The sequence below is a fragment of the Muntiacus reevesi genome, chromosome 8 (assembly GCF_963930625.1).
Source record: "Muntiacus reevesi chromosome 8, mMunRee1.1, whole genome shotgun sequence".
In the NCBI taxonomy this organism is placed as follows: Eukaryota; Metazoa; Chordata; class Mammalia; order Artiodactyla; family Cervidae; genus Muntiacus; species Muntiacus reevesi.
This window is the reverse complement of record NC_089256.1, coordinates 15,431,039-15,552,934: the sequence shown is the minus strand read 5'-3', so window position 1 is coordinate 15,552,934 and position 121,896 is coordinate 15,431,039. Positions and strand designations below refer to the sequence as shown.

The window sequence follows — 121,896 nt, the reverse complement described above, 5'->3', positions numbered from 1 at the left end:
GACGGTGGGTCATTGTGAGGATTAAAAAAATTAACAAATTTAAAGGATTTAGAACAATGCCTTGCTCTAGCAGGCACTCATTGTGAGCAGTTATCCTCTTTACTGGGGAAATAGTGGAAACAGCGACAGATTTTATTTTGGGGGGCTCCAAAATCACTGCAGATGGTGACTGCAGCCATGAAATTAAAAGATGCTTACTCCTTGGAAGAAAAGCTATGACCAACCTAGATAGCATGTTAAAAAACAGAGACATTACTTTGCCAACAAAGGTCCATCTAGTCAAGGCTATGGTTTTTCCAGTAGTCATGTATGGATATGAGAGTTGGACTATAAAGAAAGCTGAGCGCCAAAGAATCGATGCTTTTGAACTGTGGTGTTGGAGAAGACTCTTGAGAGTCCCTTGGACTGCAGGGAGACCCAACCAGTCCATCCTAAAGGAAATCAGTCCTGAATATTCACTGGAAGGACTGATGCTGAAGCTGAAACTCCAATACTTTGGCCACCTGATGCAAAGAATTGACTCACTGGAGAAGACCCTGATGCTGAGCAAGGCTGAAGGAGGGAGAAGAGGACGACAGAGGATGAGATGGTTGGATGGCATCACTGACTCAATGATGTTTACTCAAGAGTTTGAGTAAACTCCAGGAGTTGGTGATAGACAGGGAAGCCTGGTGTGCTGCAGTCCATGGGGTTGCAAAGAGTCGGACACGACTAAGCGACAGAACTGAACTGAACTGAACTGAAACAAGCACTCATTGTGTGAAGTTATCCTCTTTACCTCCTCACCCTCCCCTCCTTGTTCCCCCTGAGCTCACTTTTCATTCAAGCCCTCATCATCTGTTACAGAAATGCTGCTGACCACTTCCAGGACATGATTTACTTCTGTGTCAGTGACTCTCTCTTCTCAGGCTTCTTTGTGGCATCCCCTTTCCTCCTCATTCTTCATGCTCTCCATGATTTAATTTTTCCCCTTCTATTTTAAAAAAAATTTTTAAATTAAATGGAGGCTAATTACTTTACAATATTGTGGTGGTTTTTGCCATACATTCACATGAATCAGCCATGGGTGTACATGTGTGCCCCACTCTGACCCTCTCTACCACCTCCCTCCCCATCCCATCTCTCAAGGTCATCCCAGTGCAGCAGCCCTGAGCACCCTGTCTCATGTATTGAACCTGGACTGGCGATCTATTTCACATATGATAATATAGATGTTTCAATGCTCTTCTCTCAAATCATCTCACCCTTGCCTTCTCCTACCGAGTCCAAAAGTCTATTCTTTACATCTGTGTCTCTTTTGCTGTCTCGCATATAGGGTCATCATTACCATCTTTCTAAATTCCATATATATGTGTTAATATACTATATTGGTGTTTTTCTTTCTGACTTACTTCGCTCTGTATAATAGGCTCCAGTTTCATCCACCGCATTAGAACTGATTCAAATGCACTCTTTTTAATAGCTGAGTAATATTCCATTGTGTATATGTACCACAGCTTTCATATCCATTCGTCTGCCAATGGACATCTAGGTTGCTTCCATGTCCTGGCTATTGTAAACAGTGCTGTGATGAACACTGGGGTACACGTGTCTCTTTCAATTCTGGTTTCCTCAGTGTGTACGCCCAGCAGTGGGATTGCTGGGTCATATGGCAGTTCTATTTCCATTTTTTTAGGAATCTCCACACTGTTCTCTATAGTGGCTGTACTGGTTTGCATAACCACTTATTTACGTATGACTCCCAAATAAAAATCTAGCACCTACTGCTGACACTTCACATTTGTTTACTGTATCGCCTGCATGATAGATGATTTTAGACTTCCCAGAGGCACTGGAAACTCCATGTACACAAAATACAGGCAGTTTTCATCCTGGCTATGTCCCTGGCTCCAAAGAACTTCAACTGAGTTCCCTCACTCATGCTGAACACTTTGATCTTCCCAGCAATACATACCACGTGTTTCAGATGCAGTCTTGCTAGTTCTTCTCCTTAACTCAGTTTGTACAATTAATCACCAAATCCTATATATTTTCCTTCTAAGTGCCTCTCATAACTGTACCCTCCTTTCCACACTTTCCACACTTCCCTGGTTCAGACCCTGTGCATTGTTTGCCAAAACACTGCAACAGCTTCTACCTGGTCTCCCTGCCTGTCTTTTCTCTCTTAAACCATAGTATTCCCTTGATCTGCCAATAAACTATTTCACTCTCAACTGAAACTTCTTATTGCATTGTAAAATCTAGGTTTCTCAGTATATCTCCCAGTCCCTTCATGTTTAGCTGTTGCCAACGTTTCCTGCTCATCTCCTGCCAATTCTGCTGAAATGACAACTGCTTAATGACAGACTGCAAACTGGCAGCTTCCAGACCAGCCACTTCTAACTCTATGACGTGCTTTAATTAGACTACAAGTTTTCGTTACTCGCTGAAATTTAAAAACTGGAACATTTCCCTTAAAAACCTTTTTTTCTGGCTTCTCTTAAAAACTGAAGAACTGGCCACCTTGGTCCCACATATCTGTCTGGCAAAGTAGTGTCTGCCGCTTAGGGGAGAGTGACAATTTTCAACAGCCCCACCCCCGCTCTTTGATTTTCCTGGCTGCTTCCCTTAATGTCTCTAATCTCAGGGGCAGCTCTACATTAAGGGAAGTAGCCAGGATTTACAATGCAGTGGTGGTGGTGGTTTAGTTGCTAAGCCGTGTCTAACTCTTGAGACCGCATGGACTGTCGACCTCCAGGCTCCTCTGTCCATGGGATTTCCAGGCAAGAATATTGGAGTGGGTTGCCATTTCACTTTCCAGGGGATCTTCCTGACTCAAGGACTGAACCCGCGTGTAGGTACACTGAATTGCTCTTTCTTTTCTGCACAGAGCACCCTTTCTCCTATTACGCCTGCAGAGGCTAACTTGTCCTTCAAGGCTCACTTCCTGTCATTTTCCTCCAGTAGCTTTACTCTGAACCCATGTGGCTTAAGCGCCCCTTTATGCATCCCCATTCCTCACCTTACACCCTCTGTCACACCTTGTGCCACATTATATTCCGATGAACGTTTGTGTAATGCGCTCCTCACAAGATTCACTTACCCTCACGAAGGGAGCGACTGGAAATCCTCAGGGGAGGTTTCTTGAGCCATTCATTTTATTCACCCATCATTCTGTCAACAACCATGAAGAGAGCGGGACATTTGACTTATATCCTAAAGGACGAGTGTGTCGCTCATCCTTCTGGCTGGCTGCTTACTCAGTCTTTCGCTGGGAGTTCAGAGTCAAAGAGAACTACAACTCCCATCAGGTCCTTCGGCATACCGGCCTGCGAAGGAGGAAATTCAGCTTAGGAACTACCACTTCCGTGATGCTCCGCTTCGCAGACCTGCGCAGAGCCCAGGGCCACGTTGCTTTCGCGGTGCCGGGTAGCGTGATCTCAGCCATGGCTTCCACGGACTCCCGGCGGATGGGGAATGGGGGTGGTGTTGGGGGCGCCTTCCAGCCATACCTGGACTCTTTGCGGCAGGAGTTGCAGCAGAGGGACCCGACGCTGCTGTCAGTCGTGGTGGCGCTCCTTGCGGTGCTGCTGACGCTAGGTAAAGAGGCGGCCGGTGGATCTGGCGGGTGCGGGGCGGGCGGGGATCCGAGCTCGGACTGGGCTTCTGTAGACCGTGGAGCAGAGGTGGCACCTGAGGGGCGTCTAGAATGGGAGACTAAAACCTTATATACACCAGCCCTCCTGCCTGAAGCAGCAGAAACAGCACAGCGTTAGAGGGGATTTCCCGCAACCCCCGGAGTGACGCCCTGGTCCTTGGGCACAGGTGGCTAGCCCCTGTACTGCCTGAGCGCCCCATTTCCCCCTTCCATTGCTCTTGCTACCAATACTCAAGTGGTTTTCGCTCCAAGTTTGAGCATCCTGTGTTTGCGAGCTGGGCGCTGGGGATATAGAGTTAATAAGGCAAGGTTGCACTGGAGTATACTGGCAGGGTAGGGGATGCGGATGGAGAGAAGTTGACAGTTGATGGTGGCTGGCTTTCAGCGGAGTCCTCAAGAACAACGATTATAATGGTGGTAATAACACTGAAAGTCAGCTCCAGATGAATGAGGCATTCTATGGTAGACTTCATTTCCTCCAGCCCAGCCATATTTGCGTACTGTTGATAATCAAGGCGTCATTTTGGTTGTTTTTCTCTATTTCACAGTGTTCTGGAAGTTCATCCGGAGCAGAAGGAGCAGTCAGAGAGCTGTTCTTCTTGTGGGCCTTTGTGATTCCGGGAAAACATTGCTTTTTGTCAGAGTAAATGCTTTGATTTATACCTCTCTTAACACTTGATAGGAAATTTTAGGGCACCGTATTATTCCTGTTAGTTTTACTTTGGGAAAAAAGCTGTTGCTGACAAATTGGGGAATTAATTTTTGACTCACTTGGGAGGACGAAAAGACTCTTAAGCTGGAATTTCTTGGCCATTTTTGTTCTCTTGCATTTACCAGAGATAGATGGAAGACATTAATCTGTATACAGTGTATAATTCTTCTGAGAATTGGTCAAAGAAACTTTTATTGGCTATTTAGGCTTCTTTTCACTAATATTTATTTCTGGTCTGTGTAGTATTTTTAAATGTTTTGTTTTTGCTACAAAGAGTAGTGGAGGTTTTCTCTTTATTATAATTTTTTTTGAATGCTATTTTCCTTTCCACTAAAGAAATATAATCTCTAATCATTTTTGATGATGTAAATGTTGAGAAGGTTGGTAAATTTGGTCACTAACCATTTGAAAGTACTATTTGAAAATAGTAGTTTAAAAATAATAGTTTTCCCCCTCCTCTCATTAAGGAGAGGGGAATGAAGTTTGCAGTTAATTAGATTTTTCTACAAGAAAAGGGGGAAAAAAATCAATATGGTCCTTTTTAGCTATTGTAAGCAACATTTGTTTGTTTGACTTTACACCTAGGAGAGTTAGAGCAGAGTTACACTCTTTAGATTTGCTATTTATATGTTTGCTCAGATCTCCCCCCATATTGTGTTTTGTTTTGTCTTACAGTTGTTAACAGGCCTTTACAGAGACACTCAGACTTCCATCACTGACAGCTCTGCTGCCTACAAAGTCAATAACAACAGGGTAAGAGGTTCCTAAAATGTGGGAAGTCTTGACAGTTTTACTTTACTTTGGTGTCAGGAAAAGACATTTCTAGGGTGAATTAGTCTGAGAGCATAGGTACCATTCTTAGCTTATTTTTATGGATAAATATTGTGCATGTGACAAATTCTTCTCTTGATCATCCAAGCAGTGAACTTAATCATGCTTTCCGCTTCTTTGTTGTACCGTATGCATATTGATATTACATCACATTTTACTAGCTTTTATTTCTTTGTCTTCTTTCCAGCTTTACCTTGAGTTCTTAAGAGTGAGCATTAAGCCTTTTTCTTTAGTACATGTATATGGGACAGAATTCAAAAGGTTAAAAGGATATTTGGTGAAAAGTAATTTTGCTTTTCCTATCCCTCCTTAAAAGTCTTGTTGGAGGTAGTAACTTAACCATTTTCCTGTGTAGCCTTCCAGATGGCCAGTGCTATCCAAACAGATCTGTTCTCTTTACTTTTTTCCTTCATAACACTCTGTTCCACCCCTCCCTTTTTTAAAATTTAATAATATAATTGATACAGCTTGGGTTTGTTCTCATTTTTTTCTTTCTCGTTTTCATACATAGTACTACCTGGTTGATTTATGAGCTGAATATTGTGAGTACTCCGTTATGTGACTGTACCATACAATTTTTTTTCTTTCTTAAAGTCTTTAGTTTTGAGACATGACAGAAAGATCTTCTAGTTACACCTGGAAAAGTAAATCATAATCATAGTTGAAGGTGAAAGCAAACTGATCAGAAAACTTACTTTTTTTACTTTCAGTTCATGTTGAGTTTTTATTTAATAAGAGCCCTATTAATAGACATTTAGTATTTTTGTTATTACACTCTTGCTTTTACAAATGGTGTTGCAGTGGAAATCTTAAAGAGTGTATATGAGTATATTTAAAAAATACCAAGAAGAAATTATGAGAAGGACTTTTTATGTACCTGTATGTCTCCAGAATGTAGATAGTGACTGCCAAGCTGATTTTACTGCTTAATAAGGGTTTAGTGAGTGAGCAGAGATAAAGAGACAGCCTTTTAAATGTCTTAGAGATATTTTTTTCTTTTTTCAGTAATGACAGTGTTTCTGACTCAGACCTTTTTAAATTCTCAAGGATTCAGATATTGAAATTTAAGATCTGAGAGATCTTTAATTCTTGGGACACACGTACTGGATATTTTAAGTCGAGTATTCCAGGGTATAAGCTTTAGACCTGTGCTTTCCAACACAGTAGCCATTGGCTGTTTGTGACTAATGAACATCTGAAATGTGACTAGTCCAAATTGAGGGCTGCTGTTAAGTATAAAATATACACCCAATCTTGAAGACTTGAGATAAAAGAAAGGATATAAAATATCAGTTTTTGGGGTTTTTTTTAATTATATGTTTAAAAAGATAATTTAAATATATTAGATTATATAATATATATTATTAAAATTTTACCTGTTTCTTTTTACTTTTTTTAATGTGACTGTCAGAAAACTTAACATTACATATGAGACTTGCATGTTTCTATTGAATATGTAAAACATCCTCTTTTTAACTTCTTTTCCCACCCCTTCTATGTTTTAGAGCAGCAGTCTGCAGCCTTTTTGGTACCAGGGACCAGTTCCGTGGAAGACAGTTTTTCCACGCACTGGTTCTGTATCCCTGTACCCAGGGTTCCCAGTTTTAGATCTTGTCTCTCAAAATAGTAAATGTATCTTTTTTTTTTTTAACGTTTTGAAATTCGTACTTTTGATTTTTTTAAATAGTCAGAATTGTTTGATGCTCTGTTACACAGATACAAATGAAATTACTGTTGAAGTGAACTTGACATTAACATAAACAGTGTGTTTGACTCTTTTCTGACGACATTTTTTTGGACATGTCTATATTTATTATTATACAAAAAAAAATTTACAGTTACCCAGTGAGAATTCTTAACTGATATTTTTGTTAATTGCTACCTCTGATTTCCTCAGTCTCCAATATTGGGAGATTGTTAAGAAAAATTTTATTGGCGTATACCTGATATCAGGGCTTCCCTGTTAGCTCTTTGGTAAAGAATCCACCTGCAGTGCAGGAGACCCTGGTTTGATTCCTGGGTCGGGAAGATAGCTGGAGAAGGAATCAGCTACCCACTCCGGTATTCTTGGGTTTCCCTTGTGGCTCATCTGGTAAAGAATCCACCTGGCAATGCGGGAGACCTGGGTTCAATTCCTGGGTTAGGAAGATCCCCTGGAAAAAGGGAAGGGCTACCCACTCCAGTATTCTGGCCTAGAGAATTCCATGGACTATATAGTCCCATGGGGTTGCAAAGAGTCGGACACGACTGAGCAACTTTCACTTTCACTTTTATACTTGATTTACAATGTTGTGTTGTTTCAGGTGTAGTGAAGTGAATCAGTTGTACATATACATATATGCACTCTTTTTGTTTTTATTTTTAGATTCTTTTCCCATGTAGGTCTTTACAGGGTATTGAGTAGGGTTCCTTGTGCTATACAGCAGGTTCTGACTAGTTACCGATTTCATATATAGCTCTGTGTGTATGTCAATCCCAGCCTCCCAGTTTTTTCCTATCCCCCCTTTATGCCCTGGTAACCATAAGTTGCTTTCTACATCCATGATTCTACTTCTGTATTTTAAATAAGTTCATTTCTACCCTCTTTTTAGGTTTCACATATAAGCAATATCATATTTGTCTTTCTGTATCTTACTTACTTCACTTAGTATGACAGTCTCTAGGTCCATCCATGTTGCTGCAAATGACATTATTTTGTTTTTTTTTTATGACTGAGTTAGTAATATATCTTATGGATTGTTTATATTGAAAGTATGTGATGTGATGCTGATTATGCAGTGTCATAGTGGGACCAACCTGAGGTCCCTAGACTCTTACTGGTATTAAAAAAAAAACAACAACAAAAAGTCTTATATACTTTGTATATTACCTATAAAAGATCACACAGACTAAATTACAAGTCACAATATATTTAGTAGTAATTATGTCAAATCTGTGCATAATGCTGACTCCTTCCTCCTAGATAGTGGTTGAGGCTCGCTATGGAGAAAGTAGGAATGTCTGAGAAATGATCCGTTGGTTTGATACATGTAGTGGGGCTATGCTCAAGTCTTAGCATTGAGCATGGCCACATCTGCCTTGAACTTGAGCCCAAGAATGAAAACTTAGAATGAGTAGCATGTAAGTGGGCAATAATCAGTCTGCTCACTGGGGTACAACCCCGCCTTGTTCAGTAATTGTCACCGGAATCAACAATTGACACAAAATATTAACAGAACAAAAAAATGGTGTGTCTGGTGGACATGTATTTTAAAAACAGATTGCAGTAGAAATATAAAAAGGTGTTTTGTTTTTATAAAGGTTGGATATCCCTATAGCATGCTATCTGATAAAGTATAGGTTCTTGTATCACATTATTTAGCTTGTGAGTATTTGTTACTGTTTTTCACATGTTTTTGCTTTTATTCATGCTGGTATATTTCCCCAGCTCCAGATGGACTTTCCTGACTTCCCCAAAGAGGGTCAAGTCTGTCACATACCCTCAGAACATTTATCAGAGTTGTAATTTTAGATTTTCCACAGCCTTCTGTGGTTTATAGAGGGTGCTCTGTCAACATTTGATTCATTAATCAATTACATTGACATTTTTGATTAATTAGGTACCATTCACATACCTGAGATATGTTGTGAAAAATTTATGTTGTGAGTGTGAATCAGTACCAAAACATTAATATTGCTGCTGCTATCCTTAGGGCACTAACCTGACCTTGATTGACCTCCCTGGACACGAGAGCTTGAGACTTCAGTTCTTAGAGCGATTTAAGGCTTCAGCCAGGTATGTTGGAAGTGGGATGGGCTTGTCTGAAATCTGTGTATCAAGGCCAACCATGTAGTTTGCCCTTGTGGTATGCTGGAGGCAGCCTGGTGTCCTGGAGTGGAAAGAGCATGCACTCTGGCGTCAGCATTTTCTGGGCTGCAAGCCTGCCTTCACTTGGATTATATTAATGTTTGAAAGTATTTCTTAGGAGGTTCAGAAAGTATTTACCCCTTTTGTCATGTCAGTAAATTTTTCATTTACTCTGAGGACAAACTTAATAATGTGTAGAACTATTAAAATCTGAAAAAGAATTTTAAAGCTAGATGGAATCCTGGAAGATATTAAAATCCAATATTATATATTTCTATCCTTAAATTACCTAAAATCGATGGTTGATAAGTATGGAAGAATATTTTCATATTTCTTTTAGGATTGTCCTAGTGTTACTGTCTCTTATTTCCTAAATTTCTTGTGTTTCAGTTTAAGATGCTTTGTTCTTATTTAGTCTCCAATACTGATAGGAACTTGAAGAAAATCAGAATACTACGTTTCATTGATTTTAAGACTCATTTAAAAATCTGTGACTTACAGAATGCCACTTACAGTTGATGGTATCATAGTTCAGTTGGCAGTATTTTCTTTCTTAGTCAAACCTGAAATAATGTCTTTTAATTGATGGAAGCCTTGCTTTGATGGAATAAGTGAAGATTTTCTTATTTTTGAAAATGTCTTATATTTTGTTGTTGCTTCCTTGCCCACAAGGTGGTGATGATGAGCAGTCTGTCATAGTTGAGATTGTTACTTGATTTTAAAAAAAACAACAAAAAAAACTATTTTTTAGAGAATTTCAGGTTCACAGGAAAATTGAGCAGAAGGTACAGAGATTTCCCATATAACCCCACCCCTACACCTAGCATTCTTCACCTATTGTCAGCATCCTTCACCTAGTGAAATTGCAAATGTTCGCCCATTTGTTACAAATGATGTACTTACATTGACATATCAAAATCACACAGAGTCTGTATTTTACATTACAAATTACATTAGGATTCACTGTTAGTGTTATATTTTCTAGGAGTTTGAACAAATGTACAGTGATATGTAGTCTCCATTATAGTATCATAGAGAGTAGTTTCAGTGCCCTAAAAATCCTGTTCTCTGCCATTTCAGAGAGGATTCTCTCATTTCAGAACAGGATTCTCTGCCTCTCTCCCCAACCCCTGACAACCACTTATCTTTTTACTGTTTCCATAGTTTTGCTTTCTTTAGAATTTCAAATAGTTGGAAACATACAGTATATAGCCTTTTCATGTTGGCTTCTTTCACTTAGTTATGTGTTCAAGTTTCTTCCATGTCTTTTCATTGTTTGATAGCTTATTTCTTTGTAGTGCTGAATAATATGTGTTGTCTGGGTTTACCGCAGTTTTTTCATTCATCTGTTGAAGGGCACTGTGGTTGTTTCCAAGCTTTGACAGTTCTGAAAAAAGCTGGTTTTTGTGTGAACATACATTTCTGGGTAAATATCAAGGAGCACAGTTGCAGAATCACATAGTAAGAATATGTTTAGTTTTGACACTGTCTTCCGAAGTGGCCATGCCATTTTGCATTCCCACCAGTGATGAATGAGTGTTCCAGTTGATGTGCATCCTCACCAGGGTTTAGTGTTGTCAGTGTTCCGGATCTTGACTTTTCTAAATGGGTAGATAGTGGTACCTGATTGCTGTTTTAATTTGCATTTCCCTAATGACATGATATGGAGCATCTTTTCGTATACTGATTCGCTGTTTATAAACAAATTTGCTGTTTTAAATCTTGTTTGGTGAGGTGTCTGTAAAGATCTTTGACCCACTTTTTAAATTGGGTTGTTTTCTTGCTGTTGAGTTTCAGAAATTCTGATCATCTAGTGCTTTCTACACTGGTGTTTCAACACTGGCTTTCTCCAGTGTGGAGTTTTATAGTTTTGGTTTACATTTAAGTATGTGATCCATTTTAAGTTAATTTTTGTGAAAAGTATAAGTTCTGTATCTAAATTCATTGTGTGTGTGTGTGTAGATGTCTATTCCAGCACTGTTTGTTGAAAGCACTATCTTTGCTTCATTTATTGCCTTTGCTCCTCTCAAAATCACTTGACTGTATAGATGAGGGTCCCTTTCTGGACTCTGTTCTGTTCTGTTGATCTGTTCTCTCATCAATACCATGCTGTCTTCATGACTATGGTTTCATAGTAAGTTGGTAATGTCAGTTCTCCAACTTTGTTCTTCTTTGGGATTCTGTTGGCTATTCTGGATCTTTTGCCTCTCCATATAAACTTTAGAATCAGTTTGTCAGCATCCACAAACTTAGTTGCTAAGATTTTGATTGGGGTTGCATTGAGTCTATAAATCAAGCTGGGGAGAACTGACATCTTGACACTTTTTAGCCTTCCTATCCGTTTTCTTAGTTCTACTTCAGGTTTGTGGGTCAGAGTTTTATAGTTCTCCTCATGTAGATCTTGTATGTATTTGTATCTCTTTTGTATTGTAGGATGCTAATGTAAGTGGTATTGTGTTTTTAATATTAAATTTCATTTGTTCATTCCTGATATTTGGGTAAGCAATTCACTTGTGTATCAACCTGGTATTCTGCAATTCTGCTATAATTGTGTGTCTTAGTTCCTAAGCTTTTTGGTTGATCATTTTCAGATCTTCTGCATAGACAGTCATTTCATGTGCGAACACAGACATTTTATTTCTTCCTTTCTCATATACCTTTTATTACCTTTTCTTGTCCTAATGAATTAGCTTGAAATTTTAGTATGATGTTGCAAAACCAGTGGTGAGATGGGACATCTTTGCTGTGTTCCTAGTGTTAGCAGGAAGTCTTCAAATTTTTCCACCATTAAATATAATAGCTCTATGATTTTTGTAGATATTCTTTATCATGTTGGGGAACTTCCCCTCTAAGTTTACTAGAAGTTTTTATATCATGAATGTTAAATTGTGTCAGATGGTTTTTTGGATCTGTTGATATGATCATGTGATTTTTCTCTTTTAGTTTATTGATGTGATTATGTTAATTGATTTTTGAATGTTGAATCAGCCTTGCATACCACTTGCTTGTTGTGATACTGTGATTTATTATGGAAGTATGTATTTGATCTTTGTCCCTATTTCTGGCACAGAGCTCCTAAAATCCTTGGAATTTCCTAAGTGATGAGAATGATAAAGTTGTCTTTTGGTATGTTATTGAGGTGAGTTTTGGATGGGGGCTGGATGCCAAGAAAAGCAACCATGTGAGTTAGAACTTTTCATTCCCATCCAGGGAAGGAAGAGGAGAGAGACTGGAGGTTGAATTGTGATCAGTTGTTCAATAGTCATGCCTGTATTTATTATGCGCTCTATAAAACCACCAAAGGATGAGATTTGTAGGGCTTCCGTGTTGGGTAATCAGAATGCTTCCACAGGCCACCCTGCAAGGCCCAAACTCCCTGGGGATAGAAGCTCCTTTGTTCAGGAACTGCCATATGTATCTCTTCATCTGGCTGTTAATTGATATCCTTTAATAATTTTGCAATAAACTGGTAATTTAGTGAGTAAATGAACTTCCTGAGTTCTGTGAGCTGCTGCTGCTGCTGCTAAGGTGCTTCAGTCGTATCTGACTCTCTGCGGCCCCATAGACGGCAGCCCACCAGGCTCCTCTGTCCCTGGAATTCTCCAGTCAAGAATACTGGAGTGGGTTGTCATTTCCTTCTCCAATGCATGCATGCATGCTAAGTAGCTTCAGTTGTGTCCGACTCTGGGTGACCCCATGGACAGCAGCCCACCAGGCTCCTCTGTCCACGGGATTCTCTAGGCAAGAATATTGGAGTGGGTTGCCATTTCCTTCTCCATCTGTGAGCTGCTCTCACAAATTGATTGAATCTAAGAAGGGGGGTCATGGGAACTTCTGATTTATAGCCAGTCAGTCAGAAGTACAGGTAACAACATTGACTTTTGACTGGTATCTTAGGTCCTTTCTACCAAACTAACCAAACCAAAGAAAGGAATTGTGAGACCTTCCAATCTGTAGCCCATTACTCAGAAGCACAGGTAACAACCTGGACTTGTGATTGGCATCTGAAGTGTAGTCAGTCTTGTGGCACTGAGCCCTTAGCCTTTGGAACCTGATGCTATCTCCAGGTATAAGAATTGAATTGAGTTGTAGGACGCCCAGCTGGTGTCAAGAGAATTGCTTGGTGGTAGGGGAAATCTCCATCCACCACATTGATATTGAGTCCAAAACCCATTTATCATGGCGTATAATTCTTCTTATAAATTGTTGGATTTGATTTGCCAGTATTTTCTTGAGGATTTTTACATATATGTTCATGAAAGATGGGCTTCCCTCATAGCTCAGTTGGTAAAGAATCCGCCTGCAGTGCAGGAGACCCTAGTTCGATTCCTGGGTCAGGAAGATCTGCTGGAGAAAGGATAGGCTACTCCCTCCTGTATTCTTGGACTTCCCTTGTGGCTCAGCTGGTAAAGAATCCACCTGTGACCTAATGAAAATTAAAAGCTTTTGCACAACAAAGGAAACTATAAGTAAGGTGAAAAGACAGCCTTCAGATTGGGAGAAAATAATAGCAAATGAGGAAACAGACAAAGGATTAATCTCAAAAATATACAAGCAACTCCTGAAGCTCAATTCCAGAAAAATAAATGACCCAATCAAAAAATGGGCCAAAGAACTAAACAGACATTTCTCCAAAGAAGACATACAGATGGCTAACAAACATGAAAAGATGCTCAGCATCACTCATTATCAGAGAAATGCAAATCAAAACCACAATGAGGTATCATTACACGCCAGTCAGGATGGCTGCTATCCAAAAGTCTACAAGCAATAAATGCTGGAGAGGGTGTGGAGAAAAGGGAACCCTCTTACACTGTTGGTGGGAATGCAAACTAGTACAGCCACTATGGAAAACAGTGTGGAGATTTCTTAAAAAACTGGAAATAGAACTACCATACGACCCAGCAATGCCACTTCTGGGCATACACACCGAGGAAGCCAGATCTGAAAGAGACACGTGCACCCCAATGTTCATCGCAGCACTGTTTATAATAGCCAGGACATGGAAGCAACCTAGATGCCCATCAGCAGATGAATGGATAGGAAGCTGTGGTACATATACACCATGGAATATTACTCAGCCGTTAAAAAGAATTCATTTGAATCAGTTCTAATGAGATGGATGAAACTGGAGCCCATTATACAGAGTGAAGTAAGCCAGAAAGATAAAGAACATTACAGTATACTAACGCATATATGCGGAATTTAGAAAGATGGTAACGATGGCCCTATATGCAGGGCAGAAAGAGACGCAGAAGTACAGAACAGACTTTTGAACTCTGTGGGAGAAGGTGAGGGTGGGATGTTTCGAAAGAACAGCATGTATATTATCTGTGTTGAAACAGACCACCAGCCCAGGTGGGATGCATGAGTCAAGTGCTCGGGCCTGGTGGGCTGGGAAGACCCAGAGGAATCGGGTGGAGAGGGAGGTGGGATGGGGGACCGGGATGGGGAATACGTGTAACTCTATGGCTGATTCATGTCAGTGTATGACAAAACCCACTGAAAAATAAAAAATAAAAAAAAAAAGGAAAAAAATTAAAAAAAAATAAAATAAAATTACTACAAACGGTAAAAAAAAAAAAAAGAATCCACCTGCAATGTGGGAGACATGGGTTCGATCCCTGGGTTGGGAAGGTCCCCTGCAGAAGGGAAAGGCTACCCACTCCAGTGTTCTTGCCTGGAGAATCATGGACTGTATAGTCCATAGGGTCGCAAAGAGTTGTACACAACTGAGCAACTCTCACTTTCACTTTCATGAAAGATATTTGTGTGTAGTTTTCTTGTAATGTCTTGATTTGTGTTTTAAAGTAATTCTGGCCTCATAGAATAAACAAGAAAATATTCCTTGTTTCTATTTTCTGAAAGAAATTGTAAAGAATTTGCAAGTTTTCTTCCTTAATTTTTTTAATTGAATATATTTGACATAATAACATTGTATAAATGTCCTTAAATATTTGGTAGAATTCACTAGTGATCCCGCTTGTGCCTAGTGCTTTCTGTTTTGGAAGGTTTTTAATTTTTGATTCAGTTTCTTTAATAGATACAGGGCTATTCAAGATTGTCTGTTTCTTATATGAGTTTTGGCAGATTGTATCTTTCAAGGAATTGGACCATTTCACCTAGCTTATCAAATTTGTGGGCATAGAGATATTTATAGTATTCTTTGATTATCCTTTTAACGTCCATTTTGTGTCCTCTCTTTTTCTTAGTTAGACTGGCTAGAAGTTTATAAGTATTGTTGATCTTTTCAACGACCAGCTTTTGGTTTTGTTGACGTTCTCCATTTATGTCCTATTTTCAATTTCATTGATTTCTGCTCTTTTATTCTTTTTTCTATTTAATTTAAATTGCTCTACTTTTTCTAGCTTCCTAAGATGGAAGCTTAGATTATTGATTTTAGGTCTTTCTTCTCTTCTAATAAACGCATTCAGGGTATAGAATTGTAGGTTTGGGGATTTTTCTCCTAACACTTTAAATATTTCCCTTCACTCTCTTCTTGCTTGCATGGTATCTGAGAAACTGGATATAATTCTTATATTGCTCATCTATACATAAGGTCTTTTCCCTTCTGGCTTATTTTGATATTTTTTTCCTTTATCTTTCATTTTCTGTAGTTTAAAAATGATATGACTAGTTATAGTCCTTTGACATTAATCCTGCTTGGTGTTTTCGGAGCTTCCTGTGGTTTCTGTCGATCTGTGGTTTGGTGTCTGACATTAATTTGGGGAAGTTTTCAGCCAATATTGTTTTATATATTTCTTTTTTCTCTTTCCTCTCCTTCTGAAATTCCCAGTACATATATGTTACACTTTTTGTAGTTCTCCCTCAGTTCTCAGATATTCTATTCTGTTTTTTTAAGTCTTTGTTTTCTTTGCTTTTCGGTTTTGGAGGCTTCTGTTGAGATATCTGAAGCTAGAGGTTCTTTCCTTCAGTTGTATGCAGTCTACTAATAGTTTCATCAGAGGTGTTCTTCATCTGTTCGTTTACTTTTGATCTGTATCATTTCTGTTTTTATATATAGTTTTATTTTTTTATGGCTGTGCTGGGTCTTTATTGCTGCACAGGTTTTCCTCTAGGTGCGGCAAGCAGGGCTCCTCTCTGGTTGTGATGCACGGGCCTCCCATTGTGGTGGTTCCTCTTGTTGCAGAGCACAGGCTCTAGGCACATGGGCTTCAGTAGTTACATCCCGTGGGCTCAGTAGTTGTGGCGTGCGGGCCCAATAGTTGGGGCTCCCCGATTCTGCACTGGCTCGGTAGTTGTGCTGGGCCAACCCAGTTTCTCTGCTGCATGTGGGCTCTTCCCAGACGAGGGTTTGAACCTGTGTCTCCTGCATGGCAGGTGGATTCTTCACCACTGAGCCACTGGGGAAGCTGTGTAGCATTTCTTTTTAGTTATTTTTTTGAACTTCATCTCTCTCCTTACGTTTCCCATCTGTTTTTGCATTTTGTCTTCTTTATCTTCTAGAACACTTCGCACCACAAACACAATTATTTTAAATTCTTGGTCTGACAGTTCCAACGTCTCTTCCGTTGGAAGGCAAGCTGACATTAATTTAGGGAAGTTTTCAGCCAATATTGTTTTATATATTTCTTTTTTCTCTTTCCTCTCCTTCTGAAATTCCCAGTACATATATGTTACATTTTTTGTAGTTCTCCCTCAGTTCTCAGATATTCTATTCTGTTTTTAGAATAGAGGCAAGCTCTGTCGCTCGCCCCTTCTCTTCAGATTCTGTCTTACTTTTTAGCGTGTCATGTAGTTTTTCTGGATAGACACTCGGTAAACTGGGTAAGAGCTGCCTTAGTAACGTGGTGAAGTGTGAGAGGAAAGAAAGCATCCTGTGACTCGATCTCAGTCTTAATGGGCCTGTATCTGGACTGTGAGCTTTACACTTGATTCTCAGTTGATTCCCACTGCCCCCTTAAATGGGATAGGATTGGTAGTGTAGGCTGGAGATAAGTATTTTTCTTCTTCCACTTGGAATGCTAGAGCTGTGTGGAGTTGGATATTTCCCTTTCTGCAGGTCAGTTACACTCTTTTAAAATCCCAGCAAATTAGGCTCTGGTTAAATAGTTTCTCCTGAGAGTAGACTTCATTTGTAGTTGTTTAGTCTTTAAGTCTTGTTCAACTCTGTGACTCCATGGACTGCAGCCCACCAAGCTCCTCGGTCCATGGGATTTCCCAGGCGGGAATACTGGAGTGCGTTGCCATTTCCTTCTCCAAGACCTCATCAAGGTCTGGCATATCTCGAAATGATTTCTTTTCCCTTCCCCCTGCCGGAAGCATGAGGGGATTTTTCTCTACTGTATACCACAAGAACCTAGTCAAGCTTCTGGAGGTAAAATTTACAGAAGTGTAGGTCTCCCTGGGGTTTTATATCTCAGACTTGTTCATGCTGACCTTCTCGCAATTCATCAGTTACCGATCAGGTTTTCACACCAGGTCCCACAGAGATTTGTGCTCATGAGTTTATACTCCAGTAAGTTGTACTTTTCTGTGTATATATGTTGTTTTCTCCAGTTTGAGGGACAGTGCTTTCCCCTGTAACCTCACTTCTCTGATGAACTTAAGTGCTGTGGATTTTTCAGTCTGGTTAGCTTTTTACTTCTTAGAATGCAGTGGTGACTTCCAGCTTCTTTCATGCCAGACTGGAAACTGGAAGTTGTGTGATATATGTATTTTTTAATCCTCAAACAATTGATACAAATCTAGAACTGGTAAATTTTGCTGTAATTGGGTTTTAATTTCTAATTAATTTTTTTTTCTCACTTTCAGCTACAAATGTTTTACTTTTCACAGTGTAATTATAATTGCTCTTTGATCCAAGTATTTTGGGTTACTAAAACATTCAAAGTATGAAGATACAAATGAGCTCAAATCATAATCACAATAAATACAAATTCAAAAGATACTGCAGTGAACCCTTGAACAAAATGGGTTTGAATTATGTGCATCTGCTTATAGGAGGAATTTTTTCACTTAATATGTACCACCCAGTCTGTGGTTGCTTTGAATCAACCAGTGTCAAACCTCAGATATGAAGGGCCAGCTGAAGTTATACACAGATTTATGATTAGAAGGTTGGGCTCCTAAACCCCATGCTGTTCAAGGATCAAGGTATAGTACATTGATCTGTGATTTCTTATTTTTTAATTGTACTGAGTTTTTAATCATACCTGATGATCAGGTTTCCCTAATCATCTCACTTTTCACCCTCAACTGATTTGAAACTATGTTATTTCTTCTTTTTTCATTGTTATCCTCTACATTTCTTTTTTTTAACATTGACTGCTTAACAAAAGTTAAAAATCAATAATACTAACTTTCTTTAACTGAATCTTAAAATACCTTACTTTGATCTTCCTTATATCTTTCATTTTAATTTTCTTTCCTCTTTTTTAACCCCCAACAGTGATTTTTTTCTCCTCCATTCAGTGACAGCCTAGAATTACTAGGATGTTTATGGATTTTTTTCCAGTCCATTGCTTCTTGCCTCTTACTCTTCCCTTTTGATTCAATTTTCTTTCTTCTAGATATGTTTGCAGAATGGTGAACAAGGGATAAAATTTCTCATTTTTTGTTCATTTGAAACTTTTTTCATTGGCCTTCATTTTTGAATAATTTTCTTAGCTCTGTTTTCACACTGAAGGCATTACTCCTGACTTCAAGTATCCATTGTTGTAGATTAGAAAGCAGTGCTCAATCTACTTGTCATTTCATGATATAGAATCTTATTTTTATCCTGTGTTAAGGGGTAGATTAGCCTTCTGTTCAGGGATGATTTAGCTTTATTGTGGTTGGAATTCAAGTGTACTATTTCAGTTGAAATATTTACATTTTCAGTTCTGGCAAATTCTCAACAATATCTTTTCAGGTAGTTCTGTTTCTACTCAGTTTCTTCTCCTAGAACTCTCATTAGCGTCATTAAGCCATATCTTTTCTGCTCTTTTTGTCTCTTCTCTATCATACCTTCCAGGTCTTTTCACCTTGCATATAGTAAGATATTTTTACCTTTATTTTGTAGTTTACTCTATCCTTTTTAGCTGTAGTATTCTCTGCTTATTTGTTCCATTAGTTCAGTTCAATACAATTGCTCATTCGTGTCTGACTCTTTGTGACTCCATGGACTGCAGCAAGCCAGGCTTACCTGTCCATCACCAACTCCTGGAGCTTGCTCAAACTCATGTCCATTAAGTCGGTGATGCCCATCCAACCGTCTCATCCTCTGTCATCCCCTTCTCCTGCCTTTGATCGTCCCCAGCATCAGGGTCTTTTCCAAGGAGTCAGTTCTTTGCATCAGGTGGCCAGAGTATTGGAGTTTCAGCTTCAGCATCAGTCCTTCCAGTGAATATTCAGGACTGATTTCCTTTAGGATTGACTGATCTAATATCCTTGCAGTCCAAGGGCCTCTCAAGAGCCTTCTCCAACACCACAGTTCAAAAGCATCAATTCTTCGGCACTCAGCTTTCTTTATACTCCAACTCTCACATCCATACATGGCTACTGGGAAAACCATGGCTTTGACTAAATGGACCTTTGTTGGCAAAGTAATGTCTCTGCTTTTTAATATGCTGTCTAGGTTGGTCATAACTTTTCTTCCAAGGAGCAAGTGTTTTTTAATTTCATGGCTGCAGTCACCATCTGTAGTGATTTTGGAGCCTCCAAAAATAAAGTCTGTTATGGTTTCCATTGTTTCCCCATTTATTTGTCATGAAGTGATGGGACTGGATGCCATGATCTTTGTTTTTTGAATGTTGAGTTTTAAGCCAGCTTTTTCGCTCTCCTCTTTCATTTTTATCAAGAGACTCTTTAGTTCTTTGCTTTCTGCTATAAGGGTTGTATCATCTGCGTATCTGAGGTTATTCATATTTTTCTTGGCAATCTTGATTTTAGCTTGTGTTTCATCCAGCCTGGCATTTCACATGATGTATTCTGCATATAATGTAAATAGACAGGGTGACAATATACAGCCTTGACATACTCCTTTTCCAATTTGGAACCAGTATGTTGTTCCATGTCCGGTTCTAGCTGTTGCTTCTTGACCTGCATACCGATTTCTCAAGAGGCAGGTCAGGTGGTTTGGTATTCCCATCTCTTTAAGAATTTTCCACAATTTGTTGTGGTCAACACAGTCAAAGGCTTTTCTATTAAGCCATTAAGCAACTTAATCTTTTCCATTAAGTTGTTATTTTGTTCTTTGCTTCTAAAAACCTATCTTTTAAAATTAGTCTAGTATTTTTTTTAGTACTATCTTTTTTCTTTTCTTATGGTATCTAGTATTCTGTTAAATTGTTTAAAATCTTGTATTTACTACTTATTATTGTCTTTGTAGTTTAGATCTGGAACCCCTATTCAAGGGGATGAGATTTTGTTGTTGATATTGTGGTTACTGGGTTAGTTAGTTTTTTTTTTTTTTGCTTTAGGTTATAAAAGCCTCTCTCCAGAAAGGATTCATATTTCCTTCTGTTAGGGGCCATGGGGGTTCATTGAGTTTGGCGCAGTCTTCTTGCCTCAGGATCTTACACCATGAGAAAATGTAAATTCATACTGTATTTCTGTCTGTGGCACAAGAGGCCTAGTGATTCAATTCTTGGATTATTTTCCCACACCACCCTGTATTAGACTGCTTTTAAGTTCTAGGCTTTGCATAGAGCATTCGTGTATTGGTCATTGCACATCTCCTAGGCATTCAAATACTTGTCCCTAAGGTCTGTTGTCTGCTCCTTTCCTGGGTTGCTTTGCTTTAGCTTTGATGCCTCTTTATTTCTGGCAAATGAAGGTTCTCACTGTTGCTGCCTTAGGTTAGACCCTACCTGATCACTCTGCTTCTACTTTGATTATCCTGTTAGTTTTATCTTTCATTCAGGCACCAATTTTCTTTGTAAGAGGCAGTAAAGAATCCACCTGCCAATGCGGGAGACACAGGTTCAATCCCTAGGTTGGGAAGGTACCATGGAGAAGGAAATGGCAACCCACTCCAGTATTCTTGTCTGTTAAATCCATGGACAGAAGAGCATGGGGGGCTACAATCCATGGGGTCACAAAAGAGTTGGACATGACTTAGCAAATAAACAACATTCTTTGTAAGACAGAAAAGCATAAACTCTGTAGATCGTGTGTCACGTCCCTCTTCTCTCTGACCTAACTTTCCTTCATTTCCCTACCTATCTGTGTATTAGGTTACATTGAGTTCTCTAGGGCATTTGTGCCCTGCACAAACTACTCTCTAGACAGTCTGTGCCACAATGATATTTTGTCTGGCTAAAATTCACTCAACTAATTACACACTCCTTTAAGTCGTCTTGATCTAGTTTTATGTAAATGATTTCCTTTTTGTTTCCTAGCAGATACAATGTCTGTCCTAGTGTCTTATCACATGATTTTGTATATGACAATTTCCTGGACTTGAGAGGAAGCATAATTTCCTATTGTCTTTTTAGATACAGTCATTGATTCATTTTTGTTATTCAGTTGCTGAATGATGTCCAACTTTGTGACTCCATGGACTACAGCATGCCAGGCTCCTCTGTGGTTAACTGTCTCCTGGAGATTGCTCACATTCATGTCCATTGAGTCATTGATGCTCCCTAACCACCTCATCCTCTGCCACCCCTTCTCCTTTAGCTTTCAACCTTTCCAAGCAACCTTTTTCCAATAAGTCATCTCTTTGCATCAGGTAGCCAGAGTTTTGGAGCTTTAGCATCCATCCTTCCAAAGAATATTCAGGTTTGATTTCCTTTAGGATTGACTGGTTTTATCTTGTAGTCCAAGGGCCTCTCAAGAGTCTTCTCCAAGCACCACAATTTGAAAGCATCAGTTTTTCAGCACTCAGCATTCTTTATGGTCCAACTCTGTACATGACTACTAGAAAAACCATAGCTCCGACTGCATGGACCTTTGTCAGTAAAATGATGTTTCTACTTTTTAATACACATTCTACGTTTGTCATAGCTTTTCTTCCAAGTAGCAAGTATCTTTTAAAAAATTTCATGGCCGCAGTTACCATCTGCAGTGATTTTGGAACCCAAGAAAATAGAATCTGTCACTGCTTCCACTTTTTCCCCCTCTGTTTGCCATGAAGTAATGGGACCAGATGCCATGATCATTTTTTGAATGTTGAATTTTAAGCCAGCTTTTTCATGCTCCTCTTTCACCCTTATCATGAAGCTCTTTAGTTCCTCTTCACTTTCTGCCATTAGAGTAGTCATCTGTGTATCTGAAGTTGTTGATATTTCTCCTGGCAATCTTGATTCCAGCTTGTGATTCATCCAGTCAGTCATTTCTGCTTATAATTTAAACAAGCAGGGTGACACTATACAGCTTTGATGTACTGCTTTCCAATTTTGAACCAATCCATTGTTCTATGTTCTGTTCTAACCATTGCTTCTTGACCTGTATACAGGTTTTGCATGAGGCAGGTAAGGTGGTCTGGTATTCCTGTCTCTTTCAGAATTTTCCACAGTTTGTTGTGATCCACAGAGTCAAAGTCTTCAACGTAGTCAGTGAAGCAGAAGTAAATGTTTTTCTGGAATTCCCTTGCTTTTTCTATGATCCAAAGAATGTTGACAATTTGATTTCTGGTTCTTTTGCCTTTTCTAAACCTAGCTTATACGTCTGGAAATTCTCAGTTCACGTACTGCTGAAGCCTAGCTTGAAGGATTTTGAGCAAAACCTTACTAGCATGTGAAATGAATGCAGTTGTATAGTTGGAACATTCTTTGGCGTTGCCCTTCTTTGGGATTGAAATGAAAGCTGACCTTTTCTAGTTCTGTGGCCACTGTTGAGTTTTCCAAATTTGCTGACATATTAAATGTAGCACTTTAACAGGATCATCTTCTAGGATTTTAAATATCGATACATGGTAGCACTCACTAGTCCTTTGTTAAATACTTATGTTTTATGATTACTTGTGCACACACCTATATGTGAACTTACTTTGTGTTATTCATTAGGATTGAATTGAACAAAGTTAGGGATATAATTTTTCAACATACCGCTTCACTATTGCACGCTTACATGCCAGTTTTTCTTTTTTTCCCCTCCAGGGCTATTGTGTTTGTTGTGGATAGTGCAGCCTTCCAGCGAGAGGTAAAAGACGTGGCTGAGTTTCTGTATCAAGTCCTCCTCGACAGTATAGGTCTGAAGAACACACCATCATTCTTAATCGCTTGTAATAAGCAAGGTACTATCTTGTTTTCTGGCAATAATAGTTGAGATTTTTCTGGGATTCCTACTAAGAATTAATAGTTATCTACAGTTGTTATTACTGAGGATGAGAGACAATTGCTAATGAACTATAAATTAAGGATTTTAAACCTTAAAGTTTATTTATTCTCCAACAACTTCTTTAGTCTCCCGTACCAGACTATTCTAAAGAGTGACAAAGGAATGATTACTACCATTCATTTATAAAGTGTTTTCTTTTTTTAATTATAAATAGTTTTAATTTACCAAGTTAAGTTCATCAGATCAACAGTATGTCTTATCAGATACATAATCGAGGAAGGACAGGGTAGAGTCTCTCCATTTAAACAAGTTTACCATCTAGCACATTTCATCAAGCAGAGTTTGCAGAAGTGTTTTTCTTTAGCTTCATAAGAATGAAAAACTATTTAGTCTCAGCCAATAAAACTAGGCTTTAGTTTTATTACTTTTAAAACCAGATTAGGAAGTGGTGTCAGCATCATGAGGTGTGAGACACCTTCTTTGCCTCCCCTTCATTCTACAACTTGTAAAACATTCATAACTCAACAAAGGTTCTTCTGCCTAGCACACTAGGACAGGAGAGATCCAGAAGTCTACTTCTGAAGATAGATGGACTGGAATACATAAAGGGGGTAGAACTCAGGGAACAGTGAAGCAAGTGCCTGCAGTCTTGGCCCTTGGCCCCCGTGGCTGAGCCGGAAGCCCTAGAGACCCCTGTAGCCCAGGGAGGACAGCACACATGACTCCAGCCTCCTAGCTGCAGTGGCTCCTTTGACCACAGGGGACCTAGCAGCAGCGGTGATGGTGGGTCCTGTGACCATAATCCCCTGGGTCACAGCAGTGGTGAGTTGTAAACCTGACAACCCTAGATGTGGAGGAGGTGCCCATGACCCTGCCTCCTCCACCCTTCGCCAACCCCTCCCTCTAGCAGCAGAGGCCATCCAGGCCACCCTGGAGCACAAGCAGTGACAATGATAGTACAATCAGGCAGAGGTAGTGGAGGGTGGAAAGTGTCAGTTCTCAAATATAGCTAGAGGCGGCTCAAGTATGAGAAGTGAAAAGCTTGCATTATAGCAAGAAAAATAAAAGAAAGGCCTCTAATTTCCAACTTAGAGGTAAAAAAAACAAAAACCTTTTACCTTCATAAGAAAGGTATTTGCTACTTTAAATGCACTGGCAGAGGAATAACTTGTCGAGTACCATGTGAAACCACATACACAGTGTCACAAAAAGAAAATAAAAGTTCTTCAGAAACCAAACTTAAGTCATGGAAGATTGCACTTTAACTGATAGAGAATTCAAAATAGGTATTATGAAAAAACTCAGCAAGCTACAAGAAAACTCAGGAAGGCAGTTCAGTGAGCTTAGAAATAAAATTAATGAAAAGAAGAAATACTTTGACAAAGATATTAAAAGTCTAAAAAAAAAACCACACAGAAGTTCTGGAACTGACTGTGTCAATAAATGAGATGAAGAATGCATTAGAAAGCACTGGAAACTAGAGTAGACCTAATGGAAGTGTGAATTAGTGAGCTTGAAGATAAATCTAGAATCTTATGTTAATTCTCCTACTTCATTATCCTTCATAAGAATAATGGTTATCCCAGAGGAAGAAGAGAGGGAAAATAGAGCAGTGAGTTTATTTAAAGAAATGCTAGAATTTCACAAACCTGGGGAAGGAACTGTATATACAAGTCCATAAAGTTAATAGAACACTTAATATCTCAATGGTAAAAGACCTTTTTGAGGGAACATTAGGTTAAAATTGTCAAAATTCAATGATAAAGAATTTTAAAGGCACCCAGGGGAAAAAACAGTAACCTACAAAGGAACCCCTATTAGGCCATCAGATTTTTCAGCAGAAACTCTATAAGCAGGAGAAGATGGAATGACCTATGCAAAATATTAAAAGATAAAAACTGCTGAAAATTCTTGTAGCAAAGTTGCCCTTCTGATATAAAGGAGAAATAAAGCTTTTCTGAGACAAAAGTTGAAGGAGTTCATTACCACTAGGCCTGTCTTACAAGAAATATTGAAAGGAGCTTTTCTACCTGAAATGAAGTGGCAAAAGTACACAAAACTTAGAGTAAGGTGATAGGTAGGTAGATTCAGAAAATTGCAGCTTTACATCAGAATAGGTTGCATAAAGGTTAAAGGAGAAAAAGCAGTAAAAATACCTGTAGCTACTGGAATTTGGTAATGAACTCACAGTATAAAAAGAGGTAATTTGAGATGAAAAAATATAAAAGGGGAAGAGAAAAAGAACAGAACTCATATAATGGCAAATCAATATAAGATGCTATCAACAGAAAAAGGACTAAGTTATCTATGAGATGTTTTATACAAATCTTAAACCCACGAAATGTAAGTCTCGAGACATGAAATGTAATAGAGGAGGAAGCTAAGAAAAACATGATAGTAAACCATCAACTAAGATGTCAGGCAGGAACAATGGAGAGATATATATAGAACAACCAGAAAACTAAAGATAAAATGGCTAAGTCCTCATTTATTGGTGAAAAAGTGAAAGTGTTAGGTCACTCAGTCATGTCCCAACTTGTTGTGACCCCATGGACTGTAGCCTGCCAGGCTCCTCTGTCTACGGGACTCTCCAGGCAAGAGTACTGAAGTGGATTGCCATTTCCTCCTCCAGGGGATCTTCCTGACCCAGAGATTGAACATGGGTCTCCTCCATTGCAGGTGAACTCTTTACCTACAGAGCCACCTGGGGAGCCCCATTTATCAGTAATCACACTAGATATAAGTGGATTGAATTTACCAATCAAAAGACACAGGGTGGCTGGATGTATTGAGAAACAAGATCCAACTACATCCTGCCTCCCAGACTCATCTCTGCTCTGAAGAGAAACATAGGCTCAAAGTGAATGGATGGGAAATGATACTCCAAGAAATGGTAGGCAAAACAAAGCAGGTGTAGCCATCTCAGATTGGATCAAATTGACTTCAAGTCAAATAAGAGAACAGGATGAACTTATATAATGATGAAGGGGACAGTCTATCGAACCCAGGTCTCCTGCATTGGAGGCAGATGCCTTATCGTCTGAGCCACCAGGGAAGCCGGACAGTCTATCAAGATGTAATTTTTATTAATATTTAAGCATGTAAGCAGAAGCACCAGAGTATAAAAAGAATTATTAACAGATATAAATGAAGAAGTCAACAGCAATAACAATAGGGAGCTTTATATCCCACTTATATCAATAAATTAGTCATCTAAACAAAAAATTAGCAAAGTACCATTGGCCTTAAGTGAAACGTTAGAGCAGAACACGAAACATTCCTTCCCAAAGCAACAGAATACACATTGTTCTCAAGTGCATATGGAACATTCTCACAAATAAACAATATGTTGGGATACAAAACAAGCTTCAATAAATATAAGAGTGAAATTATATCAAGCATCTTTTTGAACCACAAAGATATGAAACTAGAAATAAACTATAAAAAGAAAGCTGATAAAATCACAAATATGTAAAGACTTAACAACATTCTGCCAAACATCTATTTAGGTTGGTGCAAAAGTAATTGCGGTTATGCATTGTTGAACTTTGCTGTTTGATATTGGAATACGTTCTTTGTATGTGGTTATCTTATACACCATTTTAATGTGCATTTCTCGCTTTATTATTATTTTTTTTTAACTAAGGACATTACTTGCTGTTTAATTTAAACTAGGGAAGTGAGTGTTAGACAATAAGCAAATTCAAGCAATTTTTTTATTTGAGTCAAAATGGGTTATTTATAACCCATCTATGCTTTAGCAGCATAGGTAACTTGCAACATCAACAACACATTTGGCCCATGAACTGCTAGCAAACGTGCAGTGCTGTGATGGTTCAAGAAGTTTTGCAAAGGAGATGAGAGCCTTGAAGATGAGAAATGCAGTAGTCAGCCATTGGAAATTGACAGCAACCAGTAGAGAAGATCATTGAAGGTGATCCTCTTACAACTACACGAGAAGTTGGAGAAGAACTCATTGTCGAACATTCTACAGTTATTTGGTATCTGACGCAAATTGGAAAGGTGAAAAAGCTTGATAAGTGGATGCCCCATGAGCCGACTGAAAATCAAAAAAATCATCGTTTCGAAGTGTCATCTTTTATTCTATGCAACAACAACAAACCATTTCTCAATCAGATTGTGATGTGTGATGAAAAGTGGATTTTACATGACAACCAATGATGACCAAATCAGTGGTTGGACTGAGAAGAAGCTCCAAAACACTTCCCAGAGCAAACTTGTACCAAAAAAAATTGTGGATCACTGTTTGGTGATCCACTACAGCTTTCTGAAGCCTGGTGAAACCATTGAATCTGAGGAGTATGCTCAGCAAATTGATGTGAAGCACTGGAAACTGCATTGCCTGCAGCCAGTATTGGTCAACAGAATGGGCCCAGTTCTTCACAACACCTAACCACATGTTGCACAACACTTCAAAAGTTGAACGAATTGGGCTACAAAGTTTTGCCTTATCTGCCATGTTCACCTGACCTCTTGCCAACTGACTACCACTTTTTTGAGCATCTTGAGAACTTTTTGCAGGGAAAATGCTTCCACAACCAGCAGGAGGTGGAAAATGCTTCCACAACCATCAGGAGGCGGAAAATGCTTTCCAAGAGTTTGTTGAATCTCAAAGCACAGATTTTTACGCTACAGGAATAAACAAACATTTCTTGTTGCCAAAAATGTGTTGACTGTAATGGTTCCTATTATGATTAATAAAGATGTGCTTGAACCTAGTTATAGTGATTTAAAGTTCACCATCTGAAACCGCAGTTACTTTTTCACCAACCTAATACTAGGTTAATGAGGAAATCAAAGGAGGAAAAAATATACCTGAAGATAAATGAAAATATGGAATACCAAAATCAGTGGGATACATCAAAAGCAGAACAAGTTTATAGCAATACTTGCCTACCTCAAGAAATGAAAAAGAGAAATGAAAAAGCCCAACAGTCCTTATACCTAAAGGAACTATAAAAAGAACTTCAAATTAAGTCCAGAGTCAGTAGAAGGAAGGAAATACTAAAAGTCAGACAGTAGAAAAGATCAATGAAACTAAGAGCTGGTTCTTTGAAAAGATAAACAAAATCAACAAACCTTTAGCTAAACTCACTAAGAAAAAAAGAGAAGGCTCAGATAAATAAAATTAGAAATGGAAAAGAAATTGCAAGAAGTCCCACAGAAATGCAGAGAGAATACTGTGAGTAGCTATGTGTGAACAAATTAGACAACATAGAATAAATGAATACATTCTTAACAATCAACCTTCCAAGATGGAATCTTAAAGAAGTAGAAAATCTGAATAGATGGATCACTAGTAAGGAGGTTAAAACAGTATTCAAAAACCTTCCAAAAAACCAGAGTCCAGGACCAGACAGTTTCACTGGTAAATGCTACCAAATGTTCAAAGATGACCTAATATCTGTTCTTCTTGAAAGTGAAAGTGAAGTCACTCAGTCATGTCCGACTCTTTGGGACCCCATGGGCTGTAGACTGCCAGGCTTCTCCATCCATGGGATTTTCCAGGCAAGAATACTGGAGAGGTCTGCCATTTCCTTCTCCAGGGGATCTTTCTGACCCAGGAATCGAACCCAGGTCTCCCATACTGCAGGCAGACTCTTTACCATCTGAGCCAAACTCTTCCAAAAAGTTGAAGAGGAGGGAACACTTCCCAACTCATTTTTTGAGGTCAACAGTACCATGATATCAAAGCCAGACAAAGATAATACAAAAAAAAGAAAATTACAGGTGAGTATCTCTGATGTACGTAGATGCAGAAACCCTCAACAAAGTATTAGCAAATGAAATAACACATTAAATGGATCATACAATATAATCAAGTAGAATTTATTCCAGGGTTGTAGGGATGATTCAACATCTGCAAACCAACATGCTACAACATTTTAAAAATAATGGTCAACTCAATAAATGCAGAAAAAGCATTCAACAAAATTCAACATCCATGTGTGATAAAAATTCAATGAAAATGGTATAGAAAGAATGTATATTAACATAATAAAGGCTATGCTTGTCAGACCCACAGCTGACATACTCAACTGTGAAAAACTGAAAGCTGTGCCTCTTAAGATCAGGAACAAGACAAGTGTGCCCATTCTTACCAGTCTCATACCTGAAGACTCCACCAAAAGCCTGTTAGAAATAATAAATGAGTATGGTAAAATTGCAAAATGCAAAATCAAAATATAAAATCTGTTGTGTTTCTGTACACTAACAAAAAACAAGCAGAAAAAGAAATTAAGAAAACACTATCCTTTAAAATTGCAGCCAAAAGAATAAAAAAATACCCAAGAATAAATTTAATCAAGGATGGGAATTTCCTGTCAGTGATTAGGCCTCTGTGCTTTCACTGCTTGAGGCTGCAGGTTCAATCCCTGGCTGGGGAGCTAGGATTCCTCAGTATGCTATAAAACTTTGTTTAAAGAAATGGAAAGATGAAGGATGTTTCATGCTCATGGATTGTAAGAATTAACATGGCTAAAAATGTCCATTTTTTCTATAGCAATCTATAAATTCATTGTAAAAATCCCTATCAAAGTCCTTGATGACATTTTTCATATAAATAGAACAAAAGTTCCTTGTATTTATATAGAACCATAAAAAACTATGAATAGGCAAACCAATTCTGAGAAAAAAGAACAAAGCTGGGGGAAGTATCACATACCCTGATTTCATATTATACTGCAAAGCTATAATAAACAAAATAGCATGGTATTTGACAGAAAAAGAGGTTAATGGAACAGAATTGAGAGCCCAGAAATAAACCCATACATATATGGACAATTAATTTACAACATAGGAGCAAAGAACATACAATGAGAAAGGACAGTCTCTTCAATAAATACTGGTGGAAAAGCTGTACAGCCACAAGAAAAAGAATGAAACTAAGCCATTTCCTTACACCATACACAAAAATTAATTCAAAATGGATTAAAGACTTGAATAGAAGATCTGAAACCATAAAACTCTTAGAGGAAAACAGGAAATTCAGAATTTGACATTGGGTTTAGCAGTTTGTTTTTGGATGTATCTCCTCAGGCAAGGCAAGCAAAAGCAAAAATAAACAAGTGGTACTATATCAAACTAAAAAGCTCTTCACAGCAAAGGAAACCATTAACAAAATGAAAGAGACAACATACTGAATGGGAGAAGATAGTCAGATATATCTGATAAGGGAGAGCCCATATAACTCAACAACAACAAAAATGAACAGCCTGATTTAAAAATGGGCAGAGATCAGAATAGATGTTTTTCCAAAAAAGATAAACAGATGGTCAGCAGGCACATGTGAAGATGTTCATCACTAGTGAAGATGAGTATAATTATTAGGGAAATGCAAATCAAAGCAACAGTTAGACATTACCTCCCACCCATTAGAGTCATTGTCAAAAAGAAATGTGTTAGTGAGGATATGGAGAAAAGGGAACCCTTGTTGTTGTGCACTGTTGATGGGATTGTAAATTGGTGTAGCCACTGTCAAAAACAGTGTGGCTATTCCTCAAAAAGTTAAGAATAGAACTACCATGTGATCCAGTTAGTCTGCTTCTGGGTATTTATGCAAAGATAACAAAAACACTTGAAAATATAGATGGAAACTAAACTTTTGGTAGTAAGCACAGAAATAGTGTATCAAAAATTGAATCATAATGTTTCATGTGAAACATATAATGTTGTAAACCAGTGTGACCTCAATTATAAGATAAACTTCTTTCCTTAAAAAAACTTAAAATGAGAGAGACTATCTGATTTCTATTGGCCTTTTTCATTCTCATTCTATGAAGAGCCCAATGCATTTCTTAAAGGGGAGCTAGTAATAACCCTACCAGTGACTAATCAGGAATAGTGTTAAGGTCATTAACTGACTTCTTTGTTTCTTTTATTCAATATAAAAAGAGGAAGTAATATTTATTTGGCTTTTGCTGGTGCCAAACCAGTACCTTTTATTACCAGAGTGCACTTGATGCTGTAACATACCATTTTAGTATCAGCTGGAAATGTTAGTTTAGTTTCGTATTACAGGTTGAGTATTTCTGTTGGAATGAAAACTTTTATTAAAATCACAAAGCAGGTAGCTTTTCTTTTTGTCAACATTGGCTGGACTTACATGTGTTGATTTAAAATGTCTGTAAGATGTAGAAAACTTTTATGAAAGACTAGTCAATTTTAGGGTCACCAGCTTAATATATTTATAAGCATTATTATAATATAAATATTTGTGCTTACTTTGATAACGGGAGGGAAGGATCAGTTGGGGTTTGGGATTGATATGTACTCACTACTATGGACTTACCTGGTGGCTCAGACAGTAAAGAATTAACCTGCAATGTGGAGACCTGGGTTCAATCACTGGGTTGGGTTCGATCCCTGGGTAAGGTCATGGCAACCCACTCCAGTATTCTTGCCTGGAGAATCCTCATGGACAGAGGAGCCCATTGGGCTACAGTCCATGGTGTCACAAAGAGTCAGACATGACTGAGCAGCTAAACACAAGCACACTACTGTATTTAAAATAAATAACCAACAAGGATCTGTTGTCAGGCACAGGGAACTGCTTAGTATTCTGTAATAATCTCAATGGGAAAATAATTTGAGAAAGAATAGGTATATGTATATGTGTAAATGAAGCACTTTGTTGCACACCTGAAACGTAACACATCACAAATCAACTATGAAAGTGAACGTCACTCAGTTGTGTCCCAACTCTTTGCGACCCAGGGACTATAGCCCTCCAGGCTCCTGTCTGTGGGGTTTCCCAGGCAAGAATACTGGAGTAGGTTGCCATTTCCTTCTCCAGGGGATCTCACTGACCCAGGGATCGAACCTGGGTCTCCTGCATTGCAGGCGAATTCTTTATCACCTGAGCCACCAGGAGAGCCCATAAATCAACTATAATCCAATATAAAATAAATTTTTTTTTTAAATGGTGGGGCAAAGAAACCTAAATTTAAATGGGAATTTTCCATATGTGCAGGAAGTCTTGGGGAAAGACCCTGCTTTAAACAATGTCTTTTGTTTCTTTACAGACATTACAATGGCAAAATCAGCAAAGTTAATTCAGCAGCAGCTTGAAAAAGAAATGTAAGTAAAAATAAGTTCTACTGGTTAATTGTGTATCTTGTCACTTAGGAAATATGTATTATATTGCTTAAGGTCTTTGGTTTTATGTGATTACCATGATTATCCTGAAGATTAGTGTGAAATATACTTGTTTAAAAATTGACAACAGAATTAATGCAATTATAAAAAGTATTAATGGGATGTTTATAGATATTTAACATTTTCATGGGAAGAAAATCTCAGGTTTCTTAAACTGTAAGCTCAATTTGTTTTCCCACTAGTTCTAGCTATAGCATATAGTAGATATGAAAGGTTAACCTGTGATACCATTTTGTAACATGTTTGTTTTGTTTTCAAGATGTGTGAGTATTGTTTGGCTTGTGTTTGACAGGTGTTGATTCCACACATAAGTATAATCATATGATATTTGTCTTATTCTGTTTATGTTATTTCATTTAGCATAATGTCCTCTAGGTTCATCCAAGTTGTCACAAATGGCAGAGATTTCTTTTGTAGGGCTCAGTAATACTCTTGTACATATGTTCCACATTTTCTTTGTTAGTCCTTCAATGGACATTTAGGTTGCTCCATATATTGGCTGTTGTTAATAATGCTGCAGTGAACATGGGAGTGCATGTATGTTCATCTCTCTGAGATCCTGATTTCAGTTCCTTTAGATAAACATTCAGAAGTGGAATTGCTGTAAGAGGGTTACCTTTTCTGCATATCTTTGCCAATGTTTATCTTTTTTTTTCCCCTTAATGTTAGTAATTCTGTCTCATTATGGTTGTGACTTGCATTTCCCTGATTGTTAGTGATGTTTAGCATTTTTTCATGTACTTGTTAACTGTTTGTATGTCCTCAATGCCTGTTTTTGCCCATTAAAAAGTTTTTTTATTTATTTAGTCACTTTTGGCTGTGCTGGGTCTTCATGTTGGGTGTGGGCTTTCTGTAGTTGGGACGAGTTGGGGCTACCCGTTGATGTGCTATGCAGGTTCTCTTTGCAGTGGCTCCTCTCGTTGTGGAGCATGGGCTTTAGGACTCAAGCATGTGGGCTCAGTACATGTGGTGAATGGGCCTAGTGTTCTGCGGCATGGGGAATCCTCCTGGACCAGGGGTCGAACTGATGTCCCCTGATTGTAAGGCAGACTCCCAGCCACTGGACCACCAGGAAAGACCTTTTGCCCACTTTTAAAATTGAATTATTTTTTTGTTTTTTTACTGGGTTGTGTGAAGTCCTTATATATTTTGGATATTAACCCTTATCAGATACATGTTTGCAGATATTTCCCCCATTCCACAGGTTATCTTTCCATTTTGTAAATAGTTACTTTTGCTCTGCGGGAGCTTTTTAGTTTGATGTAATCACACTTGTTTATTTTGCTTTTGTTTGCTTTTAGTCTCATATCTTAAAATAACTGCCACAGTGTCAGTGTTTTCTTCTTGGATTTTTATGGTTTCAGGTCTTATATTTAAGCCTTTAATCCATTTTGAGTTGACTTAGTATATAGTATAACATGAGGGTCCAGTTTCATTGTTTTGCATGTGGATATCCAGTTTTCCCAGAGCTCTTTATTGAAGAGACTGTCCTTTTCCCATTATATACTCTTGTCATCTTTGTTGAAGATTAGCTGACTGTATATGTGTGGGTATGTCCTGGGCTGTCTATTCCATTGTTCTGTATGTCTTTGTAAAGTACCATATTGTTTTGATTACTATAGGTTTGCAATATAATTTGAAATCTGGAAGTGTGATGCCTCCAGATTTATTGTTTTTACTTGATTACTTTGAGCATTATACTTCTTTTGTGGTCCCGTATGAATTCTAGCATTGTTTCTTCTATTTCTGTGGAAAATTCCATTGAAACATTGATTGAGATTCCATTGAAACTATCAGTTCAGTCACTTAGGCATGTCCAACTCTTTGCGACCCCGTGTACTGCAACACGCCAGGCTTCCCTGTCCATCACCAACTCCTGGAGCTTATTGAATCTACAGATGGACATTTTAGCAATGTAAATGAACACGGGCTATCTTTCCATTCATTTGTGTCTTCAGTTTCTTTTGTCACTGCTTTACAGTTTTCAGTGTACAGCTCTCTGAACTGCTTTGTATTATGCCTAAGTATTTTATTGTTTTTGATGCTTAAATGGACTTGTTTTCTTAATTTCTTTTTATGATAGTTCATTGGTAGTGCATTGAAACAGAACTGGTTTTTGGATGTTGATTTTTGTATCCTGCAGTTTTACTGAGTTTATTAGTTCTGTTTTTTGGTGGAGTCTTTAGGGTTTTCTATATTTAAGATCACGTCAGCTGAAGTCAGAGATAATTTTGCTTCTTCCTTTCTGATTTTGATGCCTTTTATTTCATTTTTGCCTATTTGCTCTGTCTAGGACTTCCAGTACTGTGTTGATTAGAAATGGCAAGAGTAGGCATCCTTATTTTGTTCCTAGTCTTAGAGGAAAAGCTGTTAGCTTCTCACCACTGAGTATGATGTTATCTGTGGACTTGTCATATATGGCATTTTTATTTTGAGGTATATACTTTGTATAACTGTTGAGTTTTTATCATGAAAGGATGTTGAATTTTGTCACATGCTTTTTCTGCATCTATTGAGATAATCATAAGATTTTTTTCCTTCAACCTATTCATGTGGTGTAGCTATCTCATTTATTTACAAATGTTGAGCCATCTTTGCATCTTGGGCAAATCCCACTTGATTATGATGTATGATCTTTTAATATACTGTTGAATCTGGTTTGCTAATATTTTGTTGAGGATTTTTGCACCTATGTTCACAGGGATAGTCTCCTGTAATTTTCATTACTGGTAGTTAATATCTTTGTCTGACTTTGATATCAGGGTAATGCTGTTCTTGTAAAATGAGTTTGCAAGTGTTAACACTTCTTTAATTGTTAAGGAAGTTTGAGAAGAATTGGTATTGATTTTTCTTTGAATGTTGGTAGAATTCACCAGTGAAGCCGTGTGGTCCTGGGCTTTTCTTTGTTGGGAGGTTTTCTATTGCTGATTCAATCTTCTTCCTCTTTTGGTCTCTTCAGATTTTCTATTTATTCATGATTTAATCTTGGTAGGTTGTGTGTTTCTAGGAATTTATCCATTTCTTTGATTGATTATTCAATTTGTTCATAGTCATCACTTATAATCCTTTATATTTCTGTGGTATCAGTGTCTCATTTCTGATTTTATTTATTTTAGTCATCTTTTTCTTCATTATTCTAGCTGAAGTTTTGTCAATTTTGGTTATCTTTCAAAAAACTGACTTAATTTCATTGATATTTTCAGTTTTTCTAGTCTGTTTCACTTCTATCTGCTCTGATGTTTATATTTTATTTTCTTCTTCTAATTTTTGGCTTAATTTGTTCTTTTTCTAGTTTCTTGAGATACGAAGTTAGATTGTTTACCTGTACCTGAAAGCTTTTTCCTTAGTGTAGATGTTTATTGCTATAAAATTCCCTCTTAGAATGCCTTTTGCTTCATCCTGTGACTTTTCATATATTGGGTTTCCATTTTTGTGTTAAAATTTTTAAAATTTTGCCTTTTGATTCTTTTTTGATTTACTAGTTGTTCAGAAGTGTGTTGTTTAATCTCTACCTATTTGTGAATTTCCCAGTTTCCCTTCAGTTATTGATTTCTATTTTCTTACATCATTGTGATCAGAAAAGATACTTGGTATGATTTCAGTCTTCTTAAATTTTTCTTAAGACTTATTTTGTGGCCTAACATATGCACTATCCTGGAGAATATTCCATGTATACTTTAAGGTATTCTTCAGTTGTTAGAAGTAATGTTCTGTATATGTCTGTTGGTATAGTTGGTCTATAGTATTGTCCAAATATGCTGTTTACTTATTGACTTTCTGTCTGGATGATTGTTGAAAGTATTGAAGTGCCCTTCTATTATTGTATTGCTGTCTATTTTTCTCTTCAGTTCTGCTGATATTTATATAGTTAGGTTCTCTGATATTAAATGCATATATGTGTGTGTGTGTGTATATACATAAACATTTTATTCTTTTGATGATTTTATTTATTTATTTATTATGTAATAACCTTTGTCTCTCATGACAATTTTTGACTTAGTCAATTTTGTTGATATATATGTATTCAGTCCTACTCTCTTGTTTATCATTTGTATAGAATATATTTTTCTGTCCCTTTGAACATTAAATTGAGAGTTCATCTCTTGGAGGTAGCATATTGTTCAGTCTCAGTTTTTTATCCATTTATCCACTCTGTATTTTGAATGGGGAATTTAAACCATTTACCTTTAAAGTAATTATTGACAGATAAGAACTATTTATATTTTTTTATTGTTTTCTTACTGTTTCATAGTTCCTTTATCTCTTTCTTCCTTTCTTCCTTTGTAATATGATTGCTTTTGTGTTATTATGCTGTGAGTTTTTCTCTTATTTTGTGTGTTTATGACAGATATTTTCTTTGTGATTGTAATGAGCTTATATAAAACATAACACTGACTGTTTTAAGCTAATAACAACTTGGACTGTATACAGAAATTCTAAACATTAACTTGTCTTTGCCCCACATTTTATGTTGCTAATGTCACAATTTACATCTTTTTATATTGTGTATCCATTAATAAGTTCTTGTAGTCATAGCTACTTCACCTTGAAGATTCACTCTCTTTAGCATTTGTTATGAGTTAGGACTAGTGGTGATGAACTCCTGCAGCTTTTGTATGCTTAGGAAAGCTTTTATCCGTCTTTCATAGCTGAAGGACAGCTTTTCTGGGTATAATATTATTGGATGGCTGTTTTTTTTCCCCTCAGCATTTTGAAAATATCATCCCAATCTCCACTGACCTGCAAGGTTTTTGCTACGAGATCCACTTTTAGTCTATGGAGTTTCCCTTGTTTGTGACAGTTGACTTTTCTCTTAATGCTTTGAGCAATTTCTGTCTTTTACTTTTGTCAATTTGATTATAATGTGTTTCATTAAAGTTCTCTTTATGTTTAATCCATTTGTGTTTTAGCGGCTTAGTGGATCTGGATGTTCATTTCCCTCCCCATATTTGGGAATTTGCTGTCATTTTTTTTTTTTTAAATAAGCTTTCTGATTCTTTGTCTTTATTTGCTGTTTCCGAGAGCCCCATAATGCATACATTGGTTCCTTTTATGATGTCCCATAAGATTTTCTGTCTTTTCTTATGATTTCTTTTTGGTTTTCTTACAGAGTAATTTCAAATTACCTCTGTTCAAACTCTCTGATTTTTTTGTTCTGCTTGGTTGAGTCTGCTGTTTAAGCTTTCTGAGTTTTTTACATCCAGTCATTGTGTTCTTCAGCTCCAGAATTTTTGTTTTTCATGATTTCTATATCTTTGTTGGTTTTCTCATTTTTTCATTTAGTCTTTCCCTCATCTTGTTGAGTTGTCTATGTTCTTTTATAGCTTACAGGACTCTCAGATGATTATTTTGAATTATGTGTCAGGCAGTTTGTAGATCTCCATTTCTTTAGGGCCATTTATTGGTGCTTTATCATATTCCTTTAGTGGTGTCATGTTTCCCTGATTACTTATGAGTCTTATGTCCTTACTTTGGTGTCTGCACATTTGAAAAAATAATCACCCCTTCTAGTCTTTATTGACTAGCTTTATCAGAGAAAGTGCTTCTCTAGTCTGTCCACCCAGAGATCTGGATGGGCTTGCTACTGGATTTCTTGGGCAGGTTGGCTTTGCTCATGGGCTTGTGGGTGGGTGGGCCTGCCGCCTGGGTCCATGGAAGCTAGCCTGGAAACTGAGCCTGTCTTGGCTGGACAGGTGCCTGTGTCTACTGGGACTGGCCTGGTGCTGGGTTCCATGACACAGTGGGTGCTCATTTTACTCTCCCTCTCCTGTGTAAATCATATGTCTCCATGCTTCACTGTGCAGGCTTGCAGGCGCAGTAACGTGGTGATTTGAAACTGTCCCTTCTGCCCTCTTCAGTGCATCTTCTCTTACTTCTCTGCTACACCCATGTGCTGTAATCTCTGACCTGGATTCCTTAGCTCTCATGAAAGTATTCTTCTGTGGGGATGGTTATGTAAATTGATGTTTCTGTGAGAGGACTTGTGCTGAAAACTCCCATTCTGTCATCTTGCTGGTGTTATTCAATGGTTTCTATCCCTTTTGAAATTGCATGTTCATCATCTATTCTCCTATCTTGATGTTCACTCTCTTGAGACTGCCAAAGCTAAGAAAATTGGAGCTAGATGATTTGTTTTTGTAAAATTTCTGTTGCAATTGTTGAGCATTATCTTTGGGGGAAAGTAATAATATTATTTGTATATCCATTTTTTTGAAAATTGTATAGCATTTTTTTTAAACTTTTTTATTTTGTATTGGGATATAGCCAACTAACAATGTTGTGATAGTTTCAGTTGAATACTACAGGAACTCAGCCATACATATACATATATCCATTCTCCCTCAAACTCTCTTCCCATCCAGATTGCCACATAATATTGAGCAGAGTTCCATGTGCTATACAATGGGTCCTTGTTGGTTATCCATTTTAAATACAGCGATGTGTACGTCCATCCCAAACTCTGTAACTATCCCTTACCTTACCCTCCACCCTTTACCCAGCGACCATAAGATTATTCTCTGTGAGTCTCTTTCTGTTTTATACGTAAGTTCATATGTATCCATTTTTTTAAAACAACATGGTTTGAGTCTTCCGATGTTTAAAATATGTTTTCCTTGATTCATTTGCTTTTCATTCTAAAGAGCCATATAAAAACAATACAGAAAGAAATGCTGTATTATAAGGGCAGTGAAATAAAATGTTAAAAAGTTACAAAGATTAATATCAGTTAAATTAGGAGTCTAAGTTTAGTTTAATCCTGTGTTTGTGAGAATTAGGCCTTATCAGCTTTGAAACATTTCACAGTCTTCTGAATGAAAAGAGCTGAATATAATGTTTGTTTTTTTTTTTCCTTTTGAGTTTTTTGTAAAATATTTTACATATAAAAGAGCATATGTGACACATGTATTGAGTTTGAAGACAGTGAGATGAAGACCCATGGCCCTAACACCTCGCCTAGAAGGCCCTTTGTGACACAGAGCGGGAGTTGACGGCAGCGGCCGTGGTGAAAGGAAGGAAAAGGCAGGCCGGGTGAGCAGCCGACAGCAACGGACTAACAGCAATCTACCGCTTAACACATCTAACCAACCGCCCGCCAAGTTAACCCGAGCCCCTCCACCGTCAAGTCAGGCTCGGCCGGCCCCCGGCCGCCTGCCGCAGCTGTGGCGGCAGCCCCGGGAGGAGCACTGGCGTCCGTTTCCCTCGATTCTCGGGATTTGAAGATGGCTGCACAGCCGGCGCCGAAGTTGTGCTGAAAAGCACCACCAGGATGTCTCTAAATGAGCGCTGATGCCAGGGAATATTCGGGCTTCGATGCAGCAACAGCAGCAGCTAGCCAGCGCCAGAAACAGAAGACTGGCCCAGCAGGTTCAGAATAGACCCTCTGTCCAGGCAGCATTAAAACTTAAGCAGAGCTTGAAGCAGCGCCTGGGTAAGAGTGACATCCAGGCATGGTTAGGCCGACCCATAGGGGCCTTGGCCAAGGGAGCAATCGGAGGAAGAGGCCTGCCCCTTGTCCAGAGAGGCTTGCCCAGAGGAGGACTTCGTGGGGGACGTGCCACAAGAACCCTGCTTAGGGGCGGGATGTCACTCCAAGGTCAAAACCTGCTCCGAGGTGGACAAGCCGTAGCTCCCCGAATGGGCTTAAGAAGAGGTGATGTTCACGGTCGTGGAGGTCCTGGGAGAGGGGTCCTACGGCGTGGAGCTATGGGTCGTGGCAGAATCGGTGGTAGAGGTCGGGGTATGATAGGTCGGGGGAGAGGGGGCTTCGGCGGCAGAGGCCGAGGCCGTGGACGAGGGAGAAGTGCCCTTGCTCGCCCGGTACTGACCAAGGAGCAGCTGGACAACCAGTTGGATGCATACATGTCGAAAACAAAAGGACACCTGGATGCTGAGTTGGATGCTTACATGGCTCAGACAGATCCAGAAACCAATGATTGAAGCCTGCCCACCCTTCTGTAAGACTCTTGTTCAAGTCGCACATCTGTAAATGACCTTAAGATAACAGATGAGAAGAAAGCTGACGGATACTGAAGGGACCTATCATAATAGGCTATGGACCGACTTGCCACAAGTTTGTGCCTTTAGTGTGTTCCTTTTACTTTTTGATACTATGTTGTATGAGATCCCTTTTTTCCCCTCTGAGTGAGGTTTTGTCTTGTTTTGTTATTTGGTAGGGAGGGGTTTCCTTCACCCAGACTTTTCTTTGAGCATGAATGTGTTGGCCTTGTGGCTAGTACACCTTCTTCTCCCATCTGCCTCCACTTATATGTCATATGCTTTGAGTCTTAACATTTCCTCTGCTCATTTTGGTGCCCCATGAAAAAGTCCCAGAAAGCCCACCAGTATTCACCTTAATGTCTAAGTCTCTGAGATAGAATTCTGTTTTATGTCATTTTTAATAGCCTCTTTAAAATGTTCAGAAAATCTGGAGCTCATAAATGCATTCTACCACAAAAAAGAAAAAAAAAGAAGTCGTTTTGTGTGCCTCCTCAAAGGCTTTTCCTCGTATTAATTGTTTTTAAAATACTTCTCCCATATGTGTGTCTTTCTGAACAAGGTACTTAGTTTTTCATATGGATTCTGCACTAGTTTTCATGAAATCTTACAGTACTAAGTCATCCTTTATTTTGTCAGCACACGTTCCTCTGCTTCTGGGGAGAATAATAGACCCAGTGAGCCTTGCTTTTGCACTTCTTATAAAGGCCTGCAGGTGGCAGTTAAGTGACTTAAATTGAGAAGGTGTTAGAATTGGAAAGAGATTGGACTGCATATGAGAACCTGCAATTTGTAGATTTCTAAGCTCTGTATCCAGATAGACTCAAGATAAATATAAATATCTACCTACCCACACTTCATTTCAGAAACTTAAGGTTTTGAAACCAGCAGGTAATGTAGGAATATATCTTAAAATGGCATCATGCAGGAAATCCCAGTAGAAGGGGGCACTGTGCTGAAAGAAGGTTGGTGTGACCTTGGTTCATTACTGACCCCCTGTCATCTGGCCATGGGGCTTCCCTGGTGGCTGGCTCACTTGGTGAAGAATCTGCCTGCCATGCAGGAGACTACCTGCAATGCCGAAGACCCGGTTTCAATCCCTGGGTCAGGAAGATCCCCAGAAGAAGGAAATAGCAATACACTCTAGCAGACTTGCCTGGGAATCCCATGGACAGAGGAGCCTGTTGGGTTATAGTCCATGGGGTCACAGAGAGTCAGACATGACTTAGCAGCTAAACCACCACCATCTGGCCATGTTAGGTTGGACCTCTATCCTGTCTTGTCTGAGAGAGTGACCTCTAACTTGTAAAGCAAAGGATTATTTAACAATCCTAATAGCATAATTGACAGTTTTATGACTCAGTATTTAAGTGAGTGTTGAATTATTTAGGAATTAATGTGATTTTCTAAAGGGCTTTAATTGTTATATAAGAATTAAGGTCTTTTTGCTTCCTGATTCATTTTCCTTTTGTCTCACAGCAATACTTTACGGGTTACCCGTTCTGCTGCCCCAAGCACACTGGACAGTTCCAGCACTGCCCCTACTCAGCTGGGGAAGAAAGGCAAGGAATTTGAATTCTCACAGTTGCCGCTCAAAGTAGAGTTCCTGGAGTGCAGTGCCAAGGGTGGAAGAGGGGATGCTGACTCTGCTGACATCCAGGACTTGGAGAAGTGGCTGGCTAAAATCGCCTGAGGACTAGATCCAAACACAAGATGTGAATGTGTGTATGTGTGAATGACAGTTTTGGAAAAGGATGTGGTAGTCTGGAGGGAATATTTCAAATATAGTTAGGAACTTTTGCTTATTCTGGAAACAAATTATTGTTGAAACCAGTGTCGAATTTTTATTTTTTAAGCTCAGTTCTCCCATATTGCTTTCAAGCTAGTTATTTTATTTTATTTGTGTCTTCCCTTTTTAAAGTGTATGTAAGATCCCTTTAGTATATGCTTGATGTAAGGTCGAGGTCTAACAAGTGGACCTCATATAGAGAGGATACTACATGAGAATATGATGTCATCTAAAATGTTTTCTTCTCCTTTGCTTCTGTGCTTTGACCCCCTTATCCTGGAAACAAACCTGTCTTGTGTGGATCTGGGTGATTTCCATTTACCCTTCATGGGCAGTACATGAATCTTCAGATTTGTTGGTACAATTACAACATGGTCTCCGGACATGTAAAGGCAGGTTGAAAAGAGCAAGGCTGTGCTGACCGTGGTCTGTTCTTCATCAGCTCAGTGACTTGTCCACACTCTAGCCTTGTAACACTTAGGTTTCAGAAATGTTATGAATTCTTGGAGTCATTCCTAGACGATGGGACTGTAAGTGCTAAATCCCCAAATGCTACTAAAATGTACACTAGAAATGAGCATCCTAGTGTTTTCCCTTAACTGGGGAACACATGGAGATTTAGAAGATGTTATGTTTTTCTGATGCATGAGTGCTTCTGGGCTATATCTTTGTGTGCTATTTGATGAGCTCCTATTTTTGTACTCATAGCATGAATGCTGTGGAACAAATACAAAATGAAAAAAGTTCTCTGTAGATTTTTAAAGTGCACATTCACTGATGGTTTTTTTTAAAGCAATTTGAAAGTGATGTTCTTTGCTATCTTTTTAAAGGTATGGCTTTATAAATGGCTTTTTATAAATGATTAATATATAGGCTTCCCTGGTGGCTCAGTGGTGAAGAATCCACCTGCCAGTGCAGGAGACACAGATTCGATCCCTGATCTGGGAAGATACCACATGCTGCAGAGCAACTATTGAGCCTGTGCTCTAGAGCCCAGGAGCCACAACTGCTGAAGCCTACACGCCCTAGAGCCTGTGCTCCACAACAAGAGAAACCACCACAGTGAGAAGCCACGCGCAATGCAGCTAGAGGGTAGCCTGCTTGCCACAACTAGAGAGAAGCCTGTGCTGCAACAAAAACCCATCATAGCCCCCTGCCCCCCAAAATAAAAACTGTCTAGCTCAAAGCATTTGCATAGAATGGTAGAGTGAATTCAGATAGGAGCACATGTTAGAATTCAGGCCTATCTCCACAGTTCCGGGGCCTAATGATGGTAACGTACATAGAAACTTCAGTCCCTACTTCAAACACTCAGAGACAAGCCAACTAAAGATTAAAAAGGAGACAGGGGTGGCTGTGGATAGGTGAAACGCTAATCCCAGCACAGCGAGGGAAGAGTCATAAAAGAGGAGGTTCAGGATGCTCCAGGAGTATGCAGTGGGGCTCCTAACCTTGCCTTGAGGGTTGGGGAGAGGCATGGAGAATGGCATGGAGCCAGTGACGTCCCGGTGAGTGTGGTCCCCACATTCACGTGCTGTGGCCCATGCCTCTGCCCGCCATCTCCCACTCCTGTGTGCCACTCTGGCTCTGCCTCGGAGCCCCTTTCCCTTCCCCGCGCCCACACCCTGCATCACACAGCTTGCTGCTGGAGTATGAAATAAACCCAAGCTGACACAGAGATGCCATTAGAGTCCGACCCTGGCAGGGTTCTCATTGGGAGGTGTCACTGCTGATATGTCTTACTGTCTTTTGGACTCTTTCTTGCCCTTTCCTTATTAGCCAAGTAGTTTTAGGAAGTAGGTAAGAAGAATGAACCAGAAACTCACAAGGTATGTGATAAATGTGACATGTTCACATAATCAAAGGCAGTGCTCACGTAAATAAACATCAATGGCTTGATGCTTCCATTAAGGGGCATGCGTGTGCTGTCAGCTGTTTTTGTTTTTTTCCAGAGGTGATAAAGTGTTTCACTTCATTAGAGGAAGAAATACATAAAACAAGTGACTGAAGAAGGGGCGCAAGGTTGAATTTTATTCAAGACCTAAAGATGATCTTTTGAAAAAGGAAAGTTCTATCTCAAACAGTGATTCTCAGATGTTAGCATGCATCAGAATTAAGTGATGCTTGTTAAATAGCTCATCTGAGGACCCCGATTGTGAGCATTCAGTTTAGCAGTAGGTCTCGTGTGGTCTCAGGAATCTGCATGTGTAACATGACCGAGCACCTGGGACTCCTGGGAGCAGTCTCACAGGTGGCCTGGCCTCCTGGAGTATCACATAGGCCTTTAATGTGTTTTGTTATGTTCTTTGGGCCACAAACCATGTTTAGTGTTTGTTTTGTTTTTGTTTTTTTTAATTTATTTTACTGTGCCAGGTCTTAGTTGGCACGCTGGATCTTTAGTTGTGGCATGCGAACTCTCAGTTGCAGCATGTGGGATCTAATTCCATGATCAGGGATCAAACCCGAGCCCCTTGCATTGGGAGCACGGACCGAGTCTTAGCCACTGGACTGCAAGGGAAGTCTCAGGCTCTGTTTAGTTTTACTCAGGGTGAAGTAAGCAGGTAGGTAACATAGTCCCTTCTGAGCACTGTCATTCTACCTCCTAACTGCCACAGTCATCCCATTGTTGTAGGTCTGGTCCATGGTGACTCATCCTTGGGAACTTGGGTTATCAATGGGAGGTCAAATTATCTTCCTGTGGCCCTGAAGCCATTCAGCCAAAGTAGGCCCATTTCTTCTTGGGCTGGGAGCCAAGTATGGCCAGAGCAGAAAGAGGGATGTCAGGTCACAGGGCCAGCAGACTCAGCCTGACTGTGTCGTAGATGGGAACATGGCAGTGTCTGAGCCACTGCATTGGGAGGCACTGAGACTGCTCCCTGGGCCGTTGCCTCCTGGCGTGAAAGAACCTGTGCTCTGCGAGTGGGGAGGTGCAGATTGCAATGCAGTGCCATTGTGGAGGAGCTGTGGCGAACAAGCCCCATGCACCGACTGCCCTGGTAAACACCACCCACTGCCAGAATGGAGTCTCCACTGGGTACAGAGCATACCTGCAGACTGAGGCTGCCTGTCCATTCCAGCTCTTTCAACACTTTTCCAAACATATGGGGGCCTTGGTAGCCCCTCTCCTGCCAGGTGCCTGACTGTTTGCTGGAGGTTAGTTTCTGATCAGCAATAACTGCTGCTGCTGGGGAGTACCTGGGGTCTGCCCTTAGACTTCCCCATGCTCTCTGTCTCAGTGCCCCTGAGATTCCGGTGGCCCTACTGTGTGTAAAAGGCACTTGGCTGTGTTCTGTTGGTTTGAGAGCACTTCAGCCAGAATATTGTGCTTTTTTTTTTCTTAAGGTTTGAATTTAGAATGAAATCAAGGCTTCAATTGGTTTATGCCCATTCTTACCTAAAGGTGTATTAGCAGCAGTTACAATGCTTACCTCTTCCATTTCAGCCCTTTGAGTACTTAAAGAAAGGTGGTTACCTCACCTGACTTTTGCACAGGAAAGTAGTTCCACTTCCTTTTTCAACTATGAAGTCCTAACCTGTCGACCACTCACATGAGCCATGTATGGCATTTGGAAGATGCCAAGCACTGTGCCCAAATCTGGGAATTCTAAGTGTGTCACACTTCGTGCTTTTGTGGGCATATAGTCACAGTCTGAGGTGAAGAAATAGCCCCTGCTTTCCCCTCTCATTAGCATGGGCTCCATCTTGGGTGCACCAACCTCTGTCTGTAACCCCCCCCGCCCCCCCTCCCACCATGCTGCATGCCCCAAGGTCAGCTGCCTCAGTACCATCCTCACTTTCCCCCTTCCTTGTCTGACTCCAGCACCCATGCAGCCCCAGCATGACCTCAGTGCTTCCTGGGATCCCAGTGTTCCCCACCCCCACCCCACCCCTCTGGCCGTGTCCTGTGTGAGGCACTTGGTGTTCTTTTGACTTCAGCTCTTTTTGTTTCAACTGACATATGCTTTAAAAAAAGGGGGGGGGGGGAGTTATCATAGGATTATCCAAGCTCCTTTCTGCACCCTTGGTCACTGGGTGACCAAAACACAGCTACAGTGATAGAGAAGACCACCTCAAGCAACATGCCTTGATGGCTTGCAGGGCACTGCAGGTAGGACATTCACAACTCCCGTTTTCACACTCATGTCTGGGAAGCCCCAGCATGCTTCCTTCATCTGCTGGATGTTGTGCGTGTAAGCATGATGCTCAGGGAGATGACCCACTCCCTTTCCTGTCTGTAGTCACATTGCCCTGAATACCGGTCTTGGGGAAAAGCTGTCTGGAACAGCTTTCCTCTGGCTTTGGTCTGGTTCATACAGGCATGTACGCTTGGGATCTCAGGCCTCAGCCCCTTGACTTGCCTGGTACCGCCTCCACCTCACAGTTTACACCTGGCACCCAGGAAAGTTAGGCTCAGTGGGCAGGGAATCTTAACTGCCTACCCCTCCTAATCAGAGATGACTTCCTTGAGGTGGCAGATTGGAGGGTGTTCCAGAAACTTTTAGAACCTTTAAAGGAGAAAGACAGTGAAGCAGAACTTGACAAAGAAGACCTGGTGAACTTGGCTTTCCCTACAGCCCCAGGATTCTCAGCATTCCCAGACCAGGGCAGCTGTGGGCCTGATCTTGGCCTTTGTGTTCTCTTTGGGTTGGTCCCCTGGCCTTCAGGGCCCCTTTTAGTCTGGAGGTGACTGAGACCTGAAGGGCCGTCTCAGGGATGTTCTCTAATTGGTGTGAGGTGACGAGGGCATACGAGGTAGCTTCATGTCATCTGAAAGGTGATTATGGTTCATCTTAAATTCTTGCCTTTAAATACTTCTAGAAATCATGGGACTAGAGATCCAGCCCCTATACCCACCCTTCTAACCCTCAGCCACTGTGGAGAGCAGGGATGACGAGATAACACATAGCCCTGAGTCTCAGTTCTGCCTGGAGTTTCCCTTTCCATCAGCCTTCAGGCAGAATGGAGATTATGGAAGCTCAGCGTGTCCTGCCCTTTCCCCTTCTGAGTTGAGAGCCCAGTGAGGAGCAGGAGGGAAAAGCAAAGGGAGGTGATGAACACACCACCCAGACATGAGGAAGGAGGGTCTTCTTCATGGAGCATGCATTTGAAGAAATCTGTTTTTTCCACACCCCCTCCACCAATATACGACCACACCGCTTAGAAACAAGAAACAAGAGGCCTTGTGTTGAGAATTAGGACAGTTTATTGTTTGATCAACATGCTGAGTCTTCCACATTTTACACAGTTTTATGTAAAGTCAATGTGGCCATTTAAGCCTGCTGAGCCAGTGAGATGGGAATGCCATCCTTTGTGCTCCTCGTGGCCAATCACTTCCCTGGGGCCGGGTGAGGAGGAAGGTGACACACACCGTGTGATACACGCTGGCCGTCCACCTATGGAGGCTTCGCACTAGAAGGAAGCTTCCCATCCCACTGCAGGGATAAACCACACCCTACCATGAGCATCAGCAGGGGCGGGGTAGGGGGTTGTCTGGTGTCCAGGGAGTTTACACATTGAGAGCTCAAGGTTTTGGACCACTGAAATAGTTTATTTCAAACAAAAAAATCCAAAGGGTGCCCTGCTGTGACAATCAGAGTGGACTTGGGGGCTGGCCCTTCTTTGCAATGGAGGAGCCTGAAAGGTACTCAGATACGCTGGACCGACTTTTAGGTCCACACCAGAGTAGAGATGGTCTGAGGAGCACACGTGCCCTGTAGCTCTGCGTGCCAGTGCAGTCACATCTGTTACACACACGTCAGCGACATATGAAGGGTGAAAACATGATTCTAACTGCTTGCAGGTTACCGGGTAATCACAAGCAAGTCACCCTTCTCGGACTTGGTTTCCCTGCATTTCCTGCAGGAAGGGTTGTGAGCCTGCCGCCTCACTCTGCTGTAGCCAGGGGACGATGTCTCACATTCTCGGGGGAGAGGTAGTTTTAGGAAACTAGTGCGCACTGGTTGGTGCCCAGACCCTTCAGCTCGGCTGCCCCTCGTGTGGCTCAGACCTGCCTCACGGCCCTCAGCTACCTGTTCTCACATCCCGACACCCTCACCTGCCTTCTGCCACGTGGAGAGATGAGGCTTCTCTGCCTGCAGGACACCGAAGCCAGCGGTGCCACTATTGTCACACCTGGTACTTGAGGGCAGGGGTTCCCAGCATTGCCACCACCAGGAAAACGACAACATCCCACTCAAGATGTGTCCACACTCTCGGCTACCACCATACCAATCCTCGTTTCTGCTGCCTGAAACCCTCGAACTGATCTGGCCATTGCTCCTCAGACCTGAGCCATCCCAGAGCAACTGAGGATGCTGACAGGAAGAGTGCGGTGACGGTGATGGCAGGGAGGCCTCTGACCGAGTCAGCATGCTTGCTAACCTTGGACCACACGGCGGCAGCTCTAGCACTCGAGATGCCGAGACCACCCCTTCACTCTGGCACGTCTGCATTCATAAACACGCTTTCTGCTTTCTCCACCATATGCTCGATTTTTCAGATGTCCACAAAACAGGAGCTTTACTGACAGCATTTTTTTTTCGAGATTCCTCAAAGTAAAAGAGAGGGCTACAGAAGATGAGCCTGCTCTATTTCCAGGTCAAGTGTGCTCTGTGGAGAGAGACTGAACCACTGGCTAAACTGAAATCATTTCCTAAAAGGGTCCTTCCTCTCTGCCTCGTGCTAGCCCACCTGGATCCAGCAACGATGGGATACTCTCACCAGGAATGCTGAGGAATTTCATGACATTCTCTTCAAGGGAACCTGATCATTTCATTATTGAACCTTAACTCAGACAAGATCCTACCTATAAGCAAGAGGACAGTGATGGCACCTGCCCCCAGTGGGAGCCAACGAGCCAAGGCCCTTCTGTGCTGGAGGTCTGGCTGCCCTGACAGACCCAGAAAGAGGGGTGGAGATGAGGCCCGAGGAGGGCACCCATAGAACAATGTGGCGCCACGAGGATAGGAGGATAAGGGGAGGCAATTGCCCTCCCCACCTCCCCCTCTCCTACAGGGCTGGGAGAGCTGGGCTCAGGAGAGAGGATGTCATGTATGTGTTGGGAAAGGAGGGCTCATGGAGGCCACATCAAGCCACACTGTATCTACTTCATCTCTTACTATTATTCTAGGCTGTGATGGAAAAAAACATGGTACCCTGGATATGTGTACACATGAGAAGGGGACTGAGTTTCTATCTTTTTAACAAAAATTTTTAAAGAAAAAGTACTCTTTAGTACCAAGAAAATAAAAATCCACCATTCATTCACTGAGACCCAATGAGATCCCTGCAAATTGGGCTGTCCTAGGGGCCACAAGCAATGGCCCTCACTGCCAGCCAGGCTTGGTGCTGTCTCCTGGACTCCTCTGAACTCTCACGAGGTAAGTAAGCACTCTTCCAACAAGCACCACTTGGGGGGTGTGCCATGGTGGGGGTACTGGCCCGTATAGGCGTGCACACTTGTGCAAATAAGTACAGACAGAAACAGTGTGCATATTCCCAGGGTCTGTTTTTGCCTTTAGTTAACACATCTATGCATTGTTTTATTGATGGCAAGACAATTCTCAAGTTTTTGGACAATATTAAGCATTTCTTATTTCAACACATTGCAGTACTTTTGGATTTCCAAAACTGATATCACAATGCAAGTTCCAACTTGAGAGCAGGAAAAACAAGAATATACATCGAGCACACGTATCTTTGTGAGAATGTGTGTGGAAGGTGTATACACAAGTCTATCTCTATATATAATTATGTACACACATATAAAAACTCAACATGTGACACTGGAATTACGTTCGTACGTTGGTCTTTACCTTCTGGAAGAGGAGCTCAGTGGGAATTCTGCTTCCTCTTTTCTTCACCTGAAGATAAACTTCTCTCTAAAGATCAGCTCTGACACACAGTCTCCTTAGCTGAGTGTGTGACAGGCCCACTGGACACAGTATCAGTGAGTCCTGCCGGGTCCCTGCTACGCTTGGTGGCTGCCACTTTGGATTAGTTTCTGAGAAGTTCCAAATTCAACATAATAACTTGTTGGGATCCTGCTTTATGGTGGAATTTACTCCCTACCATACGCCAGATAGTCATTTAGCTCGTCTATGACAAGCCTAACAGCGGCCTGGAGGAAGAGCCAGGCAGGGTTCACTGATTTTGGCCAGAGTGGCTGCCCTCCGCCTGGCTTTGTGCAGACTCAGAGTTGGTGAGTCTGATCTATTTGGAATGCTGGTCAAGTGGGCAGCATCACTTAGTGAAAGAGAGTTCTTTCCAAAGATTTTACAGGTAGGTCCTCAGGACTAAGTCCTTCTCAGAAATGAGTCAAAAATGGCCAGGATGGCTCTCTGGAAAGCCTTCTGGGGACCCCACCTCAGCCTTACCCTCAAGTGACCAGAGTGCTGCTACAATATCTGCAAAGGTCTGTGCACAAAAAGGTCAACTGCCCTGCACCAGGGAGACAGAAACACGTCAAGAAGTCAGCTTTTCCAGAACAGCACTCAACAGTAGTAGCAACCAAGGATCGGCAAACATGCATCTTCCTGGTGGCAGTTCTGCAGACCCTCCCTTCCCCCACCACAGACGGGCCAATACTGTGTGGAACAGGCTCCAGCTTCCCTGGCATCCAAGGAGGAGGGCTTCAGGGGCACACAGCGAGGTTCCTTCTGCCCTTCCCTTAGCTTCAAACCAGACACGTTTGCTGATGGTTGGACGGCTTGGTTAAAACATTTTCATGACTACATATGGTGCCCCCAGTCGATAAACCACACCTTGCCCCAGCTCACAGTTGCCAACAGCACCCCGTCCTTCCTTCCTGCCCATGACCTCTTGCTCTGCCAGTCACTGGGTGGACCACAGAACACAGACAGTCGCCTGTGGCAAGTGTCCTCCACCCGCTTCGAGGCTTTTCAGGGAGGGGATTCAGCCGAAGTGATTCCAGTGGGCCTGGCCTGGGCTCCCTGCATTTCACAGGCCTTACTTCAGCCCGGGGCTGTGGCTCATGTCTTACTCTGGCCACAGAAGGATGGAGTCAGAGCTGCCTCTTCAGAATCTGTTTCCTTCCATCAGTGTTTGATTTAACCACGGAGGGCCTGTTTGGTGAGGCCTGGTTGGTCTGGGCCAGACAGCCTGGGGATTGGAGCCTAAATAAATTGCCCAGTTAATTGTTTAAATTTATTGGTCTGGGGGTGGGAGGAGGGCAGAGGTGATGAACCATTAAAAGAGGACAGGAAGGAGGAGGTGTGTGGAAAAGGTTCTCTGTAAGTTTACAAATATACAAAAACAAAAAAAGCACATCTTTCAAATAAAAATGACTACATTTTTATCTGGCAAAAAGTTGTATACACATGATTTAAATTTTTTTTTTAATTTTAAGTTTTTGGCAATCTTAATAAAGTACAATATATTACAACCAAACCAAAAAATAGTTGTTTAAGTAACAGCTGTTAAGAGTGACGTGATCCCTGATGCCCAGCCTCCCTCCCCACCCACCCGACTCCTAGAGACAGAGAGAAAAGAAAACTCCTCCCATCTGGATAAGCTCATCTCCCACCCCCCTTAGGAAGCTAACCAATAGGAAGCAACACAACAAGCGAGTAGTGTCAAAGGAAGCCGGGGTCAGGCTGCATTAGCAGGAGCAGCCGCCCTCGCTGGCCGGGGGCTCCTGGGGCTTGTCCAGCTTGATGTCAATCACTGCAGGAGCCGGGCTAAGGAAGATGACTCGCAGAGAAGCTCCCACCTGACTCCCGCCCCGGTACCCAATGAGCGGCCCTGCACAGCCCCTCTGTCCCTCCGCAAACACCCAGGGGCTCGCACTTTGCTTAGCCTGGGTGGGTAGGATGCAGGGTCGCCAGGTCCCACCCTTCCTCCTCTTCCCGGAACATCCCTCACGACCTTACTCTGTCTACCAGAAGCAAAGCTTGTCCTGGGGCTGTGGGACCACCACATAAACACAGGCTTGACAGACCCTTTCTCAAAAGCCTTCCTGGTGGGGAGCCTCGGCCTTGTTCCCTGTCAACTGCACCCTGAAGTGCACAGGAGGTGGAGAGCCTGCCGGCTGGGTGGACAGCCCACCTCGCCAATCACAGGGCTACCCGGGCCTTGCCCAGGGGGGCACAGCAACCTTGACCCCCTCACTTCAAGCTCCAGTCAGAGGGGGTCCTAGACTCTGAGCTTGACTGCTGTGAGAAGCCACAACCCATCTACAGTCTTTTCCATGGATGCCCTGGGGAGTGTGGGTTGGAGAAGCACCAATAGGAACCGCCAGAGTTGGGATGGAAGCAGTCCTGCTATGGGATCAGTTGCCCACGTCCCAAGGAGGTTTTGTGGCCCCTATGTAAGGGCGATGGGAGAGGTGCTTCAGGAGTCAAGTAGGATAAAAAACATGCTTCCCTAAAGACAACTTACCCTTTCCCTCCTTACCGCTTTTTTTGCCACTGGCTATGGCATATATTCTGAGTATGACCTTGTCCATGACTTTTCCTTGTTTTTTTTCTTTTTGTGGCCCCTAAACCTCAATATTCTTTATTTTTATCTTGTTTTGTGTGTATGTAGTATTACATATACATAAACATACATTTTTTTATAACATGGCAAAGTATAAATAAACTAGTAACAAGACAAGAGACAACTGACTTCCTTTCCACTGGGCAAATCAGACCACCTCTCTGAGCCTCGGTTTCAGCCTCTGAGTGTGGCCCAAGGTCTGGAGTGGACTGGGTGAGTGGTGTGCAGACCCTGTCCCCGGGGCAGTGGGAAGGCCCCAGGCTGTGCAGGGCTGGGCTGAGGAGGCAGTTGTCTCATGTACAGGAGGCTGAACCATGCTGAGATCATGTCTGAGTGTAGAGAAGTGGAGATTCTACTTGTCCACATGAAACACAAATCTGTGTTCTCTAGAAAGCAGGGCAGTTACTATTTCTCACTCCTTGCCCCACACTGTCACTCCACACACATCCCTCTGGCACCCCGACCCTGTTTTGGAAGATTGTTTGGTTCAAGATGGACAGGTCTTGAAGACCTTGGAGTTCACCCTCATTCCTGTACATACGAGGCTCCACAGCACAGCTGCCCATCAGAAAGGCTGGCCTGGGGACCAGGCAAGGGTTTGTCCACTGTTCTAACATATCATGTGATAAATCCATGAACGAATGACTTCTGCAGCATCTTTCACTCACTTGTCAAAGGAAAAGGATACTCCCTTCTTTGCTTTTCTCCTGGACATTCTCCATTCCAGGCAGAGCCGAGGCCACACGTCGGAAGAGCTAGGGAGAGGGGGAGATGCAGCATGAGCCCCATCCTTCCCCCCCTGCTCCTGGCATGTCCACCTTCTGCCTCTCCTCACCCTGACCTCAGGCTCTACTTCTGTCCTGTCCCGCTGACTGCATCCCGAACAGCAGAGACTGCACCCTTGACAGAAGGGACTGCACCTAACTTCTCCCTCCCACCCCCTAGCACCCTTCATGGCATTGGGCCCCAGTAGGCCTCTCACCCAGGCAGGCTGGCCTCGGGGTCTCAGGGGCTGAGTGTGGGTCATGGTGATGGCAAGGGATCCACCCCAGTGCAGAAAATGATCTAGGCCCTGGGAGACAAGCTTCTGTCCCACTGCCCACCTGGGGGCCAGTGGGGAAGTGGCTTTCAGCCTGCCCTTTTGACAATGACCCTCTCTTCAGGGAGCCTTGCGAGTCCACAGCATCGAGGCAGCTGGCTTCTAGGAGCCAGGGCCACAGTCAGAGTTGAGGAGACTTTTCAGAGGGAATAAGGACATGGGAGTGTGAGTGTGATATTGAGGGTCTGCTTGGGCGTGGGCAAGTGTGACTGCGTATACTGTGTGTAGAGGAGTGTGTGCAGTGTGGATATGGATGTGCGGCATCTGTGTGTGTAAGTATGTGGGGGGATGCGTGTGTGTGACGTGTATGTGCACATGTGGTGTTTCTGTGCCTGCGTGTTTGTAAGTGTGCATGGAGAGCTGTGTGGTGTGTGTCTGTGCACACGTGCACGTGCTCACTGGGGCAGGGGTGGACAGGGTGTCTGCGTGTTTGTAAGTGTGCATGGAGAGCTGTGTGGTGTGTGTCTGCGCACACGTGCATGTGCTCACTGGGGCAGGGGTGGACAGGGTGTCAGGGGGGCGCTGGCAGGACCTAGGGGGATGGAACCTAGGTGGATGACCGTAAGTACAAGACAGAAATACAAGGCACCAGAAGATTCTGAATGCTCTCCCCATCTCTTGACAAACACCAACTGCAGGAACTAGGTGAGCTCTGGGCTTAAAACGTCACTGTCTGAGCTCTCTGAAGACAGGGTGAGGCTCTTTCATGGTCTCATGGCAGAGCCCATTCACGTGGGAGCACCCAGGCTGGGTGACGGGACCAAAGGTGGTGAGGGTGAGGGCCCCAGTGGGGAAGATGCTGGTGGGTAGGGTGCAGGACGGGCAGGAGGGGGTGCCGAGGTCCAGTCACTCCCCAAGCCTTCCTCCATGGCCATGCCCCAGGCAGCCCCACTCCGCCTGTCTGGCTGTCAAAACAGTCACAGCCTCTGCCAATGACCAAGTTGCCAGTCAAACAGCAGCTCTAAGGGTCACGTGGGGGCCTCTGAGAGCAGACATGCTCATGTTCAGAGTCCAGGAGCCTGCACTGCACGGAGACTCCTCTGAACCACTCAGGATTGAAGTGACTATACGCAACTCTTGCTCAGACCATTGCCTGGCTTCCAGAATGTTCTGGAAAGGGGGCAACAGCATCTCTGTCCACTGGGGGCAGAGGCCACCTGCCCTCTGGACCACTGACCTCTGCTTCCCCACCCTCCAGGCCTTTCCATCAGGACCACACAGAGCCACAACCTGGGGTCTCCTGTATGCCCCCAGGGACGGGCAGCTCCGTCCTCCAGAGGACACCTCATGCCAAAGGAGGCTGGCAAGGGCTTGTGAGTGAACAGAGCAACGCTGAGGCCCTCCAACTGGGGTGGGGGCATCCCCTGGATCTGGGAGCTCATTCTGTCCCTTCCAGCTCCTCTGCCACTTCCCACTGGCACAGCACTACCCAGGCGGGGTAAACCCTCAAACCCTCACTGCGTGTGGCCAGCCCCTGCATGGCAGCTTGTCTAGTGCTCTTGGACACTGCTGGGGGTGGCAGGGCAGAAGTGACCCCAGCAAGGCCCCAGCGCCCCTCCAGCCCCACCTGTGCCCATGCAGTCCCCCGCCCGGGAAGCCCCCTCCTTGTCAGCTATCTAAGTCCTCTTTTCCTTGAAGACAGGGGACGCCACCTTTTTTGAACCAAAAACTCCTTTGGCAGGCTAGTGAAGGCTATGGCCTCCTTTCAAGCATATGAAATGAATGGTCCTCTGTCCATAGAATTCTCCAGGCAAGAATACTGGAGTGGATAGCCATTCCCTTCTCCAGGGGATCTTCCCAACCCAGGGATCGAACCTGGGTCTCCTGCATTGCAGGCAGATTCTTTACCATCTGAGCCACCAGGAAAGTCCAAGTATTATGTAAAGGAAACCATTTAGTACTGAAATAAATTTCTGAACTCTTTAAAGATACAGGCTCGTGATACAGCAACACCTGTGCTTCCTCAGGAACGTGTTAAAGAGCCAGAGCCAGCAGGGGACCCCCTGAGATACTGAGGGGGGAAACGTTCAAGAGACTCAAGACACCAATAAAGCCAGGGGAGCTACTAACACATGGAGTCCTGTTGCTATGCTCATGGCTGCAGAAAATGCTGAAGATCTATCGGGATGGTGCAGAGACAGGTGCAGTTGTTTCCACCCAAGTCCACTGACCTGCTGAATGCCATCTGTGAGAAGTCTCTTGCTCTGAGGCTCAGCCCTAACCCCACCTCCTCTACGGCTCCTCTGAGGAGTCTGATTCTGCAGGCCCCCCTCCTGTGAGCTCTAACCGCACGGAGGGCAGGCTCTTTTCCCCAAGTCCACCTGGCCCAACACAGCCCCAGGTGCTTGCCAAGCACAATGCAGGAACCCCAAAATGCTGAGTGGATGGCCTCTCCTGCATGCCCATCCAAAGTGATGGAACAGGTAGGAAAGTGCTGCTTCTCGGCTGCCTAGAAGCTGGGGGCTGGACATCCATGGCAGCTCAGGGGCTGTGGGGCTGGCTGCTGGGTGCAGCTGATCCCATAGCCCCCGATACCCTGAGGCTGAGCAGTAGAGCTCTGGAGGGACTCACTCCCCATCGGGTGGGCTGGCTGGCCACGCTGCCCCCCCTGGTCACTAGCCCCTGGCGCCAGAAGCCCAGTGTGGGCCCCTGGCCAAGGCGGCACCTCCCACCTGCTTCACGTTGTAGCCAGTCTTCGCACTGGTCTCGATGAACATGACGCTCAGTTCTTTGGCACGCTGTTCGCCCTCCTCTATGGTTATCTGCCTGGAGGGGAGATGAGGGGGACCAGTTTTCAGGAGAGAAGGAGCCCCCAGTCGGGGTGGAGGGAGCGGCCTCAGATGATGAGGGCACTTCAGTTGGCCTGAGACCAGGGCTGAACCCCAGGGCTCCCTCAGGGCGCAGGAGGTGCAGAGCACAGCAGGAAGCCAGCATCCCCACTCCACTCCTTGGCAGTACTGTCCAGTCCGGGAGCTGGCCCTGTGGCTGGTGGGCTGCTGGCCCCTACCCACTTTTCCCAGGATCACTACCGCCAGAGCCAACATCTGTCACACTCCGCCAGCCACAGACCACCTCTCTGGGTGGTACCACCAGCCCCATTTGCCAAATGAGTGCATTGAGGTCAAAAGGGATGGCCCCAAGGTCACCTACTGCAAAAAAGCTGGACTTTGAGCTCTGTTTTCTTCACTTCAAGGACAAGATTTTCATAAAGCAGCTTCTCATTCAGAATACTCCCTAAACGGTCAGAGTGCATTTCAGGAGGCCCTCAGTTCATGACTGGTTGCTTTATCTGCCCCATAAGATAAGGAAAGGGTGCTGAGTTGAGCCCCGTTCCTAGAGGGCAGCCTCTTTAGGGACAGTGTCACACTCAGACATAGAGCTGGACCAGGAAACTCTGTGTGTTCACGCCTGGGGACCAGGGCCTTCACACTCACACCAGCGTTAGCACAGGTGTTTCCCAGGGGCAGGGCCAGCGGGAGCCCGAGGGCTGCTGTGTCCATGACTGCGCTGAGGCCAGGCCCAGATCACGCACTGCTGGACTGGCTGGGCACATGGGTGCTTCCAAAGCCTTCAGGGCCCTTCCCAGATGCAGGGGGACAGGTCATATAGGGCGCTCACCACCTACAAGTCCCAGGACACCCCATCCAGAAGTAGTTGCAGAGGAGGGCGGGGGTGGCCCACAGCCCCCTGCACCTACCTCTTGTCAGCCAGGTCCGTCTTGTTGCCCACCAGCATGATGATCACATCGCTGCCCCTCTCCGTCCTGACATCATCAATCCACTTAGAGGTCTGCTGGAAGGAGTTGAGATCTGGAGGTAGAAAGTAGGGATAAAGCTTGGCATGAGAGGTGGCCCCGCGGGAGAGGGGAAGGGTTCAGAGGGGGAGAACGTGCACCCTCAGACACCTGGGCAGGGCAGGTGGGAGCACAGACCAGCAAGTCTGGACCTTCCTGAGAATGCCTGGGTGTATTTGTGGAACTGTACTGCGGGCCCCCAAAACCCCTCACATTGCTGAGCCACCCATTGGGGAGAGGTCATGGCACCTGGAAGGCCACTGGGTCATGATTTGCTCCATGGACTAGTGGTTTTCCGGCCCATCTGAGAGTCAGATCTGACTTTGCAGGCTCAGAGCAGAGTGAGGTATGAGTGCAGTGGACTTGGCCGAGCTTGCAAACAGTGTGACACTGCGTGTGGGAGAGACCATGGCAACCCTGAGTCCAAGAGGGCCCTGCACAGTGGCCTCCCACGGACAGGAGCTCAGAGGGGTTTTCGGACAGCACCCTCAGGCCCTGCAAGTAAGGGGAGTGGGAAGTGGGCCCAGGAGCAGACAAAAGCCAGGAGAGGCCAGTTTTTGCAGGGCAGTCCCCTCCTCGGTCAGAAGCTGAGACAGGCTCCCAGAGGAACAGTCACAGGGTGATGCCCACCACTCAGCAGCCTGCAGGCCCAAGGGAAGGCGAAGCTCTCTGTCCTGGGAACCTGGGCTTCCCACAGCTGATCTTCTGCTCAGCATCAGGGGCCCAGGCCTCCTCAGGGCCCCGCTTCCATGCTCTCAGGTGTGCAAGGAGCCTGCGGTCAGGGAGACGGTGGGGGGAGGAGGTGGGGAGGGCTAGAGGCAGCAGGCTGGGGCATCCTCCCACCATAAGCTTGACTGCAGCCCAAGGGCTTGCCAGGTGTGTGCCATGACACCTGCCTGGGCAGTGGGGCTCTGCACGGGTCCTAGCCCCTCACCCCCAGCCCCACAAGTCTCCCTCAGGGCTGTGTCTCTCTCTCCAGAGCAGCCGATTTGGCCAGAATAGCCACAGGGCGTGAGATGAACAGCCCACCCATGGCCCCCAGGGGCCCACTGGGCCTCCCCTCCCAGAGAGCCTTGTAAGGAGTTGGGGTGCTGCTAACAGAACCACGGCTGCCAGGTCAAGGCTGGCCCACGGACCGGCATCTTTTCACACCTGCACATGTACACACACACCATACAATGAAATTGCTCTGTAGGGGTCTTTCTGGCAGCCAGGGCCCAGGACAGTGCTGAGGGGCAGGAGAAGGGCCAGCCTTCTGAGCATCTGCTCTGCTCCACACACAGACCCCTGCTCTGAACAGGGCCACCCTGGTCCAGTACGCCGCGCCTGGTGCAGGAGGATGGGGGAGGCTCAGAAGCAACTCCCCGTCTACTCTGAGCACCTGCCTTCCTGCAATCAGAGGACAAGCACACACGCATGTACACACACACACACACACTCATGCTGCACCCTGGCTGGGCACGCACTGGGCCCTGGAGCCCCGTGAGCTGTTCCCCGCCCAGTACCCAGGCCCCATACTCACTTGTGATGTCATACACCACCACGGCCACAGTGGAGTCCCGGATATAGCTGGGGATCAGGCTGCGGAACCTCTCCTGGCCGGCTGTGTCCCAGAGCTGCAGTCGCACCTGTCGCAGGGTGGGCAGGAGGTTCAGGGCACAGTGGGGTCCTCAGGGTGGGAGCGGGGGGCTGGGGGGAAGTCCTGCGGTGCTGGCACTGCCTGCTCTGGGCAGCCATGGGTTCTTAGTGGTGCCCAGGACAGGCCCCAGGTGATAGGTCCCAGGGAGCCCTCCCCGTCCTCCCAGGTCCCCAGTCAGGCACTCACCGTACGATCCTCCAAGTACATGGTTTTTGACAAGAAGTCAATCCCAATGGTTGCCTGTTAGAGAAGAGGATGGAACAGTGAAAACTGAAAGGTCTCAGGCAGGGGGGCAAAAGCCGAGTCATCCAGGCAGGGACACAGCCAGCAAAAGGGCTCGTTGCCCAGGCCAAGCCTTGAGTGGGTTCTATTTTGCTGTCCCACACCCCAACTCAACAGTGAATCCTCTCGTCCCTCTCAGAGGAAATGAGATAAATAAGGATGAGGACAGGTTGTTTTTTTAAGAGAGTGACACACTCTTTGGAGAGGAAGAGAAAAGTGCTTCGGAAAAAGGATAAGAGAAAAAGGGAGGAAGCTTGCTTGGGAACAAGGCCACTGGATCTCCTGCTGCACTCAGGCGGGGGCCTGGAGGAGCAGGAGCTGTGTGGTCTCCCTGCCCCAGCCTGCTTGCCTCCCAGCCTCCCCTGCAAAAGCCTCTCTCCTCAGACCTGGACTTCAGGTGCCTGGCTGGGGCTCACTGCCGCCCAGGCAAGTGGGGGTGGAATGGGAGCAGGGCAGCTTGCTGGTGTGGGGGCAGAGAGCAAGCTGGCTTTCCACAGGAGCATCACAACCACCCACAGCAGCATCTTGCTGAGAAACCCCACTGGCTCTTTTCTACCCAAACCAACACACTGGAAGTCAACTGTCTATGTCACGCCTATGCTTCCACTCTCCTGGCATCAGGGGAGGTAGCCGGACCAGCTAGACCTGAAACAGGCCACCCAACCTTTATGGGCCTCGCCAGCACCCAGTATTTGTGACAGGAGCTAAGATGCTCTCAACGGGGAATGGTCCCTGCCACGTAATTAATAACAATGAAGACTCAGACACAGCCTGAATGTTGGGGCACCGGTGAAGTGCAGCGTGGTTCGTCCAAATGATGAAAGCTTGGCATTCATTAAAAATCACGTTCTTAAAAAATATTTAAGGATTTCAGGAAATGGTCATTAAAAGGAAGCAGATTACAAAACATCAGCTTGATTAACTGAAGTAGAGATACAAGCATTTTTCTTGCTTCCTTAGATGCACCACACACTAAGGCCTGAATAGTGCCGGTGCCCATCTGCTGACACTATGGGTGATTTTTCTTTGTTTCCTTCATTATACTTGTCTCCATTTTCTACAATGATCATATAATAGTTCTAAAAGCAGAATTTAAAGTATCTTTTAAAGAAATATAAGGTTAAAAAAAAAATAGGCTTAGTTGAATGGAAAATAGACTTCTGACTACAAAAACCACAACTAAAGAAACCCAAGGAACTAGAAAAGCCTAGGTCTGCAGGCCCCCAGCTGACTGCAAGCAGGTGTGTCTATATCCACGACTCCCTCCCATTTCATAAAGGAGTTAAGGTGGCTGCGTCGTCCTGGGAGTTTGCCTTAGTGCAAAGACAGGGAGTGTCAGGGAATCAGACAATCCTACAACATTCATGCTAAACAAACACCTCAGACACAACTCAGTTCTCTACTCTGGAGACCAGGAAAGTTAAAGCCCATGCCTACTGTGACTCTGCCAACCAATGGCAGACACAGGAGGATCAGCGTAAAATCTTGGCATCACTTGGGCACTTTCAACCCCAGTTTTGTACACCTTTCCAGCATGGTGTAGCCGCTGGGGAATGGGGAATTGACAGGCAGCTTGTGGAATGAGCTTTGTTCCTTACCAGCTACATTACGTCTGTTTTATTAGTATATGTTAGAGCAATGACCCTTGTCTGCTGATACCCACAGGAGAAATGTACAGAGCAGGTGGACATCCCTCAACTCCAGTGCTCAATGGGTTCCCCAGTGACTGTCAAGCTCCTTCCACAGTGACCCTTGAGCTAAAAACCAGGTTCATGACCTCAAGATTGGTGACGGGGACTGGTGGCTGTCCCCAATATGAAGTCTCCCTTTATACAGCATTAGAGCTCCAAACATAAAAATGAACTCATAGCTGCCCCAAGTAAAGACTGTATTTCTCAGCTTTCTTTGTAGCTGGGTAGCTAAGTTCTGGCCAATGGGATGTGAAGGTGACATGTGTACCTTCTGAGATGGGTCCCTCATGGGGAGGTGGGATGTACCCACAGCTGCCCCTCGCCCTTTCCCACTGCTTGGAATAAAGACAGGTGATAATCAGTCATACTGGCCCATGTAGATGAGAGTGATAGAGTGGTGATGACTGGTGAACAAGACAGAGGAAGCCCGAGTTCCTGCCCTGTAGAGCTTGTCTCTGCAGTCTGAGACTCTTAGACTATTGTGTGACAGAGAACTGAACTATCTTCCCTAAACCACAGTTATTTGGGGTTTCTTTTTAACATACCTTAGCTCTGACCTAACTAATAGAGCAAAGAACCAGAGAAATATACCCCTAAAGGGGAGGCAGCATGGATGGTGATGTTCCTGATGATAATGTAACAACAATCCCATTTCACCTCATATGTGCTTCCATGGAGGACAGAGAAGTCACCAGATGACATGACAAGGATTGTGCCATGTGGATCAGGCCCTAGTAAGCTCAACTCAGTGGCCTCCATAATCATAAAAGCCATCTACTGAACACTCACCAACTTTATTACCCCTAATAACAGTCTGACCAAGTCAGCAGTAATGATGAGTCAGGCTAAAAGGACCAACTTCCTATCTCTCCAGCTCTCTCCTACCTTTATTCTCAATTTCATGCTTCTTTTTATATCAGAGAAATATCTGGTTCCTTAACTGCCCACTCTCTTAGACTGGCCACACTTTCCACCCAACCAGGCTGCCAAGCCACTGCAACAAGACCTTCCCACAACCTGGTGCCAAAGCACGTGTCCTTGGTCACAGCTGAGCCATCAGCTCAGCTCAAAAACATCTCCCTAAATTCTGCTTCCAATAATGATTAAATAGCTTGTATTAAATTAACCCACCCAAGACAACTACTATAAATCCTGGACAAGTACAAGAAATAATTTGCAATCGCTGAAAAGTGACCCAAACAGGCAGACAAATAGAGGGGTTATAACCTCTAAAGGAAGGAAAGAAAACAAAGTGAGATCCTATGCTTAACCAGTTTTTCCCCTGAGGTAGCTTTCTAGTCCCACCAAGTCAGAAGGACTTGGTAACACCTCAGGCTTTCCATTAGAACCCCAGAAGGGTCAGCTTTGGGAGAAAGGACATCATCTCAGAAATAAGGGTTATATCAGAGGACTAAGGGAAAAACAAAAAGAGACCTATCTTATAAAAAACTTTAAGCATGGTAAGTAAACCCTTCAAAAAAATTAGTTGCACATAATTTAATGCCATTAAAATAAAATTCAGTACTTTTCAGAGGAAGGTAACAGAATTCAAGAATCTAAAACTTATTATTAACAATGCCCACTACACTATAAGAAAGGATTAGACATGAAGAAGCAGATTTAAGCCAATAAGTGAGGGTTAAAAAAAAACTCAATAGAAACATATCCATATGACCCAGACACTGGATTAACAGACAAGGACTTTAAAATAATTATTATAAATGCACTAAAAATGTAGAGGAAAAAGATGAATATAATGGGTGAATTTCAAGAGAGAGAGGGAGACTAAAATAAAACCCAGAAATCTTTTTTTAAAAATATTTATTTATTTGGCTGCACCAGATCTGAGCTGTGGCCTGCGGGATCTTCTAGTTGTGGCATATGGTAATCCAGTTCCCTGACCAGGAACTGAATCCAGGCCCCTGCATTGGGAATATGGAGTCTTAACCACTGGACAACCAGGGAAGTCCCCAAATCCATAAATCTTTACACACAAAAAAACACAATATCTGAAATAAAAATCCTCTGGGTTTGAATAAGAGTAGCGAGAACACTTCAGAGGAGAGGGCAGTAAACTTGAAGACAGGTCAAAAGAAATTGTTCACACTGAAGCACAGACTAAAGAGATAAATTAAAAAATGAATAGAACTTCAAGAACTTCAAGTGCAATATAAAAGACCTGAGATAGATATATATGTATATATATATACATATATATATATATACACTAACACACACATACACATATACACATATGCACTTGGGGTTTCAGAAAGAGTAAAGACAAAAACAAAACAAAAAATGCATACATAGCCAGATACTTTTTCAATTTGATTAGAAACATCAGCGCACAGCTTCAAGAAGTTCAGTGAACCTAAAGCAGGATACAGACAAAGAAAATCACACCCATCCAAGTCATAGTCAAATTGCTGAAAACTAGAGATAAAGAGAAAACCTTGACAGCAGCTAGGAAACAGAAAGATGCAATACACACAAGGAAACAATGACAGGAATGATGGTTGATTTCCCTTCAGAAACAACTGAGGGCAGAAGACAATGGAACAACATCTTTAAAATTCTAAAAGAAACCACCACCACCATCCCCATCATGTCAGCCCATAATTCTGCAGCTAGTGAAAATGTCCTTCAATAGTGAGGGTAAAACAGAAACATTTTCAGATAAGGGAAAGCTGTGATGATTTGTCACCACTGAGCCATCATTATGAGAAATACTTCAGGCTGAAGGGAAATTTTACAGATGGAAGTTTGAATCTTTAAAGAAGGGATCTAGGAGCACCAGAAAAGGTAAGTCTGTGGGTAAATATAAACACACATGACTTGTCCTTGACCACCTCCTACTTCTATCCATATTAGCAATAATTCATAACATCCTCCCCTCTGCTTTGCCCCATCTCATCTTCAGTGAGACTTACTCTCACAAGATGGCCTCAAATGTTACTTTATATTATGTACAAACCACTTCATTCCTTGCTTTTCCCCCTCTAATATAATAATAATAATTACTGTTGTTACAATGGTTAAACATCTGAGTGCTTATCATGTGCCAGCCATTGTCCTAAGTGTTTTATATGTATTAATTAACTTACGTTAACTTTTTATGAGTTATATTCTTTAGTATTTGTACATTTCTGCTAAGAAAACTGACTAAAGTTGATCCCTTAACAACGTGGGGGTTAGATTTCCACACAGTGGAAAATCTGCATATAACTCATAGTTGGCCCTTTGTATATGTACTTCAATTCCTCTGTTCAACCAACAGCAGATGGTGAAATTCTGTAGTATTTAATACTGAAAGCAATTGCATAAAGTGCACCAGCCCAGTTCAAACTCATATTATTCAAGGGTCAACTGCATAAGAGACGTTAAATTACTTGCCTAGCATCAACAGCTGGAAATGAGAGAGTCAGGATTCAAAGGTATTTGCAAAGTTGTCTGTGTGTCCACCTGTCTTCCCATCCCTCCAGGTGGTGAACATTTGCTCCTTCTATCAAAGCAAGCCTCTCCCTGGGTTCTCTTGGCTCTGACCCTCTTAGCCATCAAGGATCTTTTCTCTGTCTTCAACCTTTCATTCTCTACTCACTCTTTCCTTTCATCCAAGAAACATTCTTAAAATTCTTGCATCTTTAAAAAAAAAAAAAATAAGTCCCTGTCACTAAGTGGCTCTCTAGCTCTCTGCCAATCTCTCACCTCCATTCCATTGGTAGGCTTCTTGGGAAAGGGCCCCAAATCAGCTGTCCCCACCTCTTCTCCTCCCACCCACTGCTTGGTGAAGGTGGTCTGGCTCCTGCCCTTCTGCCCACTGAGGCTGCTCTGGCTGTGGTCGCCATGGCCATTCATGTCCAAATTCTAAGGACACTCTATAGGCCAGACTCTACTAGTAATAGATAAACTTGACCCAGTGGAGGAGTCCTCTTCCTTGACACTCTGGCTTCCTCTGCTTTCATGACATGACTCATTTCTGGCTCTCCCTGCCTCTCTAGCTGCTGCTCCTCATTAGCCTCTTACAGGATCCTCTTCATTTCTCTGTTCTTAAAACATTGGCATTCCCGACTGTTTTGTGTTGGGTACCTCATTTAAATGTACTACATTTACATTGGGTAAATGTAGATTTACCCAATCTACATCCCAGGCCTCACCTCTGTCCTGAGCCCCAGATCCAGGTAGCCGATCGCTTACTGAACATATCCATCCACGTGTCTTCTAGACCCCTCACTAAACACAGTGTATCCCATAAGGAGCCCACTCTCCCCTCCTGGCTTACTTCTTCTGCTCTCCCCATGAAAGGCACCTCCACCTCTGCAGGTGCCGAAGCCTCCGGAAGCCCTCCTGAGTTCCTCTTCTTCCCTTGTTCTCACATTCACTTCCTCACAGTCCACTCCCTCACAGCAGAGGATCACTGAGCTGACATTTTGCCTCCAGAATGTTTTCAACTTCCCGTTTCTCTCCATTCCCACCATCACTGCCCCAGTTCAGTCCCCCGACCTCTTTTACCTGAATAGCTGCAACAGCTTCCTGACTCATCTCTCTGCCCCCAGGTTCTCCCCTGGATGATTTTTTAAATTAATTAATTAATTTATTTTTGGCTATGCTGGGTCTTCATGGCTACATGCAGGCTTTTGCTAGCTGTGGCAAGCAGGGGCTACACTCCAGTTGCAGTGTGAGGGCTTCTCATTGTGGCATCTTCTCTTGTTGCAGAGCACAGGCTCTAGCTGCACAGGCTTCAGGAGTTGGAGCTTGCGGTCTCTAATGTAGCTGTGGTGCACGGGTTTAGCTGTTCTGCAGCATGTGGAATCTTCCCAGACCAGGGATCAAACCCATGTCCCTTGCATTGGCAGGCCGATTCCTAACCACTGGACCACCAGGGAAGTCCCTCTCCTGGATAATTCATCTTTCACATAGCACCAGCGTAATCTTCCTAAAACATAGATCTTACCATATGACTACCTACTGCCTCCAGGAAACCGTATAAAGGCTTGAGCTTGGCCTGCATAGGGCCTGCTCCTAGCTTCCCCTCTTTGATCTCATTCCCCTCTTGCCCAGCTTGTACTTTACACTTTAGCAATAAGACTGTGGTCAGGACTTTTACACACATTTCACTTTGTATTTCTGTGCATTTGCTAATGCTGTTCCCTGCCTTTTCTAATGCTCTTTCACAAGGTTAAAACTTATTTAGAGATCAAGATCCACTCCTTTGCAAGTCATTTTCCAAGCCCCCAGGTTGGCCTCAGGGCCCCTCTCCTAACAGTTTCTCTATTAAACTGGAAAGATCTCACGGCGGTCAGTTTCTCCCACTGGCCAGTGATTTGGTAGTTCTCAACATGTAGTCCATGGATCACTTACTTCAGAATCACATCAGAAGCTTGTTAAATATGCAGGTTGCTGAGTCCAGCCCCGACAGACAGAATCATAATCTCTGGGGTGTCAGTCTGGGAATCAGAATTCCAGACGAGCCCTTGAATAACTCATTTGAGGAATAGTTTGCAAACAGCTGTGCAGACTCTGAGCTCCTGCAATAACTGGTCTGAGGAGGCTATGGTACCCAGAAGGAGGGGCAGACTCCCTGCCTGAGGTAAGAGACAAGGAGATGCCCATGCCGGCAGAAAGGACTAATCACGGATGAAGAAACCAAGGCTCACTCAGGCTTGAGTTCGTCCAGGTGGGGTGGCAGAGGCAGGGTTAGGGCCCAGGTTTCCCTGACTGCAAAGCCCCTCCTCCTGACACTTGAGCCGTATTCCCTCTGCTTCCTGAAGTCGCTTCATTTCTGAAGCTGTCGCTGAGTGTGTGCAGGGGGGGTCACATCCTATCTGGTTCCTTAGTGTCAAAATCTGTGGCCATTGGCCATAGCTTGGCAGAGTCCACCTAAGAGGAAGTTCATGTGCATTTCAACAACAAGAAAAGTCAGCTAAGGGCAGAACAGAAACAAGAACTTTTAAGATGGCCTTGATTACCAGAAATTTTCTAGCTCCTCAGCATCATTTATTTTTCCAGACACAAGGCATAGCAGCTGGCCCTACACTACTGCCAGCTCTAGCCCATCACTCCCAGACAGGCCAGATATACAGGGAGAAGGCAGTAATGGTCTTCCCTGGGCAGCTCCTTTCTGGCATATGGTGTAAGTAAGTAAGACTCATTCACTTAGCACTCTTGAGTGCTTACTATGTGTTATTCACAGACCAAAACAGACTCTGGTCCCTGTGTATAAGGAGCTGTTCACTCTCCTGGAATGCTCTTCCACATGGTTAACACCTATTCAGAGTTCAGGATTCAGCCTTGAATTTCCAAACTTGTGGAGGAGCTAAGACGAGCACACAGAACTAATCAGAACACAGATTAGACAGATGGGAAGGACTATTGTAATTGAGGGGCACTAAGGGGGGGGGGGGGCTTCCCATGTGGCGCTACTGGTAATGCAGGAGACACAAGAGACGCAGATTTAGTCCCTGGGTAGGGAAGATCCCCTGGAGGAGGGCATGGCAACCCACTCCAGTATTCTTGCCTGGAGAATCCCGTGGACAGAGAAGCCTGGCAGGCTACAGGCCATAGGGTTGGCACAGCTGAAGCGACTGAGCACGTGTGCATGCAGGAGGAGGGAGAAGTAGTGGATTGGAGGCATGGGGGAGTAAATCCCAGACAGAGGGGACAAGGGTTCTGATTTTGACAATGGCAGAATTCCTATCAGACCAACCCTCCTGCAGACTACAATGATAAACTCTAAGCAAAATGTAACAAACTACTACCTGAAGGCACTTACAAACAAGTAGAACCTAGAGGGGAGTCAAAAACTTAAGAGAATGGCTTTGGGTGAGCCTCCTGTTTTTATGATTGTTTATTCACCCGAAGGCAGTTCTGGCTGGAGCTGAGGGGTGGGGGCTAACACTTGGCAAGAAACCCATAGTCTTATTGGTTAAAAATGAAAGAATAGGTCATAAAACTATCACAGCGCTAGAAAATGTGGAAAATCCTGGAGATGAGAACGCCACAGACAGGGCACCCCAAATTCTGCATGAAAATGCTACTCAAATCCCTGGCCCAAAGAGACCATAAGCAGCTTAAGACCGAAAACCAAACAGACAGGCAAACAAAGCCGAACAGAACTTTAAACTGCTGCCTACCACAGGGAAGAGAATTGAAAATCTGGGTTCAACAAATGTTATTTCAAAGGAACAAGCAGAATCCATAGTCTTAATCACAATGTGTAGTATACAGCTCAAAACTGCTATAAAGTGAAAGCCATATTCAAAAAAAAAAAAAAGAAAAGACTAAATGGAGACCAACCTTGAGGTGACCCAGATGCTGAAAGCAGCAAGCATTTTTAGATAGCTAATATAATTATGCTCAGGCATATAAAGAAAAACATGTTCATAATGAATGCCCAGATTTTAAGATCTCAGCAGAGAAACAGAAACTATAAAGAAGCAAATACAAATTTAGAACAAAAAATACAATACCTGAAGTTTTAAAATGCTTAACAGTAGACAGCAAATGACAGATGAGTCAGTGAATTTGAAAACAGATCAGCAGGAATTATTTGGAAGGATAATATGGGAACACCAGACAAAAAGAATAACTAGCTACCCAGGCAGGCCACGGGCTTCTCTCACAGCTCAGTTGGTAAAGAATCTGCCTGCAGTGCAGGAGACCCAGGTTCGATTCCTAGGTCAGGAAGATCCCCTGGAGAGGGAAATGGCAACCCACTCCAGTATTCTTGCCTGGAGAATCCCATGAACAGAGGAGCCTGGCAGGCTACAGTTCATGGGGTAGCAAGAGTCAGACATGACTTAGTGACTAAACCACCACCACAGGCAGGCCACACCCTCCTACAAAAGGCCCCAGAAATCTTGCTGATTTCCTGTTAAGTGCCACAACCTCCCTTCAAAGTTCAGTAGAAGTCATACAGTGTGTGTGTACTGAGGGGAACATGTGTATGAATGTGTGTGAGTAGACATATGATGAGTGGAGACACACAGGTGTGCATGCAGCTATGTATGTGCAGGTGGAAAGAAAAAGATGTAAAAAGATTGTGAGGCATGAGTGTGAGGTGAGATGGGGAGGAAGTCATTTCTGCTTTGAAGGTAAAGCCCAGATCAATGATACGCACACAGCCCTGGTGATGCCAGAGGCCAAGAGACTGAGGTGACCAGGAGCCTCCATGCGGGAGGAGGACAGATTTCTGACAACAAACCTAGACGCTCTGTCAATGCCTCCTGGGGCAGAGCACGGCCAGCCCTGGAGATCTGGCGTGCAGCTAGCCGAGTGCCTCATCCAAATGGGTCCTTGGTCTGTTTTCAGGGACTTCTGCCGGTGCCTTAATGGGCTTGTCCTGGAACAATGACAGCTTCTTTGACCCTCAGCTTCCCATCTCTAAAATGGGGACAATCATAACTTCCTTCAAGGACTCTTGGATCAAGTGAGTTAGACTATGTGACGGTACTCTGTACAGACAAAATGAGGACTGACCGACTGATGGTAGGACTTCCAAGAGAAGCTGTAGAAGAAACCCACCCACTCAACCTACATCCAATAGCGTTTCTCAGGCTGGTTTTGTGGAACATAGCCTCATGAGAGAGGCCATCTACAAGGATGAAAGTGAACTGTGAGCAAGTGTTTCTAGGAACAAGGTTTCATGTTCCAGTGCGAACTGGGGGGCCTAAAGCACACTGACACAGTAAAGGTTCTGAGAAGTCCTTCACTGAAGAATCAGGAACAATTCCATGTAATCTGTTGTTTCCCAAACTCTTGGTCCTGGGAATCTTGGTGCTTACAATTGCTATTCACATCCCCAGTAAATGAGTGTTAATAGAGCTTCAGGAAAGGCTGACCTTCAGAGAAATGAGTTCCAAAGGAAACACAGCATTCACTCTCTGTATTCTGTTTCCTCTTATGAAGTAGGCAGTGAATTATTCTTGCAGGAAACTATTCCACAAAGATGGAAAGAGGATAACAAGGGCAGCAGGCCTGACTCTGGGGACTCTCCAAGACCCCCACGATCCTTCCCTCCCTTCCCCTCTGTGGCTGTGCTGGGTGAGCCTCCTCTACTGATGACCTTCCAAGGAAGCCAGACTGCATCCTGCTGTGGTTGGATCACCCCAAACCTGGCAGTGCTTATTTATTCCTTTAATATTGCCAACTGTACTGCTTATGGAAAATGGCAGGCACTTCATCTTATACAAAAAAGGAGGAACCTTAACAAGACAGATTTCATAGCTGCATCCACGTTTATCTTCTTCCTCAGGTATGTTAACTAGTGTTAACAGGGGCTCAGACACACAGTGAAGAATGATGGCACAATATACACCTCCCTCTGCACAAAAGCTCCCATTGGCCCAGCACATGCCCAAGGAAAGAGATGTTTCCTGAGGCACTTGTTGAAATCGTTTTTGCTACGTGCATTTATTATGAAATGTAATTTTGCATCTACTTTCTGACAAGACACAGTAATAAAGTCTGTGGTAGAAATTTGCATGGTGATTTGCATAAGTTGACTCGAGATTCTCTTCTCAGGAAAAGAAACCATGAAAAGGAATGTATGCATGTCTTCTTTCAGCCTTGGCCAGGGCTTGGCCTGTGGCTGGGGAAGCATCTTGGCAAGTGGCAGAAAGCAGCTGAGCATGGCAGGCCCTTGACAATGAAGCTGCTGTTTATGCCCTGCACTACCAACCCTCAGAGGAGAGTATCACGATAAAGTCATGCAAATGAGCATGCAAATGAAGCTGGTGAAACTCAGGGATTCAGACCAGCAAGTGGGTGCAGCAGGGGAGGGAGACAACAGCTTCTGGAAAACACGCTGGGCAGGGTCTGGCCTGGCCAGCAGCTCAACCAAGTACCCTGGGGGAGGGGCGGTTGTCTGGAAGGCTACAGGGCAGGTACCTGGATTCCTTCTGATGCTTTAGCCTCAAAGGTTACACAGTCCCCGTGGCCACTTTCCTCCCAATGGGAACTGGCTTGTGCTACTTACCAACCAATATAAATAGGTATTGACTGCTCTTTCATTTCCTGACTATGCTCTAAAACATCAACCAACAATATATACTTTCCAACTTTAAACAAAGGGTTGTATGTGTGCATGCAAGTCGCTTCAGGCATGTCCGACTCTGTGTGACCCCATGGACTGTAGCCCGCCAGGCTCCTCTGTCCCTGGGATTCTCCAGGCAAGAGTACTGGAGTGGGTTGCCATGCCCTCCTCCAGGGGATCTCCCTGACCCAGGGATCGAACCTGCGTCGCTTATGTCTTCTGCATTGGCAGGCAGGTTCTTTACCACGAGTGCCACCTGGGAAGCCCAAATAAGGGGTTAAGTTTTATCAAAATTAATCAATTCTTCCAAAAGCTACACAGATGCAGAGGAATGTGTGGCCTGAAGCTCCCCTGAGAGCTCTCCCACAGGCTCACAAATGATTCCAATGCACAAGCCCTCTCCTCGGCTCTCAGGGAGAAAGAGGTTCTAGGGGGAGAACTTTTAAGTGCATCTATAAGCAACCCACAAAGTAAATTAGGAAGGATTACTAAAACCTGGGCCAGAGTTATATGATGGGGCCACTTCACTTATGAACACTAGCAGGTGCTATTGGACTTCCCCTGAATACCAACTGGCAAGCTCCCACTCCCTTGCAGGCCTGAAACTGTAAAAGAAAAACTGCTTTCCCAGCCTCTCTAGAGGGTGATGGTGATCAGGTGACTCAGTTCTGGCCAATAAGACACAAGCTGCAGTCTGCTGGAGGGGGATGGGATTCTAGGGAAGTTCTTGCTATCCTTTTTTTTCCTGCCTTGAATGCACAGGTTGATGTCTGAAGCAGCAACAGCCAAACTGCATGAAGATACAAACCCACAGAACAAGAAGGCAAAACAGAATGCCCAGGGGCCTGGGATGTGCCTGATGGCATCACCGCACAGCTGGGCCATCTCAAGGCCCGCTGTGACTTCTTGCATCTGAAAAACCAAAACCCTCCCTTGTTTCAGCCAGGTTAGTCAGCCTTCTGTACTAGAGGCTGACCACATAGCTAATTTTAATATGCTTGACAAAAGAGTGGAAGAGAAGCCAGAGGAGAGGAGGGAGGGAAAGAAAAGATGTCACAGTCAATCTGCCCTCAGACCAGTCCTAGGTAAATGTCCAAATGGAGCACCTGGGTGACTGGTGCTGCTCCAGTGGGTGTCTGAGGGCAGGGTCATCTTGCCAAGCTGCCTGACATTTAGGGGTATTTCACTGTATAAGAGTGTTGCCTCACATTTTGACCACAGAACCTAATATTTGTGAAACATGAAACTCTTAACTGTATTAATAATGATAAAATCACCATGTTGCTAGAGTTGGCTGAAGACAGAGTTCAGTGTTCTGCCAGAAGTCTGGGGACCTGGCAGCACCCGGCAGAGTGCCAGAGCTCTGCACAGATGCACGTGCAGGCATGGGTAGGAGGGCCACGGTTTCCCATACAAACACTTGTGAGCAAGTTATTGTTCACTTCACTTCATCATCATCAACTTAATTTGCAGTGGAGTTGTTGTTTAGTATTGCTCTCTACAGAGCATGGTAATGCACATTTGTATCAACAGTATTTCTGGTCTAAAATTCCCCATCATCTAGGCTTTAAGGCGTCCATGCTGCTATGCTTTAAATACAAATTGACCACATTCCTACTGCTGAAGTTTGAGGCTACTGGTCTAGGTGATGTAGGGGTTAAATGCCATCCAAATAATTTCTGGATTAAAAAACACAATACTAAGAAACTGGGATGCTAGCCCAGACTCTCGGCTAAGTGACAGAGGTGGGATTTCAACCCAGGCCTCGGAAGGCAGCATTGTTTTGAAGGAAAAGAAGGAGCCAATATCAGAGGATGTGCTGACTCAGTGTGTGACCCCACTCTGCCCACCTCGACAGGGGTGAAGGCCCTCCCGTCTGCTCGGGTGCCGGGTGGTTACCTGAACACCACCTAAGGACACGTGGCACCTTGGATTCTATGGAGAAAGGTCTTTCCTCCTGGCCCTCCACCTGCTGTCTATAATCCGACCCAGGAAACTCATCAGCTCTTAAGGCTTCAGGGATCCAGATCCTGCCAGCCCTTCCTGGACCCACTCACATAATAGCCATTTTCAAACATCCTCACTCGGCTGTGCCATCATTACGTCCCACTCGACTGTTCGTTTTCCTTTGTGTTGATGGTACTGATACTCTTCCGGGGTGTCTGGACAGAAACCCAGGGCCCACTCAAGCCTCTCGCTCCTCTGCACCCCACAGGCCTACTCTGCTCGCTCGGCCCTCCCGCGATTCTGTGTGTCCAGCTCAGGCTTGGCCCAGGCCCCCTCACCCAGCCCTGCATGACTGATGAGTGATGCCCTCCCTGCCCTTCCATTCACAGAGCTGCCCCAAGTCTGTGGGCCCTGCTGCGACTGCCATCCTGCCCTGGCCCAGGCCCCCAGGCCCGTCTCCTGCAAACTCTGGCTTCTCTGATCCCATCAGAGCCAGCCTTCAGGAAGCCCCAGTAGCTCTCCACTCTGCCCCATGAGCCCAAGCCCCATCGAGATTCTAGGGCTGCCACAGCCTCATCAGCAGGATCCCAGACAGGTCTGGTGGGGAACCACGCTCTGCATGCCCGGATCCTCACGCCAGCCCCCAGGGTCGCAGGCAAGTTCAGTCCCAGACATGGCCAGGGGCGGTGGGGACGTGCTGTCACACAGGATGAGGTTGAACACCCTGTACCCTCCATGGCCTGGCTCAAGGCACAGCCAGATTCTGTGGCCAACACAGAGGAAGGACGTGGCAAACATGTGTTGTCAGAGTACATGAGCAGGGGAGGGGGACAGGAGACAGAGCCAGAGACACACAGCAAAGATGGGAGTGAGGGAATCAGTTCTGAAAACTGTCTGGGCACCTCAGCCAATCAAGGCTGGGGGGTGGGGAGGGCAATGCGGGGCTACAGGGCTGATACCTGAGGTATGAGTGGGCAGTGCTGGGGAGTGATCACCGTGCAGGGGACAACTGGGAACATCCCCAGAGCCCTCGGGGTTGGTGTCTACTTCCCAAGTGTCTCTGCCATCATGTTAAGAAAAAATAACATTTCCCTCTCTCCATCTCCAGAGAATTTATTAAAATGGGCCTGTGTGCACACAGAATTGGAGCCCCGGCCTCCCAGACTAATTACCATTTTAAAAGGTATTGGGAAAGAAATTCCACCTGCAGTCCAAAAAAAAGAAGTCAGAAAAGCCTGCGGTGGGGAGGGCACTTGGGCTTTCATTGCTTGTTTCCACAACATTGGACATTGACACTGGGCCGCTGTGGCAACTTAGCCTGATGGGGTCTAAAAAGCAAGGCAGACAGTCCTCCCGAAGCCACAGTGGTATGAAGAGGCACCTGACACCAGCTGTGGACAGGCCCTGAGAGGGCCCAAGAACGCAGCATTGAATCTGATGGTCCTGGCCTCAGCCAAGCCGAGAGCCCATCCAGAAGCCGAAGCAGACGGAGTTCCTGTAGAGCCAGGAGGACAGTGGGCTGGGCAGAGGGAGCTGCAGATGGGCACAGAGCATGGGCATGACCCAACCACAGGGCACAGAGCGAGGCACGGCCCAGCCACAGGGCACAGAGCATGGGGACGGCCCAGCCACGGGCACAGAGCATCGGGATGGCCCAGCCACGGGGCACAGAGCATGGGGACGGCCCAGCCACGGGGCACAGAGCATGGGGACGGCCCAGCCACGGGGCACAGAGCATGGGGACGGCCCAGCCACGGGGCACAGAGCATGGGGACGGCCCAGCCACGGGGCACAGAGCATGGGGATGGCCCAGCCACGGGGCACAGAGCATGGAGACGGCCCAGCCACGGGCACAGAGCATGGGGACGGCCGCCATGGGGCACAGAGCATGGGCATGACCCAACCACGGGGCACAGAGCATGGGGACGGCCCAGCCATGGGCACAGAGCATGGGGACGGCCCAGCCACGGGCACAGAGCGAGGCACGGCCCAGCCACGGGGCACAGAGCATGGGGACGGCCCAGCCACAGGGCACAGAGCAAGGGGACGGCCCAGCCACGGGCACAGAGCATGGGGACGGCCCAGCCACAGGGCACAGAGCAAGGGGATGGCCCAGCCACGGGGCACAGAGCATGGGGATGGCCCAGCCACAGGGCACAGAGCATGGGGACGGCCCAGCCACGGGGCACAGAGCATGGAGACGGCCCAGCCACGGGCACAGAGCATGGGGACGGCCGCCATGGGGCACAGAGCATGGGCATGACCCAACCACGGGGCACAGAGCATGGGGACGGCCCAGCCACGGGCAGATGTGCGCTAGAGCCTTGGTGAGTCAGAAGAACATTTCACACCAAAAAGGAGGAGCGGGAAAGGCATTCCAGCAAAGCTGACACCATAAGCCAGGGCCTGGAGGCCTCAGAGTGTCACTGTCTGGGGAGCAGCAAGCGGGGAGGCCCCTGGACCACAGGATATAGGACAAGCAGTGGGTCATGGGAGATGACACTGAAGATAGAGGTGGGCTGAGATTCTGAGGGACTCAAACAACATGGGGAGAAGTTGAGGCTTTGATCCACAACAAAGCACCACAGTGACTCTTGAGGACCACTGCAAAGACCTTGAGGCCTCCTCTGCTGCCCATCACTGCCAAGAATACCAACCAGCCAGGAGTATCACTATTATCAATGGGGCATCAATAAGTATAAGTATTATAACATTTGAAAGATCAAATAATCAAAATAACGTCTGTGAGATCATTCATACACACACACACACACACACACACACACACAAAGTGAACACCAAGTCAGACCTAAGAACTGAAGTTAGGGCTGTGATTAGATGTAAAGTGATGCAGGACGACTACCCTTGCAGTGAAGGGCAGCCTCTCACAAGCCCACCCTGGTACAGAGCATGGCCTGTACCAAACGTGACAAAGCGTGACTGAGACAGTCATCCGGAGCTGATGTCCCAGGTTGTGTACATCACTCGGGACCCCACGTCCTTACCCTTTAGTCAATTCTTACCAAGTCTACTAGTTATCTGGTATTTCAAATGACAGCAGAAGAAAAGAAGGGATAAGAGGGAGGCAGAGAAAGGGGCTGTATTTTAGGCAAAGATGCTGACTGGTCCAGAGTGAGACAGACAGATTAAAGAGTAGACACAGAACTATAACTGGCAGTGAGCTGTGCTCTGCATGTTCTGTAAGTCCGGGAAAGTGGGGAGACCTCTTAGCACAACAGTCCCCAGGGTGTTCTATAAATATTTATCCTTTGAGGACTCAAGGACAGAAGGATTCCATGATCAAATACATCTGGGAGACTCTGCACACTATATCTTTCAGCAGATCAAAATCATATACTGATATGGTAAAGGCCCTGAGAAATCCTGCAGTAGAATTCTATTCACCAGTGATCCTCAGTCTCTTGCCTTTTTTCCTCAAACAACACCTACTAACATCCCTTAGAACTACTATCTCACAGAACCCACTGGCTCAGAAAAATGCACTATTATTTGTCTGTCTTAAGGAACAATAAATTTTTTCTTAAAAATAGTTGAAATGATTAAGTTTGGTGCCTTATGATAAAAGCTATAGTTGCAGGGGAAATTCACTTCATTTGACGAGCCTCACCACTCATCCATGGTGCCAGAAAAGTAAAATGTTACTGACCTTCAAGAGCTCAGCCTTCAGTTCCTGGAGCCATTTCTGTTTGACTCCAAATGTCCCTTGAGAGTCAGAAGCACACAGGTCACTTCATCTAGCCTCCTGCCCACATAGAGCAGTGTAGGCCCATCACACTAGTCTCTCCAGGGAAGGAAGGGCCCCTGCAACCACGTATGTGTGTATGTGTGTGTGTGTGTGCACATATGAAGGTCCAGCCAACAGCCACGCTAGAGAAGCACATTTTCCTACTGCTCTTTCACGACTCGCATTTAGAATCTTGTTCATCCTCCTCCATATGATGACACCCAAGAATCCAAACACTGTAAATGATTTAGATGTGCCATGGGGGCAGGAGAACACAGTTTGAAAGGTGTCCTCTCTCTCCTGGAAACATTTTCTTACTGAGGTTTGGAGCTTCAGAAGGGCTCAGGGTCTTTACTGGGCTGGGACCAGGGTGCAAATGGGAGGCTCCTCCAAGACAACATAGATGCCCTGGGCCCCATGCACACTCTACTTTCCTCCAGCATCAGCAGTCCTGGGAGGGTGGCTGGCATGGTGTCTAGGCAGTCATCAAGGCTACAAACACCATGAGGCTTAGTGAGGGGCAGGGACCCGGGAACTCACCTGGTATGTGTTGTCGAAGCTGTCGTACATGAACCGTGTGATCAGAGATGTCTTCCCGACTGTAAAACAAAAAGAGAGGGGGTCAGCTGTGATCCCGGCTAGGCTCCTCAAAAACACACTTCATGCAATGAAAACAGATAATGAAATCAAAAAGCCCAGAGGAAAAGATGAGATGCAGAAACAGTGGGAGGTGGGATCCCAGAGAGGGACACTGAGGTGAGGTATCCAAGTCTATATCGGCTGGGCTGCAGAGGACTTCCTGCCAGGAACCAAGGAGAAGGCCTCTCCCCGCTCTGTGAACACTTATCACACAAATCCAGGTCTTCCTTGACCCATAAGAGCCATATAAGAACAATCAGAGAAAGTGTGTGCATTACAGAATGCTTCTGTCACAGGCCTACATTCACCTGGAAATAACACCTTGCCCTTGGTCACAGGCTGGGATAGAGGCATGCTGTTTCATTTTAGCCTGGGGACTGATGAGGAAGGTGACTCTCCAAGGAACCAGAAGGCAGGGGAAGTAAATGGATCATTCCCCAGTGTCTCCCAAGGGCAGGACTATTCTTCAAAATGTGTACCTGACTGCCCAGCTCCTCACTGGATATTTAACATCCCTGGACCTTGCTGGGTAAGTACCAGTGGGATCCCCAGTCATTGTGACAAGCGAGGACTCCCCTGCACATCTGCAAATCCCGCTAAGGGCAGTAACATCTCCAACTGAGAACTACTGGTAGGACTAAGGGAAAAAGGACGTCTCTGGGGAATCCCGTAAATACTTCTGATTTCCCAAACTGCAGGATTTGGCTTCTGACCTAACCCTGTGCAGGTCCCCTGAGGCCTGGCAGTGGTAGAAATGCAGTAGCAGCATCTCTGAGCATCTGGGTGGGGAGGAAGGGCGATAGAGGAACATTTGTTGGGTCAGGCCCAGCATGGAATGCTATACCATCCCACCAAGCCTCTACTATGGCCCTGGGAGGCTCAGAGGTAGACTGGACCCGCTGAGCTTGACTCAGAGTCCCTTCTGCTCTGGGCTGTGAGACACAGGTAACTCTGGCAGGGAGAGCAAAAGATCTAGCGCCCAAGAGTTCTCCATTCTGCCTCTCCCCAGTTTTCGGATGGGATGTCCACAGGCTGAACCTGGAAGGGTGGCTGGTCCCTGGTTAGACGGAGCAGGGCAACCCAACGGGGCTCCTCTGGGAAAGGTTCCTTTCCAGTTTGGAAGCCTCAGCAGTGCAGCAGACAAGGGCAGCCCTCTCCTGACAGCTGGCATTTCTAAGGAAAGAGCAGCCGTCTTCCACAGGAAGAAGGCATGCAGCTTGGTTCCAGGCTTGCCCAGACTCCACCCCTTGGGTCTCTTCACTGGGCTGTTTCTGATTCGTATCTTTTGTGGTAAAACTATAATTGTAAGTAAGAGTGCTTTCCTGAGTTCTGTGAGTTGTTCTGGTGAATTATGGAACCTGAGGAGGGCTGTGGGAACCCCCAGATTTGTACCCAGTTGATCAGAAGGGCAGGACCCTGGGGACCTCACTCACAGCTGGTGTCTGAGGTAGGTGTCAGTCTAGTGGGGGACTGTGAGTCCCCCACTTAAACCTGAGCAGTCTGATACCAGCTTAGCTCAGGTAGTGCCAGGACTGAACTGCAGTATGTCTGCTGCTGTCAGAATAGCCCCATTTCTCTGCTGAACATCTCTGGGGTGAGCAGTAATACACCCAGGATCTCTTGGCTAAGTTCACCTGGAAACTGCCCTTTGAGCATCCAGTACAAATTAAATCTGTAAAGTGCTTTCCAATTGCTTTAAATCTCTGCTTAAATTCACATGAAAATGAGAAGTGGGGGCTTCCCACGCTGGGAGGATTGACTCTGAGGCCTCAGAAAAGTGTGGCTGTTAACTGTTTAAGGGAACCCAGAGTGAGAAGTGGGGCAACCCCAAGCCAGCAGGAAGAGGACGGAATCAGGGAGCGCGTGGATCCTCCTCTTCCAAGAGCAATGGCAAGTTCCTGCCGCCTCAGGAAAAGAGGCACTGCACGGCCGGCTGGGAGCTCCCGTCTGTGGTGACACGCAGCACCTTACCCCTCGGGGAAGGGACACGGTCCTTTTCTCCAACAGGCTCCTCCCTAGGACAGGCAGGAGAGACAGCAGAACCCCTAAAAGCCACGGAGGGAACAGGAGGCTCATGGAGGAGCTGAGAGAGCAGAAATCTCTGCGAGGCTTCTCTGCCAAGTCCCTTCTCAGGGCACCAGCCACGACCAGTGGCTTCACAGTGGCTTCCAGGGTAACGGCTAGGCAGGAGGAGAAAACGCCCAAGAAATGAGTAGCGTTTTGGGGACCACACAGGACAACCTTTTAGGTTTGGGGTCTTGGCCAGTGTCAGTATTTTCTCAGTTTTCTCACAGACCCAATAAAAGATGACATTATTGAGGTATTTACGGAGGTCATGTCGGACACACCACAGGGGCTGTGCCAGGCACAGATTTACACGGCAGCAATCAACAGGGGAGACGGGACACCCGCCTGCCTAAAGCCTGTAGGACTTCTGTGCTTGCAGCAACACTAAGCCCCTAAGACTACCCTGGCTAGTCCTCAACTCTGAGTCGGGTACTTATGCACCTCCATTTTATACAAGGGAAACAAGCTGACAGCTCCTTGCCCAGGGCAGAGCTGAGCAGGGCCAGGATGAGGAGGTTGGACCAGGAACTGAGTTCCTACGCCTCACGCTCCTCGGCATCTCTGGGTCATGCTGGGTTACAGGACTCTGCCAGGTCATCACTGCCACTGCTGTAGATGTCATGGAGCTCCAGGAATAGCTTCGCCTAAGCCAAGGAACCTTTTCCTTGGGATGGGCAAGAGGCAGAGTTTCCCCCTACTCGGGCAGTGCTTGACCCAACCTAGAAGGCCAGAAACTAGGAATTCAGGCAAAAGGCAGGCTTAGAAAATCAAGGATGGATGGGTTAAGACACCTGGGGTGTAGCACCCCAAACTGAGGCCTGGACTGAATGACAGTCTCATTATGGATTTGATGCAAAAGGGAATGAGTTCTTCCCATTCTTCCAGGTCAGTTATTTCATTTCTCAGAACAGAAGCCCTCCTCTTCCCTGCCTCAGAGCTTTCCCAAGACCACACATACTCTTTCCACGACTGATCGCCAGTGTGGCTCAGACTCTGAACCTGTCAACTTGGCCTCCCTACTTGCAGGCCTCCTCCTCGCCTCGGCCTCGGTCTGCGCCCTTCACTGCAGGCAAGTATCCGTGGCCAGTGTGTCCTGTCCCGGCCCCAATTTGGGTAAGACTGACCGCCGGGCCTCCACCCTGATCCGTGGCCCCGGGGGCTCCAGGGCGGGGCTCACCAGCCCGAAGGGGACCGACCACCCCTCAGAGTAGAGCCCCGGGCAATGCTGTCCGGCACCAGCAGCGGGAAAGGAGCCTCCACATTTTGGCCCCAGGGCCCTGAGACAGAGCTTCACCAAGGAGCCCCTCACCCACTGATGCCCTGTGTCACGTCGAGAAGTGGGGCGGGTCAAGGGGCCCCCACATCCACATTCCTCTCCGCCTGAAGGGCAGAGGCCTCTTCCTGACCCCACACCCCACCCTCAACAACTGCCCCAAGTGGAAGGTGCTGGAACCTGGATATGGAGAGCCCACCCACCGGGTCATTCTCAGGCTCACCACCAAGAGCTGCCGGACAGCTGGAGCCATCCCCTGACTGGGCATGGCCACTTGGGTGCGGCCAAGGGGAGCCCAAGAGGGGCCGCGCATTCAAGCAGCTCAGACAGGGCTGGGTGGGGAGGGGAAGGAGGCCCTCCCCTGAGGCCCCCCATCCTTCTGCGGCCCCCTGCATCCTCTGGGAGGGCCATCCTGCCCACATAGCTCTGTTCTCAAGGTCACACTGCCCCACTGCCCCTAGGACAGCTCTCAGATACCACCACAGCAATGCAGAGCTCTTTTCAGGGCAAAGATTCAGCTCTTTTGGCAGGATTTTATTAAAATTAAGCAAGCAAATCATTACTGAGCTTTTTCCTCTCTGCTCACAGCTCAGCAATATTCTCATAGTCTTCTGGCAGTTTAGGCCCACATGATTAAGCAGGGAGATGCATTTTCCCTCTTTCACCCAAATGAGGGTGAGAAAATTCATCCTGAGCACTTACTAGGAGGCTCCAGAAAGAAGCAATGGAAACGTTCTTACTGAACTTCTACTCAGCACCAGACAAGAAATTCTTAGTTTTCCTCATTAATCCTCATCGGGATCCAATAAGATGGTTCTTGTCTCCAAGGTCATGAGGCTGGGAAGCAGAGGTACTGACGTATAAACCCAGGTATGACGCCTAAGACCTCGCCTCGTGCAGGATGTGGCGCTGTTTTATGGAAAGGTCTGGGCAGCAGCAGAGCGGGAGGTCACAAAGGGCAGGGGTCCTGGGGTGGGGGTGCGGCTTGGCAGTCAGGAAGGCCACAAGGGGTGGGGAGTAGCCCGATGGGGAAATGGGGGTTTGGAGGAGAACAGGTATTTCAGGCAGAGGGCACAGCGTGAGCACTGAGGCAGGGAGACAAGAAGCTTGTGTGAGGCGGTGGGATGGGAGGCAACAAGCTAATCACAGTGAAGGAGGGCAGCAGCCTGGCCAGGAGCCCTGGGGACACACTGGGCCCTCCAGGTCCACTTCTGACCTTGGTCTCAGGGGAAACGGGGCCAAACCCGGTGTGGGAGGGATAGATAACCAACACTGTCCAAGGAAGCTCTGTACGGGCACTGGCTTAAACCCAGATCAGAAGCAAGCCCAGTGGGACAGGGCTAGATGGCCAAGCCTGTGGCCACACCGCAGAGCACAATTTCCTCCCAGGGATGGCAGGTGCTTCCGGAGGGTCTTATGCAGAGAGGCGGTGGGAAACATGTGCCAGATCATAATGCCCGTGATGGCTCACAAAAGACACCCCAGCCCACGTGCTCTCCTTACAGGGCACCTCTGTCACTCTCTCTGGGGGGAAGTTTGCGGGGCTATGGCTATGGCAGAAATGGCACTGTGTGTGACTCCAAAGGCAAGGTTAAAAAGGCAGCACAGCTTCTGTCTGGAGAGCTCCAGCCCCCTCACACTCTGGAAGCTAGCCCTCCAACCCAGCTGCCATGTTAGAGGAAGTTGAAGGCAGCCTACACGCAGGAGGACCACACGGAGACACCCACATGGCAAGAAATGGAGACCCTCCCCAGCCAGCAGACCTGTGGGTGGGCGAGCCCTCAGATGACTCAAGCCCAGCCTTGGAGCCATTAAAGTGGGACAGAGACACCGTTTCCCTGCTAGGACCTGCCCAAACTATAGATTCCTGAGCAAAGAATATAGCCTCATTGTCTTGAGCCACTAAATTTTGGAGTGGTTGCCAGGAGAAATATCAACAACCTCAGAGATGCAGATGATACCATTCTAATGGCAGAAAGTAAAGAGGAACTAAAGAGCCTCTTGATAAGGGTGAAAGAGGAAAGTGAAAAAGCTGGCTTGAAACTCAACATTCAAAAACGAGGATGATAGCATCGGTTCCATCAATTCATGTCAAATAGAAGGGGATAAAATGGAAGCAGTGACAGATTTTATTTTCTTGGCCTCCAAAATCACTGCAGATGGTGACTGCAGCCATGAAATTAAGACACTTGATCCTTCAAAGGAAAGCTATGACAAGCCTAAACATCGTATTAAAAAGTAGAGTATCACTCTGCCAACCAACGTCCGTATAGTCAATGCTATAGTCAAAGCTATAGCCAGCAGCACTCACCTGGATCTCAGCCATGGGGCGACTTACTCCCCCAGCCTCCCATGACCCCCACCCCCATCTTAGTGCAGGTCCCAGGTAAATGGATTTTTGTAACTTCAGATGGCTTCTAGGTAGCAGCAGAGGACGTGAGGCATCTCTACTCGCTCAAACACCCGCCGGGGGCTCACTCTGTGCTAGGCCCAGGCTGGGCACAGAATCCACAGTGGAAAGCAGATGACCCTCTGCTCTGCAGCAGCAGCCCAGCTGAGCTGACGGAGCAAGATTCAGGTGCAAACACCCAAGATGGCAGGCAACTTGAGACAGGGCTACTGAGAGGCCAAAAAAAAAAAAAAAGACAAGGTCACTGTCTGCTGGGGAATTGCAGAGGTGTCCTGTAGGAAGCTGCAACAAACCTAGACTGTGTATTAAAAAGCAGAGACATTACTTTGCCAACAAAGGTCCATATGGTCAAAGCTATGGATTTTCCAGTAGTCATATATAGATGTGAGAGTTGGACCATAAAGAAGGCTGAGCACCAAAGAACTGATGCATTCAAACTCTGGTGCTGGAGAAGACTCTTGAGAGTCCCTTGGACTGCAAGGAGATCAAACCAGTCAATTCTAAAGGAAATCAACACTGAATATTCATTGGAAAAACTAATGTTGAAGCTGAAGCTTTAATACTTTGGCCGCCTGATGCAAAGAGCCAACTCAGTGGAAAAAAACCCTGATGCTGGGAAAGACTGAAGGCAAAAGAAGAAGGGGGCAGCAGAGGATGAGATGGTTAGACAGCATCACCGACTCAATGAACATGAGTGTGAGCAAACTCCAGGAGACAGTGAAGGACAAGGGAAGCCTGGTGCACTGCAGTGTATGGAATGGGCAAGAGTCGGACATGACTTAGTGACTCAACAAGAATAAAATGAGTAAAAGTGCTATGAACATGTGTACCCACATTTTTTTTTATGGATCTATGTTTTCATTTCTCTTGGGGAAAAACCGAGAAGTAAAAATTGCTAGATCAAAGGGTTTGTGTATGTGTATCTTCATAAGAAACTATTAATACCTGTTTCCAAAGTTGAAATGGAAGCAGAAAAACCCAGTAATTACTTCTTATATACAGTGCAAGTAACATTAACCATAAAAGAAAAGACCCTGATGCTGGGAGAGATTGAAGGCAGGAAGAGAAGGAGACAACAGAGGATGGATGGTTGGATGGTATCACCGACTCAATGGACATGAGTAAGCTCCAGGAGATAGTGAAGGACAGGGAAGCCTACAGTCCATGGGGTCGCTGAGTCAGACATGACTGAGTAATTGAACATCCACCTGCAGGAGGTGGCACTTGGGCTGGATCTTGACGGGTGGAGACAAGACATCAGGGGAGTGACATACCCAGGGGAGTGACCAGATGGGGACATGAGGCTAAGGCGTCCTCTGCACACAGCTGTCCCTTACCCACATCTCATCACTGCTACCACCTGAAGCCAAAGACTCCCAGGACTTTGGGGTCAGTGCCCATGAGAGTTCCTGGGTGCAACTGGCACCCGGGTCATGGGCTGACACCTGAGTAGGCTGTGAACCCTCAGACCCCAATGCAACATTGTCTCCCTCCATGAAGGACTCCTCTCTGCCCTGCCATCTTTACAGCAGGTGTGGGTGAAGGTGGATGGAGGTAGAGAGATTTCCAGGAGGGCCAGGAATGGGGCAAAATGTGAGACAGAGCACAAGAAATTAGCTGGAGACTTGATGGAGGGTCTGCCAAGGCCTGGCAGCATATGCCCCACCTGAAGAGTCTCCCCCTCACTAAGCCATGCCCGAAACTTGCCCCAAAATCTGTTCTCTGTGGCATGCTCATGTTTACCACCCACACCAGTGTACGTGTGCCACTGAATGGTCGGTGGGTCCCGTCTGGTCCTCCTTGGGGTCAGAGGGCTGGGCCCGGGGTGGGAGGTGGGGAAGCTGTGTCAGGGCTCACTGCCATCTCCAGGCTGCTGTGGCGGGCTGCCCTCCTCTTAGTCGCCTGTGATTTTAGAGAAGGGAAAGTGTCGCTGCATCCTTGGCCTAGAGCCCCTATCAGCCAGCCCCGGTAGCAGAAATGTCCACAGCTGTCACAAAGGTCTGTCACTCGGAGCTAAACAGGCAAATCTGACTCCCCAAGGATCAGGCCAAGCAACCCACTCCTACGATGGGCCTTGGTGACTCAGATCTCCCATCCACTCAGTTTCTAGAACATAGATGGGAGATGCTGGGAAGGGCTGCCCACCAAGGGGTCCAGTCCTCGTCCTGATGCTGGGAAGGTGGCCAGGCCCTCCCTGTTTAGTGTCCCTGCTCTGCAGGGCCTGGGAAGAGGGTTCCACCATTCCCCTGCACACCCTATCCACAAAGTCCCCCATTACTGCCTGATCATGGGGTACACAGCCCCCAGGCCCTGTGGTGACAAGAACAACAGCTGGAGACATGAGCTTCATCTGTGGGATTCTTGTTTCCTTTTGTTTTGTTTTCACAACCAGAAAACTCAGCCCCACCCTCCTGCAAGGTGGACAAGCATGCGGGCCCAGGGGCCAGGCTCCCACTGCACACGCCCTGCCACCCTGTACTCAGAAACGTTGCTGCAGAATAGGGCTCTGCCAGCTCCTACCTGAGCCCTGAGGGGCCAGCTGGCTCACCGTAGGCTAAATGAGGAAACACGTGAAAATTCCATTTCAAACCATCCCCCAAAGGACTCAAACTGTAATTAAGAAGTATGCAAAGCTCTTCATTGGACACTTTAATTAAGTGTGTTAATTCCCTCTGCCAGAGGATGCTCAGTCACCTGGGCTTCACTGGGGGATCCAGGGAAGACAGAACAGAGGAGGGAGGAGGGAAGAAGAAGCCAAAGAAGGGGTTGCAAGACAGTGTGTGTGTGTGGGGTGGGGGCCCTGGGCTGGCCCAGGCCCTTTCTCCTGCTCCAATCAGGAGCCTGGCCCATCCCTGACGCTCTTGCTTCCTCACTGTCCTCCACCTGTCCCTATCTGCTCTGTCTGAGCCCAGGACACCAGGAAAGTCTGTCCTGGATCAGGGGCAGTAGGGTGTTGTTCACTCTGTTCCCCCCCCCCCCCCCCCACAATGTATATCTCAGCTTCGCCACTTAAGGAGCTAACAGGTCATTATTCCAATGAGGTCAGGTTAGGTAGTCTTTAAGGGCTGCTTCCACTTTGACAATGCTTACCAAGCTGAAATGCAGCTGGATAAAGGGACCAAGGGAGGGGCTCATTTCCTGCTATGAGTATGAGTGGAGTCCCTCTGACCCTCGGTTCTTACTGACCTTCCAACATTTCACGCCCACTCCCACCTGCATCAACCTGGGGCCCTGAGAGCACAGAAGGGCCTGTGCTCCGCTGTCTGCTCTGGTGGAAGAAGAGAGGATCGAGGGGCCCAGGGAGGGTGCGCCGGGCCGGGAGCTGTGCACAGGAGTGCTTGCACTCATCTGCACTAACCCTCTCCTCTTTCTCCCCACAAAATGGTGAATTTTGAAGCTATCAGTGCTTAAAATAATACCAGGATATAATAGCTACCTATCAATAACAATAGTGAATGGCTGCCCAATCCCTTTGAATGCCCCTACTACCCTGGGGAGGTCTAACGCCATCCTCCCCAATGCAGCAGTCTCTCTTGCAGCTCTGTTGGAAGCATCTGACTTAGGCTTCTCCCACTAGATACTCACGGGAGACTCACCAGAAATGAATCTAGTGAGGTGTGGGATGTCCCTGGATTCTGCATGCAGGGGCGGCCATGACGTGGGTTTCAGCATCAGTCTTTGCCAGTTCTCTCACATGGACTGTCTCTCCCCCTGGACCAGTCCTGGTATGACTCAGGCTGCTGCTCCAAGCCTGGTCCTCGGAGCCTCCCAGAGACTCTGAGCTCCCTAGTCATTGCTCTGATACATTGACTGTCTGCCTGAATCAACGGGAGAGTGAGAATAGATTTTTCTTATTTGCAACTAAGAACTTTGAGAGCGATATAAGACAAGGGACAAATAAACTAAAAAGAGAAGGCGGGAGAAAAAAAGTTTGTTCATAGACATACACCTTAAAACATATTAAGTCAGACTCAATCATTAAAGTCAGACTAAGGTATTGCCCAAGACTCCTGACAGTCAAAAGAGTCAAGCAAAAAAAAGTGAACAGGACCAACTGTAGAGTTCACAGTATTCATAAGATAAAACCAAACTACTCATTTAATAGTGAGTTTTCAATAAGAGCTGAATAGCAGAAAGTTCTTGCAAAGAGTCTGGAGTACAGAAATCATGCAGCAAATTTACATGTTTATGTAATTAATTATAAAACATTGCAGATGAAAATCAAGGATGCTAACCAGACCAGACAACAGCACTGCCCAAGCCAATGTTCTCACTCATAGGCCTAGACCAGTGTCCGCTACAAATAAATGATTAAATGAAAAGCCAAAGACCAAAGGATGTTAGCTTCCAGTCAACATTGTGTAAAAAGGATCAGATTTGTCTTCTCACTGGAAACAACCAAAATAAAGACAAAACATAATAAGAAAAGACAGTACATCAAGCAATAAAGGTCAATAAACCCTGAGGGATATGAAACAAATGAGGTGAGCCCCCTAATTGCTTCAGATTGTCGCTTTGAGAAAATTTCAGGCCATGGGACAGACAGCAGGGAGACGGAGCTAAGAGTCCAGGGAAAACAAGGCAGCTGAAGTTCACAAGAGAAGACGGAGGTACAGAGAGGGTGAGGGAACACCAGAGGTCTGCAAAGTGACTCCCTTAAGTCTTTGGCTAAGGATTGATCAGCAAAGATGTACAAAAAAAAACTGCTCAAGACTTGGGAAAGAACCACCCAAATGGATTAAAAAGGAAACACTGCCTGGCATCCACACAGGCATGGGATAGCACCTGCTCCTACCAGCCGGAGTGAAAAGATTCCTCACTCATGGGACATTGGAGGCAAGAACTCAGAAGGGCTGTGACTCAACAATGGGAGATAATTAGCCCCAGACTGAGCACCACTCCAGTCCCAGCTAACAAATCCTAAGAATATCTATAGAAATACAAAAACTGTACAATACACAACATGACAAGATTCACAATATCTAGCATCTAATAAAAAATTACTAGGCATGAAAAGAAGCAATAGATCCTTAACAACGAGGGAAAAAATCTATTGAAACTGACACAAATATTAGAATTAGCAAAAAATTACTAAAAAAAAAAAAACTAATATGACTGCATTTCATATGTTCAAAAAGTTAAACAGAGAGATTTCCCTTGTGGTCCAGTGGTTAAGATCCACCTTGCAATGCAGGACACACAGGTTCAATCCCTGGTGGGGAAACTCAGATCTCACATGCCACAGAACAATTAAGCTCACATGCCACAACTACTAGGCCTACATGCCACAACTAGAGAGTCTATGCATCTCAATGAAAGACCCCATGATGCAATGAACACCCCACATGCTGCAACCAAGGCCCAATGCAGCCAAATAAACATTCTTTTAAAAAGTTAAACAGAGATATAGCAGATACTTAAAAAGACACAATTCATCCTCCTAGTGTAAAAACTATAATGTGGGAGATGGAAAATACGTTAGACTGGATTAGCAACGGACTAATCCCAGATTAACTGCAGAAGAAAAGATTAATGAACTTGAAGACATATTAATATCTAAAATAAAATGCAGAGTAAAAAAAAAAGAAATAAATTATTGGAGTACCAGTGAGCTATGGGATGACATCAAGTAGACTAACATACACGTAATTGGAGTCCTTGAAAGATCTGAAGAAAGTTTTACTGAAAATACTCTGAATTTGAGAGAAAATATAAACCCATAGATCCAAAAAGTTCAATAACTCCCAAGCAAAGGAAACATAAAAGAAACCAAAGTTACATCATAATCAAACTGCACTAAGTTAGTGATACCACAAAATCATAAGAAGAGCCAGGGGAAAATGACACATTAAACATAGAGAAACAAATATAAGGAAGACAGCAACTTTTCCTCAGAAACAATGCCAGCAATATCTGTAAAGTACGGAAAGAAAAACGCATTAATCTAGAATTCTGTAGCTTTAAGACATATACAATCTAGCATCTTTCAAAAACAAGAATGAAATAAAAAAACTTTTTCAAATATTCAAAAGCTGATAGAATTAATCACCAGAAGATTCTCACAACAAGGAATGTTACAGGTGGTCTTCCAGGAGAAAGTGAAATGACACTAAATAGAAATGTGGATCCACATAAAGGAATGGCAAACACAGGGAATGGTCACTACATGGCTAAATATGTAAAATTTCTTTCATATCATTTAGATATCTTTAAGAGACACTTGACTGTTTAAACAAAAATAAGAAAGTTATCGGATCACAGATCTAAGAGAACACTGAAGAAAAATCTTTGTTACCTTGTCAGAAGCCATGCAAACCAGAAGAAAATCAAATGATACATATGAAGGACTGAAAGAAAAATACTGTCATCACAGCATTCTATATCCAGCAAAAATCTTTCAAAAACGGAAGTGCAATAAAAAAGTCAGGTGCCAAGACTATTTCTAGCTAGCAGACCTACAACACAAAAAAGGAAGTCCTTGGGACGGAAGAAGCAGGACACCAACACATTCACACACCACAGAAGGTTAGTACACTCACTGACAGGCCTAGATTTTAATCCTGGCTCTGCCACTGTGTGCTCTTGAGTTAGTCACTCTCCTCTCTGAGGCTCAGAGTCCTTATCTGTCCAATGGGAGAAGAAATGCCTACCTCATAGAAGTGCCATGAATACCATGAGAGGAGTAAAAAGTTGTCATTCTGGGTAAAAGGCATATGGAAAGTCTTCATAATATTCCTACAACTTTCTATAAGCCTAAAAGTATTTTGCCATAATTTTAAATAAAATTTTATTTTAAATAAAACTTTAAATAAAATTTAAATTTTAAATAAAATTTTATTTAAAGTAAAATGTTAATAAAAAGTTAAAGGAAAAAATAAGATGATTTTTTAAAATTATGCACACATATACATATAGCACATAAGACTATATGTCTCTCAGATTCTGAACACATTCAGGAAATGGCTTGCTCTGATTAAACACTCTGGTCAATATAAAAATTTCCTAAGGAAGTAGAATATAAGCGTACTTGGCATCAACAGTCTTCACAGAGAACCAGGACCTAGCTGGGAATTGCTGTGAGCCCTTCTAAGCACAGACCGGAGAAGGAGCAAGCCTTGACAGGCCAGCTTGGTGAGCAGAACCCGGCATATCCACACAGGCACATGCTCACCAAGACGCATGCAATACACACACACACACATGAACACACTCAACCCAGCAGGCACCAGAAGCCCTGGTGTGTGAAGAAACTCTCTAGTCCTCCTGTTGTCTGAGCTGTGAAACAGAAGTCATCAGGATTTCTTAAAAACTACCTGAGATCTGAGCACATAGTGATCAGCCCACCCACTGTCTGGACCCTCTCTACCTCAGAGAACCACCTCAAACACTCCTGTCAGCTTCAAAGGTGCTGAATCTCCCCTCCATGTCCCCAAAGCACCAGCACCAGCGAGCTTTGAGTGCTAGCTACCCTCCATCCCCAGCTAGAACAGGAGCTCTGCCCATAGCACACACAGTTGCCCCCTGGCCTGGCTTCCCTGGACAGCCAGACCCCAGGTCTGGGCAGAATGGGCAGAATGTGCTCCATTCCAATCCGCTTGAGGCTCAGCCCAACTCCACACAAACCCTACACTGGCCATCATGTCACATGTCTGAGAACTGCATAGGTGCTATGGAGAATTCATCCACAGTGAGGATATGCACATTTGAGAGCAGGAAGCAGCATACACTGAATTCCCACCACCAGCTGATCTTTGGACAAGGCTGATGTTAATGCAATTTGGTAGTTTATTTAACTGAGAACTCTTGGCCCATCCATGGCACGGAGGTTTGCAAAGTAATATTATAAGTACATACTCACATTTACACTTTTCTTCCTCAGGCAAATTGTTGGTGGCATTGCTGTTAAAAGCCTCATTCTAGGGAGAGGAGAGTGGGGGTGGTGACAGAGAGGGTAGACAGAGTGCAGAGAGCCACGGCTTTTGTTTCCCAGATTATCAGCTGAGGTCCAGAGGGGCCTTGTGACAATGGACCGACAGCCTCCATGCATGGAGGCCTGGTCATGAGACCAAGCTCCCTCGGGCAGGTGGAAGGGGGCCTCAAGGTCACAGGCTGCTGGAGACAGGGCATGCTTCTGAGGAACCCTGGGCTGGCTGATTAGGAGTGCTGACTCCAAGGCTTCCCCATGCACAGGAGCTGCTCCCAGCACTTGTGTGGGCCCAACGCCCCTCCCTGGCCCTGCACCCCCCCCCGCCCCCAAACACACAGTCTGCTCACTCCAGGCACCTTGCTGCTTTGCCACAGAAGAAACAGGCAAAATCCCAGGCCACTGCATGTTCAGGGGGCTGGTGAGGCAAGAGTGGACATGGAGACCTCCCCACTCAATCAAGGGAAAGAAGACCCCTCCTGCCTTCAGGATGGGCTCAAGGGCACCTGCTCAGGCTTCACACAGGGAGTAAGGACAGACCTGCAGGTGAAATTTAGAGACAAGGACCTTTGTTTCTGGGGTGGAAGAGGCATTCTATATCTCTGTGTCCCGAGGCCTGACAATGAGCACAGGAACACTCAGCAGGCAAGGAAGATTCTGTGTCTCTAGCCCTGTGGACCAGAAATGACTGCTGGCTAGACACTGGGGTGCTTGCAGGGCCAGGCTTGGGGAACAAGGAACTGGGTGGCTATCCAGGTCTCCTCCTGGACTTGGATGCCTGGGTGCCAGATAAAAACGTAGCCAGCCTCACCTGCCTCCATCCCGCAAGCCCCAAAGCAGCACCACAGAGAGTGGGAGCCATCGAGGACCTTGGAATTAAACTTGACTGAGCCTCTCGCCAAGCTGACCAGATGTGAGCTCAGAAAAGAGGCGCCACTTGCCCAGGATCACGCAGCACAAGGGTCACAGTCAGAGAGTAATTCTCCTGGTGCATAGCCCAGAGCTCCGCCTCTGAGCCCATCAGGCTTACCGAAGTGTGCCTAGGTCAGGAAGGTCCTGCCTCTTGAAGCCCCAGGAGAAACACAACATGGGAGAAGCAGCAGAGATTAAACTGCAGTAAGGCCCTGAAGCCTGGCTTCTAGAAGGACGACAGATCAGAGTGGCTTCAGAATACCAAATCATGGCAAGAAGGCACCTAGAGATCACCTGATCCGGTGCTTCACATAACAGGAAAAATCAGAGACCCAGGGAGCAGGAGGGTTTGGTCAATGTTGCACGAAGGAAGAGCAGTAGCAGAGCAAGAACCAGGGTCCAAATCTTGGGCTACCCCAGTGTCTGCTTTGGGGGGCTCCAGCCAGCTGCTTAGCCAGGGGCAGGTCACAGCCCCTCCTGGAAGCTCCAATTCCTTGTCTGCAGAAGAAGAGCATCTCTAAGGTGTGTCCTCCCTGGAAACATTTTCACCCCATCTGTATTAGTTATCTGTTGCTGTGTAACAACCCCACGAAGTGGATCAAAACAACATATATTTATTAAATCACACGCTCCTGGGGCAGGAGTCTGGGCACAGCTTTTCTGGATCCTCTGGTTGGAGTCTCACAAGGTTACAATCACAGTATTGACTGGGCTATGTTTCTTTCTGGAGCTTGGGTCCTCTTCAAGACTCCCATCTATGGTGGTTGACAGAATTCAGTTCCTCGTGGCTAGAAGACCGAGTCTCCATTTGTTTGGGGAGCTCTGACCAGGGTCTGTTTTTCCTCTAGAGGAACAGCCACAGTTCCTTTCCATATGACCCCTCACTACCCTCTCCCCACACGGAAGCTCACTCCTTCAAGGCCAGCAGAGGAGTCTTTTAGAGCTACAATCATGGGAGTGACAGCTGTCATCCCTGCCATATTACATTGGCTAGAAGCAAGTGTTGGGTTCCACCTGATTCAAGGGGAGAGGACTACACAAGGGTGACTCATTTAGGGTCACCTTAGATCATTATCTGCCAAACCATCTCACATTCCTAAAAGATGCCCCCTCTACTCTCGACTTAGCCTCCGCCTCCTCTCCTGCAGCGGCGTCAATGGCCGGGCACCTGCAACAGATCCTCACAGGTCTCTCTCTTAGAGGCTAGGGCTACCTCACCATACACTTCCCACACAGCACTGCCAGCCCTCCGGCTGAGGTGGACAGACGAGCAGACACTGCTGTCTGGACTAGAACTCTGGTTTAGATGACCCTTTAGCTGCACGATGGAGGAACACAAGGAGCTGAGCTGTTCTGGCCCAGCCTCTGAAGTTCTGCCCTCTTCCGACGCAGGGGGGAGACAACAGGGTGGGTGGGCTAGGTGTGTGACATGCATGCCACACTCTGATGTGGGCAGCAGCCTGCAGTGCTCCGGCTGGATGTGGGGGAGTGATGGATTAGAATCAGGGGAGGATTTCCGGATGCTGGTGCTGCACGTAGGATCTGTTAATATCCCAAAATAAGTGGCTGCTCTGAGAATGGCTTTTTTATTTCCCCAAAAAGAAACCCTTCTCAGAGGTGCTCTTAACACAAAGAGGAACAGAACCAGACAATCACGTGGATCCAAGGCTTGACCCCACTTGCAGCTGCCCAGTCTGGGAACTGCGGTGCCCTAGTGGGGAAGAGACACCTGCACTTGTGGAGGGAGAGATAAAACTGGGTATGTTCAAGGAAGCCTGGAGTCGCAGCGCTGGTGCAGTGAGCTGACAAACGCCTCCCTCATCCCCCGGGACAATGTGGGAGCCCTTCTCCCCACTCCTGCTCTGCCTGGTGAGGGGTCGTCAGCCTCCTCACAGCAGCGGGTCCCGACCTCTCACCTCATCCTCCACCTGAATACAGAATGAGTCCCATCACTCCTGTACCCAACAGGAATCAGTGTCTCCACGGGCTCCTTTGATTCTCTTTGGTCAGCACCACTGCCTGGAGCCCACACCAGCCGAGCTTCCCCAAGGCTGCAGCGTGAGGCGGCCAGAAGCCCCGTGACGGTGGCGCTCCGGCATGTGGGTCCGGTGGGGGGCCTCCCCTCAGTGCCTCCATGGCCTTCTCTTTCTGGCACCCCTGATGCTCCCATTTTCCTCCCCTGCCCAGCCCCCACCCCTTCACTGGATGGGGAAATACCGAAGAAGCACGTGTTCTGAATGCTTCACTTGATTCTCTCCATCTGTATGATGTCTGTTCCCTGCTCACCAACACGGTCAGCACAGAACATTTTCTCTACCTCTCTCTCTGTTGCCCCCTCCCTCAGAGGGACCTGTCCCTTGTGTGGAGGTCACACTTGCAGTCCTGCAGTCCCAAGCCATGGATGTGTCTCCTGGTCCTGCCTCTGCCCAGGGGAGGAGGCCAAAGTGGGTAGGGAGCAGGGTTTTGCAAAGGTCAAAGCTGGGCTGAGCTGCTTGCTGCCAACTTCCAGGCTGGTTTTCCCTGGGTCAGCAACCTGGGCAGGGGTGACACCGCTGGTGAGCACCAGTTGAGGGCACAGGTCTCCCTATTCACTCTGACCTCACAGATGGTGAATGTGGCCCTGCCCAGGGAAACGTGCAGTGACCACTGACAACTCCTAACTAGGATATTCTCCCGACACCAGCTACACTGACAAAGGAATACCCAGGTGGGGCTCAATAACCTCCAGGGCCAGAAGGCAGGAGGGGCAGGGAGCAGAGGTTACCAGGGCTTTGGAGGGTGGTATTTCAGGCCTTGAGAAGAGACTGTGAGACCATGACTTGGCCTGTGGGTGGGGGCTGGGTTCAGGACGGCAGGACCTTTCCTCCATGCTGGCTCCCTGGCTTTTTGTGCAGCCCACTCAAGACCGGGTTTCTGTTTCCCAGGTGGGGAGGGAGGCTCTTCTCCACACAGGCCTCCCTCCAGCCCTCAGGGATCCCTGGGCTTGCTGGGGAGCTGGAAGCCACAGAGAAGAACAAGGGGAATCCATGGAAGAAAGCAAAAAAGGGAGTCAGGTGTCTGCTGGAAGGGAAGCCCAGCAAGGGAGGCAGTAACAGAAGGCTACAAGAGGGCTGGGGCGTGCCCACACTCAGCAGCAGCTTCTCACCAGGTGGTGAATTCTGCCCTGAGCAGGATGGAGAGAGTCTGGAAGGGCAGCCAGCAGTCCAGGAGCACCCAGGGGAAGCAGGGGCCAAAGGATTGAGGAGCTTAAGGCAGCCAGTTTGGGTCCATCTGAGGACAATGTGCTCTTGCTGAGAAGGACAAAGCGCCCTCCTCCCCATCCTTTAACTGTTTCTGAGTCCTCACTCAACAGAGAAACAATGATACATCCCCAGCAGAGCTGAACTTGAGGCCTGGAAGGAAGCTCAAGTTGATACCTATCACAAGCCCTTCTCTAAATTCCATCCTCTGAATGTTCCCAGTGGCCTGGTTCAAGACACCTGCATCTCCTGCTTGCAACCAGATCATATCTTTGTCTTTTAACCTGTAAACACACCCTTCCTTGGTTGAAGCCCCACAGTGTGTTCTGGCTACCTGCAGGCAAGGCCCAGACCCTGGCATGTGGCCTGACCCTGCTTCCCCAGGGAGAACTCCTCCCACCACGTTCCCCCAACCACAGCAGAGCCCAGCCACATGAAGGACACCCAATTCTCTGGAAGACCCACGCCCATCACAGCCCTTGGCCTTGGCAGAGCCCGGCCCTCTCATGGAGAGCCAGGAGGCTCATGATGCCTCCCCTCACCTGCCAGTGAATTCCTGCTCACTGTATACCACCTCTCCCAGGAAGCCTTCCCTGACTCCCCAGCAGACCACACCCACAGGATTGCCTGTGTGCTTAATATTCCCATCAACACTGGCTGAGGCTTACAACCCACTCACCTTGGGTCAAGCACTATTCCACTCACAGGACAGAACCTCTCACCTGCAGTCCCTGGGCTGTGTCCTTAGGGAAGGACAGTAGCCGTGAAGCTGAGATGCTTAGCCTGTGAGCAATTGTGGGGCCAGGGGGTTCAGGGTGAGCTTGCCTGGCTCCCTGCCAGGCTGGGAAGCACGGAAAACACCACCTTGGGGTTTTCAGGGCCCTTGGGGTCCTTCTGAGCTTGGCGGTAGCGGCTTGTCGGTCCTACACGCTGTATAAATGCCTCCGCCTCTCAGGGCCTCACTTCCCTCCTCTATAAAATGGGATGGGCAGCTCTACCTGTCAGATCAGGGATGCGTGCCCTGCAGCTCACTACACAAAGAGAGTCTATCAGTGACTCTCCAAGCTTTGAACCCTTACTTCTCTCCCCCTCACACATCAACCAGGGGGGATCACCATTACTACCTCATTAACAAAATGACTTCCTCTGGAGCATTCAGCATTATGTATTATTGCAGCCAATACATCATGAAAGTCATGAAAACCCTACTGTCTTGGGAAGGGAAATGAGCACAGGGGGTCCTGTTATATCCCAACACCCAGACAGAAAGGGCTGGGTTGGGGTGGAAGCCCAGGGCTTGAAAGGACAGCACTGGTGATGGGGCTGGAACAGGAGCCAGGACTGGGTCAATAAGCCTGACTGGTCTGTGGTGGACACCGCATACCCCTTTTGGCTCTGGGCCTTTCCCAGTCATCCCTGCTTACCACTTGCCCACCTGCCTGCAGAAGGAAGTGTCTTGGAGTAGGAGTACCTGGGAGCTGTCCTCATCAGGGGTCTTCTGTATGGAATAAATGCCTGCCGGCAGGAAGGGCAAAACAGCTCCATCCCTGTTGCCTGGCAACCTGAGCCAAACACATTAGCATCAGGGATGAACCATAGCAGCCTGAGGGCACAGCAGGGAGGGCTGGGCCCAGGTGGGTGGGCCTAGAATGCCGGCCAAGAGAAGAGGTGGCAGACTGGAGTGGACCCTGCACTGGAGCCCAGCGCAGCTGCACGGGAGACAGCTGGCAGAGGCCCTGACCCCGTGCCTTCATCCCTGCAGCCCCTCCGAACTGTGCTGTGTCCAGGCTGGGAGTGTTACTGGCTTGGCATCCTTCTCTAAGCTGGCGCTGAATAAAGAACCATTTAGAGCTCCACTGGCCCCAGTGATCACCAGGTCTTCTAGCCTCCAGGGGCATATTGTGAAAGTCCGAGATGGGCTGAGGCTAATCCAACCACATGGCCAGCTGATGGCAGGCTCCGGACAGAATCAGGGTCTCCGGGGCCCTGATATCTCCAGGCCTATGCGGGAGGAGGAAGCCAGAGGAAGGGTTACACCCAGAGCTAGTGGGAACCAGCTTCTCAGAGTGACTGGTTCTTCCCTCCTGTGTAAGTTCTCAGCTAGAACTTGGGGAATAGTCTTCCTCCACGGCAGTAGGCTGACTTAGAGGACTTTAGTGACAACATCCCTATCAGCTCCCTTTAAACCATCCCAGATAAGCAGCTTACACTTATGAGAATAGAGGGCCTGCTATGCAATCCCAGCTCCATCAGACTCCCTCAAGGAGACCTGCTTCCTTCCGAGAGCCCGCTGCCCTCCTCCCCGCAGTCTGGGGGAATCAAAGGCCGCCACCCCCACCCCACCCCGCCCCGGCCACGCTGTGTTTGCCAGCTCCACCTCAGCAAAGAGCCTGGCACGTGATTCCCCAAGAGGCATTTACTGTGGACCCCGTTTCCACACAACCTCAGTGTTCTTCTGTCTCCCCGCCCGCCTCAAGCCTGGGCCTGCCTTTGAGCCACAAGGCCCGGCAGTTCAGGGTTTCTCGATGGTGACCTGGGTTTGGATTTCCAGCCTGCCACATAAGCAGGGAGTCGCTGACCAGCTCTCAGAGACTCTGCAAAGCAGTATGAACCCCACGTCTGCGGCTCCCTTTGTGGAGCCTTGAGCACACTGGGTTTTCCCAAATGCCACTTGGGTTAACTGGGGGAGGGCCCAGGAACCCAGGAGGGTCAACTCCATCTTCTCAGGAAGGACTGGCTAGGTCTGGACACCACCCCCGCCTTCCTCTCCAAGCCTCTAGAATAATGGATCCTTCCCCAGCAAAGTGACCAGGCCACTCCCCGGCTGAGGATCCTCTGCCAGTTCCCCACCACCCTTGGGTGAAAGTCCCAGCTCCTGGCCAAGTCAGTCTCTGTGACTTGCCCTCACCGCATCTCCAGCCACAGGGGAAACCAAGTGAGTCTGTGACCCCAATACTGGAAACCTCTTGCTCCAGGGAAACCCCGTGAAGGCAACAAGCCCCATCCCAGCTGCCCAGGCCCTGGAGGAAAGCTGAGGTCTCCGGCACAGAACGCACCCAAAGAAAGTCTCCTTCTTCACCTGTCCACTGCCCTCAGCTCCTGCTGGGGCTCCGGGCTGCCATGCTTTCCAAGCATTTTATAGAGGTAACCTTTACTTTAAAGGCTCCATTCTGCCCTCATGGGTGAGGAATAATCTGCTTTCTCCTGCACCTGGGTCTGTCCTTTGATTATGTCACCCCCTAGGAAAGACTGCTACCCGGTCCAGGACATGTGGTTGAGTCACCTGGGCTCCCACCAGACTTGTTACCAAGAGACCAAAATAAACATGCCTTTCTACTAAAAATAAATCATTTTACTAAAATAATAATGTATTCATGGTAGTGAAAGTTTACTTTTCAAAAAAGATCTCACATAGTTCAGGGCCAAAGTTACCAAAATAATAAAGGGAATTGGAAATGTCAAGTTCGGTATTAGAAGCTCTCTTAGGAGTCCTCAGGCATTAGGCACCTTCATTCTTCCCTGCCCTGTTCCAGGAAGCAGAGACTGGCTTTCTCATCCTCACAGTCCCCTCAGGGCTTAAGTGCCTAGCCCAGCCTATGGCCTGATTTCCTGGCAGCCGGTCTTTCGGGATCTAACAAAAGCTGGCCATCTCAGGGTGCATCGGGTACTTCTCCCTGGCAACCTCCGCCATCTTCTCTGTTGTGAGAAATAGAAAATGATGACAGACACACAGACAGTTGAAGAAATGCCCAGTACAGCAGTCCACTCCCGATGTTTATGAATTCTGCAGTTCAACCTAACCTTTCCTCACCTTCTGCAACGCGGCTGTCCATCTGTTTCTCTAAATTATTTACACTGAGACAGACAGCCCTGCACAGTCAATGGCTCATTCATTCCGCAACAGTGGAAGACACGGTGGGGAGGAGAGGGACACTCCGCAGCCTGGATGGGACACGGATGGTACCACCCTCAGGCCTGCCCTGGGTGAGCTTGCAATGTCAAAGTAACACATAAGGATAACTATTCATGGGCTAATTTTAGGGATGCAATAAGTAACAAAAGGACAATGAGGTTGTTATATTTTAATGGTATTCATTATAATTTGGAGGCGACAAATGATAACGATAATCAGACCATGTAATCATTGTTACACCTGCACCACCAAAACCATTTCTCACAGTTTCTTGTTTCTCTTCTGGCTGGTTCTTGAGCATTTATCATCAGCACTGAGGATACCCCTTTTTTTCTTATGCCAGAAAGAAGAAAGAAAGCACTAAGTTGTGTCTGACTCTTGCAACCCTATGAACTGTAGCCCGCCAGGCTCCTCTGTCCATGGGATTCTCTAGGCAAGAATATTGGAGTGGGTTGCCATTTCCTTCTCCAGGGAATCTTCCTGACCCAGGAATCGAACCCAGGTCTCCAGCATGGCTGGCAGGTTCTTTACCAACTGAGCTACACAGGAAGCTTTGCTTTTTATGCTGAGTACAGGTTAACTCTTGTCTTGGTGTCTGTCTGTGTGTGTCTGACCTCATATACCCAGTTGTGTAATAAAATAAAGCAAAGGTCCTGGGTCTGTATCCAACATCCAAGGTTCCCTCTCTTACCTAGCCACTAAGGCAGGGAGGAAACCTGGGAAGAGAAAAAACAAGACCATGAAGCTGAGGCACAGAGTCGCCTGGTGACTCAAACCAGATATCACAGAAAACTGGATGTGTCCCTTCTGCCCCATCTCTGGGGGCCTTGCTGCTCTCACAGTTCTTCAGAGATGCTGGTAGGGATGGGGGTGCCCTAAGAAACTCAGGCTCCAAAAGATGAAGGGTGAGTTGAGCACAACCAAGGATAAATGAGCCAATCCTCTATGAAAGATTCAAGTGCTGCAGATAAAAATCCTCTGGCTTGACAAAGCGGCAGGTGTCCGGAGGAAGAAGCTTATTTCAAAGCTGTCTTGACTCCTTTCACATTCAATGTACTGATGGGCCATCAGCAAATCCTACACAGCAAAGATCTGTCATCATTTTCACATGAGATATTGAATAAGTACAAACCTCTTGCAGTTGGACAGGTGGGAAAGGTGACTAGACCTTAGGTGCTGAAATTTGCTCTTAAGGGGCTTAAAATTTAGGTAGGGTTTTCGGACCTAAAAAAAGTTAGTAAACATTTTAAAATCCAAAATAATCAACACAACAGAGGTCTCGGGGCAGCATATGATTGTTTTTAAAAATGTTCAGAAAAAGCAAAGCTCTGCCACGGCAAGTGCCCAGCTAGACTGGGCACAGCAGGGCCAGGGGGTCTGGGAGAAGCAAACCTCTGGGGTAGGCACAGTCCACCAGGCCAGTGGCGGGCATCCGGGGTGGCTGTGGCAGTGAGCGTGGTGGGAAGGCAGGGGTCCAGGGTGGGCCCGGCTATGGGCAGGGAGGGAGCCCTGCCAGCAGTGAGGACTGGGATGAAAGTGGACGGACAGCCCCTTCCTTCTCAGCATTAGCAAGCCAGACACCTGAGGGTCACCTTCAGCGTCCTGCTCCCCACCTCACACACTTCTACAAGGTGGGGAGAAGAATAAACAAAGCTTCCTAGAGAGGATGGGCCCCTTGTGAGAGCTACTCCCTGCGCTCAGCCCAGCACGCTGCCTGTAGAAGCGTCTCCTCCTCTTCTCCTCTGAAGCCTTTGGAAAGCACCGCGGTCACCTGTCCCCCGAAGGTGGGCAGGACACCCTGCTACGTGCTTCCACAGCAGCTGTTCCTCCCTCGTCACAGCTCTCGCAGACCTTTACTGGAATTATACCCGCAGACATCTGCACTCCCCAGTGGACTATAAGCTCCATGAGGCAGGGATCCACTCAAAGATCTGACTGAATGAATAAATGGATGCTGGGAGAAGGAAGCAAGGGGTGGGTGGAGGAGGGAGAGAGGGATGGTTGAGCAAATGACTAAACAACAATGCTGCCTGCAGGGTCACTGTGTGGCACGAGTCCAGGGACATCACTCACACTGTGTCCCGTGCGTGGATGGCACCTCCAGCAGCACCACTGCCAGAGGCAATGGGGGGCACCTAGTCAGAGGGGGCAGCTGGCCTGCTGGCTTCAGCCTGGGGAAGTAGACCAAACTTGGGTCCACCCATCTTCCTGCTTTGGCTGGAGGAGTCTCAGGGAAGGCAGATAAGGAGAGGCCAGCGTGCAGCAGATACAGCACACTTCCTCCTCCAGGCCACATACACTTGGAGAAGCCCTGCATTAAGCCAGAGACCCCATCGAACGCCAGCAGAACTCAGAAGCAGGGCTGCGTCCCTGAGGTAAGCTCCTTCCTCAGATATCTGCTCAGGCCTCCCTTCTCTGGATGCCACCAAGTGCCCAAGTCAGGACTGGTGTGCATCACCCCCTCTCCCCAACCACTGCCAGTGGCATGAGAGCAAAGCCAGCAGGCTGAGAGAGCCGTCCGAGCCCCAGGAGGATTGCTCAGCCTCCCCACTGCAAGGAAACCCTTCATCCTGGGTCTACAACACTCTGCACAATCCCTTCCCCTGCCAGGCTGACACTGGCCAGCCCTGTATTCCACAATCCAGGGCAAGCAATCATTCTGTGCCTGGAGGGGGTGCTCTCTCATAGACTAGAGGTATTTTCTCTAGATTGGCTCCTCAAGATGTCCCAACCAAACCTGGTCCCCGGTTTATCTCTGAAGGCCCCATGCCCCTGGTATTATCTGGTTCAAGGCACCCTCCTCATCACTGGGCTCCAGGGTGGGCACTCCTCTCTGGGACCCAACTGTCCTTGCGTACTGGCCTAGAGAGATGCCACCATGATGGCAGGTACAGGAAACAAGAGAAGGTTATAGCCCTCTACTTCCTTCCCCTGGCCCGTTTCCAGGAGGCTCAGCTTATACAGGCCAGCCCATTGCTGTTCTAGAAGTCTCCACTGTGCTCAGCAGACCTGAGATCCCCATGTACAGAAGGGGAGGGACCTCCAACATCACACAGGGAGGGAGACCCAGGGTGGAGGTGATGGCCAGAATTCAGCGGCTCCCTCCACCACACAGGCTGTGGAGGATGTGGGCACAAAGGACCAACATGTGTAAAAGTGCACGCAGGCAAGATGGAAGTCATGGTTGTGGTGGTGATTTCTCTGTTTCACCAGGTTCAGGGATGCACATGTCCTCTGCATAACTCGGGGACCCCAAAGCTCTAAAATTGAAGGTAAATAACGCACTAAAGACATAAATTGGGAGGAGTCTTCAGGGCCCTAGAGCTCCCTGCCAGAAGGAACCAGTGTGGCTAATGTTAGTGCCTTTTCCCCTAAAGACCATGTTCAAAGGGCCCAGAAACCATGATGCCAAACAACTGGCCTGGCATCCCCACCAGGTCACCCAACTCAGCCACAATCCTGGCCAGAGTTTGGTAACCACCACCTCCTAAGAGTAAAGATTCCCAATTCTTGGCTTTCCCAAGTCAAGGTCACCTCATTTCCCAATGGCATGTTAGTGACTGGGAATAGGAGACATGAGTTCCAGTCCCAGAAGTGTTAACAACTCACAATAGACCTCTGGGTCCACACCCCACCCTGGGGTTCGAACTCCCCTTATAAACATGCTGAAGAGGTGGGGGCTCACTCTCTGAGGCCTTCAGCTCTTGTTTCTGTGATTTTAGGTGCAAAGGGGGTTTGTAGAGCTCAGCAGGGGCCTCAGCCCATCAGAGGTTCCGAGGGAGCCCAGAGTTTTCACTCAAACACACCAGATGCATTCTCCTCAGCAAACCCCTGGTCCTTGACTGAAGCATATTCAGACTTGGAATAAAAACGTGTTTACTGACAAACTCTCAGGGTCCAGCCCTTTGAGAGACACTGGGAAACATGAAGGGGTAAGAGAACGATCCTCAGGCAACCATCTTACAGAGACAGAAAGAAGCTAAGGCTCAGGGAGGCTTCGAAATCTCCTCAAGGGAACACAGCTAAGAATTCAACTCCCAGGGCTCTAGCACTGGTAAGACTAGCACTGTAATGTGAAGACCAACCCCTCTACCCCCAAATCCCTTTAGGCACAAGAAAAAGTTAGTTTTGTGAAACTGGAATCTACTAAGATCAGAAACTCAAGAGTCCAGGACACAGGGCTGGCTGGCTGAGCTCATCTTGTTCAGAAATGCCTAGCTTGGCCCTAAAACACACGTCAGAGCTTGGCCACCTTCTGACACCCTTCTCTGAGCCAGCCCTCCATCCCAGGTAATGAGCAGCGGCAGGCAGGCGACTGTCATGTGACCTCCACAACCAATATGTACACACGCATCACAGCAGCGCTGTTCCTGGGGCTCACCAGGTCCTCCCAAGGTTGTGTGTGTTGCGGCCCCTTGTACAGACAGGCACTAAACCGGGTGAACTGGACCGGTCTGTAGAGCTAGAGTTGGTGGTCCTGCCTCCAGAGACAGCCTTCTCCCAGAGCAGGTCAAGGCCCAGCCTGTCTCCCCGCAGCCTCTAGTGAGAGGCCTCTGCAGGGATGCTCGGAGAACCACTCCTTCCTACAAGTGTCAGAGGCTCCATGCTCTTCAGTCTGGTCTTCCCTCCTCAGGACTAACCTGGCTTTCAGAGATGCTTTCCCCGGGGAGCTACCAGACAGCAGGAAAGCCGTTTGTCTCCCCGTCTCCCTGGCCCCTGGCCCGTTGCCACGGTGGCCTCCCCTCCCCCAAGAAGGGCGGTGAGCTGGGAGGTGGGGGTGGGAAGAATCCGCCGAGAACGCTCTTGGGAGGGGTGCTGGGAAGCCAGGCAGGGCGTGTCGCCTGGTCCTTTCTCTGCCCAGGGCCGGGCTTCACGGCTCTTGGTGCAAGGCGCCCAGGTACCATCCCCCAAATCTGCCCTGCACTGGGGAACCCCTGCTGTCATCGCTCAGACCCCTGAGCCTCAAAGCGGCTAACACACAGCAGCGAAGGGCAGCGGGTCTAGAACCTTCTGTGCCCAGTCGGACGTAAGCCAGGGGAGGTAGGCGCCCTGTTCCCCCACGATCTGCACCTGCTCTTTTCAGAGGAGACAGATGTCGGTCTTCTCCCCGCGGCCGTCTGCCCCAGGGCCTGGACGTGTCCGCAATTACGGTTCCCGTCAGGGGCCCCAGGGAGCCCCTCCGGTGCCGCGGTTTGGGGAGCGGCCAGACGACAGTGCCGTCTCGTTCTCTAAAGAGGTGCACGCGCCCTCCCTGCGACCCTCATCGGCGCCCCGCCACCTGCGCGGTCGCCCGCAGCCGGTGCCGCAGTGCGAGCGAGCCAGCGAGCCCGGAGCCTTCACGCCCGCGGCCGGCGCCGCCGAGCGAGCCGCCGCCCTCCAGCCTCCCCGCCGCGCTGCACCTGCACCGCACCCCGAGCCCCCACCCCAGATCCCACCCTCGCCCCCACCTCTGGCCCCAGCGCCTCGTCTGCCCTTACCCTTGGAGCCTCCCCTGCCGGCCCCTCCGAGCCGGCCCCGACCTCCCCATCCCCGACCTCCCCATCCCCAAACCTCTCCCCTACCCGGGCACCGAGGGGCCTTTTCGAGCCGAGGTCGGGGTCCCAGTGGGGTGGATGATTTGGCGGCGGGGGTGGGCTCGACTCCAAACCCAGGGAATAAGCGGGGTACTTACCGCTCTGCTCCCCCAGGAAGACCAACTTGAATTTTCTCAGTGGGTTCCCAAAATCTCCCCCTGCGGACATGGTGCTGGCAGCTGGGGCCGGGAGAGGAGGAGGAGGAGAAGCGAAGGAGCAGGGAGGGGAGAGGAGGAGGGCGAGGGGAGGCGGCCGGCGGTGCGGGAGCCGGAGGGGGAAGGGCTGGCTGCGCGCGTCCCTGACTCCCCAGCTGCGTCCCGGCCCCGGCCTGCGGCTGCGTGTCCGGCGGCGGAGGAGGAGGAGAAAGATAAGGAGGAGGAGGAGGAAGGATGGGCTGGGCGGCCGCAGGCGGCGCTTGATGCGGCGCGCTCTGGACGCCCGAGGCGCGGCGCGGACTGCGAGGATCGGGCGGAGCGGGGCTCAGGGCCGGCGCGCGGGGCGGAGGAGCGCTCTCCCGAGCCGCACCAGTCAGCCCCCTCCCGCCTTGCTTCTCCGCCCGCGCCTGCGCTCTGCGCGCTCCCTAGCCTCTGATGTCATGCGGGGCCCGCGGCGCTGCGGGGCTGAGGGGCGTCAGTCCACCCACCCGGAGCCCGCACTCGGGCGGGAGAGGGTAGCCCCGCCGTGCCTCCAAGAGGCTACCGGATCGGACCCTCTCTCATTGCCCCTCTGCGTCTGTCTTCCCCACTCCACCTCTCTTTTGAATGCAGAAAATGACGTGAAATTGTCAAGGGATATTTGTTTCTGGTCTTCAAATCTAGATGTTACCCCTTCCTTCTCCCCCTGCGACACTGATACACACTCAGCCCAGCCATCCGAGGAGGGAAAAGGAAAGAAGTCGGGGCGGGGGGTCGGCGAGCCCGGGTGTGGTGAACCGTGTGGGCGCAGACCGGCTCTACTGTCCTCTTGTGCGTGTGTCTGGCCCTCCCTCCCATCTTCTCCCCAGATCCCTCCCCTTGGGCGCCTCTGTAGAGTCATAGTTGTCCCCACCACCCACCCGCAGACATGCCCGACTGGAAAGGAGCACTGATAAAAGGAGCACCCTACTTCAACCGCTCCTAAGCATCACTTTATCCTAAACCTGCTGCCCCGTGGGAGAGAAGAGGAACGAGGCCCTGAATGTCAGCTCCTCCATCTCCAGGATGAATCCCTGGATCCCTGGGCCCTGGAATCTCTGGGCTGACAACGCCACTCCTTGCCCTGGCAATTAGGTGTATCTGGACAGTGAGCTCCCAGAGGACAGGAGGGAGACCGCCCATTTGCCTCAGCATTCACCTGACCCGTTAAGGCACACAGATAATTTGTGAGTGGGTGAGAACAAGGAGCTGGTGCCAGGTGTTAGGAGCTCTCCCAACCGGGTCCTAGCATTCTGGTAATTGAGATTTCCCCAAGCTGCTTCTGCTATTCTGCTACCAGGAGGGCTGTTCTTTTAGAGCTAGCTGTTCAATGAATGTTCATTTGGGATTATACCCCAGATATTAGGGAACAAGGGGTGTGTGTGTGTGTGTGTGTGTGTGTGTGTGTGTGTGTTTCATTGAGAGAGAAAGGTGAGAAGCAACCTTCATCTCTGGAGTTTTCTAGGGGACATTTGTTGCTGTCTTTTTGACTTACATAGCTGACTTGGAATGTCTGGCTCCCTGGTTTATTTACTTAGAATCTTTCTCTCATTGCTTATTAAAAGCTGTAGGATGAGTTCCATGAAATCAGCAGTTGAGTCTCCACTGCTGAACCCCAAAGACCTAACTTAGAGCTTAGGAAATAATTGTTGAATGTTTGGATGAATATCTAGAACCCAAGTCAGTACAACTGTTCCACTTATTGAAGAGACTGTTTTCTCTCCATTGTATATTTTTCCCCACTTTGTCATAGAGTAATTGACTGTAAGTGTGTGGGTTTATTTTGGGTTCTATATTCTATTCCATTGGTCTATGTGTCTGATTTTGTGCCAGTGACATGCTGTTTTGATTACTGTAGCTTTGTAATATAGTCTGAACTCAGGGAGCATGATTCCTCCAGTTCTTTCTCAAGATTGTTTTGACTATTCAGGGTCTTTTGTGTTTTCATACAAATTTTGAAATTATTTGTTCTACTTCTGTAAAAAATGCCTTTGGTATTTTGATAGGGATTGCATTGAATATGTAAATTGCCTTGGATAGTGTGGTCATTTGAACAATATTAATTCTTCTAATCTGAGAACATGGTATATCTTTCCATCTATTTGTCATCTCCAATTTCTTTAATCAGTATCTTTTAGTTTTCTGAGTACAAGTCTTTAAACTTCTTAGGTAAGCTTATTTGTAGGTATTTTATTACTTTTGATGTGATGGTAAATAGGGTTGTTTCCCTAATTTCTCTTTCTGATAGTTCATGGTTGGTGTATAGAAATGTAATAGTTTCCCATATATTAATTTTGTATCTTGAAACTTAACCACATTCATTGATGAGCTCTAATAGTTTTCTGGTGGCATCTTTAGGGTTTTCTATGAATGGTACCATGTCATTTGCAAACAGTGACAGTTTTACTTCTGTCTTTCTTTCCAATTTGAATTCCTTTTATTTCTTTTTTCCCTCTGATTGTTGTGGTTAGGTCTTCCAAAACTATGCTAAATAAAAGTGGTAAGAATGGACATTGTCTTGTTCTCTTCAATAAATGGCTCTGGGAATACTAAGCAGCTATTTGTAAAAGAATGAAGTTAGAACATTTTCTAATACCATATACAAAAATAGAGTCAAAATGGATTAAAGACCTAAATGTAAGACTAGATACTATAAAACTCCTTGAGAAAAACATAGGCAGAACACTCTTTGACATGAATCATAGCAATATTTTTCAATCCATTTTCTAAAGCAAAAGCAAATACAAACAAATAGGACATAGTTATATTTAAAAGCTTTCACACAGCAAAGGAAACCATTGACAAAATGAAAGTGCAACCTACTGAATGGGAGAAGGTATTTGCAAATGATATGACTGATAAGAGGTTAATATTCAACATATTTAAACAGCTCATACAACTCAATATCAAAACAAAACAGAACAAACAACCTGATTTTAAAAATGAGCAGAAGAACTGAATAGACATTTTTCCAAAGAGGAGATGCAGATGGCCGACAGGCTTATGAAAAGATGGTCAACCACTAAGCATCAGGAAAATGCAAGTCAAAACCATAATGATATATTACTTACACCTGTCAGAATGGCTGTCATCATCCAAAAAAAAAAAAAACCCACAGATAACAAATCTTGACAAGGATGTGGAGAAAAGGGAACCCTTGTACATGTTTGCTGTGCATGTAAAGTGGTGCAGCTACTGTGGAAAACAGTATGGAGGTTCGTCAAAAAACTAAAAGTAGAACTGCTATATGACACAGCAGTTCCACTCCTGGGTATATATCCAAGAAAAAAAGAAAAGCTAATTCGAAAAGATACATGCACCCCAATGTTCATAGCAGCATTTATTACAATTGCCAAGGTATGTAAGCAACCTAAGTGTCCATCAACAGATGAATGGATAAAGAAGATGTTGTGTATATATACAATGGAATAATACTCAGCCATTAAAAGAATGAAATTTTGCCATTTGCAACAACTTGGATAAATTTGGAGGTCATTGTATTAAGTGAAATATATCAGGCAAACAAAGATAAATTCTGAACCGTGTTACTGATATGGAGCATCTAAAAACTAGAACAAACTAATGAATAAAACAAAAAAGAATCAGATTCACAGATATAGAGAACAAACTGGTTACCAGTGGAAAGGGAAGGGAAAGGGACAATACAGGGTTAATAGAAAAAAGGGTTGTTATGGCATTATATGAAATCTTCTGCTTGAAACTTCTGAAAGTTGTAAAGCACTATAGAACTTAAAGAATCTTTCATTCAATAAAAATTTTAAATAAAAATAAATTTTAAAAATAAAAAATACATTCTTTTCCCACTGGGGGAAAAAAAGAACAACTGGTCTACTCCTCAGAATGGCCTTTGGTTTGGAGCCCCGTGGACGGTAGGGCATACAGTCTGGAATACAGGCTCTGAGTTATCTCCTCTATGGTGCCTGGCATCAGGCTCAGGGTCGTTTCCAAACCCCCACCCCACTTCTGCTCTGGGGTTTTGCTCTCTCAGGAGACCACATCCAGATGGAGTTGAAGGAAACTCTAGAAGGAGACGAGCCTCCCAAGCCACCGTGCACAGGAGGGGCAGCCAACTAGGCACCCTTCCTCCCACCCACACCTCCTCCTAACATCTCTCTTACCATACCTTCCCATACTTTCTCGTTGTGTCCTGAGGAAATCATCTGTGGCAAGACAAAGTGTAGCAGAAAAGTACCCTCTTTTAGTTAAGCCTGGACAAGTCCATCCTCCCTGACCATCCAGTCCACACGCGATCGTGTGTCAGTAGAGGAGGGAGCAGGGAACCCAGGCCCCTCTGGGCGCTCTAAGCCTCTGCGTCAGCTCAGGTGCTTACCAGCCCCAGCAGGCTGACTGTGGGCCAGGATGCACCGTGGGACTCTCTCAAAATTCTTCCAGTTTCAGTGACAGAACCCTGACTCCAGCTGCTTCGGACAGAGTGGCGTGGGCTGGCTCAGGTAGCGGGAAGAGACGGTGGCGTTGCTCACAGAACATGGTCAGCGTGCTGTGGGACCCCTTATTTGGAGTCTTGTCCTTAGCCTGCCCTGGAGCAGACAGGCTTTTTCCAGGTGGGAAAAAAAAAAAGAAAAGTAAAGAAAAAAATGAAGTGTGGCTGCTGTTACACTCAATTTGGCAATCTCACTGAAACAAGTTTCTTCCACATGGCATCCTTGTGGTCCATTTTTTAAAATTATGTTAAGCTTCCTGTTGAGGCTGACAATGTACATCTAAGTTGTAAAGAAAACCTGTTGGACTTGCCTGGTGGTACATGGGGTAAGAATGCGCTTGCCGATGCAGGAGGCATGGGTTCGATCCCTGGTCGGGGAAGATTCCACATGCCGCAGAACAACTAAGCTCATGTACCACAACTACCGAAGAATCCTGTTCACAGAGCCTGTGCTCTGCAACAAGAGAAGGTACCACAATTAGGAGCCTGTGTAGTGCAACTAGAGAGTAGCCCCTACTCTCCACAACTAGAGAAAGCCCACATGCAGCAGCAACGAAGACCCAGCACAACCCTAAATATATAAAATATAAAAAAAGAAAACCTGTCATTCAGTTCAGTTCAGTTCAGACTCGGTCATGTCCAACTCTTTGCGACCCCATGGACTGCAGCATGACAGGCTTTCCTGTCCATCACCAACTCCCAGAGCTTACTCAAACTCTTGTCCATCAAGTCAGTGATGCCATCCAACCATCTTATCCGCTGTTGTCCCCTTCTCCTCCCACCTTCAATCTTTACCAGCACCAGGGTCTTTCCCAATGGGTCAGTTCTTCATATCAGGTGGCCAAAAGATTGGAGTTTCAGCTTCAGCATCAGTCCTTCCAATGAATATTCAGGGCTGATTTCCTTTAGGATGGACTGGTTGGATCTCCTTGCTGTCCAAGGACTCTCAAAAGTCTTCTCCAACACCACATTTCAAAAGCATCAATCTTTGGTGCTCAGTTTTCTTTAAAGTCCAACTCTCACATCTGTACATGACTACTGGAAAAACCATAGCTTTGATTAGACGGACCTTTGTCGGCAAAGAGATGTCTCTACTTTATAATATTCTGTCTAGGTCGGTCATAGCTTTTCTTCCAAGGAGCAAGCATCTTTTAATTTCATGGCTGCAGTCACCATCTGCAGTGATTTTGGAGTCCCAAAAAATAAAGTCTGTCACTGTTTCCATTGTTTTCCCATCTATTTGCCATGAAGTGATGGGACCGGATGCCATGATCTTAGCTTTCTGAATGTTGAGTTTTAAGCTAACTTTTTCACTCTCCTCTTGCACTTTCATCAAGAGGCTCTTTAGTTCTTCTTCACTTTCTGCCATAAGGGTGGTGTCATCTGCTTATCTGAGGTTATTGATATTTCTCCTGACCATCTTGATTCCAGCTTGTGCTTCATCCAGCCCAGCAAAATATACAGCTTTGACGTACTCCCTTCCCAATTTGGAACCACTGTGTTGTTCCATGTCCAGTTTTAACTGTTGTTTCTTGACCTGCATGCAGATTTCTCAGGAGGCAGTCATTAGGTATGCCCATTTACCCTCCACCCAGCTGAAGCAATCAAGCACCACAATATTTTGAGGCCTCTGTTTGTTGCTTCCCTGCACTGTACTCTGGTCTCTTCCTCCTTCCCCTACACAGAAATACAGAACCCCAGCTGGCTTTACTTTTAGCTTTATCACATTTTGATGTGTCCTTCAGGAATATTTTCTTTCATTTGCATCTTTTGAACTTTTTCTAAGGTATCAAATGACATGTTTTCTCCTATGACTTGCATTTTTCTTACATTATGTTCCTACGATTCAACTGTTGATAGGTATCGCAGAAGCCCTTTCATTTTCACTGTGATTTTGTATTCCACTGTATGCTCTAATTTTAAAATCATTTTCAGTAAAATGTGTCCAGTTTAAAATGTGAAATACTTTTAGATTCATGATAACATCTTACATAGCCATAGTACACTAGTAAAGCCAGGAAATTAACAGTGAAAAGTGCACCCAATTTTCCTTCGGCTACTACCGATAATGCTGCTGTGAACATTCTTCATGTCTCTATCGATACACCTATGAGAAGTTTTTCCGAGCTGTGTACTGAGCAAATAAACTGAGGTATAGAACCAAGTATGTATTTAACCTTATGCCAAACTATTTTCCAACTGTCAGTTCAGTCAGTTCAGTCACTCAGTCGTGTCCAACTGTCTGCAATCCCATGGACTGCAGCACGCCAAGCCTCCCTGTCCATCACCAACTTCCGGAGTCTATTCAAACTCATGTCCATTGAGTCGGTGATGCCATCCAACCATCTCATCCTCTGTTGTCCCCTTCTCCTCCCACCTTCAGTCTTTACCAGCATCAGGGTCTTTTCAAATGAGTCAGTTCTTTGCATCAGATGGCCAAAGGATTGGAGTTTCAGCTTCAGCATCAGTCCTTCCAGTGAATATTCGGGACTGATTTCCTTTAAGGTGGACTAGTTGGATCTCCTTGCTGTCCAAGGGACTGTCAAGTCTTCTCCAACACCACAGTTTCAAAAGTATCAATTCTTTGGTGCTCAACTTTCTTTATAGTCCAACTCTCACATCTATACATGACTACTGGAAAAACCATAGCTTTGACTAGATGGACCTTTGTTGGCAAAGTAATGTCTCTGCTTTTTAATATGCTGTCTAGGTCAGTCATAATTTTTCTCCCAAGGAGAAAAGTTTTAATTTAATTTAAAAGTTTAAATTAAATCTTTTAATTTCATGGCTGCAGTCACCATCTGCAGTAATTTTGGAACCCCCCAAAAATAAAGTCTCACACTGTTTGCACTGTTTTCCCATCTATTTGCCATGAAGTTATGGGACCGGATGTCACGATCTTAGTTTTCTGAATGTTAAGTTTTAAACCAACTTTTTCACTCTCCTCTTTCCCTTTCATCAAGAGGCTCTTTAGTTTTTCTTTGCTTTCTGCCGTAAGGGTGGTGTCATCTGCATAGCTGAGGTTTTTGATATTTCTCCCGGCCATCTTGATTTCAGCTTGTGCTTCCTCCCGCCCAATGTTTCTCATGATGTACTCTGCATATAAGTTAAATAAGCAGGGTGACAATATACAGTCTTGATGTACTCCTTTCCCAATTTGGAACCAGTCTGTTGTTCCATGTCCGGGTCTAACTATTGCTTCCTGACCAGCATACAGATTTCTCAAGAGGCAGGTCAAGTGGTCTGGTATTCCCATCTCTTTATGAATTTTCCACAGTTTGTTGTGATCCACACAGTCAAAGACAGGTTTTCCAACGGTAGTCCTCAACTTGTATAGCTCTATATCTTCAACTATATTTTTCGTTTTCTTCAAGAAAGTCTGGACTATTCTCATTTTCAGCTCTTTGCTATTATATGCAATTTTTAAAATCTTTTTAAAATTTGAAGTTTGGTTGATTTACAGTGTTTCAGGTGTACAGCAGAGTGATTCAGTTATGCATATTATTATATGTGCTTTAAATTAAAATTTTAATTTTGAGATCATTATAGATTCACAGCAGTTGTTAAGAAATAAGACAAATCCTGTGTCTCATTTATCCAGATTCCCTCAGTGGTAACATTTTGCAAATCTATAACATCATATCACAACCAAGATTTCAACCTTGGTCCAGTCAAGGTGCAGAGGATTTTCATCCCTGCAAGCTTTCTTCTTGAGGTCCTTTTATAGCCGCACTCACTTTCTCCTGCCCACCCCTTTCCTAATCTCTGGCAACTGCTAAACTGTTCTTTGTCTCAATAATTTTGTCAGTTTAAGAATGTTATATAAGTGATATACAGTATGTAAACTTTTGGGATTGGTGTTTTTCACTGGCCATAATTCTGTGGAGATTCACCCATGTTGTGTATATATAACATTTGGTTCCCTTCCACTGCTGTCTAATATTCCATAGTAGGGATTACCACCATTCATTTACCTGCTCACCCATGTAAGGGCATCTGGGTTATTTCCAGTTTGGGGCCATCACAGATAGAGATATTATCAGCATTCCTGTGTAGGTTTCTTTTTTTTTTTTTCTTCCCATTTACTTGTTTTTGTGTGAATGTTAAGTTTTTATTTCTTTGGGATAAATACCAAGGAGTGTCATTGCTGGGTCATAGGGTAGCTTCATGTTTAGTTTTTTTTTTTTCTTTTAAAGGAACAGCCACATTGTTTTCCAATTGGTACATCTTTAAATTCCTACCAGCATCATGTGAGGGATCAGGTCTCTCCACATCCTTACCAACATTTGGTTTTATTGCTATTTTTTTAAGCTATTCTGTGAGATGTGTTGAGGCTTCTCACTGTGTTTTTAAAAAGTACTATTTATTTTTGGCAACATTGAATCTTAGTTGTGGCACCCGGGATTTTCATTATGGCATGGGGGATCTTAGTTCCTAACCAAGGACTGAACCCACGTCTTCTGCATTGGAAAGTGGATTCTTAACTACTGGACCACCAGGGATGTCCCCTCATGTGGGTATTTTTTATTTTTAATCTCCATGCTTTTTGTTAAATTTATTTTTAAAAAATGAAACAAAGATGAATATTTTTAATGATAAAAGGTACAATTCACAAAGAGGATAGACATCATTAATCACTAGACACCTAACAGCAAAGACATAAAGACATGTAAAGCAAAAATCAGAAGAAATATAAGGGAGAAGAAAAACGTATAATCATAGTGGAACATATTAATATTTCTTTGAGAATATTTTATCAAGTGCAGAAAAATTAAGAATAAAAGCATCCTTTTTTAAGTAAAAGAATGACTTTATTCATTCACTAAAATATTCATTTGGAGATTCTTATATAAAATAATCTTAATAAATGTATTTTTTAGATAATAAAACAAAAATATTTTTATGTGAATTAATTATGTTTTTTTAAAATTATGTGTTTTTAAAGTTTATTTATTTTTAATTGAAGGATAATTGCTTTACAGAATTCTGTTGCTTTCTGTCAAAGCTCAACATGAAAAAGCCATAGATATATATATATATATCCTCTAATAGAAGCATCTTGAATGTCATAATAATTTAAATATAATAGATTTCTATTTATATTCATTTATGTTAATCTGATATCCTACACAAATATATTTAAAATGTTGTATCTCATACATTGTTATTAGATGTCCATAGGACATTTAGAAAGACTGACAAAAAGATAAGCATTACTACATTTTAAAAAGGAGAATTCTTTTTATTTTTGTGATTGTTATACATATACACATACATTGTTTTTGAAATTTTCCATTATAGATTTTTTTTTAATTTATTTTATTTATTTATTTTTTTTTTAAATATTATTTCATTAGTTGGAGGCCAATCACTTCACAACATTTCAACCATTATAGATTATTACAAGATACTGACTGTAGTTCCCTGTGCTATACAGTAAATCTTTGTTGCTTGTTGCATATCTATTTTTTAAATTAGAAATCTAGCATTCTATTCATACTAAGTCAAACAAGCGGAAACAAAATGTCATAAATTTTTCAGTTAGGTAAAAATTCATGAGTTTTCCAAATTATTTATTATACATATTATTTGTATCTATATGTGTATACAAGAGCTTTTCTACTACACTTGACAAAGGCTTGAGAAAAAACATAAAAAAAAGAAGAAGAGATATGGAGAAATTGGAAAATATAAACTAAATGAAGTGGGAGTACTGAATATGAAATTAAAAAAGTGAAATAAACTAGATGAAAATAAAAGATTCTCATATAGTCCAGTTGTTTTTAAACATGACTGCCCTTTAGAAACATATCCAGAGCTCTGGCAAAAAAAACAAAACACCTGGGCAATTGTATTTTCCAAAAAGTTCCAAGATAATTCTCATATGCATCTGGATTTTAAAAAGTGATTATAGGTTTTTCTATTAAATGGTAGTTTTGGTGATATAGAATTCTATTATTTATCTGTTGACCAGTCACGATACAATGGTATTAAGTCAGTAATAGTTACATAATCACAGTAGTGAAAGATGTTTATCAGTTTTCACAATCAATAGCCAGACACCCCCCCGAAAAAAAGATAATTACAATTGCAAGCCATAATGGGAACATGATTAACCTAACAATATAAAATAATTACATACAGTTTGAGGGGGTCAAGCAGAGTGATGTGATAAGTAGAAGTCCATACATGCACGTTTTCATCTGCTCAACCAGTCTATGTCTTTTAGTTGGTGCATTTAAGCCATTTATATTTAAGATAATTATTGTATGTATGATCCTTTTACTGTTTCCATTGTTTTGGGCTTATTTTCTGTAGGTAGGTCTTTTCCTTCTCTTCTTTCCTGCCTAGAGACGTTCCTTTAGCATTTGTTGTAAAGCTGGTTTGATGATGCTGAATTCTGTTAACTTCTGTTTATCTGGAAAGCTTTTGATTTCGCCATCAAATCTGAAGGAGAGTTTCACTGGGTAGAGTATTCTTGGTTGTTGTTGTTCAGTCGCCCAGTCATGTCTGACTCTTTGCCGCCCCAGGGACAGCAGCATGCCAGGCCTCCCTGTCCTTCACCATCTCCCAAAGTTTGCTCAAGTTTGTGTCCATTGCATTGGTGATGCCATTCAGCCATTTCATCCTCTGATGCCCTCTTCTCCTTCTGCCCTCAATCTTTCCCAGCATCAGGGACTTTTCCAGTGAGTTGGCTGTTCAAATCAGATGACCAAAATACTGGAACTTCACCTTCAAACTCAGTCTTTCCAATGAGTATACAGGGTTGATTTCCCTGAAGATTGACTGATTTGATCATGCTGTCCAAGGGGCTCTCAGGAATCTTCACCAGCACCACTGCTTGAAGTCATCAGTTCTTTGGTGTTCTACCCTCTTTACAGTCCAGCTCTCACAATTGTATGTGAACACTAGGAATACCACAGCCTTGACTATATGGACCTTTGTTAGCAGAGTAATATCTCTGCTTTTCAACACTGTCTAGGTTTGTTACAGTTTTCTTCAAAAATTAGAGATACCAAGGAAACATTTTATGCAAATATGGGCTCATTTTAAAGGACAGAAATGGAATGGACCTAACAGAAGCAGAAGATATTAAGAAGTGGTGGCAAGAATACACAGAAGAACTATACAAAAAAGATCTTAATGACCCAGATAACCACAGTGGTGTGATCACTCACCTAGAGCCAGACATCCTGGAATGTGAAGTCAAGTGGGCCTTAGGAAGCATCACTCTGAACAAAGCTAGTGGAGGTGATGGAATTCCAGTTGAGCTATTCTAAATCTTAAAAGATGATGCTGTGGAAGTGCTTCACTCAATATGCCAACAAATTTGGAAAACTCAGCAGTGGCCACAGGACTGGAAAAAGTCAGTTTTCATTCCAATCCCAAAGAAAGGCAATCCCAAAGAATGTCCAAACTACCCCACAATTGCACTCATTTCACATGCTAGCAAAGTAATGCTCAAAATTCTCCAAGTCAGTCTTCAACAGCATGTGAACTGTGAACTTCCAGATGTTCAAGCTGGATTTAGAAAAGGCAGAGGAACCAGAGATCAAATTGCCAACATCTGTTGGATCATAAAAAAAGCAAGAGAGTTCCAGAAAAACATCTACTTTTGCTTTATTGACTATGCCAAGTCTTTGACTGTGTGGATCACAATAAACGGTGGAAAATTCTTCAAGAGATGGGAATGCCAGACCATCTATCTGCCTCATGAGAAATCTCTATGCACGTCAAGAAGCAACAGTTAGAACTGGACATGGAACAATGGACTGGTTCCAAATTGGGAAAGGAGTATGTCAAGGCTGTATATTGTCACCCTGTTTGTTTAACTTATATGCATGCAAAATGCCACGCTAGGTGAAGCACAAGCTGGAATCAAGATTGCCGTGAGAAATATCAATAACCTCAGATATGCAGATGACACCACCGTTATGGCAGAAAGCAAAGAAAAACTAAAGAGCCTCTTGATGAAAGTGAAAGAGGAGAGTGAAAAATTGGCTTAAAACTCCACATTCAATAAACGCAGATCATGGTATCTGGTCCCATCACTTCATGGCAAATAGATGGGGAAACAATAGAAGCAGTGAGAGACTTTATTTTTGGGGACTCCAAAATTACTGCAGATGGTGACTGCAGCCATGAAATTAAAAGATGCTTGCTCCTTGGAAGAAAGACTATGACCAACCTAGACAGCATATTAAAAAGCAGAGACATTACTTTGCCGACAAAGGTCTGTCTAATCAAAGCTATGGTTTTTCCAGTGGTCACTTATGTGAGAGTTGAACTATAAAGAAAGCTGAGTGCCAAAGAATTGATGCTTTTGAACTGTGGTGTTGGAAAGGACTCTGGAGAGTCCCTTGGGCTGCAAGGAGATCCAACCGGTCCATCCTAAAGGAAATCAGTCCTGAATATTCATTGGAAGGACTGATACTGAAGCTGAAGCTCCAATACTTTGGCCACCTGATGCAAAGGACTGACTTATTGGAAAAGACTCTGATGCTGGGAAAGATTGAAGGCAGAAGGAGGAGGAGATGATAAAGGAAGAGATGGTTGGATGGCATCACTGACTAGATGGACATGAGTTTGAGAAAGCTTCAGGAGTTGGTGATGGACAGGGAAGCCTGGCATGCTGCAGTCTGTGGGGTCACAAAGATGCAGACACAACTGAGTGACTGAAGTAACTCCTGCCAAGAAGCAATCATCTTCTGATTTCATGGCTGCAGTCACCATCCAGAGTGATTTTAGAGCCCAAGAAGAGGAAATTTGTGACTTCTTCCACCTTTCCCCCTTCCAATTGCCATGAAGTAACGGGGCCGGATGCAGTACCTGGGTGCAAAAATGACAGAATGATCTGTTTCCAAGGCAAGCCATTCAACATCATAGTAATTCGAGTCTATGCCCCTTCCACCAATGCCAAGGAAGCTGAAGTTGATCTATGAAGACCTAGAAGGCCTCCTAGAACTAACACCAAAAAAGATATTCTGTTTATCATTGGCGATTGGAATGCAGAAGTAGAAAGTCAAGAGGTAAGTGGGGTAACAGGCAAGTTTGGCCTTGGTATTACGGTTCTCCAGTTTGTGGGTCGCTCACCTGGAGGGTTTGGGTCTTGATTTTATTATGATTGTGCCCCCCCTGCCGTCTTGCTGTGGCTTCTTCTGTGTCTTTGGACATGGGGTATCTTTTTTGTGGATAGGTTCCAGCATTCTCCTGTCAATGGTTATTCAACAGCTAATTGTGATTTTGCTGCTCTTGGAGGAGATGAGTGCACATCCTTCTACTCAGCCAGAAGCCCTCACTGTGGTTTTAATCTGCTTTTCCTTAATGATTAGTAGTGTTGAACATCCTTTCATGTACTTATTTGCCATCTGTATATCCTCTGAAATAACTGTTCTTGTCTTTTTTCAATTTTTAAATTGGATTGTTTGTTTTTACTGTTGCATCTTGAGAGTTCTTGGTATATTCGAGATATTAGTCCTCTGTCTGGAGAAGGAAATGGCAACCCACCCCAGTGTTCTTGCCTGGAGAATCCCAGGGATGGGGGAGCCTGGTGGGCTGCCATCTATGGGGTCACACAGAGTCGGACACGACTGAAGTGACTTAGAAGCAGTCCCCTGTCAGATATATGATCTGCAAGTATTTTCTCCCAGTCTGAAGCTTGTCTTTTCATCCTCTTAGCAGGATGTTTTGCTGAGTAAAAGTTTTCAATTTTGATGAAGCCCACCTTATTGAAGTTTTTCTTCTAAGGACTATGCCCTAGCTGTCATGACTAAGAACTCTTCACTAAGCCCAGAGCCCCCAAAGATTTTTCTATGTTTTCTTCTAAACATTTAAAAACAGAGACTTCCCTGGTTGTCCAGTGGTTAAGACTCTGGGCTCCCAATGCAGGGATTGAGGTTCAATCCCTGGTCTGGGAACTAGATCCTACACGCCTCAATGAAGAGGTTGATGCTGCAACTAAAGATCCCACATGGCACAACTAACACCCAATGTAGTCAAATAAAGTAAAATAAATTTAAAAAAATTTAAGTTTAAAAGTAGGTTTATGTTTTACATTTCAGTCCATGATTCAGTTTGAGTTAAATTTGTGTGAACTATGAAAAGGAAATGGCAACACACTCCACTATTCTTGCCTGGGAGAATCCCACGGACAGAGTAGTCTCACAGACTACAGTCCATGGGGTCGCAAAGAGCTGGACTGAGTGCCCGAGCACATGAGACTCAGGTTGGAGGCTTATTTGGGGGATTTTTTTAATCTATGATGTCCAGCTGATTCAGCACCATTGTAGTTCCTCTATTGAAATTTTTGTCCCTTTGTCAAAGATTGGGCTTCCCTGATAGCCCAGTTGGTAAAAAATCCACCTGCAATGCAGGAGACCCCAGTTCGATCTCTGGGTCCAGAAGATCCTCTGGAGAAGGAACAGGCTACCCACTCCAGTGTTCTTGGGCTTCCCTTGTGGCTCAGGTGGTAAAGAATCCACTGGCAATGTGGGAGACCTGGGTTCAATCCCTGGGTTGGGAAGATCCCCTGGAAAAGGGAAAGGCTATCCCCTCCAGTATTCTGGCCTGGAGAATTCTATGGACTGTATAGTCCATTGGGTCACAAAGAGTTGGTCATGACTGAGTCACTTTCCCTTTGTCAAAGATCAGCTGGGCTTTGTTACTGTTGGGGAAGAGGTGAACATCTGGACTTCGCACATAGTCTTCGTTGACACTGCAGGCAGGAGGCACTCCACCCTCCCCGCCCCCGGTGGGGACAACAAGCCCAACTCCCACCTTGACCTTGAACACCTCGACCTAGCTTAGCGATGATAGAAGTCTATACTCACCACTTGGACTTTGCTGGGGCTGGTAGCTGGAAGTCAGAGGACCTCACAGTTTTTTTCTGCAGTGTTTAACTAAAAGTTTTCTATATTACTAGGCCTCTCCTTTCCTGCTTTATTGACTAGAGAGAGCAAACTTTGGTTGGGGTTTTATTTTTGTCTGTGCTCAGTGGCATTTCTGAGTCACTAGTTTCTTCAGCTCCACATTCAGGACATATAGGATAACAAGAAAACCCAGGGAACGCATCACTGTGTCTTCCTCAGGTCCCAAGGTCCAAAACTTGTCTGCTTTCTTCTACTTTTTACAGTTTTCTTATATTTGGGTTTTTTGTAATTATCTAGAGTTTTCAATTGTATTAAGCAGAAGGAATAGGGAAAAGTATGTTTACTCCATCTTTCTACTAGCACATTTTAATGTAAATTTTTGTTGAAATATATCATGCATGCATAAAAGTTAACAAATCACAAGTGTACAGCTTAATGAATTTTTGAAGAGTGAACATACCTACCAAACACCACTCAGATGAAGAAAAGGAACATTACATATATGTGTATGTATATGTAACTGAATCACTTTGCTGTTCACTTAAAGTAACCCAACACTGTGAATTAACTATACTTCAATCAAAAAAAAAAAAAAGGAAAGGAATATGAGAGATCTCTATAATGCCCCTCCCAGGCATTATTCTGCTCCCACAAAGGAAAGAACTAATCAGATATTTCAGCAAAGATCGGTTTTGTCAATATGTAAACTTTGGAGAAGTGGACTCCATATGTACTCCTGCATCTCTGGCTTCTTTCATTAAATATTGGGTTTTAGAGAGTCACCCATGGTGTTGCATGTAGTAGCAGTTGTTTCATTTTCGAGGTTGTATGGTGTTCCAGGGTGTGAATATATCAATTTATCTATCCACCTATTGTAAAGGGACATTTCCATTGTTTCCAATGTTTGGATATTACACATATCAATGTTATGAAAATTCTTAGATGTGTTTTTTTGATGAATATATGTGCCAAATGCACATGTATATTTCCTCTGGCTTAAAATTCAACATTTAAAAAACTAAGATTATGGCATCTAACCTCATGGCAAACAGATGGGTAAACAATGGAAACAGTGAGAGACTTTATTTTCTTGGGCTCCAAAATCACTGCAGATAGTGAGTGCAGCCGAAATTAAAAGATGCTTGCTCCTTGGAAGAAAAGCTATGACAAACCTAAACAGCATATTAAAAAGCAGAGACATTAGTTTGCCAACAAAGGTCCGTCTAAGTCAAAGCTATGGTTTTTCCAGGGGTCATGTATGGATGTGAAAGTTGGACTATAAAGAAAGAGTTAGGCAGTGGGAGGATTTTTGAAAGGTTTGCCCACAATAAAAATATCAGGCCAATGTCAGAGGAGGTCTAAAGCAGTCCAAATATGGGCAAAATTTCTGCCTCATGGTCTGTGGCTGTAATCTTTGTGAAGAAGAGATTTGGTACTGTAAGTTTAGAAGGTTCAGTTATTGGGGAGTTGTTGTTAACAGGGGGCTCCATGCTTAGTAGGGTG

General features: G+C 45.3%; 2 protein-coding genes and 1 pseudogene across 2 annotated transcripts; 2 read left to right on the top strand and 1 right to left on the bottom strand.

Annotated features, from left to right (window-relative positions):
* The first annotated feature begins 3,381 nt into the window (after positions 1–3,381).
* On the top strand, positions 3,382–43,892 carry SRPRB (SRP receptor subunit beta). Its single transcript, XM_065943393.1, has 7 exons — positions 3,382–3,579; positions 4,186–4,280; positions 5,025–5,102; positions 8,873–8,955; positions 23,073–23,209; positions 32,298–32,352; positions 41,905–43,892. Exons 1-7 carry the CDS (start codon positions 3,426–3,428, stop codon positions 42,116–42,118), a joined length of 816 nt encoding a protein of 271 aa, XP_065799465.1. The 5' UTR covers positions 3,382–3,425; the 3' UTR covers positions 42,119–43,892.
* On the top strand, positions 39,456–41,897 carry LOC136173643 (chromatin target of PRMT1 protein pseudogene; annotated as a pseudogene).
* Positions 43,893–51,735: 7,843 nt separating the features above from the next.
* On the bottom strand, positions 51,736–105,192 carry RAB6B (RAB6B, member RAS oncogene family). Its single transcript, XM_065943054.1, has 8 exons — positions 104,989–105,192; positions 77,481–77,539; positions 59,429–59,482; positions 59,126–59,231; positions 57,508–57,619; positions 56,483–56,576; positions 53,400–53,466; positions 51,736–51,898 (listed from the first exon to the last, which is right to left on the bottom strand). Exons 1-8 carry the CDS (start codon positions 105,056–105,058, stop codon positions 51,834–51,836), a joined length of 627 nt encoding a protein of 208 aa, XP_065799126.1. The 5' UTR covers positions 105,059–105,192; the 3' UTR covers positions 51,736–51,833.
* Positions 105,193–121,896: the final 16,704 nt, after the last annotated feature.

What these genes read in the sequence shown, in the direction of transcription:
- SRPRB (XM_065943393.1), top strand. Translation starts at nt 3,426, where the DNA reads ATGGCTTCCACGGACTCCCGGCGGATGGGGAATGGGGGTGGTGTTGGG. An exon ending in CGATTTAAGGCTTCAGCCAG is followed by an intron (nt 8,956 to 23,072) that starts GTATGTTGGAAG and finishes TTTCCCCTCCAG; the next exon opens with GGCTATTGTGTTTGTTGTGG. An exon ending in AATCGCTTGTAATAAGCAAG is followed by an intron (nt 23,210 to 32,297) that starts GTACTATCTTGT and finishes GTTTCTTTACAG; the next exon opens with ACATTACAATGGCAAAATCA.
- RAB6B (XM_065943054.1), bottom strand. Translation starts at nt 105,058, where the DNA reads ATGTCCGCAGGGGGAGATTTTGGGAACCCACTGAGAAAATTCAAGTTG. An exon ending in CTTCCTGGGGGAGCAGAGCG is followed by an intron (nt 77,540 to 104,988) that starts GTAAGTACCCCG and finishes TTTGTTTTACAG; the next exon opens with TCGGGAAGACATCTCTGATC. An exon ending in GGTGGTGTATGACATCACAA is followed by an intron (nt 57,620 to 59,125) that starts GTGAGTATGGGG and finishes TTCTACCTCCAG; the next exon opens with ATCTCAACTCCTTCCAGCAG.